The sequence below is a fragment of the Bubalus kerabau genome, chromosome 2 (assembly GCF_029407905.1).
Source record: "Bubalus kerabau isolate K-KA32 ecotype Philippines breed swamp buffalo chromosome 2, PCC_UOA_SB_1v2, whole genome shotgun sequence".
NCBI classification, from domain to species: Eukaryota; Metazoa; Chordata; class Mammalia; order Artiodactyla; family Bovidae; genus Bubalus; species Bubalus kerabau.
Genome location: NC_073625.1, coordinates 119,270,378 through 119,414,143, shown reverse-complemented (window position 1 = coordinate 119,414,143; position 143,766 = coordinate 119,270,378). Strand labels below are relative to the sequence as shown.

The 143,766-nt window shown below is 45.8% G+C and overlaps 3 protein-coding genes and 1 long non-coding RNA gene across 5 annotated transcripts; 2 read left to right on the top strand and 2 right to left on the bottom strand.

Annotated features, from left to right (window-relative positions):
- Positions 1–34,586: 34,586 nt before the first annotated feature.
- TMEM44 (transmembrane protein 44) lies at positions 34,587–78,962 on the bottom strand. 2 transcript variants are annotated; one of them, XM_055568653.1, is made up of 11 exons: positions 78,311–78,962; positions 75,756–75,882; positions 73,962–74,055; positions 72,699–72,865; positions 72,407–72,493; positions 67,126–67,296; positions 65,589–65,729; positions 63,894–63,998; positions 50,988–51,146; positions 38,363–38,395; positions 34,587–35,828 (listed from the first exon to the last, which is right to left on the bottom strand). In XM_055568653.1, exons 1-11 carry the CDS (start codon positions 78,463–78,465, stop codon positions 35,718–35,720), a joined length of 1,350 nt encoding a protein of 449 aa, XP_055424628.1. In that variant the 5' UTR covers positions 78,466–78,962; the 3' UTR covers positions 34,587–35,717. The 2 variants fall into 2 exon arrangements, with proteins under 2 accessions (XP_055424628.1, XP_055424627.1); XM_055568652.1 differs by lacking the exons at positions 65,589–65,729; positions 67,126–67,296.
- An 8,203-nt stretch (positions 78,963–87,165) lies between these two features.
- On the bottom strand, positions 87,166–110,243 carry LSG1 (large 60S subunit nuclear export GTPase 1). The gene is made up of 14 exons (XM_055568651.1): positions 109,977–110,243; positions 108,446–108,572; positions 107,158–107,278; positions 106,891–106,977; positions 106,303–106,389; positions 102,035–102,095; positions 100,695–100,871; positions 94,982–95,377; positions 94,434–94,535; positions 94,135–94,287; positions 93,581–93,695; positions 91,291–91,370; positions 89,158–89,331; positions 87,166–87,623 (listed from the first exon to the last, which is right to left on the bottom strand). Exons 1-14 carry the CDS (start codon positions 110,073–110,075, stop codon positions 87,444–87,446), a joined length of 1,959 nt encoding a protein of 652 aa, XP_055424626.1. The 5' UTR covers positions 110,076–110,243; the 3' UTR covers positions 87,166–87,443.
- A 179-nt stretch (positions 110,244–110,422) lies between these two features.
- On the top strand, positions 110,423–120,835 carry LOC129643705 (uncharacterized). Its single transcript, XR_008710444.1, has 3 exons — positions 110,423–111,366; positions 119,159–119,279; positions 119,733–120,835. It is a non-coding gene; the product is annotated as an uncharacterized LOC129643705 (long non-coding RNA).
- Positions 120,836–122,561: 1,726 nt separating this feature from the next.
- Positions 122,562–126,896, top strand: FAM43A (family with sequence similarity 43 member A). Its single transcript, XM_055568650.1, has one exon. The coding sequence runs from the start codon at positions 124,702–124,704 to the stop codon at positions 125,971–125,973; it is 1,272 nt and encodes a 423-aa protein (XP_055424625.1). The 5' UTR covers positions 122,562–124,701; the 3' UTR covers positions 125,974–126,896.
- Positions 126,897–143,766: the final 16,870 nt, after the last annotated feature.

Below are 143,766 nucleotides of genomic sequence, written 5' to 3'. Positions count from 1 at the left end.
GTTCAGTTCAGTTCAGTCACTCAGTCGTGTCCGACTCTTTGCGACCCCATGAATCGCAGCACACCAGGCCTCCCTGTCCATCACCAATTCCTGGAGTTCACTCAGACTCACGTCCATCGAGTCAGTGATGCCATCCAGCCATCTCATCCTCTGTCGTCCCCTTCTCCTCCTGCCCCCAATCCCTCCCAGCATCAGACTCTTTTCCAATGAGTCAACTCTTCGCATCAGGTGGCCAAAGTACTGGAGTTTCAGCTTTAGCATCATTCCTTCCAAAGAATACCCAGGGCTGATCTCCTTCAGAATGGACTGGTTGGATCTCCTTGCAGTCCAAGGGACTCTCAAGAGTCTTCTCCAACACCACAGTTCAAAAGCATCAATTCTTCAGTGCTCAGCTTTCTTCACAGTCCAACTCTCACATCCATACATGACTACTGGAAAAACTATATCCTTGACTAGACAGACCTTTGTTGGCAAAGTAATGTCTCTGCTTTTGAATATGCTATCTAGGTTGGTCATAACTGTCCTTCCAAGGAGTAAGCGTCTTTTAATTTCATGGCTGCAATCACCATCTGCAGTGATTTTGGAGCCCCAGAAAATAAAGTCTGACACTGTTTCCACTGTTTCCCCATCTATTTCCCATGAAGTGATGGGACCGGATGTCATGATCTTCGTTTTCTGAATGTTGAGCTTTAAGCCAACTTTTTCACTCTCCACTTTCACTTTCATCAAAAGGCTTTTGAGTTCCTCTTCACTTTCTGCCATAAGGGTGGTGTCATCTGCATATCTGAGGTTATTGATATTTCTCCCGGCAATCTTGATTCCAGCTTGTGTTTCTTCCAGTCCAGCATTTATCATGATGTACTCTGCATATAAGTTAAATAAACAGGGTGACAATATACAGCCTTGACGAACTCCTTTTCCTATTTGGAACCAGTCTGTTGTTCCATGTCCAGTTCTAACTGTTGCTTCCTGACCTGCATACAGATTTCTCAAGAGGCAGGTCAGGTGGTCTGGTATTCCCATCTCTTGAAGAATTTTCCACAGTGTATTGTGATCCACACAGTCAAAGGCTTTGGCATAGTCAATAAAGCAGAAGTAGATGTTTTTCTGGAACTCTCTTGCTTTTTCCATGATCCAGCGGATGTTGGCCATTTGATCTCTGGTTCCTCTGCCTTTTCTAAAACCAGCTTGAACATCAGGAAGTTCACGGTTCACATATTGCTGAAGCCTGGCTTGGAGAATTTTGAGCATTACTTTACTAGCATGTGAGATGAGTACAATTGTGTGGTAGTTTGAGCATTCTTTGGCATTGCCTTTCTTTGGGATTGGAATGAATGACCTTTTCCAGTCCTGTGGCCACTGCTGAGTTTTCCAAATTTGCTGGCATATTGAGTGCAGCACTTTCACAGCATCATCTTTCAGGATGTGGAATAGCTCCACTGGAATTCCATCACCTCCACTAGCTTTGTTCGTAGTGATGCTTTCTTAGGCCCACTTGACTTCACATTCCAGAATGTCTGGCTCTCGATGAGTGATCACACCATCATAATTATCTGGCTCGTGAAGATCTTTTTTGTACAGTTCTTCTGTATATTCTTGCCACCTCTTCTTAATATCTTCTGCTTCTGTTAGGTCCATACCATTTCTGTCCTTTATCAAGCCCATCTTTGCATGAAATGTTCCCTTGGTATCTCTAATTTTCTTGACGAGATCTCTAGTCTTTCCCATTCTGTTATTTTCCTCTATTTCTTTGCATTGATCCCTGAGGAAGGCTTTCTTATCTCTTCTTGCTATTCTTTGGAACTCTGCATTCAGATGCTTATATCTTTCCTTTTCTCCTTTGCTTTTCACTTCTCTTCTTTTCACAGCTATTTGTAAGGCCTCTCCAGACAGCCATTTTGCTTTTTTCCATTTCTTTCTCCATGCCATGCCCGAGCAACACGTGGGATCTTAATTCCTCCACCCCAAGGGATTGAACCCATGTCTTCTGCAGTAGAAGTGCAGAGTCTTAGCCACTGGACCACGAGGGAATGCCCCACAATATGAGTCAGATCAGGTCAAACCCACTCCAGGCTTTGTTTCCACTGATCTGGCCCCTCTCCCCCTGACGCTGTCCTACCCCTGGCTCACTCTGCTCCAGCCACTCTGGCCTCTACCTCCAATAAGGTAAGCACTTTTCATCTTGGCAGTATCTACTCTTCTTCCAGTACTCTGGCCCCCTGATGTGAAGAGCTGACTCACTGGAAAAGACCCTGATGTTGGCAAAGATTGAAGGCAGGAGGAGAAGGGGACGACAGAGGATGAGATGTTGGATGGCATCACTGACTCCGTGCACGTGAGTTTGAGCAAGCTCCAGGAGTTGGTGATGGACAGGGAAGCCTGGCGTGCTGCGTCCATGGGGTTGCAGAGTCAGACACAACTTAGCAACTTACAACAACAACTCTTCCACCAGATATCTGGGTGGTTTGTGTCTTTCACTTTCTTAATGTCTCAACTGAAATGTCACCTCATCAGAGAGGCTCTACCCACCCACATTAAAAACCAGCATCCCCTCCCTTCATTGTTCTGTAAGCTCCCTTATCTTTGTTTTTCTTCATTGCACTTATCACCACTCAGCATTTTATTTATTCACTTGTTCGACTATTGTTGGGCATCCCCCCATCATAATATAAACTCAGTAGGGGCAAAGTCTTGGCTAATGAATCCCCACTGCTTGGCACCTACTAGGTGTTCAATTGATTTGTGTTAAAGCTGGGGGCTTGGAAGACTCTTAGGGTTCATTCTGTCCAAATGTATCACTTTATACATAAGGATACCAAGGCCAGAGGGGACAATGGATTAGAGGAGGCCCCTTGGAAAATTAACAACTCTGCTAGAACAAGTGCCCAAGTGCCTTGACCCCCAGCCACTTCTCACCTCGGCTGCATTGAAGAGCGCAGCCTATGATCTCACCCAGCACGCGTGTGTCGGCGTGTATCATCCAATGTACACTTTGCTCTGCGTGATACACTCTGATGCTTATGATGATTCTCACTCTATTTCAGTTTTTTTGAAAGCTGCTGATCAGATTGTTAAATTAATTTCATGACCTATTAAAGGATTGCGACCTACCATTTAAAAAACTGTACACTATACTAGAGGGTAAAAAATACATATACATCTTTCTATCTGTTTTTCATTCTTTAATAGAGCTGTAAGTATGGCCACACTTATTTCAAGAGTTTTAAAAGTACCAGAAGAAAATCATGTATTGATAGTCATTCCATAGTGAGTGTGACTACATAAAGCAACAAAAGAAATACCTGAGATCTGGTTTCTAGGCTCTCGTGTCTCAGTATATTAATTTTGAAATATGCCCTTGTTCCTGATTCCATTCCTGTCTCCAAGTTTTCAGCTTTAGGTTTCATGCTATGCCATATCATATTCATTTTCTTGGTTTTCTGTACCAGGTCATGCTTATAAATTGCTTCTTTGTACTTGCAGTCAGAACAGTGCATTCCAAAAGGAGGCAGGGGGAATGGTGAGGGTTTTCACATAGCTAACTTTGTTTTGACAATCATGGTATCTGATGGAGGGGGCACCAAGTACAGCCCCACACCAGTCTCATTGTACACACCGACCCCTTGGAACTTCTGGGGGTGGGGAGATTCATACAAGCATGGGGGCGAGAGACTGAAAAGCTGGTCAAGCTCAGGACAAGAAATAAATGGTTATGCAAAGCACAGAGGTCAAGGTCATATTAAAAATCAAGTATGTAAAATATTGGCTCTGGCACAATAACTCTCTGGTCTAAATTTATCCCAGTCTTCCGACCCTCACAGGACTGACGGAGCAGTTAGTGCTACCACTCAAGAAAAAGGCAGAACAATGTCTGAATCTGTATCTACAAGCAATCGCAGAGGAAAGATGCCAAAACCTCAACCTGGCTCCTTCAGAGGCTGCAAAAGTTGCTCCAGGTAATCAGATATTATAGCAGGGGAGTAGAGTTTATAAACAAGATAAGTTCTCCATCTTCATTATGGTGGCTGTTGTCACCCCCGTGGCCAGGGATATTGTGGAGAGTGGACCACCCGGTTTAGCCCTTTCCACATCTCACCGAGGATGGGAGGAAGACCAAGTGAGACCTGAGACTCACATCCTGGTTATTTTCCAAGTGCGTCTGCCACACATTTCTGGCCCTGCTCTGGGCCCTCTGGGCTCTGTAACCACATCACCAAGCTTCTATTCCTTTGGCTTCTTATTGAGTTGGGCAGGAGACTCCACGCTGACAAATTTATTCCTTACTCCTTAATACCACCTTCCTTCCTGCTTTACTGCTCTTTGGGCAGTGATCTCGTTCATTTGTGGCTCTGGTTCCTAAGTGGAGGCCCCTCTCCCAGGACTCTTGTTCTCATGGAGTCCTGCCACAGCGTCTCCCCGCCTTACCCTTCAGGCTCAGTCCTAGTCCCAGGGTGCCCACCACTCTCTGTTGGTCCCATAACTCTGGCCACACCTTTTGTAAACAGTCTGTTCGTTAAGCTCTTTTCCTCCCCACTCCCACCGCACTAAACACCCAAGTACGCACTGTTGCCTGCTGGGACCCTGACTCATGTACTTGGACTCACACCTATGGATGCTCTAGGCTTCGCTCACACCCAGGATCTCACAGAGGTCCCCGCAGGCAGAACGCTTTGCTGCCTTGAAATCTGACCTCTGGCCCTCGCACATGCCCTTGGGTCTCTCCCTCTGCCCTCTCAGGTCCTGCTTTTGGGGGATAGTTGTCAGCAGCTACTCAGCTGAAGTTGTCACTGAGTTTGTTAGGCAGTGTGGGGCAGGATCAGATAGGGCCACAGGTCACAGCAATAACTCCAGGGTTTTCAGGCCTCATTCCTTTCCAAGGGCGCAGGAACAGTAGAAGTGGACTGGTTAAAGCTAGTCCTCAGGCAAAGTAGACTGAAGCCTGGAAAGAACATGAAAGACCATCTTGGCCAATCCACTCCCTTTGCAGCTAGGGAAACTAAGGCCCTAACTGCTGGAAAGGTAAGAGCGTAAGGTACCAGAGAGGCAGGGTGAGAATCCAAAACTTCTGAATGGTCATCGGATCCCAGTGTTGGAAGGAGCATTAAAGGTACAGTCACAGTGAAAGACAGAGTACAGGGCCTTACCATTTACAGGGAGGGGTTTGGTGACCTCCAGGCCTCATCTGAACCAGGAATAGTCCAGACAGGGCAGCAGGGTGTGACTTGGAGTGAGGAGGCCCCCTTCTGCTGGGGTCACAACATCTGCCCACTCCTGACACTGGCCCGTGGCCAACCTCCTGAGAGCCACACAAGTGTGGGTGGCATGGCCTCCCCTACTTTGTGGGTCAGGCCGCCTCCAGTAGAGGGTTGGCTGTGCTCCCCAGCCAGGCTCACTTCCTGGGCCCACGGCTGGACTAGGTTTCCTGGTCCCTGGAGGTGATGTGGGGCCCCATGACTAATCCTCACCAACAGAAGCAAGTGAATGCTATGGGTCAACTCCCATTCATGGCAGTGAAGAAAAAGCTTTACTTTCTGCCTATCTGGCTGGACATGAAGGATTCTAAGATGGTGCAGTTACCAGATGGGCTGAGCCAGGATGCCTGTGTCCCTGGAATACACCCACAGCAGACTATAGGAATGAGACATAAACAAGCCTTTGTTGGGACTTCCCTGGTGGTCCCATGGCTGAGACTCCATGCTCCCAATGCAGTCAGGCCAAGTTTAATACCGGTCAGAGAACCAGACCCCACGTGCTACATACAACTAAGAGTTTGCATGCCTCAACCAAAACCCAGGACAGTCAAATAAATAAATAATAAAAAATAAATATTTAATAAATAAATAAATAAGCCTTTGTCCTCACATAGGAAGGGTGGAGGAAGATGATTAGCAGCTAGAGGTAACTACCCTGTTTAATAATGAAATTGAGGAAATTTACAGGTGACCCATTAATCTCCCATTCCTTCAGGCTTTATCTTTCAAAGACATCTGGGAGCCCCTCTTTCTGCCCAGGTGTCTCTGCAGTGTATCCCATCTTCCCCTCCCTGCCTTTCTTTTCCCTCTCTCCTGCCACTTATCTCCTGATCGGCTTAAACAGACCCACCTAGAGAGTGGGTCTTCTTCTGTTGAAAGTGCCCTTCACAGTCTGCCAGAACCACTTCTTGAAGGGCCCACTGATCCTCTCCATCCTGCTCCTGCAATTGCCTGGATCCCCACAGTCATTACTGGGCCATTTTTCTGACGGCAAAGCTGCTGATGAATAGCAAATGCATGCAGAAGTCTCCATTATCTCCTTTATTGTTTCAAAGGGACAATAAATTAAGAGCAGTATTTACAAGTTTTTGATAATAACTACAATAATAGCAATGACAGAGATGATAACCCGCCTTTTTTTTCCCATTGTAGAAGCTTCCAGCCATTCACCCTAGCCATCTCTTAAAATAGAGTCCTTCCTATCTTGACTCTTCCCTTTTGGGACATGACCTGGGTTTCTATGTTTAATCTCCAAGATTCTGGGGTGGTACCCACATAGAGATTTTTTTTTTTAATTGCTTGAGGCCAGAGGGGATTTTTCTGCTGAGAAGACAATGAAATCTGTGCTTTCTCCCACAAAAGAGGAAGAAATGTTTCAGGGGACACCACACCTAAACATCCTGGGCATTTCCAGCAAATCTCAGCAGAGGATGAGATAGTTTGGGAGAAATACTGAAACTAAGGCTGATAGCACTCATGGTCAGTTTTGTCTTGTTTTTAAAAAATCAGTGTAGGTGGTCAATTGAGTTACATTAGTCTGTTATCAATTTCTCTTGACTGGATCTTGAGTTCTTAAAAGGTAAAAATCTTTAGTGAGATGATCGTGTCTGATTATGGAATGGCCTTAGTGATGAGTGAGTGAGTGAGTTAGTGACTAAATGAACGAATTTATAATCTCATGATCTGAGAGCCATGGACAGTGGGCTTGCCAGAGTCAGGAGACCTGGGCTCTAGCCTTGACCCAGTTATGAACCTAACCACGTGATTGTAAGCAAGTTACTTCTGCACACTGATACTTGGTTTCATTGCTTGTAAAATGAGGGCCTTGGACTAGACCAGTGCTTCTTACACCTCCATGTCAACACAGGTCGTCAGGGGATCTTGTTAAATGCAAACTCTGATTCAGGAGGTCTGGGGTGGTGTTCTAAGATTCTTCAAGTTTAATAAGCTTCTTCTGCTGCTACTTCAGTCGTGTCCGACTCTGTGTGACCCCATAGATGGCAGCCCACCAGGCTCCTCTGTCCCTGGGATTCTCCAGGCAAGAATACTGGAGTGGGTTGCCATTTCCTTCTCCAATGCATGCATGCATGCTAAGTCACTTCAGTCGTGTCTGACTCTGTGAGACCCAGGCTCCTCTGTCCACAGGATTCTCCAGGCAAGAATACTGGAGTGGGTCATTCTTCTGGTCTATAGCCATACTTTGTGTAGCAAGAGTCTTGATCTTCAAGGTCCCTTTGCTAATATTCAATGGCTCAATTCTTAACAAATTAGAATAATCAGTTTATTCACCACTCAGCAGCCAGACTCCTTATAAAAGGTGAGTTTGACCCTTTGGTGGTTTCTCATATCATTCAGAATAATATCCACTTTTCACAACGTGGAACTACAAAGCCCTACATGATCTGATTCCACTTCATCACTTCTATGGCACCGTCCTCTACCTCTTCTTCCCCTTGCTTATATATATTCCAGCCGGATCTCTTTGCTGTTCCATCCATGCTCTTGCCCCAAAGCCTTTGAATGTGCGTTCCCTCCACTTGGAATACTGTCCCCCCACGTGCCCCCTCCCTGCTCTGCCTCCTGCTGTAGTTTGGTCTTTGTTCAAATGTAACCTTATCAGAAAGAACTTCTCTGATCACCCTCTAAAAATATTCCCCATTTTCATCTATTACTCTTTAACCTCTTACTCTGCTTAATTTTCATTCATAGCAAATCTTGACTTCTAACATCTTGCATAAAGATTTTTGCAGTTAACAATTGTCTTATTTATTAAATGGTTTTTTAAATTATTGTCTATTGGTTCAGTTATCTGTCTATCGTCTTTCTCCTCCTCTAGCACATGAGCTTCACAAGAGCAAACATTTGGTCTATTTTACCCACTGCTATCTTCCCAGGACCTGACCGATGTCCAACCATCATTTGTTGAATGTGCGAATAAAGGAAGAGATGAATAGAAAAGCGAGAAGTGGTTACACTGTTAAAAAATAAAAAGGAGTCCCTATGGCATCATTCAACCCTTCTGTACCCTATCAACAAGAAAAGCTGCGAGTCTCCGAGACCCTAAAGACTGCTGGATGGAAGAAAGGAGTCTGCAGAGAGAATGGCTTGCGGCTCACCTTAGCCCCAGAGCAATTTCGGTTCTTACAACTCGCTGGACTCTCCTTTGCAGCCACTGTCACGTGGTCAGTGTATATTACCCTCGCCCTGGTGGAGAAGTGGATACATCAGGCCACCATTCAGATCACACCACACTAACTCTCCTTCCTCTGTTCTAGGGACACCACTAGCTTTTGACTGTGATTTGATTGCCCACACTGACTGCCACGAGAAAGAACAGGCTGGTCAGGCTGACCCGAATGCCCGCTTCACCTGGCATGTACATGTCTCATTATAAATTAATCACTTGGCATTCTGCTTTATACCCTTCAGTCTCCTCTGAATGACTCAGCTTTCTGAGACTGATTAACTCTGGGACCCAACGGGATCAAGTTTCTGAACCTTCAAAACCAGACCCTGAACAGTGGCTGCTTCTATAACATGTTGCTGCTCTGTGAAGGTTCATAGCAGGTGGCCAACTGGCCCTTCCCAGGCACCATGCAACATCACTGAAGGATTTGTTTAGCATTTTCCCACAAACCCAGCAACTCCACTTAGAGAAGTGACTCTTGTGACCCCATGGACAGTAACTCACCAAGCTCCTCTGTCCATAGGATTATCCAGACAAGAATACTGGAGTGGGTAGCAATTCCCTTCTCCAGGGAGGTCTTCCCAACCCAGGGACTGAATTCCAGTCTCCTGAATTGCAGGCAGATTCTTTACTGTTTGAGCCACCAGGGAAGCCCATATTAAACAGATATCTGGATAAATATGTAGAGATGTAGAAAAGTGCATTGTCATCTTCTCTCTTCCTCAGCTGAAGTGGTAGTGAGGTACTTTTGTATCCTACGCTGTTCCCAGAATGTGGATGGTCCTAGACTCCTCTATTCCCCACTTTCTATAGCACCCCTAGGAATTAATTGATGGTTGTGTCACTTATTATAATTGTGAGGGGAAGTGTTGGTGATAGCAGAGTTGGTTAAGTAATCTATACCCAAAGCTGGGAAGTGAATGAACTTTTGGCCTCATCTAGTGACCAAGTTATGACCAACCTAGATAGCATATTGAAAAGCAGAGACATTACTTTGCCAACAAAGGTCCGACTAGTCAAGGCTATGGTTTTTCCAGTGGTCATGTATGGATGTGAGAGTTGGACTGTGAAGAAGGCTGAGCACCGAAAAATTGATGCTTTTGAACTGTGGTGTTGGAGAAGACTCTTGAGAGTCCCTTGGACTGCAAGGAGATCCAACCAGTCCATTCTGAAGGAGATCAGCCCTGGGATTTCTTTGGAAGGAATGATGCTAAAGCTGAAACTCCAGTACTTTGTCCACCTGATGCGAAGAGTTGACTCATTGGAAAAGACTCTGATGCTGGGAGGGATTGGGGGCAGGAGGAGAAGGGGACGACAGAGGATGAGATGGCTGGATGGCATCACTGACTCAATGGACGTGAGTCTGAGTGAACTCCAGGAGTTGGTGATGGACAGGGAGGCCTGGCGTGCTGCGATTCATGGGGTCGCAGAGTCAGACACGACTGAGCGACTGAACTGAACTGAACTGAGTGACCAAGGAATTAGGCAGCTGTGTCTCAAGCTCCAGGAGTGCAGTCCTTGTCACAGAGTAGCAACTGACCTGAGTGATTTGAGTTCTGGACCAGAGGTTTGTTGAGTCCTCAATTCTGGCTGCTGCTGTGGACAGGGCAGAAGCAGTTTTGCAAGCTGATTGGGAAGTCAGCCAAGGTCAGATGGTTTCCAGTCACTGGCTACTCTTGGAGTCCTTTCCCTGGAGTATGGCAGCTTCTCCAGCAAACCAGAGGCTTCTTTAAACTCCCTTTCCCAGTGGAGAATATAGAACCCTCCTTCTACCCACTCACATTCCAGGGAGCCTTAGCCCTGCAATCACCCTCATCACCACTTTGTAGCAGCAAGTTTCTTTTAGTTTTCAGAGATGATATACACCCTTCCAAGGGTGACCGAGATGACCTCTTTCCCTGAAGCAGGAAATAATCCCCCATATTAGTAAGAAAACTGAGAACAACTAATCCATCAGTCAGCATCTGACTCACCACATTAAGGTGTATCATACAGCCGTTAAAATGAAGATGCAGATCTATACAGAGAGAAGAATGTGACAAAACTGTCACTTAAAATCAGTCCCAATTTTACAAAAATATAGATGTGCAAGTGGAAACATACGTTCGTGGAGAAATAATTAAATGATATCAAAATGCTAACCATGGTTATCTTTGAGTGGTGAGATTTCTGGTAAGCTTTTTTTCTTCTTACTTTGTTTTATACTTCTCTGTATTATTTGAAATTTTACAAAAAGTATGTTTATTTTATTAGGGGGAAAAAACTATTATCAGTTTGGAAGAAAAAACTTTCATTCAGTTTTGTGTATTCCAGCAAAATGCTAGAGTAGTTGCTGGTACAAGGTACCATGAGACATAAAGCTGAGAGCAGCGTGAACCCTGCCCATTATTTGCAGGACCAGTGTGCCCAGGATTAGATGACCTCTTCGTAGGTCTTCCTATTTCAAGAATCTATGATTTGAAGACGCCAAACAGTATCTCCAGATCAAAACTATTTATAAGAATCATTTCCTTCATAATGAGCTGGAACTTCCGCTAACTGCTAGTGTGTTTGGATGACATCATCTCTGAGATTTATGTGAAATGACTCCCTTTCCTTGATGTTATCAAGGAGTTTCAGCAGTTGGGTTCCTTATATTTCTTTGTGTTTAAATGACATCTGAAGAAGCTGTCATTTGTCAAGGTTTAATTGTTTCCAATTTTTTTTTTCCTGGCAAGTTTCCAGATATTGCTGGGCAGATTTGATAATGAGACCAGCAAAAATGTTGAGAGATGAAACACACTGAAAGTTCTAGTCCAGATCATCCACTTTTTAGCTATGTGACCCTGAACTTGTCACTGGTGTCTGGGCCTTACTTTTTTTCCATTTAGATAAAAGGTGAAGAGTTGGATAAGATGATTTTAAAGATCCTGTCTGATTCTCTGTGATGAGTTTTAACACTGGGATTATTAAAAAAAAAAAAAAACAACTCCTTGTCCTAGTCTCAGATATTCTTAAAGTTATCTCAGTATCTGCATCATTCAATAACGATAGAATTATACTGTTAAATATAATCCAGCAGAGTTCTCTTCCACACCACCCATATTAGGTGGTCATCTGTATCTACTAATACCTATAGAAGAAAGAAACTCACTTCCTTCCAAGGCAGACCATTTCCCTTTAGTCAGAAAGAGCACTTGAAAGGTATTTTTTGGCAGAACTGAAATGTGTCGCCCTGTGCCTTCCACCCAGGGTTCTGTAAAGGGCAATGTGAAGGCACTATGCTTTTGCCCCCGTCACTGCCCCTTTGGCAGCCTCAGTGCAGGCGTTTCTAATTTCTGATGCTGATCTTGGAGGTGGGGGTGGGGGGTGGTTCTCTCGCTTCCTGTTTTAGACTCCAGAATCTCAACAAAGGTGAGCAGTCATGCAGTCCTTTACTCAAAGTTCCACTGATGGATGTAAACCATATTAAGTCGGGAGTTTGGAAAGTCTGGCATTGAATCTCTTTTCTCAAATGTTGTCCTTTTGCCCCAGACAGAAGTCTGGAGCTTCACTGCCTTGCCCTCAACCACGTGGATGACCCTTCCTCTCCTAACATCAGCCTTCTCTCCCTTCTCATATTTCCCCTTTCCTTTTTAAAGCCCCGAGAGTCCCTGCATCTCCCAACCCCATTTTATTGAATTACTAACATTCAGTCAAACATCTGTGTTCAAGTCCCCTCTTATGTCTAAATTGCATACCTCTTGCCTGGAGAATCCCAGGGACGGGGGAACCTGGTGGGCTGCCGTCTATGGGGTCGCACAGAGTCAGACACGACTGAAGCGACTTAGCAGCAGCAGCAGCATGTCTCTGTCTTCTCTTCACTTTCTGCCTCTGGGTATGGAGAAGAGGTGGCTCCAGCAATGGAAATGGAGGACATCCAGAACAAAGAGGGATCCCATTTCAGAGTGCAGTTCGCTTTCCTCCAAATATGTTAGGAAAACATACAAACGAAAAAATCAGAGGCGTCTTGCACCTCAAGGATTACAAATTTGCAACTAGTAGATAAATATGACCTGGAGATCTAATGCACAACATAGTAATTATAGTCAACAATGCTGTATTATAAACTTCAAAGTTGCTAAGAGACCAGATCTTCATTGTTCTCACTACAAAAAAAAAAGTAATTATGTGACTTGATGGAGGTGTTAACTGATACCAAGGTGGTAGTCATACTGCAACATATCAATGCATCAAATCAACACCTGTACAACTCAACTCAAACTTACACAATGTTATGTGTCAATTGTATCTCAATTTTAAAAAAAACAACCCAGAAACAAAAGGATCAGTTAAGCTTCAATGGGTCTACATTAGATTCCTTTGGTCAACATGATTTTAATCTTTCACTTTCTAGATGATCAGTTCAGCTTCAATGGGTCTACATTACATTCCTTTGGTCAACATGATTTTAATCTTTCACTTTCTAGAGAAACAAAGGTCCCTCTGCCTTCTTAGGTTTACATTTTCATTTTAATATCCTTTTCCATTAAGAGAAAATGAGCCCACGCTATCCTAATTCTTAGGTTTCTCCTGTGAATGGGAAGGTGGGGAATGGGAGGGGCTTTGGAGAGAGGGCTTTCTAATGTCTCTACCAGGATTCGAGTAGAGAAGAACAAGTAGGTGACATATATTAATATATTAAGAGATTCATTGCGAGGAATTGGCCTATGCAGTTGTGGGGGCTGGCTGGGCAAAGCTGAAATCCATATTGCAGACAATCTGGGAAGGTAGGCTGAACCCTCGGGCAGATTCTCCAAGGAAGAAGTTCTTATGACCTTTCAACTGATCAAACCACTTGATTACCTAGGTTAAACTCCCTTAAGGATTACTCCTTCAGTTGCGTCTCACTCTTTGTGACCCCATGGACTGTAGCTCACCAGGCTCCTCTGTCCATGGAATTGTCCAGGCAAGAATACTGGAGTGTGTATCCATTTCCTTCTCCAGGGGATCTTCCCAACACAGGAATTGAACCTGGGTCTCCTGCATTGCAGGCAGACTCTACCGTCTGAGCCATCAGGGAAACCCTTATCTCCCTTACTTAAAGTCAACTGATTAAGGACTTTAAACATATCTGTAAAATACCTTCACAGCAACATCAGTCAATGCTTGACTGAATAATTGGGGACTATAATTAGACAAGTTGATACATAATGAAGACCATCTTGTCTCTCAAATACCTATCTTGGAATCTTGGAAGTTCCAAGAAAAAGTGAAATACACTCAAATCATTGCTGTGTTTCCTTCCTTTGGAACTAAGACCCCTTAGACCAGTACAGCCTCAGGTCACAAGGGAAGACAACAGATATTTTGCTAGTGGATCATTAGGAGTCAGTAACTGGAGCCACTCCCGTTTCCACCCCCTGACTCCTGAACCCAGAAATCCTGGCTCTGGGAGAAACAGTACCATATATTGGATATTGATTTAGAGAGTACACAGCCTGCTGGAGGACACTGCGCCAACCTCATGAGATACTGCCACCTGGCTGGTGCTATGGATAAGTCTTCAGAAGGCCATTCCACATTCTATCAACATGCAGAATGATGGGGAGCGTGGTAAGGCTAATGAATTCCATGAGCAGAGGCTCACTGCTGTACTTCATGAGCTATAAAGTAAACGTCCTGATCAGAAGCACAGTGGTGTGGGGTAATGAGATGGTGAGTAAATTATTCTGTACATCCCCATATGGTCGTTTGGGCAGAAGCATTGTGTGTTGGAAAGGCAAATCCATGTCTAGATTAAGTGGCTATTGAATAAGAACAAAGTGCTGGCCTTTCCATGATGGAAACAGTCCAGTGTAATCAATTTGTCACCAAGTAGCTCTCTGATCTCTCCAGAATCATAACAGGATCTCAGTATTGGTCTCTGCTGCTGACAATCTGGGCACTTAGCAATGGTCATAGCCAGGTCAGTTTCGGTGAGGAGAAGCTGAGCCCATGCATAATCTCCATCCCTGCCACCATTCCCACTTTGTTTATGAGCCTGATAGGCAATGACAGGACTGATTGAAGAAAGAAGTTGACTGACAGCCACAGAATGTATTACCCCATCCACCTGATTCTTTACTGTCTGAGCCCTGGGGCTTCCATCCAACTCTCACCTCTGAGGAGGTTACCCTTTGATGAGCATTCACATGGATTACAAATATCTTCACAGTTTTTGCCCATTCAGAGATGGCTATACACTGACCTCTTGCTGGGACCTCCTTGTCCCTACCTTTCCAATAATGTTCCTTTCAGGTTCTTGCCCATTCAGCCCAACCACTGCTCACAGCCTGTGGATCTTCATAGACCCTTGCCTATGGATAAGCATAGCAATTCTACATTGAGTGAACAGTAGTATATCTTAGACCACCAAAACAGAGTCACTCAGAACATTCACTCAATTCCCAGACTTGAGCCAGTTTACAGGCCAAGGAACTCTTGGATGAAGTGGAGGCCAGGTCCCTTGAGAAGGGCCCTGGTACACTGCCAAAGTTTTACACTGTTAATCTTTCTCTCACTCTTCCCCAAAAGAGACCATGATTTGCTAGCCAAATGTTGTAGTTCTCTGTGACTCAGACTGCTGCGATGACTGCCTTGGCTCAGTTGTCCATTATGGTAACCACACCCATCTTCTGTGATGAAGTGCTATCACTTGGTATCTGCCACTCTGGGGATCCTATCATCCCCACTGCATTAGGGACACCAGTGTGGTGGCTGCAGCTCCTACTGCAGTGTTTGACCTACAGAGAAAAGTGCCCACAGAGCTCTTCAAGGATCTGAGGCTCCCCTCAACCTAAAACACGGAGTTCAGAATCTTTGCTGAGAAGGATTTTACAAATCACCCCCATACCTTCCTGTCAGAAAACAACAATGATGACTTATTATTCCATTATTTTTGTGGGCCCGAAATTCAGACAGAACACAGCAGAGACAACTTATCTCTGTTGTCTGGGTTCTTTGCTGAAGACTCAAATGCTGAGAAGCTGGAATCATCTGAAGGCTTAACGGGAACTAAAGAATCTGCTTCCAGGCATTGTTCATTCAAGTGCCTGGCAAGTTCTTGCTGGAGATTTGTTCATCCCAACTTGGTCTTTCCATGTGTTGCTTGAAGGTCCTTAATGACGTGGCAGTTGGCTTCTTCAAGTGAGCAGGTCAAGGGCCCAAATTGGAAGCTGAAATGTTTATTAATAGTCTTGTTTGGGAAGCCCCAGGGCTCAGATGGTAAATAATCCACCTGCAATGCTGGAGACCTGCATTCAATCCTGGGTCAGGAAGATCCCCTGGAGAAGGGAATGGCTACCCACTCCAGTATTCTTGCCTGGAGAATCCCATGGACAGAGGATCCAGGTGGGCTACAGTCCATGGGGTCACAAAGAATTGGGTACAACTGAACAACTAACACTTCACTTTGGGAAGCCTCATACCATCAGGTCTGCAATATCTTATTGATCTCATAGATCAGCCCTCTTCATTATATGAGGGGACTACACAGTTGTGAATACTAAGAGATGAAGATATTAGGGGTCATCTGGGAGGGTGGCTACCACACCTGGCTTGGTGAGGTCAGGTAAAGCCAGATAGGAGCAGTGCTGACAGAAAGCTAAAGGGCAGGTAACTGAGAGAGATGTGTCACTGTGTTGGCTACTGCAGCCCAAGGCTTTGTGGATGGTGTTCTTGGTCTGTCCGATTTCCCATCAGCCCAAATAACCTTCCAATGTAGAGTTTAAAGTTTCCCAAAAGGGAAGCATCAGCTGGGAACATCAAAGCCAAGGCACACAAAGCCTCTTTGCTGGACTGCACAGACTCTTTGTTGGCTACATGTCTGTGTTGCCCAGTTTCCTGAGGCACATTGTCTTTGGCTGCTAATGGATTTAGAGCCAAGTGGGAAGAGTAGGGAAACAACAGCAGGGCTTCGAAAATGATTCTCCACTGAGCAAAGCTAAAAAGAAATCTCATGGCATACTGGAGATTTGGATGACAACGGTCTTCTCATTCTTGGTCAACAGAATGCCATATCTGTATGTGTGGTGACGAGCGGGCAGCACCCTGCAGGAGCCAGCAGAGTTTCCACTTTGGCACAGTGTGGTTTCACACTGGAGCACCTCAGCAGTTGTTCTACTGACCACAGGAAAATTGAAAGTTTAATGTTTTTCCTTCTCATCACCTCACCACCCCCTGATGGGTGCTTTCCTGTCATTTTGTCTTTCCGGATAGAATGATGCAGAGGGGACCTCTGGGGACAGCTGAGAGAGCTCGTGCCTGAACACAAGGGCGGGGAAAACCAGTGGACAAGATGTGAAAGGGCTTGATAAACATGTGAGAGATATCGAGGTGCCAAAACACAGCCGTAGAGCTGAGCTGCCAGCTTCGCTGAAGCTGAAGCCCCAGCAAAGACTGGGGCATGCTTTCTCTTCTTTCTGGGACTTGAGAGGGTGGGAGCCCCTCAGGCAGGAGTGCTTCTGTTCTCCATGGAGCTGCCCAGCTAAGACCTGCTGCTTCTCAACAGACAGGTCATGATGAAAAGGAAGAGATTTTCCTCCAGGACAAGAGCTTCTGTTTCCAGGATGCAGCCCCTGCTGTTACTGTGCTGTGTGACCAGGGCAAGTCTTAACTTTTCCCTGTGTAGTTCTGTCATCTGTGGGTAGTAAAAAACTGCTTCTCTGGGGCTTGAACCACTTTGTTTATCAAGTGCAGGAGGAATGAGGAAATACTCACTGAACTCCAAAACACCCTTAGGTGAAAGCCTTACGGGGGCAGGGAGAACTTTGCTTTCTCTCCAATAATCCCCCTGGCTTCTTCCAGCAGTGTGTGGCAGTAATACAGGGCCACTGACTTGGAGGCTGGATGCCTGAACACCTGTGTGTTCACACACCTGTACACTCTGCCTTGCTGTGGACCTGCAACACATGCCCCCCAGGGGCTCTCTGTATAGTACTGCCTGCTCTGGTCTTTCATAGCCTTGAGTCTAAAGTTGGAACGCCACCTGGTGCAATCCACTGTGGAAAGTCGACCAGATGGATACACGAACTCAGGTTCTTGCCCAGCTCTTCCCAGCAGCTCAGAAATTAACACATTCTATTTCTTTACTGTCACTATGCGGTAGGTCACCTGAGGGAACTTGTAAAAAAAAAAAAAAAAATACCACTTCCCTGTGTCACCAAACCAATTGAATAAGAATCTGAGGATGAGGCCCTGTTTAGCGTTTTTTGGTTTTTTAAAAAACTCCGCAGGTGATTCCAATGTGTTTTGAAGGCTGAAGCATTTAACCCTTCATGATTTAGAGCTCTTGGAGGAGAGGAGCTCAGGCCCAGTGCTGACCCACTCTGTTAGTCGGCAGCAGAGTCAGGACTGGACCTCAGAGCTTGGAACCCCTAATCCTTGAAGAGTACCTAGTAGTGATTTACAAAAATTGCTGCCTTCCCCATGTATAGAAAGTCTTGGGTTTCCTCAATAAAAATCATCCCCAATTCTAAAAATATCCATGCAGGCGCATCCCTATCCACGTGGGAGGGCAGCTGGGCCCTGCACTGAGAGTGACCAACAGTCACCCTCCCCTGGATGGACTCACTGATCACAGGTGCTGCTGCCAAGCTGGACAGAGGACCCCTCACTCCCAACTAGACATGGCTTTGCTAAAATGTTGAGGGACAACTGATGGGAAGTAACCACAGAAAGTCACATCCACCAAGCAACTCTGTTCCCACTTTCACTCACATATCTTCTGAAAGTTTTACCAAACCAAAAACTTGGGTCCACTTGCCCACCATGCAGCAAAGCCAATTTATTGACCCGGGGTTGTGGTGAAGGAACGTACAGCATTTATTTACAGGGCCGCAAGCAAGCAGCATGGGTGGCTCAGGCTCAAAAGACCCCAAATCTTTATTTTATTTTACCTTGATTTTATGGAAGTGTTTTTTACTCCTTGCTTTTTTTCCCCCACACCATGCAGCATCTAGAATATCCCAACCAGGGACTGAACCCATGCTCCCTGCAGAGGAAGTAAGGGGTCTTATCCACTGGACCACCAGGGAAGTCTGGGGAGGGTTTTTAAAGACAGCATTTGGGCTGAGGGATACAGGGACCATGACTTGTTCTGATTGGTTAGTGGTGACAGTGTGGCTTGGGGAATCTTACTCATCAATCTTCTGGTTCCAACTAGTCTGGGGTCTATATACAAAGCTTGTAGTCTACCATCCTTCATCTGACAGGGTGGGGGCCGTTAGAGCCTGTAGAACAGCTCAAAGATACACGTCAGATTGTTCTGTATATCCCTTGAGGAAGAGTTCAGACTCTGTTTCACGGAGGAACAATCATCTTTACTTTTCTTAGTTGACTCTTTTTCCTTTGTTTCCGCATTCCGCTACCCTAATTACTAACTGCTTGTGTCTGCTCGTCTGAATTTAGGGAAAGCCTAGGAGACTGAAGCCTTTTGCCACAGACAAGAAACAGGGGAAGTAGAGGGGCTTTTGTACCTAGAGGGGCCCTGAAGGGTTCTGCTTGGTTTCAAGAGGGACGCCTGTTGGTTGTCTCCCTGCCTGGGCCCATGTGGCTGAGGCCATTCTCTTTCCCAGCAGACCAGAAGTTTCCATCAGTGGTCTGTAAAGTTCCAATAGTGGTCTGTAAAGTTCAGAGCAAGGGAGAAATTCTAGGGTGCAGTCTAAGGGCTGTCTTCTCTCCTGGTACTTGACACCTGGAAGGGCTACCCTCCCTCTAGCCTGAAGTCTCCCACAGGCCCATGGCCTTGAGACTTCACCTGGTCCCCTCCTCTCTTTCAGGAGATGCACTGAGTAAGCATTGCTCTCCTGCTCCATCTTTCCCTAGCTATGAGACCTGGAATCCCGTCACAATAAAAGGAATTTTGGGGTCTCTAGTCATCCATCTGGATATGGGTATTGAGAGGTTCAAGTACTTGCCACAAGACCTTGGGTCGATCCTTTGATTCTTCTGAGCTTTCGGCCCCTCAACTTCAGAACAGGAATCTAGAAACAAACCCTGCTTACCCTTCAGAGTTGTGACACAGATCAATCTCATTAGTGTTATGTGAAAGACCTTTGTAAACTGTAAAGACGTTTGAATGAGGACCTTTATAATTAGGGAATTGAGGCTTGGATGGGCATACAAATACTCAAAAGGATTGATTTTTCAGTGAATTAGCCCAAATCATTTTGGAGTTGGGAAAGAGCTTCAAGGGGTCCTTACCTAAGGGGTCCATTGCGGAGCGTCTCTGCATTTATGGGCTCCCTGAGGGCATACAGCGGGTATCCTCCCCCTTACAGAGGGAGGTCTCAGCATAGACCCTGTCCTCTCCTGAGTGGCAGAAGCTGTTCCAGAGCCAGCACCTCCGGAAGGAAGGCCACAGCACCTGTGTTGTTGCAATCAGCTTCATGACAAGAATTTATTTACGGGCAGATGCCAGTAAATGTTGGTTAAGTGAATTGATTCCAGAAGAAGGTAATGCCCCATGCTAATCCTACACTTTTTTAAGATCTGCAACTTTTCAGGGCAGAAGTGATGGATACTACTGAAGATCAAATTAATTCGGGGGGGGGGGAGAAATAACCAAATAAATCTCTCTAGTTATAAGATAATGCAGACTGTCTATTGTAGCTAAGGAATAAGTATTACAGGTATGTATTATACATAGACAACAAAAAGAAATAAGAGCACAGTTCAATTTCATAAAACTTTACTAATGACTGTTATCAATGTGGGCCCCAAACCAGGCTGGGCATTGCAGTATGCAGGAAGAAGTCACTCATAGTATTATAACCGGGTGAAGGACTGAATGGTGATGAGGGGGAAGTGTCAGGAAGGATTTAAGAGAGAGGTGGCATTTGATGTGGGCAGAAAAGGGGGACTGGGGGGATAACCCAAGCAGGGAACCATGTGATGAATGAAACTCTGGGCACAATGATTAAGTCACAACAGTCACTGCATTTGCTATGTAGGCACTGTGCGAAGTGTTTTATATACACTATCTTATTTGTTACTCATGGTAACTCTATGAGGTGGGTATTTTTTAAATATTCATTTATTTGGCTTCAGGGGACATCCCAAGTGGCTCAGTGGTAAAGAATTTGCCTGCCAATGCAGGAGACATGGGTTTGATTCCTGCATGGGAAAGATCCCCTGGAAGAGGACATAGCCACCCACTCCAGTATGCTTACCTGGCAAATCCCATAGACAGAGGAGCCTGGAAGACTACAGTCCATGGGGTTGCAAAGAGTCAGACACTACTGAAGTGACTAAGCACACACACACACACACACACACACACACTCACCGGGTGTTAGTTGCGGCACTCGAGATCTTTGAGCTTTTGTTGCAGCATGTGGAATCTTAGCATGTGAACTATTAGTTTCGGAATGTGGAATCTAGTTTCCTGAGCAGGGATCAAACCCAGGCTCCCTACATTGGAGCATGGGGTCTTAGACACGGGGCCACGAGCAAGTTCCTGAGGTAGGTATTTTTATTCCCATTTTACACATGAAGAAACTGGAGACCAGATGGTCACAAAATGGCAGGAATAATGACACCCCCATCTCCCAAGTCTTTGCTCTTATGGATTCCAGCATGGATGGAATTAGCTGGCGTACTGCAATTCATGGGGTCGCAAAGAGTCGGACATGACTGTGTGACTGAACTGAACTGAACTGAGGATGACACAATGGGAGAAAGGATAGAATGAAGACAAATCATCAACATCTTGTTTATGGATGTTGTCTAAAAGTAGTAAACATCTTCTGAAGCGTTTTATTTAACAGAGATGGAGGGCACAGAGGCTTTCAGGAAGGGGAGGAACACGACTAAAAATGTGCCTCGAAAGAAAGGACATATGTATTTGTAGAACTGAATCACTTTGCTGTACACCTGAAACAAACACAACATTGTTAAGCAACTACACTTCAATAAAAGTTAAAAAAAAAAAAACGTGCATCAAGGTCATTCCTGTGGCCAGCAGGAGGGTACACAGGAGATCAGTTAGGAGGCCACAACCAAGACCCAGTCTTGGAAGAAGAATGATGGCTTGCCCCCAAGCTCTGCTCCAGGACCAGTAGCCTCTGCATCACCTGCTGCTGCTGCTGCTAAGTCGCTTCAGTCGTGTCCGACTCTGTGTGACCCCATAGACGGCAGCCCACCAGGCTCCCCCGTCCCTGGGATTCTCCAGGCAAGAACACTGGAGTGGGTTGCCATTTCCTTCTCCAATGCATCAAAGTGAATAGTGAAAGTGAAGTCACTCAGTCGTGTCCGACTCGTAGCGACCCCATGGACTGCAGCCTTCCAGGCTCCTCCGTCCATGGGATTTTCCAGGCAAGAGTACTGGAGTGGGGTGCCATTGCCTTCTCTGCTGCATCACCTAGAGCTTGTCAACAATGCAGACTCTTGAGTCCCACCCAGACCTAAGGAATTTGAATTTACATGTTAACTTGATACCCAGGTCATTCTAATGCCCACGGAAATTTGACCACCACTGCCACAAAGAACTGGAGTTCTGCCTGAGGGTGGAGTGGGAGAGTGGGGAATGCTCTGCCAAGAAAGATACACCATTTGGGGACAGCAGATCCCTCTGAGAATCAGAGGAAAGTCAAGGGTCCTTGTCCCAGGAAAAAGGGCCCATGGTGACCAACATTCACCTGCAACTCTAGGGCTTTCACAGAGCCCTGAAGAGCCTGAAGACCACTGGCTGGGTCTGTAAGGTATCCCCAAGTCTTAATTCATGAATAATTTAGTAGAGGAAGAGCAGCAAGGAGTTTATAATTTTAAAAGATATCCAAGTCTGAAGCCATGGGCTGCCATTCTAGAGACCTCTTCAGAGCCTGGACGAGGCTTCAGTCACGGTGACCAGGGCCAGATCTGTTTCCATCCCACCCACCCCCCCTGCATTGTTCTCCAAATTCCCTGGTGACCTAAGCAGACACCCTGGAGCAAGCAACAAGGAGCAGCTTCCTCGAGCTGAACCAGGCCTGCTTGCCTGTCTGCCTGCTTTTCTTTAGTCCCAGAAAAGCCAAAATTAGCCTCACTTTTGTTTCTTTTCTCAGGAGCCTCTACATTGTATCTCAGGAAAGGATTATTGTGCTCTGGGGACCCTATCTTATCGTGGGGGAGGTGATGAGTGAAAGGAAAATGGTCTTTGACAAATTGGTTGAATTCGGGCAATCACATGACTTTCCAGTAATTGCCCACCACTGCTTCAGTGAGGCTATTGTTTCAGCTCCCAAATATTTAGCCAAGTAGGAGGCTGGGGAGGGCTGGGGAGCCATCAGAGAGGTTTGAGAGCTTGATAATGTGGGGAAAGGACTTTTTTGGGGAGATCCTCTGGTATTTTGATGGAAATAGTGATACCCAGGAGGCTCTGGCCCCCTGACTTCTTTATCACTAACTGAGTTCTTTGGGGTTTAGGTGACACCTTGGGATCACTTACAGAATTTGGAGAGAGAGGGAAAGATTCCTTTGGAGGGGTGGAATCCAGAGGCCATGAGCATGTGAGCCTCATTTGATTGGGCAATCACTTACCTCACGGCTGGACAGGCTGCCTCCCTGACGCCTCTGGAGCAATTTTACTTCTCACTATGAGCACTGCTCAGAAAAACAAAACCAGGCACAGTGAGCCAGGGGGCAAAAGTGACTCGAACTGTCAGAGCTAAAGTTTTCGCAGGAAAGATTCAAGGCACAACCAGGCATTTGCCCTTAGACAACTTTTCAAAAATTCCTGCATCTCCGGGGAGAGAGAGAGCTCCTGTTGACCTCAGCCAGGCTTGCTCAGCTTGACATCATGGGACCTTTGGGAGATGAGGCCAGTGGCGGCAGCAGCATGTGAGAATGCCGTGTTATCGACGGGAACACTTTTCCCCTGGGCTCATGCGGTCATCTGTCTGATATGCTAGTGGGTGGAGGTGGGCAGAGGGGAAGGGTGTGTCCAGTCACCGGCGACAGAAAAGAGCCATGAGGTCATCGGAGTTCGAGGCTTTCCTCACTGACCGGTGGCAGCAATTGTCTTCCCAGCTTGTGTTCCCAGGGGTTCACCTCCGCTCCCACGGAGGGTTCTGATACTGGGATTCCTGCTTTGGACATATATTTTCTTTCATCTGAAAAATATGCCCCGATAGCCAGATAGGGGCTATATTATTTGGTAAGAGATTTGAGTTTTAATGCTGAGAAGTGCACAGATGACAACTCCTTTCTGTCTCAGCCCTCCTGAGAAGCCCCCTTGCCTCACATAAGCCCCTGCTTAGGTACCACTGTGTGGGCAGCCTTTTACCCTCTTTGCCCACACCCTCCCCACAGATCCGTTCCTTGGCATCTCATGAGGATTTGAGACTCCTCCCCCGTCTCCCACCCCCAGATCTCCTGAATTTTAAAACTTGAGGATCTGTGTGATGGGCAGGCCCTGGTGATTCTGCTGCATTGAGTTTGGGAATCATTCAGCCAGCTGATTTCGGGGACAGATTTAACTCTGGCATTCTTGGATTGAAATGTTCTGTGGGATGGCAGGCTCCAGGGAGTAAGCCCCCAGCCTCCCACTGGCACAGGTGAGTTCTAATAATCATTAGGTCTCTGTCTTCTTACTTTAGTGATTCTTAACCCTGACGGCATATCAGAATTATGTGTGGAGTTTTAAAACAATTACATATGATTTCTAAGCAGAAGGTAGATGGGGGGGGCGGGGGGGGCGGGGGAGATTCTCCTCTCTTCTCTAAAAAGCAAAAAAAGGGCTTTAGAAACCCTGGCAGTGGTTTCACCAGAAGGTTATGTGTTCGCACCTGCTAATCTCTTCGGGAATCTCCCTAATGAGGACCAGTCATTTGGGGCCATGGAGGACAGACAGCCTTCTGAGTAAGGAGGGGCATGGGAACCCCATGACTTGCCCAAATGACTTCTTTTAAAAGAGTAGCCCTCTTAGGGAAAGGGATGTGCTCAGATGCTTTAGGTTCCAAGATGGTCAAAGAAGCCTCGAACCCTCGGGTAGATCGTTGCAGGGAAGGAGGTAGGGCGATTCTGGCTCTGCCAGCTGGTGGGGTGGAACCAGGTCTGACTCAGCATTGTGGAGCCAGCTGGTGTCCTGGGAGGGGGCTGTGGAGGCGAACTGCTGTGTTGGGAGAGCACAGTTAGCGGGGTGGCGGGAGGCATTGGTTCCTTCTCCAAGGGCTAGGGTTGGGCCTGAAAAACTGCAGGGAGCATCGCGGGCACCAGCTGAAGAGGCGGCAGGACCAGTGTCCAATAGTGACACCATGAGGCCGCTAGCAGTCACAGCACAAGTCGTGATATGTGCAATATTCCTTTGGTTAGACCAGCACCGATCTAAGTGCCAAGCCCTTATTCATTCCTTTAATAACAGCTCTGTGAGGGAGTTATTATCACCCTTTTGTAAAGAAAAGGAAATTGAGGCACGGAGGTTATATGAGAGTAGCCAGCAGGCTGTGAACCGGGCAGTCTGGCTCCAGAGCCCACATCCTTAACTGCCAGACAGGCCTCGCTGCCTCCATAACCTCATCCACTGTTTTCTGAGTGCTTACTACACGCTATTATGTTCTCTGTGCTCACCACTATCTTATGAGGTAGGAGCTGGTTTTATTCCCATTTCACAGAAGATTTATTAGTGGACTGCTCATCATTATTCTCTCCCATTCTGGAAATGAAGGCCAGACTAATCCCACCTAATCTCACCATGGTTCCTCTGTTTTTTGGAACTTCTGAGCCTTTAGGATTCTTAGAAAACTGCAGTTAAGTGAGACTCTTGATTAGGGGATCCTAGGCCTGGAAAATCCATGGATAGCAGAGCCTGGTAGGCTGCTGTCCATGGGGTCGCCAAGAGTCGGACACAATTGAGCGACTTCACTTTCACTTTTTACTTCCATGCATTGGAGAAGGAAATGGCAACCCACTCCAGTGTTCTTGCCCGGAGAATCCCAGGGACGGGGGAGACTGGTGGGCTGCCGTCTATGGGGTCACACAGAGTCGGACACGACTGAAGCGACTTAGCAGCAGCAGCAGTAGCCCCAGATTTACTGAATGAGAGTAGATGAAGGGTGGGGCCAGGAAATGTGAACTGAAAACAAAACCGAAAACAAACCACAGGTGATGCTGGTGTGCAGTCAGGGCTGAGAATTACTGCCTTTATTTCACAGTAGTATTTTACACCCTCAATGACCCAGCAGCAGTGTTTCCAGGAACTGTTTCTAGTTTCCAAGTCCTCCTGCTTAGAAGGAAGCTGCGGGTGGGAGCTGCCTAGAGGGAAGGAGCTGGCTAAAGACTGGGAGCAGAGAAGCCAAGCCCAGGGGGCCCAAGGCTCATGCCCTCTGCTGTCCTTCTGTACTTGGAAACCAGTCTGTTAAAAGACAGTCTCAAATGTCTTATTCTTGGTGAACACTTCTCCTGTCCAGCTGGCCCTCCCGGCCTTGCTGCCACAAAGGCTTGCACCCTGGGAGCCCCAGAACAACCCTCCTTCTGTGTTCCCCCCGCACCAGGCAAGACATGCTGGCAGGACTGGGTAATTTTCACATGCTCCCTGGCCCAGTAGGGTGTCTGAGACATAGTCCTCTCTCAGAAGCGCTAGCTGACTGAGCAGAAGAGAAAGGAGGAAGGGAAGAGTGACGACAGAGGGAGGGGGAAGTCAGAAAGGGCCAGGTGCTGAGCAAGGACGGAGGCTGGCCAGTGAAATTGTATTTAGTGCTGACCCCTTGAGCATTTGTGACCTCTGTTTGGACCCATGGAATATGCCAGTCCAGGCTGTCTCCTGGCCACCCAGGAACTGTGGGCAGAGGACCGAGAGAGCTGGGAAAAATTTTATGACTGCACCAAGAAGCATGACTTAACTTGTGTGGATGCTTCTACTCTAGGAGGTAACTAGGGTAGATGTTAATAATCTAATTTTACATCTGAGGAAATGAAGGATCAGGAAACTAAAAAACAGTGATTTCCCTGAAGGTCCACTGGTTAGGATTTTGCACTTTCAATGCAGGGAACCAGAGTTCAATTCCTGATTGGGGAATTGAAATCCCCAATTCCTGATTGGGGAACTGAGATCCTGCATGCCACATGGTGCAACGACAAAAAAAGGAAAGAAAGTTAATATGTTCAAGGTCACATGACCAATAAGCAGAGGATGGGATAATCCAAATTCCTTGCTAGTCAAAAGTAGCTTAGATTCTTAAAGTTGGAAGAGCCCTGGAATATCATCTGATCCATCTCTAGTCAGTAATGCCCCTTCCCCAAAACACTTCAGAGAAGGGGTGATGGAGCTGTGTGGGATAACTTTAGTACCAGGGAACTCCTGGCCTCCACTGCAGCTGGGACAGAACCGAAGGCAAGTTCTTCCTTGCACCAGCTCAATCCTCTCCTCCTGAAGATCAGCCAAAGGCATGGCTCCCTTTCCACTCTGTCCACTCTGCTCTACTGCCCCTGAGACGCCAAGGCTGACATCCAGGACTGAGTGGAGGCCCTCCTGTGTGGCACTCTGACAGAGGGTCACCCATGCTCGCTCAGCTGGGACAGCGACTCAGCCGGAACAGTGTGGATGAGTCACGGCTTGCCTATGGGGATCTATTTCCCAGTTACGGTATATCAAAGGGGCAACATCCTCAGCCACTCTGCCTGTTCAGGAGAAGTTAGAGCATCTCGAAGCATCTCCATCCTGCCTCCTCAGAAGTTTGAAAGGTTTTACTCATACAATCTCATAATAAAAATGTACTCTAGGGTGGGAGGGAAACTCAGGAGCGAGGGGATATATGAATATGGCTGATTCACATTGTTGTACAGCGGAAACCAGCACAATATTGTAAAGCAATCATCTTCTAATTAAAGATAAAAATTTTTATAACGTACTCAGGGTCTAAAAGACATCCAGGTGAGTTTGGCCTGAAGAGGAGGAAAAGCTACAAAACAAACTGCTTCATGCTTAGGGAGTCATGATAATGACTGACAGTTTGATGGCCTTTGGGAGTTGAAAAACCCTTTTATGGTTTGTTTTCGGGTTTTGCAACCTATCAGTAAGACAGACGGGAGAAAAGGAAATATTTTTGTGTGTGTGTGCAAACAAGAACAAGAGAATCAGTCCCCGAGCTAGCGAGTGGTGGAATCAGGACTTGCCCCCATGCCTTCTGGGTCTGAGGTCACTGACTTCGCCCCGCGCCTTGTGCGGCAGGCCAGAGCAAGCCCTTGAGGGACCACCCAGGTGCTGAAAGCACCAGGCTCACACGTGCTGCCGCTCAGGCTACGTGCCAGCCACTCCCACTGGGACTGGTGGCAGCACTCCTGAGCCTGGCGCTTTATTGCATACTATCTTATCTCAATAGGAAAAGGCAATTCAGGGGAAGAATTTCCTTGTCACTGTGCTCCCGGCTTTCCATTGTTCAGCTTTCTCAGCCCTGGTTCATCCCCTGGGTCTGACAATTACTCATATCCATGGAGGTGCCTTATCAGGGCTGTCTAAGATACAGGGCCTATTTTTCTCTCAGTACCAGATAAACTGGAATCTGTTCACCCTTTATGGCCTGATATCATCCCAGAATCAGCCAGCTCAGAAGCCAGCTGCACAGGGAAGGTGCTTGAACAGCAGTCCCTAGTAATCCAGCAGTTTCCTTCACAAAGCCCTAGAATTTCAGGGTCCTGTACAGGCAAGGGTGATGGAGAACCACCTCTTGGTGAAGCTGACTGTACTTTCGCCCTCAAATTTTACTCTGAAAAACTTTCAACCTACAGAAAAGTTGCAAGAATGATATGATGCATATGCTTATACTATTCACCTGGATTCATCAGTTGACCCCATTTCATCACGTTTGTTTTAGTTTTCATATATAGCTGAACAATACATACTTTTTCTTGTCTGACCATTTCAAAGTGGCCAAATCATGATGCTTCTCTCCTAAATAGCTGGCATGTCTATCTGAAGAATAGGGGGTTCTCCTACACAACCATACTATTATCACTCTCAAGAAAATGAAATAATAATGTTAGCTAATATGCAGTACACGCTCCAATGTCCTTGATCTTGGTAATGTGAACTTCATATCCTGGTTAAGGTGATATCCTCACATCACCCCCACAGTAATATGCAGATTTCATCATTGTATAGGAATCTATTTCCATTTGTAATTAATAAAGTAATTAGCAGGATGTGATGAAATAAAATCTATCTTTTAAGACAGGACAAGAAAACTTAAACATAAAATCCTCTCTCTGCATCCAGTTGCAACTCCTCCCTCTCCTTAATGTCCAGTGAGTATCTGCAATACACATAGACCAGAACTTCTCAGTGATGGGAGTGCCTCTTAACTGTAAAGTTCACTTTTACCCTTGTTTCCAACACTAGTCATGTAAATTCCTTGAAGATTAGCACTTTTCCCCAATTCTGTAGTGGGTCGTGCTGACTTTAAGCCCACTTTGCACACGTTTACCTGGACTACATAACCTTGGTGAACTTTATGCAAAACATTAGTATGTCATTTTGATGTATTTACTGTCCTTTGTCTTAAGAATGACTTCTAACAGAATGAATAGCTCTCAGAGCTTTCTGAGAATCTGTTTCCTGGGTTATAATCTTCAGTTTGGTTCAAATAAAATTCCCTTTTTTTCTTCTTAGGTTGATTGTTAACTGAATTTTCATACACAAGAGGTACTTTGTGACCCTGTGAATGTCTTCTCATGAGTTTTTAGCAATTATTGAGGTACTTGCCTGTCAAATATTATTATGATGGATCACTTTGTTTTAATCCCCCCCAAAAATGCTCATTATGAAAAAGGTATAAAATACTGAAAAGTATAATGAAAATATAATTTCTACATCCACACAGAGAGCAAGATGAAAATACATGCACAATACATAGTTACTTATAAGCTTCCCCTCTTCTAATGTTTACATGAATGTTATTCGGGGCAGCATATAGGTATTCATAACTTTCTTCAGTTTATTTAGTATACTTATATGATAAACAATACTAATTTTAAAAGTTTATAATATCTGTAACAACCTATGGGGAAAGAATCTGAAAAGGAATCTGAAAGTAAATCTGATTTACTTTGTTGTACAACTGAAACTAACACAACATCGTAAATCAACTATACTCCAAAAAAATTTTTTTAAACGTTAATGAAGCACCAAAAAGTATTTAAAAGCATAACATTTACAAATATATCCATGACAGTTAGTTCTGTATATTAACATATATATATATATATATATATATATATATATATAGATATGCCTCTTTTCTTATTCATACTAAAGAAAGTGAAAGTGTTAGTCACTCAGTCGTGTCTGACTCTTTGCAACCCCATATACTGTGGCCCACCAGGCTGCTCTGTCCATGGAATTCTCCAGGCAAGAATACTGGAGTGGGTTGCCATTCTCTTCTCCAGGAGATCTTCCTGACTCAGGGATCGAACCCACGTCTCCTGCATTGCAGGTAGATTCTTTACCATCTGAGCCACCAGGGGGCTCATACTATAGAACTCTCAAAACAAAAACAAAAACAAAAACAAAACAAAAACAAACTGTCCTTTTTGTCTTCCCACCTTGCTTTTAAACAACAACTAGGCTTTCATATTTTCTCAGGGGCTCTCTCCTGTCTGTTTTCCCTGGTTTGAGAATCACTGCTATCTGGTCTCCCTTTATTGTTCTTTAGTCTTGAGGGATGAGATCAGCAACGAGTTGGAACTACAGCAGCTGCTTGAGCCAAGGGGTTTCTCTTGGAACCAAAGGTTTATGCTGCAAACTTGAAAGGGAAGAGAATTTAGGGGGAGATATTTTTAATCTGGAGAATGTATTCAACTGCTTCTACAGTAAAGAAACCACTACTATAAGAATCCACATAGTCCCCTTACTATAGAAAGTCTCATAAAAAGACTCTTTTGATATTGTCAGCAAACAATGTTTTAAAAATAATTGCTAATATTGGCAAACTCTCTTGGATTCTCCTTTTGTTGCTTGACATTGTCTTCTGCAGATTTTTCTTTCCATGTTAGAACTGGGAATTCAAGTTGTGAGAACAAGCAAGCCACTCAGGCACTGAACTAGATGATTTCAAGTAATTCAGATCTATTCCTCTGTGATCTTCTAGGTCTAATACCCAAATAGCATTTGTTCATGAAAGTATAATGTTGAATCTTTCCAAACAAGTGGGGTTTTGAGGCTTTATCACTTTTGCACCTGTTCTAAATACATTTATGAAAACATCTCACACAAATAGAAAGACTTTAAAAGTAATTTCCTTAGGGCAATGTTCTCAAAGGATCACTTGAGGAGCTTGTTAAAGATTCCCAGACCCTGGGACTTCCCTGGTGGTCCAGTGGTTAAGACTCTGCACATCCATGCAGGGGGCTCCATGTCGGGTAGAACTAAGATCCTGCATACCTCAGTGCTGCAAACAAACAAACAACAACAAATGAACAAAAAACAAACCCCCAAAGATTCCCAGGCCCTGTCCAGATCTAGGAAATCACTAGGGTGGAGCCTAAGAGCCTATTATTTGAACAGATATCACACACACCAGAGCTTTAGGACATACATATTCCATAGTGCACTTGCTGGTCAGAAGGAAAGGCCTATGGCATAGCTCTTCTCACACATGGTCAGGCTGTCCTTTGGAAAGGCAGTGGCAGCTGCAGTGTAGAAGAGCCCTTTTCCGGTTGTGGGTTTAGAAAATCTCTGAGACTTGCACTGGTGATGCTCCAAGTACTAGGACACCTGCAGGAGAGAGAAAAGGATGAAGGTCAAGGTCAAGTCCAGAGCAGAGGCTGGACTAGCTAGGCTGCTCTGAGAGCAGATGCGACCTGTTGTGGGCAGGACTTAGAAGCTGGAAGCTAAATCAGGAAAAAGCAAGAGGAAAGGGCCCTGGCACGAAGGATTCCACAGCAACAAGCAGGATGTAAAGACAGTTTCGACAAACTGTTCTCAACACACCGTGGTGTCTCATTAGCTTGTACTTAATGGAAGTTGAGAGAATCTAGCCAAGAAAAACAAAACAAAAGCAGTATAATCTTGGAAACTTACGGCGGGAAAGCACGTTTGAAATCAAACCTAAAGGAGAAAACTGCTAGAACAAAGCAGTCTTAAAAAAAAAAAAAAGTGGGTGGGTCGACCATTATGGGTAGAAGGGAGGAGCAGAGCGCTGATGTTTTCCTTTACAAGCTTTTTGTTACAGTCTGATTCTCTTTTTAAAAACCGTGTACCTGCGATATTAAAAAAAAAAAAGTATTTTAAATATATTTAAAAACAGAGTCTGCTCTGCAGTACACCCTAAGGGATGCTGAAGGATCTCAAATACTTTGAGAAGGGTAATCTCGAGATTATCCCCTTACAAAACAAGCGGCGTGAAATGCACCCCAAGAGCCGTCCTCTGCAGTGCCCCCGAGGCCCGGGCGCGGTGGCGGTGAGGTAGGAACGCGCACACAGCGGGGACTGACGGGCCGGCACATGCAGAATTCACGACTCGCGTGAGGCGGTGGCTGCACAGTGCGCACGCGCCGAGCCACACAGGCCCTCTCTTCCCGGAAGTCGGCGGGCGGTGGTTTGAATGGATCGCAGGCTGCCGGGGTTTGGCAGAATCCCAGAGGGAAAGGTAGCAAGTAGGAGCTGGGATTCACTTCTCATGGTGCCACTAGGGGCCTCCCTCCCCGTTACAACTTGTGGAGGCCACTTACTGCCCCACTAAGGCAGTGTGGAGGGTGAGAAGGGGGCGAGCGCCCCTAACCCAGGTTAGGGACTTAGCCCTGCGGCAATCACATAAGAAAAGTTTTTCTTTTTCTAAATGATTGATACAGAGTTCGTTTTCTGTCACTGTGGAAAATATTATTCATATCTCATATTTAAGACTTTTCAGTATTGGAAGGAAACTGCAGACATTTTTAATGTCATATGCTGTGATCTCTTCTTACAGCAAAACTTGGACTCTTCATAAAAGGGGGATTTTATCTTAAATGGATAGTAAAATCCAAACAGAGAGAAGTGCATATTATATAATGAAACCTATTTTTAAAGTGTATCTAAAATTTCTCTTGATAATGCCTCTTTCTTGAGAGTTTATGAACATGTCAGTCTTCTGTAGGAAAGAATTCACTGGCATGTTCATAAAAGGGAAAAAGGGACAGAGATTTGCCCTTTCATTTTACAGATGAGGAAATTGTAACGAGAAAGGGAAATGACTTGACAAGTCTCTCACTGAAGCAGACCTAGGAACTGGAGCCCAGCCATGCTTCTTGCTCTTCTGGCTCTGGGGGAGCCATACCCCATTGTAACAATCACATGTGAGTGTGCATCGGGTGATTGTTCATACATCTCTTCACCATACTGAAGTACTGGGGGAAATAAGGGGATTGGTTCTTCAGGGTCTAGACAGATTTTAAGAAAATTTTACTGATACAGTTCTCCCTAAATCACAGATTTCTTTCTTTGGGAGATTAAAATGGGTAAATTTTTTTTTTTTTTTTGAGTAGCTTAAGCAGGCGGCCGGATAACCACTTAATCACTTATTGGAGTTGTTGTCAGGCTCTTCACTCCTCTGAAGTTTCTTCCATCTGACAGTGTGATTCTTTGGTTACCAGCTGGCTTTCCGGACATATGTGGCCAGGAATTATAGGGAGGAAGGAAACTAATCCTTCTTCAATGTCTACTTTGAGTCATCTAGTGTTAGTAGCGGAGAAGGCAATGGCACCCCACTCCAGTACTCTTGCCTGGAGAATCCTATGGATGGAGGAGCCTAGTAGGCTGCAGTCCACGGGGTCGCTGAGAGTCGGACACGACTGAGCAACTTCACTTTCACTTTTCGCTTTCATGCACTGGAGAAGGAAATGGCAACCCACTCCAGTGTTCTTGCCTAGAGAATCCCAGGGACGGGGGAGCCTGGTGGGCTGCCGTCTATGGGGTCGCAGAGTCGGACACGACTGAAGCGACTTAGTAGTAGTAGAAGTAGTGTTAGTTGTGTTATGCATTCCATATATATTACTTACTCTTCACAACATGCTTTCTAGATAGCGATTATTCTCAGCCTACCCCAAGAGTTCACCACGTTTAAGTAACAAGCTCCAAGCCATGCAGACAATAGGCAGCACAACTATTACCCCATCTCTTATGATCAGATGAATGGGCAGGAGAGGAGGATTACACAATTGGTTCCCAGCCTCTCCCTAGTGTAGGCAACCTCTTTGCACTGCTATGTGAGTCTTCAGGGCAATTAACTCCCATTATCATCCTGGTCTGACTGACAGTTAGGGATGGAGTTGCAACAGAGGCCCAGGGCAAGAATCCTCTTACTAGGAGGAAGGCATTTGGGCTGGCACTTCTTCACAAAGGCTCCAGAGTTACAGAGCTTTGACTAACAGGTTCTTATTAAACAATGAGGCCAAACTTTGCTTCCAAAATTCTCAGTTTAAATGTTCACTCTGGATGAAGAGACTTGGGAGTCTGTTTTGAGACAAGCTCGGACAATGATAATAAGAAATGGTTTGTGAAGGAAGAGGCTGGGACAATGGGATCTAAAGAGATGGTCAACATCTACAGCTCAAGCAATTTGTGCTGGTCAAAGCCAGCAAGATCACTTGATGTTCTTGACTGAATGGACATTCCCATCAGGATCCAACCAACTTCTGGGAGCATAAGCCAGTCTTCCCTTGGAGGGAGGGGACATACTAAAGGCAAACTCCAAGGATGTCATCCTATTCCCATGCCTTTTACCTTTCCAAAGATAAACACTTTTTCTTCCCTGCTGTCACCAATCAGATTAAACACACTGCCCAAGTTGGTACTGTATCCATGACTGTACATTTCTGCTTCCTGAAAAGTTGTGGCTGTAGGGATGTAAAACTGACCAATCAGCTGTGGTTGATCTGAGGCATGCCAGTCAGCTTCCTACTCTATCTTCCAGTAGCTACCAGTCAGCTAAGAATTAAGTACCAACTCCCAGTTCCTCTCCAGCCTCTTCACCCTTTCTCTACTTCCATTCTGGCTACATCAGAGTCTTCTTTCCTTGGCTAGACTCCCCCCTTCCCTGCTTCCAATTCTCTGTGTGGTTTCATCTTCTGGAATGTTCTCCTAACCCCCTACCCCTGCCCCCAACTCAAAAGTTTCATCTTCCATCAAAGTACAGCTTCAGTGATTAAGATCACAAAGCAAAACCAACTTAGCAAACTCCGTTACAAGACAACCAGGGTCCAAAGCAACTGGATAAATAGGGTGGCTTTAGGTTCACTTCTAGTTCACAGGTCACACAGGGAATTGATTAGAATCTATGCAGAGACCTGTGAAACCAAACTGCTTCCCAGAGGCACCCCCTCTTTCATGCTGGTGGGACTTGCACTACCCCTTAGGAGCCACTGGGCAGCTGCAGCTGAATCACACAGGCTGCCAGGGGCCAGCCAAGAGCAGAGCTGTGTTTCTTGGCATTTCTCCCAGATCCCCTCGTGGCCGACTTTGGAGGCTGTGCTGGGATTCAGATGTATCCCTGAGCTCCATGGTGAAATACTGTAGTTCTCTCAATCAGGATTTATTCATTCCGGTGTTCCTCCCACCTTAGCTCCAAAATAAACCTGCAAGGGGATTTCGGTGCTTGAATTTAACACCTCTGGCCATGCCTCTTACCCTTTGCGTGCTTTCAGCTACCTTCTAAAGCAGACAGTCCCCTTCACCTGCAGACCCTGCTCCAGCACACACTTTGCCAGATTGGAGCAAGTCCTCGTACCTAGAGCAATTTGCTTTGCTTGCCTTTGCAATACCAGTGATCTTGTAAACACGTGGTTGATCAAACAGTCCTCTCTCAACTTTCAGCAGAAAACTCTAGTGGGTTACTGGAAGGCAGTAGCCAGGTCCCATCAGAACTTGTCATTGTGTCCTAGAGACCCAGAATGTGGGCCCACCGCTCACTAGGCTTAGCCAGGTCTTGCAGAATGGGGCTTTGCTGAGATCCAAACATATTAGCTGCTTGTTAGATGAACTCATTCACAGTAGATATTCAGAGTATGGTTGACTCCAAAGGGAAAAGGAAAAGAGGGCCCAAAGTCCTTCAGATTATATGTCAAAGCACGAGTGGTTTGTGACAAACTGCACATCTTTAGAACACACTTTGGGCATGTTCAAGTCTCTCCACTGGGCCCAAAGTCTTAGCTCCATTCTGAGTGGTAGTGGAGACCAGCCAAGTTCCATGACAGCTCCTGGTTCCTCACTTTCATGGGCAGCCTCGGTAGAAGCTTAATTCCTACTACGGCTGTCCCTGAAGGTTGATCCCTGCTCAGTTCCTGACAAATGCTTGACCCTGGGCTCTGAGCTGCTGAGTTGGCTCCAGAAAGTGTTACTCATCAGAGGGCAAGTCCACTGGCTTCACAGACCACCTGTGTGCCTGTGATCTGACTGTCTCCATGCTGTCTTTGTTCCCTCCAAGATTAACATCTTCAGGATCCCACTGTGGAAAAAAGACACAAGAGGTACCTTGGTGGACTAGACCCGTCCTGTCTCTTACAGTTCCCCCAACAACAGCTCCAGTCCTGGTTCTCAAGGCCCAGGCACAGACAAGAACAAACAGATAAGGACAGGGTAACCAGGCCTGTGATTCTAGGACCTAATAGGGCAAGTGTAACTCTAAATCAAGGAATTAACGGACAGCTACCCTGAATAGATCAGTCCTACTTCCCCTCCTGTTCTCTGTTCCCCCTGCCTTCACCAAGTCCTTCTCTAGTGAGCCTGAGGCATGTTCCCTTTATCCTGAGAATTTCCATCTCTATGCCAGACTCATTCCTAGAAAAGACCAGGAAAACTCAACCTATTCCTTATGGCCCGGGTAAGACTCTCCTCCTCCAAGAAGCCTACCCTGACACCCACTGAGCTCTTACCCTCTTCTCTGTACTGCTTGTATCACTGGTTTGCGGCTGATCATGGGAGGTCCTGCCCTTTGCCTGAGTGTCTACCTTGTCCTCAGGTAGATGACAGAGCACCTTAAGAGTAGGGCACTAGTCTACCCTTGCCCCCCGCTCCCCATATGGTGCTTCTTCTGAACTTGAGGTCAGCTAACTCATCAAAAACAAACACTTAAAACCTAATCCAGAGTGGTGGTCACTGCCAGTGACTATTTCATCACTGACTCAGACAAGTATGGGAAACTGAAATTTGCAGGAGTAGGAATAAAAGGTTAAAAAAAAAACAGGTGAGCACACAAGTACTGATGAAGCGGCATACAGTCTTCCTATTGTTCTAATAGTTTGGATAAGAGAGAGAGCGCTCTGTGTGCGGGCCAAAAGCAAGGGAATCCTTACTGATTCCAGCGACAGAGGTATGTGGGGTTCTTCTGTGGGTCTTCATTTCTCCATGTGTGAACTGGGAGTCTGAATCAGGAACTAGATAATATGAGCTGCCATTTCTGAGTTTCTATGACTGGTGATTCTGAGTCACAAGGCTGCATTTGAAGGTATCAAAAGACCCAGGAAGCAATAAGCAAAGGCCATGTAGGATGTGTCAGCCCAGGCCAGTCTATTTGGGCAAGAAAATAGAGCCAGGCATAGATGTGCACTCAAGAAAAATGCTCCTCCAGCTCCTCAAACACGAATCAAACAATCCAGTCCTTAGAAGGTCAGGACAAGGTCCTCAAGGCTCCCTGAGTCACTTGACAGACAATGCCTGCAGCCTGCCAGTTATAAAACACAAATTGTAGCTCTGAACAGAGAGTCCAATTTAATTCGTGATTTACTGATAATAACTGAACTGATTCTACTACTTGGTCATGAGAAACTGCATCACGTTAAAATGACCACCTCATCTCCCAGTCACCCTGCTGGTGAGGGCCCGAGCTGATCTGCTTGGTGCAGCTCAGTCCCTCGTCCGTGTCTGGGGCTGTGTCAGGCCCTTGCGGTGCTGGTTTCTCATCTATCTGTGTTTGCAGACTTGGAGAGATACCTCTAACCAAATCCCTTCCAGATGTTATCAGAGATGCCAAGTAAAAGAGCTCCCTGGCCCCTCAGCCTCCAAGACCCAGTTGCCTAGCAGTGGAAGCAGGGGCCTGGTCCATTCTCTGAGAATGGACAGTGTGTTTATGGGTGAATTCTATTTTCAAGCGGAGACCCACGTGCTAGATCTGGTTTTGGACCAGCCTCACCAGGAGGGCCCAGGGTGCTTATCAAAAAGGCTCCCTTGACCCCATCTGTAGTTTGGGATCTAAGGCTTAGCATTTGAACAAACTCCTAGGGTGATTCTTGGCCACCCTGATGTATCAGAACCACTGCTCCGGCTCCTAAAATGTCTTCTTAAGAGTTATCCTTGCTACTCCTGACCAGTTCAGCTGCCAGGAAACAGAAACTCTGATGAGGTGCACTCTTTAAACTGGGTTAAAACCTTCAAAAACATTTAAAATCTCTTCCTTCTGAATTCCCAGAATAATGTGTTTTTAAATGTCATTTTAAGTAATAAAAACATCACTGGAATCCAGGCATTCAGAGAATTTGAGCAAAAGATAATCTACTCTCTGATCATAAAAACAAAAAAAATCCTGGGAGGTGACAGGCACAGGTGGCTGTCATGAATCATGTGCTCATTTGTCACTTGGAGGCGAGGATGGCAGGGAGACAGGAGCCAGCTGCCCAAGGTCTCCAAGTGACAACAGGGGGGAATGTTGATCCACGCTCTCACAGTCACTCCCAGCACCGTTGCCATTAGGGAGCTGCTGGGCCTCCTCCTGTTCAGAGACTTGTTCCAAGCACATTTCTTCCTCGGGTCATGTATCTTCTCTGAGTCCCCATTAGATGGTTCGGACAAAGCAGAAAGAACTCTGAATTGAAAAAGCCTGGAAAGAACCTCAACTTTCAGACTCTTCTCTTATTTTCAGATTTTTTTCCCCTAGAGGAATTTGGCATGGGCCCAGCCATCTCAGAGGGGCTCACAAAAACAGGAACTGAAATCAAGCCACAGGAAGTCCCTTCTGGAATAAAGAGAGAGCACAATTGTCCATACCTGCTCCGAGATTAGGGCTTCCCAATACTTCTGCTGCAGAATAAAAAGAGATAAAGAAAAAAAGTGTTGAATAGAGTTTGCCACCATCACTGAGCAGAGCAGAGATCAGCACCAGCCTGTCAGCTCCTTGAGCCAGAAGCCTGGCCCTCCACTGGGCTGGAGGCAAAGGAACAGCTGACTTCAGCAAGCAAGAAGGCAGCAGCTACTAGCGGCTCCAATTTAGTTAAATGGTCACTAGGATGATTGTGATAATTATGAAGGGCTTGAAAAAGATTATTATCTATACAGATTTTTAAATTACTATTATTAGGACTTATCATTATTAGACGTAACAATGAAGATTCCATTTATTAACCACATGGCTGAGATGAGTCAACTTGAAACCATGAAACTAAGAGAGATGCAAATAAAATCTTCACTTCGAAACTACGAGGTATTTGCTACCACCCAAGATTCATTTTTAATCAGCCTTTACTGTACAGTTGGTTCCACCCCAAGCCTCAAATATATCTGATTCAGGTTCTTAAAGGGTAACGTTGCCATCTGCTCTCATTCCTCTGGCACCTCCTGCAGTGCCCGGGACATGTGTGTTTGTGTGTGTGTGTAGCTGTGTTATCTGAATTAAGATTATAAAAGCTTGACTGAACCCCTCTATTTGTCTGCTGATAACTGCTAGCTCAGAGACGGGGCTCTGCTGTGTGTGTGGGGGGCGAGGGGGGGGCGGTGGAGGGGGTGGAGTTCCACTCTGGGCCAGAGGTGGAGGAAGGGGCGGAGCAGGCAGAGAGGTGTCCCAGGCTGTGCTGGCAGAGCTCTGCCTGAAACTCACGCCCAGGGCACCTGGTAGGCCCGGGGCAAAGGGCAGAGACCCCACTTTGACTCTGAGGAGGGCAGAGAAGGGGCACCAAAGCTGGGTTCTTGGTCAGTGCCCCCACACAAGCTCCCTACCCCTCACTGGGCAGGATGTGGTGGCCCCAGCAGGAGAGAGGGCAGAATATGGGGGTGGGTGAGGCAAAAAGAAGCCTGACAGTCTTCTCCCCAGGTCCTCCCTCTTCCCTCGCCTTCCCATCCTCCCCCTTGAAGTCCTTCCCCCTTTTTGCAGGAGGACAGAATGTACTTCAAAAACTTGAGTCACCACTGACTTCAGCTGTACCACGCCTTTTTCTTTTGAACAACTCTTTAATTATAAGATTTTCAATCATACACAAAAGTAAAACAATAACACCCATGGACACACCCTCCTTCATTTGTTCTAGCTCCCCCAAGCTTTCATTTGCTGAAGTATTTTAAAGTAAATAATGTCATCTGTAAATACTTCAGTATGTATCTTATAGATAAGGACTTAAAAAAAAATCCTAAGCACAATGCCATTATTATGCCTAACAAAATTGTTATAATTCCACAGCATGCATTTCTTAATGACATCCTGCTGGAGGAAACATAAACTGAAAAAAAAAAAAAAGATTAATTGGAGAAGATACAAAATTACTAAAAATGATGGTTCCCCATACACTGCAAAAGACGGAAATGTTGATGACAACATAGGGATTGAAAAAGTTATATAACTTCTGCAAACGTAATGGAAATAAAAGGAGAGGTGAAAGAAAGAATGGTAACCTTCATCTTTCTTTAGAAAATACAGATGTTCATGTAAAGTATAATTGGTGATGTGTGATTACCACAGTGAGTTTTGTTGTTTGTTTTAAAAAAATTACTAAATTCAGTGGGATATACTGGATTATATTCTGGAACAGAATAAGAATTTTAATGGAAAAACTGGTGTAATTCAAATAAAGTCTGTACTTTAGTTAACAGTAATGTGCTACCATAATAATGTTAATTTCTCAGTTCTGACACATGCAGCATGGTGCTGCAATGTGTTAATCTTAGGAGGAACTGAGTGAAGGTAAACAAGAACTCTCTGGACTACCTTTGTAACTTTTCTGTAAATCTAAAATTATCCCCAAAGAAACAGTGTATTTAAAGACAAGCAAACAAATAAGCAAACAAATAAAGAAGCTGAGTCCTCCAACTAGGTTTGAAATGAAACCTTGAAACCTCCTTTCCAAAATCTTCAGCAACCTAAAATTTCAGAAGAGTGCCCTCTAGTGGAAGTAGTAGATGAGAATGTCCCTAAGGGTATGATTAATCCAAATCTTTGTAAAGGAGGTCTCTCTCCACCCCTTACGAAAAAAAGCGAAAGTAACTAACATTTTTGTAGTCTTTTCCCTGTTTCAGGAGCAAAATTTGTTCATTTTTATATAGAAACTTTTTAAAAAAACAAACTGAAGACTGCACGTAATTCTATCCCTGAGAGCCTTTATGATTTAATGAAGGAACAGCCCTCTGAAACACACACACACACAAATCAAATTATGCAAATTGCTTTTCTCTCTTAACACAGAATAAGCATTTCTGTATACCCTTAAATTGTCTTTCAGTTCAGTTCAGTTCAGTCACTCAGTTGTGTCCAACTCTTTGCGACCCCATGAATCACAGCACGCCAGGCCTCCCTGTCCATCACCAACTCCCAGAGTTCACTCAGACTCATGTCCATCGAGTCAGTGATGCCATCCAGCCATCTCATCCTCTGTCGTCCCCTTCTCCTCCTGCCCCCAATCCCTCCCAGCATCAGAGTCTTTTCCAATGAGTCAACTCTTCGCATGAGGTGGCCAAAGTACTGGAGTTTCAGCTTTAGCATCATTCCTTCCAAAGAAATCCCAGGGCTGATCTCCTTCAGAATGGACTGGTTGGATCTCCTTGCAGTCCAAGGGACTCTCAAGAGTCTTCTCCAACACCACAGTTCAAAAGCATCAATTCTTCGGTGCTCAGCCTTCTTCACAGTCCAACTCTCACATCCATATATGACCACAGGAAAAACCATAGCCTTGACTAGACGAACCTTTGTTGGCAAAGGAATGTCTCTGCTTTTGAATATGCAGTCTTTAGGACCACAATTCCATCACTTTCATGAACCACAGCACACAGTATTTCAATTCACCTCATTGCTAAAAGTACACATTTTTGTGTTCTGAAACCTGCCCCCAGGTCATGTGCTAACTTCTTTGTTACTGAAGACTCTGAGGTGTATTTCTGCCACCAAGGAGAGTCACTTTCCAGACTGGCAGCTGAATGGGCCCCCAGAGACCATCTGTACAACTTCCTCCTTACATTTAGGGAGAAGAGACTTCCCCAAGACTGGGGTGGTGAAATGCTGCTGGACTCAGGACCCGTTATAAAGGTTTTTTTTGTTTTTCTGATCATAAAGTTTTGAGAATGGCCAGATACACACCAGCTACAGTTCGGTCTTAGATTTCATTAAGTAGATTTCCTTTTTTATTTTCCTTGCACCTCTCAGGCATTTAAACCTTCCACCTTACACTTCAGTATCTCATCCTTCCTATTTCTTTAGTTAATTAAGCAATTCTGTAACACTTAACTTGGGATCAAACATGGTTTCACCTCTCATACATTCTTTCCACCTATCTACCAGCTCTCTACCTCTCTACCTTACGATTATACAGTGGAAGTGACAAATAGATTCAAGGGATTAGCTCTGATAGACAGAGTGCCTGAAGAACTATGGACAGAGGTTCATGACACTGTACAGTGATCAAGACCATCTCCAAGAAAAAGAAATGCAAAAAGGCAAAAATCGTTGTCCGAGGAGGCCTTACAAATAGCTGAGAAAAGAAGAGAAACTAAAGGTAAAGGAGAAAAGGAAAGATATACTCATTTGAATGCAGAGTTCCAGAGAATAGCAAGGAGAGATAAGAAAGCCTTCCTCAGTGATCAATGCAAACAAATAGAGGAAAACAATAGAATGGGAAAAACTAGAGATCTCTTCAAGAAAATTAGAGACACCAAGGGCATATTTCATGTAATGATGGGCACAAAAAAGGACAGATATGGTATGGACCTAACAGAAGCAGAAGATATTAAGAAGAGGTCCAAGAATACACAGAAGAACTGTACAAAAAAATATTCATGACCCAGATAACCACAATGGTGTGACCGCTCACCTAGAGCCAGACATCCTGGAATGCAACGTCAAGTGGGTCTTAGGAAGCATCACTACGAACAAAGCTAGTGAAGGTGATGGAATTCCAGTTGAGCTATTTCAAATCCTAAAAGATGATGCTGTGAAAGTGCCGCACTCAATATGCCAGCAAATTTGGAAAACTCAGCAGTGGCCACAGGACTGGAAAAGGTCAGTTTTCATTCCAATTCCAAAGAAAGGCAACACCAAAGAATGTTCAAACTACCGCACAATTGCACTCATCTCACACACTAGTAAAGTAATGCTCAAATTTCTCCAAGCCAGGCTTCAACAGTACATGAACCATGAACTTCCAGATGTTCAAGCTGGATTTAGAAAAGGCAGAGAAACCAGAGATCAAATCGACAACATCTGTTGGATCATCAAAAAAGCAAGAGAGTTCCAGAAAAACATCTACTTCTGTTTTACTGACTATGCCAAAGCCTTTGACTGCGTGGATCACAACAAACTGTGGAAAATTCTTCAAGAGATGGGAAGACCAGACCACCTGACCTACCTCCCGATAAGTCTGTATGCAGATCAGGAAGCAACATTTAGAACTAGACATGGAACAACAGATGGGTTCCAAATTGGGAAAGGAGTACATCAAGACTGTGTATTGTCACCCTGCTTATTTAACTTATATGCAGAGTACATCATGCAAAATGCCAGGCTGGATGAAGCACAAGCTGGAATCAAGATTGCTGGGAGAAATATCAATAACCTCAGATATGCAGATGACACCACCCTTATGGCAAAAAGTGAAGAAGAATTAAAGAGCCTCTTGATGAAAGTGAAAGATGAGAGTGAAAAAGTTGGCTTAAAACTCAACATTCAGAAAACTAAGATCATGGCATCCAGTCCCATCACTTCATGGCAAATAGATGGGGAAACAATGGAAATGGTGACAGACTTTTTTTGGGCTCCAAAATCACTGCAAATGGTGATTCCAGCCATGAAATTAAAAGATGCTTGCTCCTTGGAAGAAAAGCTATGACCAACCTAGACAGCATATTAAAAAGCAGTGACATTACTTTGCCAACAAAGATCCGTCTAGTCAAAGCTATGGTTTTTCCAGTAGTCATGTATGGATGTGAGAGTTGGACTATAAAGAAAGCTGAGTGTCGAAGAACTGATGCTTTTGAACTGTGGTGTTGGAGAAGACTCTTGAGAGTCCCTTGGATTGCAAGAAGATCCAACCAGTCCATCCTAAAGGAAATCAGTCCTGAATATCCATTGGAAGGACTGATGTTGAAGCTGAAACTCCAATACTTTGGCCATCTGATGCAAAGAACTGACTCATTTGAAAAGACCCTGATACTGGGAAAGATTGAAGGCAGGAGGAGAAGGGGACGACAGAGGATGAAATGGTTGGATGGCATCACCGACTCAATGGACATGAGTTTGAGTAAGCTCCGGGAGTAGGTGATGGACAGGGAAGCCTGGAGCTGCAGTCTGTGGGGTTGCAAAGAGTCGGACACAACTGCGTGACTGAACTGACCAGTTCAAACTTCCTACTCAGCTCTTCCTTCCTGGTCTGTACTGAGTAAAATGGGATGTGAGATAGCAAAATGGGTCACAAGCCATGGAGTGCTATGTGCAAGGCCCCTGGTGACCTGGATCAGTGAGAGAGGAGTTCTGACCCACGGAGGGCTGGTTTCCTTAATAAGGATGACAGTTTCACTGCAGGGACATGCCAAGGTTGGCATGAAGGGTCGAGATAGAGAAGCCATGTGTATCACAACGGTGGGCAGCAGGGGTTGGGAAAAAGGCTGTTTCTACTCCAGTCACAGGGATTTACAAATACTGTATTTAAGCCAAACTCTAGGACCACCAGGCAACCTTGGCCCTGGCAACCTTGGTTCCTATTCCTGATTCTTTAAAAATCTTTTTCACCTTTTAAAATATGAGATATAGCTGACATATAACATTGTATATTTGTGGGGGTTTTGGAAGAAATTTTGCTATTCATGTGCTGCTTAGAACCAAAGAACTGACTCAGTGTGACTAACCTCCGCCTACCTCCCCCAGCCATACACCTTCACACCTAGAGTCACTTGCTAAGTGGGACCTGAACGATGACCTGGTCCACAGCTGAGCATCTGCGGGAACGGTGCTTTGTCAGAGCCTCACCAGCTCCCTGAGCTCATTATCTTCACTTACAGAGCAAGTTCTGAAAGATGAACGGTGCTGCCTGGCTCAGGGACTCAGGGCCAGCGTGGGTGTCCAGCCACCCTGCTGTCCACCGCACCGCATCTAGAACCATTCACAGGCTTGCAGAGCCCCAGCAGCACCCCCATTTGATCCTCACAATCTCTGTAATGTAGGCAGGGCAGGTCTCCTGATTCCTGTTTACAAAGGGAGAAACTCAAACCCAAGGAGTCCAGTGCAGAAGCATGGCCACCAGGCAGGTGAGAGCCTAACAAGCCCCATCCCTGCTCAGCACCCTCTCTTCTCCTCAGCTCTGCTGCCCTCAGGGCCCAGTGGAGAGTCTTTCCTCACCCCCGGGGGAACCGGCTGACTCTCCACACACTTCCAGACATACCATCTCTCTTGGCCACAGGGCACCTAGGAGCACACAGATCTGGGCAGGGCAGATACCACACCCTGAACTTGATTTCTAGCCTTTGGGGCCTATTTCTTCTGGTCTCTTTCTTCATACTTATATGTATTTTCTTTTAAAACTAGGACTTTTAGAGTCAGTGTAGGTGGGTGTGTTAGTCTCTCGGTTGTATTTGACTCTTTGAGACCCCATGGACTGTAGCCTGCCAGGCTCCTCTGTCCATGGGATTCTCCAGGCAAGAATACTGCAGGGGGTTGTCATGCCCTCCTCCAGAGGATCTTCCCAACCCAGGGGTCGAACCCGGGTCTCCCACATTGCAGCCAGATTCTTTACTGTCTGAGCCATCAGGGATGATGTGTGGTTCTTTTTATTAACTAATTGTTTTTTCCTTAAAAGAATGATGTGGCTTTAAGAAGGACAAACATCAGAGGCCTCTGTCCTGACCTGCGGGTGCTGGAAGCAGGGTCTGGAACAAGCAGTGCTTATTGTCAAGGTTGTCAAGAGCCTCAGGCACAGAATTAGCAAGACAAGCCTCTTCAGACAGCAATCTGATATCTGGTGTTTGGCTCTGTACACACACAAACACACACACACACTCTGTGCCGGCTCCAGCCAGTCATTCTCAACATGCAGACTTTCTTTCATTGACAGAAACAGCCCCCCTGCAGAATTCCTACAAAGCTTCTTACACCAGGTCGACAGCATTGCTCAGAAGCACAGAAGAGAAAAAAATGACGAAGTGCTCCTTCCTCACCAAGAGGGACTCAGTCCTTTCTTGCATCCCAGAGGCTAGCAGAGGAAAACCTTTAAAGGCACAGGAGTAGTCTCAACACGAGGGCGACCCTGCACTCATGAAGCAGGGGCTGGCCACTGTCCTGGCAAGTGAGGATGCTGGCTGGAAAGTCCTGCTCCCTGTGGGCCCGGCCCCCCACCTACAGACTGCGGCTGCTGACCCCTCCTCCACAGGTGCTCAGGATGCCCTCGGACAGCTGTGTTAGGAGTGGGGCTACCTCGTGTTTAATGGCCGAGGGAGTGAGTGGGCACGGTCCCTGTGGAATGTGCCCTCTCTTGTGGAGACATGCAGAAATCCACGCAGCCCACACAAATGACCTCTCCACAGAGTCACGGGTCACACTCAGGCTCTGGCGCCGTTCATCCGGTGCCCTGACCAGCCCAGCTGGTGCACACTTCGAGGATCAGTGAAAATAACCCAATTCTCCCTTCAGGCAAGTTTCCACATCTTATCTGTCTGATCCCTCCCTTCTCTTGTGTGTTCTGCATCACTGAAATTCCTGGTAAATCCCAATGTTTTATCCTGTCTGTTAGACAGGGCCTTGCCTGAGAACAAAGGCAGGGCACAGGTGAGCGGAGAGAGTCCTATGGAGAGTTTTTCATCTGTATGATGAGAACGATAGATAATAGACTCGGCCCTGCCTACCGCCCTGGGGAGTTCCTGCTGAGGCAGTGGGGTGTAGTGGGTAACGACAGGGTTTCTGAGCCAGACTTCTGAGCCAGGTTCAGATCCCCAGGTCTGCCAATTATAACTATGATAATGGTGATGATGTTTTCTTGGGCATGTTACTTAAATTCACTTAATCCCAGTTTTCTCTTCTGGGAAACAAATATTTAAAGGTCTTTGCCTCGGGCCGTTAGAAGGATTATACCAAACAGTGTTTGTGAGTATAGAACACACCAGGTGTGGCTCATGACACAACCTCAGCCACCGTGAGCAACGGTCTTAAAATGCTTAGTGAGCTGAGTGATGTGATACAGTGTATGTGGTATTGAGGGGCCGTTCTTCTCGCCACCTCCCCCAGTATGGCAGGAAGTGGGTCTTCAAATCGCTCAGTATGTGCCCCAAAGCCACAAAGCCACCCTCTGAGAGTTAAGTCACAAAACTGTAAAGGCCAAAGACCACACAGGAGGTAAACACATCACCTTAGCGACACAGAGTGTCTCCAGGGCCTCACAGTGGGAGTGCGCAAATGCTCCCTTCTGTACCCCAGGGTCAGGCGGAAGCCCAGCTGGTTGGCAATAGACACAGACAATAAGAGGAGGTCAAGGGCGAGGATGCCCACTGTGGCCAGAGAGTAGAGACAGATGCCCCGGGTGCTGCAGCCCAGCATTACAAAACATCTGAACTGTGCAATGCTGGGAGCAAGAGAGGCTGCAAACCAGAGGAAGTGGCAACATGGGGCCCAGCATCTGACCACAGGCCTCAGCCCCTTTGGTGTGTGGTCTGGAGGAGCAAGGTCACAGTCAGGCTGTGGCCAACCTACCAAGGGCCTCCCACCCGGTGAGGTGGGTCAGGATGGCTCACCTGTCCTCAGAAGGTTTGCTTTCAAATCCTGCCCCCCTCAGAACATGCTTGCTGAACGAGCGAGTGACGGAACAGGTGGGTGAATGTGGCATCACACTCATCAAGTAAAATACCCTCTTGCTGCCCTTCAACCATCAAGGATCCAGAATCTTTAAGAAATACTGCTCTGAAAAGCCAGGGAGACCACCCCGTCCCAACACCCTGAGCTGCTGCTGGTTGACTGACAGGCTTACAGCTTAATTTTCATCATCACACCTTCCAAATGTGGAAAACTCAGAAGTGGCCGCAGGACTGGAAAAGGTCTGTTTTCATTCCAATCCCAGAGAAAGGTAATGCCAAAGAATGCTCAAACTACCACACAATTGCACTCATCTCACACGCTAGCAAAGTAATGCTAAAAATTCTCCAAGCCAGGCTTCAACAGTACATGAACCATGAACTTCCAGATGTTCAAGCTGGATTTAGAAAAGGGAGAGGAACCGGAGATCAAATTGACATCTGTTGGATCATCAAAAAAGCAAGAGAGTTCCAGAAAAACATCTACTTCTGTTTTACTGACTATGCCAAAGCCTTTGACTGCATGGATCACAACAAACTGTGGAAAATTCTTAAAGAGATGGGAATACCGGACCACCTGATCTGCCTCCTGAGAAATCTGTATGCAGGTCAGGAAGCAACAGTTAGAACTGGACATGGAACAACAGACTGGTTCCAAATCAGGAAAGGAGTACGTCAAGGCTGTATATTGTCACCCTGCTTATTTAACTTATATGCAGAGTACATCATGAGAAACGCTGGGCTGGAAGAAGCACAAGCTGGAATCAAGATTGTTGGGAGAAAAATCAATAACCTCAGGTATGCAGATGACACCACCGTTATGGCAGAAAGTGAAGAACTAAAGAGCCTCTTGATGAAAGTGAAAGAGGAAAGTGAAAAAATTGGCTTAAAACTCAAAATTCAGAAAAATAAGATCATGGCATCTGGTCCCATCACTTCATGGCAAATAGATGGGGAAACAATGGAAACAGTGACAGACTTTATTTTGGGGGGCTCCAAAATCACTGCAAATGGTGATTCCAGCCATGAAATTAAAAGACACTTGCTCCTTGGAAGAAAAGATATGACCTACTTAGATAGCATATTAAAAAGCAGAAACATTACTTTGTCAACAAAGGTCCGTCTAGTCAAACCTATGATTTTTCCAGTAGTCATGTACAGATGTGAGAGTTGGACTATAAAGAAAGCTGAGTGGCGAAGAACTGATGCTTTTGAACTGTGGTGTTGGAGAAGACTCTTGAGAGTCCCTTGGACTGCAAGGAGATCCAACCAGTCCATCCTAAAGGAAATCAGTCCTGAATATTCATTGGAAGGACTGATGGTGAAGCTGAAACTCCAATACTTTGGCCACCTGATGTGAAGAACTGACTCATTTGAAGAGACCCTGATGCCAGGAAAGATTGAAGGAGGGAGGAGAAGGGGATGACAGAGGATAAGATGGTTGGATGGCATCACCGACTCGATGGACGTGAGTTTGAGTAAACTCCAGGAGTTGGTGATGGACAGGGAAGCCTGGAGTGCTGCAGTCCATGGGGTCGCAAAGAATTGGACACGACTGAGTGCCTGAACTGAACTGAACACCTTCCAAAATTTCTACAATAAACACATCTTACTTTTAAGAAGAGAATATACAGATTAGCAGAAGACCCGAAGGGTCACACATCTAACAAGCTACACTGTCCCCTGCTCGCATATTCAACAGTCTGAACTGGGAGATTTATAATCCCGTTTGAGCTGCAGTGTCTATGTCTAGTGAGCTTCTCAGTTATTCAGGACTCAGGGCTTTGCCACGTATCGTGTACATGTGTTTCAGGTAATGAAGCAGGAGGACTGTGCTGGGGGAAGGCAGGGGTTCGGGGTGGGGGATGGGGGCAGCTGAGCTTCTAAAAATATATTTCTTATTTAACAAGTGCAAACGTACTTATTTCCACTTGCCTCACTTATGAGAGTGATCCCATCCCCTTGGAATTTACGTAGTTAAGCAAATAAATGTCTAAAAAGAGAGAGAATAGAGGAGAGGAAGGAAAAGGGCTGGAAAACACAGAAATGGCCCAGACAGTCATAGAGACAAATTTCCAAACTTTCCAAGGTCACGGTCCAATCCTGACCTCAGTTAGGGTTTCCACAGAGTGAGAGTCAGTATAGCTTCCTACTCTCTCCCTCCTTCCTCCCCCTCCCCATCTCACCAACTCGGCTGTCCCTTCCCCTCACTGAATACACTCTGCGCTCAGGCTCCCTCTCTCCCTGGATCCTTGGACTCAGCCTGGGTCCCAGCCACCAAGCCATGAACCTTGGGTGTCTTGCCCACTCTGAGATCAAACCCAAGAAAAAAACAGCATCGAATGCAGGACTTGGGGATACACGGACCCTGAATGGTCTCTGGTCTGAAATAGAATCTCTCCCTCAAAACCCAAGCTCTCAGGGACCAGCTGTGTTTGGTCCAGGACGGAGAGATAAAGATGAGGGCAGCCCAGGCCTCCAGACCTAAAAGCCTGTGCACAGCCTGGTGGGGGAGGCAGGTCCCTGCAGCCCTCCAGGCCACACAGCACACAACAGAAGGAGTGTAAGAGATGTATGGGCTCTGGGCACCCCAGGGAGGGAGGCTCTAATCCCTGGGGTGTGTGTGGGGTGGGGGAGTAGGTGGTATCTGGGTATGATTCTGACATGTGGAAACTGGGCCAGAGAAGACCCAGGAAGAAAGGCCCAGAACCCTGGGGATGAGGGAGCAGTCCATGGCCAAGGGGGACATGTAGGTCAGGGCGAGGAAGGGCACAAGGCCCGGGCAGGTGTGCATGGCCTGGAGCCCACGCCACAGGGTCTGGACTCTACCCCTGAAAATCACAGGCTCCAAGTCTTTCAGATTTCCAGGTTCACTATGAGTTCAACAAGTATGGGGGACTGACTCGGGACCTCTGGCTCATTACTTTGCCAAATAAGGCCACTACGACCAAAACCAAAACCTCAGCACCAACTAACCACTTCCTATTATCATCAAGTTATAAAAAGGTGTTTAAACATCAAAAGAGTGGGAGAACCCAACCAACCCAGACCGAAGGTGTCCCCCACTGACACCACCTGTACATGATGCTCTCCTTGTTCTCACTGGCTGCAAAGGGAAACTTCCTTCTGTGGGGAGCTTGTGGGGCTGAGAGGGACAGGACCACAGGCCTGAGAGTTATACCCATTTCTGTATCACAGAATGTGATGTGTCTTGTTTGCAGATCCAAAAATTCACAATGAGGCAAAGCTTATGAAAGTGCCAGACAGGATGCCCTCCAAGGGCCTCCGTGTATCACCACGACAGCACCACAGGGAGCAGCTGGTGCTCCTTGCGGGGGAAGAAAGGCTTCCCTGGTCACATGGGTTTGGGAACCATGGAGCCTCTTTAAAAAGTTTGTCATTCAGCATTTATTTCTCTAAGACATGACTGTTTCCAGTGACTCAGTGTGCAGAGCTTCCCTGACTCATCTGACCACAGAAAGTCCTCCCCAGCGCGGACTGTGTACGAAAGTCCTTGGAAGATGTTTAGTCACTATTCAGCAGGCATGAGGTCGGAGTGGAGGAACAGAGAGAATGCAGGTACCATGGAGGCACAGGCAAGCCCGGGTGAAAGAGGACGCACACACCCACCAGCAGACCCCACACGTACCTCGAGGTCGGAGTTGATGGAAGAGACCTGGGAGGAGCTGCTGGAGGACACACGGGCCTGGATGACCTGGACCGGAGGGTAGGAGGGGGGCTCCTGCAGGGATGTGGCTCCTGTGTCTGTCTGTCCGTCGCCAGGCAGCCTGCTGGCACTGCAGCTCACCTGCAAGGTGTGTGGGAAGGGCAGGCAGAGACTTAATTTGCATCTTTATTTTTTGCACTGTCAGGGCGTTCTTGTCCTTCAGGGTTCCAAAGGTAGGAAAGGATGTAGCATGCGGCGGCCTCCACCATCCTCCCGAAGCCACCGAGCTCCCCCTAGAGGCAGCCAGCACTCATTTGCGTGTCCTTCCAAACTTTCTGTGCACACATGAGCAAATGCATGGACATATTCCCCGCATTTCCACTAACAGTAGTACACTCTATAGTCTCCTATGCATCTTCCTTTCTTTTCCACTTAACAACATGCCTTAGAAATAGTACTACAGCAGATCTGTTTTTGTAGCATTGTATAGGTGTTCACAATCTGTTTAACCAGTCCCCTGCTGATGGATGTTTTAGGGTATTCCCAATCTCTTGCTTTTACAATCATTATTGAGTGTGGTAAATTATATTTTACATTCAAAATTTCTGGATATACAGGATAAATTCTTAGAAGTGGAATTGCTGAGTCAGAAGGTATGCACACTTGTCATTTGGGTAGCTCTTGGCAAAAGTAGGGCTTCCCTTGTGGCTCAATGGTAAAGAATCCGCCTGCAATATGTGAGACCTGGGTTTGATCCATGGGTTGGGAAGATCCCCTGGAGAAGGGAATGGCTACCCACTCCAGTATTCTGGCATGGGGAATTCAATGGACTGTATAGTTGATGCGGTTGCGAAGAGTTGGAAATGACTGAGTGGCTTTCATTCTTACTTCCACTTGCCAAAAGTGCACTCCATAGAGGCTTAACCAACACACCTGCCAGCAGCCTATGAGAGTGCCTTGGGAAGGGTTAAGGGAGGAAGAAACTTGTGAGATTATCTATCATCTATTTATATCTATCTATCTAGACTTCCCAGGTGGCCCCGCAAATGCAGGAGACATGAGACGCAGGCTCGATCCCTGGTTGGCGAAGATCCCCTGGAGGAGGAAACAGCAACCTACTCCAGTATTCTGTCCTGAAGAATCCCATGGACAGAGAAACCTGGCAGGCTATACTCCATAGATTCTCAAAGAGTTGGACACGACTGAGGCGACTTAGCAAGCACCCATATCTATCTATCATCTATCTCTCTGTCCATCTCAGAAGAGAGCTTCCTCCTACAGGGCACGCAGGTTTCCACAGGGATCCTCGAGGCTATGGGCTGGGGTTTCAGTTCAGTTCAGTCGCTCAGTTGTGTCCGACTCTTTGCGACCCCATGGACTGTATACAGTGACAGGCTTCCCTGTACATCACCAACTCCCGGAGTTTACTCAAACTCATGATCATCGAGTCGGTGATGCCATCCAACCATTTCATCCTCTGTCGTCCCCTTCTCCTCCCGCCTTCAATCTTTCCTGGCATCAGGGTCTCTTCAAATGAGTCAATTCTTCACATCAGGTGGTCAAAGTATTGGAGTTTCAGCTTCAGCATCAGTCCTTCCAATGAATATTCAGGACTGATTTCCTTTAGGATGGACCGGTTGGATCTCCTTGCAGTCCAAGGGACTCTCAAGAGTCTTCTCCAACACTACAGTTTAAAAGCATCAATTCTTCGGTGCTCAGCTTTTTTTGCAGTCCAACTCTCACATCTGTACATGACTACTGGAAAAACCATAGGTTTGACTAGACGGACCTTTGTTGACAAAGTAATGCCTCTGCTTTTTAATATGCTGTCTAGGTTGGTCATAACTTTTCTTCCAAGGAGTGCCTTTTAATTTCATGGCTGCAGTCATCATTTACAGCCCCCACCCCCCAAAATAAAGTATCTCACTGTTTCCCTTACTTCCCCATCTATTTGCCATGAAGTGATGGGATCAGATGCCATGGTCCCATAGTTTTCTGAATGTTGAGTTTTAAGCCAACTTTTTCACTCTCCTTCTTCATCAAGAGGCTCTTTAGTTCTTCTTTGCTTTCTGCCATAAGAGTGGTGTCATTTGCATATCTGAGGTTATTGATATTTCTCCCAGAAATCTTGATTCCAGCTTGAGCTTCATCCAGCCCAGCGTTTCTCATGATGCACTCTGCATATATGCTAAATACACAGTCTTGACGTACTCCTTTTCTGATTTGGAACCAGTCTGTTGTTCCATGTCCAGTTCTAAATGTTGCTTCCTGACCTGCATACAGATTTCTCAGGAGGCAGGTCAGGTGGTCTAGTCTCCCATCTCTTGAAGAATTTTCCACAGTTTGTTGTGACCCACACAGTCCAAGGCTTTGGCATAGTCAATAAAACAGAAGTAGATTTTTTCTGGAACTCTCTTGCTTTTTCAATGATATAACAGATGTTAGCAATTTGATCTCTGGTTCCTCTCCCTTTTCTAAATCCAGCATGAACATCTGGAAGTTCATGGTTCATGTACTGTTGAAGCCTGGCTTGGAGAATTTTGAGCATTACTTGGCTAGCATGTGAGATGAGTGCAATTGTGTGGTAGTTTGAGCATTCTTTGGCATTGCCTTTCTCTGGGATTGGAATGAAAACAGATCTTTTCCAGTCCTGTGGCCACTGCTGAGTTTTCCAAATTTGCTGGCATATTGAGTGCAGCACTTTCACAGCATCATCTTTTAGGATTTGAAATAGCTCAACTGGAATTCCATCACCTCCACCAGCTTTGTTTGTAGTGATGCTTCCTAAGACCCACTTGACTTCACATTCCAGATGTCTGGCTCTAGGTGAGTGGTCGCACCATTGTGATTATCTGGGTCATGAAGATCTTTTTTGTACAGTTCTTCCGTGTATTCTTGCCACCTCTTCTTAATATCTTCTGCTTCTGTTAGGTCCCTACCATTTCTGTACTTTATTGAGCCCATCTTTGCATGAAATGTTCCCTTGGCATCTCTAATTTTCTTGAAGAGATCTCTAGTCTTTCCCATTCTATTGTTTTCCTCTATTTCTTTGCATTGATCACTGAGCAAGGCTTTCTTATCTCTCCTTACTATTCTTTGGAACTCTGCATTCAAATTGGTATGCCTTTCCTTTTCTCCTTTGCTTTTTGCTTCTCTTCTTTTCACAGCTATTTGTAAGGCTTCCTCAGACAACCATTTGCCTTTTTGCATTTCTTTTTCTTGGGGATGGTCTTGATCACTATCTCCTGTACAACGTCATGAACCTCCGTCCATAGTTCTTCAGGAACTGTATAATCCCTTGAATCTATTTGTCATTTCCACTGTATAATTGTAAGGGATTTGATTTAGGTCATACCTGAATGGTCTAGGGGTTTTCCCTACTTTCTTCAGTTTAAGTCTGAATTTGGCAATAAGGAGTTGATGATGTGAGCACAGTCAGCTTCCGGTCTTGTTTTTGCTGATTGTACAGAGCGTCTCCCGGAGAAGGCAATGGCACCCCACTCTAGTACTCTTGCCTGGAAAATCCCATGGATGGAGGATCCTGGTGGGCTGCAGTCCATGGGGTTGTTAAGAGTCGGGCACAACTGAGCAACTTCACTTTCACTTTTCACTTTCATGCATTGGAGAAGGAAATGGCAACCCACTCCAGTGTTCTTGCCTGGAGAATCCCAGGGACGGCGGAGCCTGGTGGGCTGCCATCTATGGGGTCCCACAGAGTCGGACATGACTGAAGCAAATTAGCAGCGGTAGCAGCAGCAGCAGCATAGAGCGTCTCCATCTTTGGCTGCAACAAATATAATCAATCTGATTTCTGTATTGACCACCTGGTGACGACCGTGTGTAGAGTCTTCTCTTGTGTTGTTGGAAAAGGGTGTTTGCTATGACCTGTGCGTTCTCTCGGAGAAGGCAATGGCACCGCACTCCAGTACTCTTGCCTGGAAAATCCATGGATGGAAAAGCCTGGTAGGCTGCAGTCCATGGGGTTGCTAAGAGTTGGACACGACTGAGCAACTTCACTTTCACTTTTTACTTTCATGCATTGGAGAAGGAAATGGCAACCCACTCCAGTGTTCTTGACTGGAGAATTCCAGGGACGGGGAAGCCTGGTGGGCTGCTGTCTGTGGGTTCGCACAGAGTCGGACACAACTGAAGCAACTTAGCAGCAGCAGCAGCAGCAATGCGTTCTCTTGGCAAAACTCTGTTAGCCTTTGCCCTGCTTCATTCTATAGTCCAAGGCCAAATTTGTCTGTTACTCCAGGTATCTCTTGACTTCCTACTTTTGCATTACAGTCCCCTATGATGAAAAGGACATCATTTTGGGGTGTTAGTTCTAGAAGGTCTTGTAGGTCTTCATAGAACCGTTCAACTTCAGCTTCTTCGCATTACTGGTTGGGGCATAGACTTGGATTACTGTGATACTGAGTGGTTTGCTTTGGAAATGAAGAGAGATTATTCTGTCATTTTTGAGATTGCAGCCAAGTACTGCATTTCAGACTCTTTTGCTGACCATGATGGCTACTCCATTTCTTCTAAGCAATTCCTGCCCACAGTAGTAGATATAATGGTCATCTGAGTTAAATTCACTCATTCCAGTCCACTTTAGTTCACTGATTCCTAAAATGTTGATGCCATCTCCTGTTTGACCACTTTCAATTTGCCTTGATTCATGGACCTAACATTCCAGGTTCCTATACAGTATTGCTCTTTACAACATCGGACTTTACTTCCATCAACAGTCACATCCACAACTGGATGTTGGTTTTGCTTTGGCGCCATCTCTTCATTCTTTCTGGAGTTATTTCTCCACTGATCTCCAGTAGCATATTGGGCACCTACCGACCTAGGGAGTTCCTCTTTCAGTATCCTATCCTTTCACCTTTTCATACTGTTCATATGGTTCTCAAGGCAAGAATACTGAAGTGGTTTGCAATTCCCTTCTCCAGTGGACCACATTTTGTCAGAACTCTCCACCATGACCTGTATGTCTTGGGTGGCCCCACACGGCATGGCTCATAGTTTCATTGAGTTAGACAAGGCTGTGGTCCATGTGATCAGATCGGTTAGTTTTCTTTGACTGTGGTTTTCAGTCTGTCTGCCCTCTGATGGAGAAGCATAAGAGGCTTATGGAAGCTTCCTGAGAGACTGACTGAGGGAGAAACTGGGTCTTGTTCTGATGGGCGTGGGCATGCTCAGTAAATCTTTAATCCAATTTTTTGAGGATGGGTGGAGCTGTGTTCCCTCCCTGTTATTTACCTGGGGCCAAACTAGAACTAACTCATTTGAAAAGACCCTGATGCTGGGAAAGATTGAAGGTGGGAGGAGAAGGGGACGATAAAGGATGAGATGGCTGGATGGCATCACTGACTCGATGGACATGAGTTTGAGTAAACTCTGGGAGTTGGTGATGGACAGGGAGGCCTGGTGTTCTGCAGTCCACGGGGTCGCAAATAGTCGGACACGACTGAGCAACCTTCACTTTCACTTTCAAACTACGGTGGCGGTAATGAAGACAATGGCGGCCTCCTTCAAAATGTGCCATGTATGCACTGCTATAGTCACTGCCCCCAGCCCTGCAGCAGGCCACCGCCAACCCACGCCTTGGCCAGCGAATCCTGGACACTCACGGGCAAGTCTGGCTCAGTCTCTTGTGGGGTCACTGCTCCTTTCTCCTGGGTCCTGGTGCACACAAGGTTCTGTTTGTGCCCTCCAATAGTCTGTTTCCCCAGTCCTGTGTAAGTTCTGGCGGCTCTATGGTGGGTTAGTGGTAACCTCCTCCAGGAGGGCTTACGCTGCACCCAAAGCCCCTGCCCCTGCAGCAGGCCACTGCTGACCTGTACCTCTGCAGGGGACACTCAAACCCAGTTCTGTCTCAGTCTCTGTGGGGTCTCTGGGTCTTGGTGCGCACAAGGTTTGTTTGAGCCCTCTGAGTGTCTCTGGCGGCTATGGGGTTTGATCTAAACACAATTCCGTCTCTCCTACCATCTTGCTATTTCAAATCCTAAAAGGCGATGCTGTGAAAGTGCTGCACTCAATATGCCAGCAAATTTGGAAAACTCAGCAGTGGCCACAGGACTGGAAAAGGTCAGTTTTCATTCCAATCCCAAAGAAAGGCAATGCCAAAGAATGCTCAAACTACTGCACAACTGCACTCATCTCACACACTAGTAAAGCAATGCTCAAAATTCTCCAAGCCAGGCTTCAACAGTACATGAACCATGAACTTCCAGATGCTTAAGCTGAATTTAAAAATGGCAGAGGAAGCAGAGATCAAATTGCCAACATCTGTTGGATCATCAAAAAAGCAAGAGAGTTCCAGAAAAAATCTACTTCTGTTTTATTGACTATGCCAAAGCCTTTGACTATGTGGATCGCAACAAACTGTGGAAACTTCTGAAAGAGATGGGAATACCAGACCACCTGACCTGCTCTTGAGAAATCTGTATGCATGTCAGGAAGCAACATTTAGAACTGGACATGGAACAACAGACTGGTTCCAAATAGGAAAAGGAGTACGTCAAGGCTGTATATTGTCACCCTGCTTATTTAACTTATATGCAGAGTACATCATGAGAAACGCTGGACTGGAAGAAACACAAGCTGGAATCAAGATTGCCAGAAATATCAATAACCTCAGATATGCAGATGACACCACCCTTATGGCAGAAAGTGAAGAAGAACTAAAGAGCCTCTTGATGAAAGTGAAAGAGGAGAGTGAAAAAGTTGGCTTAAAACTCAATATTCAGAAAACGAAGATCATGGCATCTGGTCCCATCACTTCATGGCAAATAGATGGGGAAACAGTGAGAGACTTTATTTTTGGGGGCTCCAAAATCACTGCAGATGGTGACTGCAGCCATGAAATTAAAAGACACTTGCTCCTTGGAAGGAAAGTTATGACCAATCTAGACAGCATATTAAAAGGCAGAGACATTACTTTACCAACAAAGGTCCGCCTAGTCAAGGCTATGGTTTTTCCAGTAGTCATGTATGGATGTGAGAGTCGGACTATAAAGAAAGCTGAGGGGCAAAGGACTGATGCTTTTGAACTGTGGTGTTGGAGAAGACTCTTGAGAGTCTCTTGGACTGCAAGGAAATCCAACCAGTCCATCCTAAAGGAAATCAGTCCTGAATATCCATTGGAAGGACTGATGTTGAAGCTGAAACTCCAATACTTTGGCCATCTAATGCAAAGAACTGACTCACTGGAAAAGACCCTGATGCTGGGAAAGATTGAAGGCAGAAGGAGAAGGGGACAGACGAAAGAGGATGAGATGGTTGGATGGCATCACCGACTCAATAGACATGAGTTTGAGTAAACTCCGGGATTTGGTGATGGACAGGGATGCCTGGCGTGCTGCAGTCCATGGAGATGGAAAGAGTTAGACATGACTGAGCAACTGAACTGAACTGAACTGATCTCTCTTCCATCTGAGAAGACAGCTTCCCCTCACAGGACACACAGATTTCCTCAAGATCCTCGAGGCTGTGGGCTGCGGTTTCAGAGCCAGGCAGTCATCACACTGACACAGCACAGGGGGAGCAACCTGCCTTCCAGACCATGTGTCCATCAGCTAACTGTGTTACCTTGGCAAGAAACCTTGTCCTCCTGAGCGTCACTTTCCTGACCTATAGACAGGGCTGGTGGCCCCTGCCTGCCCTCCTCTTAAGTGGTGTCACGAGGGTAGGATTTAGTAAACGCCCTGGACACATGAGAAGAACAGCTGCTCATACTGGTCCCCAAATCACGCAGGGCTGCAACCCTAGACAGGTCAAGGGCACAGAGCCCTGTGAGAGTCGGCTGGAAGGGAGGAAAATCCACAAAGGAAACACAGGCAGAGACATGGGGTGGTGGGGGTGGGGGGGGGGGAGCAGAGGCCTCCCAGCCACAACAATGAAAGAATCTATAAATTCCCCAGGCCTGATCACACCTGAGTCAACAGATAAAACAGAGTTTCAAATGCTGCGAGTTGTGGACTCCTAGGACCCCATGCCCTCAGCCCCTCAGGCCCAGCCTGGCCCCAGCTGCGCCTCTTGGGAAATCTCTCATTAGACCAGTGTTCAGGAGGGGATGTTGGGAAGAGTGGGGACCTCACTGGCTCGTTTGCCTGTTTCACAGGGTAGTCCAAACTGGATGTGTATTAAAGCACATGGCATCACGGTACCAAACCACAACATGCCCATCAGGACACTCTCATTTAAAAAAAAAAAAAATCTGCTAACATAGCAGGCATGAAATGGCAGCATAAAAAGCATGTCCTTTCTATAAAAGCTCAGGGCCCGGAATCAGACATGCTTAGCCTGAAACCTATTTTTGAGATTTTTCTAACTATAGGATCTTGGGCAAGTGAGTTAACCCTCTCTGTGCCTCATTCTAAAATAATAATAAAAGTATTAAATATAATAATTTAGCATAATAATAATTCAACAATTTATATAACAATAGAAATAACACTTGTATCTACTTCAAGTTGTTATAAGAATTTGTGTTGATGATAATTTTAAAAAACATTTATCAAGCATTTACTGGGTGTCAGCCATTATGCCAAGTAAGAAGCTGCATAACTGTAAGGAAAGGCACAGATCTGGGTAGAGACAGGTATGAATCCTGGTTCTAACACCAACAGATCGTGTGACCTTGAGCAAGCTGCCTAACCTCAACTGGCCCCTTTTCCTTCTCTGTAAAATGAGCATGGTAACCTCAAGGGTTGGGTGTTTGGATTAAATGATGTAATCTATGTAAAGCACTTAGACCAGTACTCTAAGCACTATAACCAGCACTCTAAGCACTATGACCAGTACCGTTATCACCAGAAGGGTTGGTTGTTATCAATTACTCAGAGCCTTACAGGTAGTTAGCCCTAATAGACCACCACAGGAATGATGACTCTTCTGCCCAGGCTAGAGGCAGGGCTCCAGGCTCCCAGCTGGGAGCTGTCATGAAGACAATGCTCGCCCTCTGGTGGACACAGAAGGAAGAGAAAAAGAGAACACAGTCTTCTCCCAGAGTCTGTTTCCCAGCAGGCATCCTCTCAAGACTCAGGTACAGGAGTCTTGCGTTTAAGTGAACACAATTTTTCCATTATTGTTTTTTATTTTGCATCATTCTTTTTTATTTTGCATTATTATTTTTCAGAAATTCCATGATTTCAAAATTTCTAATGTAAAGTGTTGGCCAGATGCTGCCAGGGCTCCCTGTGCTTTCCCCCAGGGCTTCCAATCACCCACCTACCCACCCACCCTCCCGATGGAAGAAGAGTTTAATGGCCAAAACAGGCTCTTAATTGTGAAAACGTGCTCCAAATCTCCCTGAACTTCACTTACATCACATACAGGCTATTTGCATCCACTTCCCAAGGAACAACAATAAGTAAAACCTCTCTATCAGGACCAAACTCTGAGTGTCAGCATGTCCCAAAGTCAGCTCAGTGGGGCCCCTACTACTGAACTCTTCGTTCCAACACACCTGTGCTGAGAGCCTGTGACTCGATGCACCAGGGTTGAGGCAGATGAGACAGAAGCAGACAAAGTTTATATCCGAGCAGGAGACAGAAAACAAACAAAAGTAAAAGATCATGAAATGTGCTTTGCAGAGCATTTTAAAAGGTAATAAAGTAATACAGATGGCGACTGCAGCCATGAAATTAAAAGACGGCTACTCCTTGGAAGGAAAGTTATGACCAACCTAGACAGCATATTAAAAAGCAGAGACATTACTTTACCAACAAAGGTCCGTCTAGTCAAGGCTATGGTTTTTCCAGTGGTCATGTATGGATGTGAGAGTTGGACTGTGAAGAAAGCTGAGCGCTGAAGAATTGATGCTTTTGAACTGTGGTGTTGGAGAAGACTCTTGAGAGTCCCTTAGACTGCAAGGAGATCCAACCAGTCCATCCTAAAGGAAATCAGTCCTGGGTATTCAAGGACTGATATGGAAGCTGAAACTCCAATACTTTGGCCACCTGATGCGAAGAGCTGACTCATTTGAAAAGACCCTGATGCTGGGAAAGATTGAGGGCAGGAGGAGAAGGGGATGACAGAGGATGAGATGGTTGGATGGCATCACCGACTCAACGGACATGGGTTTGGGTGGACTCTGGGAGTTGGTGATGGACAGGGAGGTCTGGCGTGCTGCAGTTCATGGGGTCGCAAAGAGTTGGACATGACTGAGTGACTGAACTGAACTGAAAGTAAAACAGCAGAAGAGATATTTGACTGGGTGGTGGGGGAAGAAGGCCTTCGGAGAAAGTGACGTTTTTACTGAACATAAAGACGAGAAAGAAGCAGACATGTAAAAAAATCAGGAGGAAGAGCACGTAGGCAGAGGAATGAAGAGATATTCTGTGTAGCCAGAGAGGAGTGAAGCAGGGTAAAAGTGGAGGCAGTCAGGGATGGGGCAAGCACGGGTCTCAGAGGGTCTAACAGGTCTGTGTTAGGAGATTAGATTCTATTCTGTGTGAAATGGGAAGCCAGAAGTGAAGTGAAGTCGCTCAGTCATGTCCGACTCTTTGCAACCCCATGGACTATATAAAGTCCATGGAATTCTCTAGGCCAGAATACTGGAATGGGTAGCCTTTCCCTTCTCCAGGGGATCTTCCCAACCCAGGGATTGAACCCAGGTCTCCTGCATTGCAGGCAGATTCTTTACCAGCCAAGCCACAAGGGAAGCCAGAGGAGTGCTTAAACCAAAGAGTAGCAAGATATAATTTACGTTTTAAACAGACCCTTCGGGTTACTGGTTGTAAGTGGAGGGGATAGGACAAAAATAGCAGAGGGGCAAACCAGTGACAAGTCTCCTGGATCTACTTGTTTCCCACTTTTTAAATTGAAGTACAGTTGATTTACAATGTTATGTTAGCTTTAGGTATACAGCAAAGTGATTCAGTTATACATATTCACCTGTATATGCCTATATTCTTTTTTTCAATTCTTTCTCATTATACCTGCCAGACTCCTCTGTCCATGGGATTTCCCAGGCAAGAATACTGGAGTGGGTTGCCATTTCCTTCTCCATAGGATCTTCCTGGCCCAGGGATCGAACCCAGGTCTCCCACATTGCAGGTGGATTCTTTACCATCTGAGCCACCAGGGAAGCCCTATAGTTTATTACAAGATATTGAATATAGTTCCCTGTACTATGTAGCAAAATCTTGTCATTTATCTATTTTATACATAGTTGTGTGCATCTGTTAATCCCATGCTCCCAATTTATCCCTTCCCCTACCCTTCCACTTTGGTAACCATAAGTTTGTTTTCTATATCTGTGAGTCTATTTCTGTTTTGTAAATAAGTTCATTTGTAGTATTTTTTAGATTCCACATAAAAGTGGCATCATATAATACTTGTCTTCCTTACTTCACTTATATGATAATCTCCAGGTTGGATCTACTTTATTTTTATTTATTCATTTTTTGGCTGTGTCCGTACCATGTGGGATCTCAGTTCCCCAAACTGGGATCAATACCTATGTTCCCTGCATTGGAAGCGCAGAGTCTTAACCACTGGACCACCAGGGAAGTTCCTGGATCTACTTTAAATGAAGTATTTACAAGACTCGCCCATGGGTGAGATGGGCATAAGCATGTACTGAGGAGAAGAGGGGGATCTGGGTTTGCCCCACCGCACTGACATGAGGAAGATAGGGAGAGGAGCAGGAGCCGGTCTGGGCATGGAAATCCAGAATTCTATATTAGACACGGGGTGTGTGAGATGCCCTGTGGTGATAATGAAGAGGTAGCAGAGCAGCCAAGACTAGAAAGGATGGAGACACAGGCAGGGGAGATCGCAAGGGCTGGCAGGTGGGGCTATGGGATCAGAGAAGGGAGCCCTCCTGAGGCGGAGTTGGGGTACTGCAACCTTGAAATCAGGCTCACCGGGAGGAGCCGCCAGGAATGCGGAATCAGAAAAACTAGGACAAGGAGGGCCCCAGAAACTGGAAGAAGCGGGTGGCTGAACGAGTTGAATCTCAACTAGGACAGAAATTATCCCAGGATTTAGCGGTAGGGAGGTCACTGTAGCCTCGACAGGAACATCCTAGTGGGGTGTGGGATGTGAAGTGGATGTCTTACCACCTTTTTCAGTCTTTTCTCCAACTCTCCTCCTCCTGTTGCTGCTGCTGCTGCTAAGTCGCTTCAGTCGTGTCCGACTCTGTGCGACCCCATAGACGGCAGCCCACAGGCTCCCCCGTCCCTGGGATTCTCCAGGCAAGAACACTGGAGTGGGTTGCCATTTCCTTCTCCAATGCATGAAAGTGGAAAGTGAAAGTGAAGTTGCTCAGTCTGTCCGACTCTTAGCGACCTCATGGACTGCAGCCTACCAGGCTCCTCCGTCCATGGGAGGAGGACAAGAGTACTGGAGTGTGGTGCCATTGCCTTCTCCTCTCCTCCTCCTGAGGACCCCACGAACAGGCCAGAACACCGGGAGTCACCCCATACCCTCACTGCTCCCACTGCTCTACCCACTGACTCCACTGAAGCTCTGCATCTCCATCAGCTCTGAGGCCACACCACCTCTTTCCTGGACTTGCAGCCATCCCTCACTGACCCCCTTATCTCTAGGCTCCTCTCTCTAATCTGCCCCCAGCACGGCCTGAGTGATGGCCCTAAAATGCATGACTGACCCTGAGTCTCTAGTCCTGAAGTCTCCTGGATTCCCGTCATCCTCAGGATGATGGTCAGCTTCCATACTGTGACCTTGCCTCTTCGCCACCTTTTCATCTTCCCAGCTCCACTTCATCTGACCACCTCCTCCCTACCAAGGCCTTCAAAAGCTCTTTTTTACATGCTTTCCTGACTCATCCTGCCCCTCCTGCAGCTAAAGTGTCACCTCTCCAAGAAGCCTCCCATGACTACCCCCCACCCTCTGGGCACCGAGCGGCGGCTCACAGCCACTTGCCTGCTGCACCGGTTCAATGGTCAGCTCCATGTAGCGACTGATGGCTGCCATCCTCTGGAGCGGCTTGCAGTGTGGGAGTGTGGTGAGCGGCACCCAATCCGAGTTCTTTCAAAAGGAGACCGGAAGACAAAAAGGAAGAAGGAGACACTTCCTAAAAACAGGATTCCATTTTCTTCAAAAGAATCCCTACAGTATTTTTCTGTTCTTTTATGGCACATCTCACTTCCTATAAGATGTATCTATCTGTCTCTTTGATGTCACAGAAGGTGGGTGGGTCTGAAACTTTGCTGCACAGTGGAACTACCTGGGCTTCTTAAAAACAGCTCATGTTTAGCTTTTAACCCCAGACATTCCGATTTAACCAGTGTGGAACTGACCTGGAGAGTTTAAAAGCTCCCGGGATAATTATAAAGTTTGGCAAAGCTGGGAGACCACGTAGGTGGGTGCTAAACAAACGCTTTTAGAAGAAGTGGTTCCAGGAGGACTTATTAAAACAATTGAGCTGTGTTTTGGTAGAGCTTGGCGGACCCTGGAATTTGCATTTCTAACAAGTTCTTGGGCGATGCTAGTCCAGGGACCACACTTTGAGAACCAGAGCTGTAAAGACTGCTGAAGAGACAGTGAAGGCTGTACTTACTCTCTTCAGAACACTAAACACATGGGGCTCTCCCGAAATGTTCTAGCTCCCTTTTGGAATATAATTTCACAACAGATTCTAGAATGGAATGAAAATAACATCCCATTAGAGCCTTCCTGGGAACTTGGATCTTTGGTCCAAGAACCTGTATCGCCCCTTCTAGCTCGGCCGTATCTACACACTATCTCCTGTTTCATTAGCTCAGTCAGATTATGCCGTTAAAGCTAGAACATTTGGAGGAGTGGACCTGGCTCACTCACAGAGACTCTCATTTCCACTCTGAAAGAAATGAGAATAGTGAAGAGTCTTCATAGGAGACTAGATTTTTTTTTTTTTTCTGAAAAAATTATCTTAGAAAAGAGGGAGCTGCTTTCCGTTCAAGTCTTTACAAGCTCTCTTATTATCATGAGGCACTTGTTCAATTATTTGCACCCAAGGACTTCTGACAAAGACAAACTCCCTCAGTTAGCATAGTTCTCCTTACTTACAGGGGTCACCTGATTAAATCAGTAAAGACAAAGACAGACACATTTACAGATATGACATAATTTCAAAGGGTGGATCTTATTGTAAACAACACTTTAAAAATCAGCTTTTTAGCAATATCAACTTTTTAAAAAATTGTGTTATTGGTGGTGATGCTGTGGATGTCAAATTCATGCAAAAATAGGAACATAAGTTTTTATCAAATGAGGGCAAAAAGCACATTACTTCTAAACTCAAGTATTAATCTATATAGTAAGTGAATTTCAATATATGTGTAAATTACCAAATAGCATAAATGGACATTTGACTGTTTTATCTACATTGCTAAAAAATGTTTAAGTTCATGCAGCAATCAAAGAAAAAACTTTAAAAATATTTTGTACTTGGAAAAACAGAGGATCCTATTTTCTCAGGGCACTCAGTGTTGTGCATAACAGTAGTTCTTTAAAGTGACTGACTGGCTCACACTGGAGGGACCCCCAGATTCCCAGGCTGGGCCCTGGCGAGGCTCTCCACCTCTGCCCATGCTGGGCACAGACACTGGTTGGCCCCATCCAGCTGGGAGACCTTGCCTCGGTCATTGCCTCCTGGTTTTCTTCCTCCTTCTCTGCACAGGTCAGAAGGGCTTGGGTGTCGGGGTTCTCTCCCGCTTCAGAGGCAAATCCCAAGACCTGCCTCATCTTGCTCTTCATCACGCAGGAAAGGAAAATGATCTGAGAAGTGGAAGTTAAGGTTCAAGGAAGCGGAGAACTTCAGTTGCTTGATGCTGCCTTCACCTTGGCACCCCGAAGGCTCCACCCTGGAGTGATGCCCTCACTCCCCAGAATCATCCTGCCAGGGTAGGCCCCAGAGCAGACACAAGATCATCTAAGGACAGAGCCAGGTCCAATTCTCTCTGTCCCCCCAGGGCCCACCATGCAGCCAGGTGCTCCAACAAGCACCTGGTGAATACTTTTTAAACCAAAGGATTGTGAAAACCATCTTCCTCGGCTTAGGAGGGACGGTACACGTAGTGGGTTGAACAGTGTCCTCTCCAGATTCATATCCACCCGGAACCTCAGAATGTGACTTTATTTGGAAACAGGGTCTTTGCTGATATCAAGAGTTAGTTAAGATGAGGTTGGCAGTAGACTAGGGCGGATAAGGTAAGTCCCACAAGAGGAACTTCAGAGGAAGAGAAGACAGGCAGAGATACACAAAAGGAAAAGGGCCACATGACGATAGAGGCAGAAATGGGAATTATGCTGCCAGGAACCAAGGCACCCCAGGAGCCCACCTGAAGATGGAAAACGCAGGGCGAGACTCTCTCTTGGAACCTTTGGAGGGAGTGTGGTCCTGTCTGGACTTGGGGCTTCTGGTCTCCAAAGCTGAGAGAATAAATTCCTTTGGCTTAAGCCATTGAGTTTGTGGCAATGTGTTATGGCAACCTTGGCAGACTCAAACAGTAGGTGAGAAAATTTTTTTCGGAACTGTTTATGCTAGATCCACAGGGTTTTTTTACACACTCCCTCGCCAGCAGAGGCTTACCCACTGTCAGCATCTCCACCCGCCACTGTCTGAGCTTAGCGTGCCCTTGAGGCCCTCACAGCAAGGTCACCAGGGTGTCAGCACATCGGGCAACAACCCCTTGGGGACAAGAAAGGGGGACAGCTTTTCTCCCTGCTTCCCCACCCCAGGCTCCAGCACCAAATAGGACAGGAAACGCAGGATCAGCTGTGCAGACCAAGTCAGCTCACAAAGCCCTTCCCAGCCCACAAGAAAGACAAGGCAAAGGTGAGAAAACAGATTCACAGAGAGTGGGGCCGACACAGCAGGGAGCAGCATGGAGACAGGAGCTGGCTCTTCTCTGAGCCCAGGGCCAAGAAGTTCACATTCCCTCTCTGCAGTTTCACAGAGCTCCAGTCAAGAGATCCTTCTTATTTAAAAAAAAAAAAAAAAAGGAAAAAAACACAGAATTGCACGCTGCAATTGTGTCTGCCTGCCCTAGGCTTCAAACCACCACCCAGGCCACTGAGAAAGAATTCTTTCTACCAAGCGGGTAGGAGGGCGTGGTGGGGCAGAGGGGAGATGAGACACAGGCAGTCCAGCTCCGGGACCCGGGGTGGATACAGACAGGTCCAGTGCTGCACGGCCGAGCGAGGTCAGCAACCAGGGCGTGGCCCGCAGCAGGTACTCAGGCCGCCGGTCGTGGGCCACGACGGCCGAGGCGTAGAGGAGGCCAGCCAGGGCTGACAGGAGCCGGGTCCACAGGTGGATGGAGGGAAATGTCTTACCCTGGCACTGGGCAGAGAGAGGAAGGGGCTGGGCTGGGAGGAGCACTGCTGCCTCGCCCAGCTCCCTTCGGTTGATTCTAAGACCCAGGCCCCTTGATGTGAGAGGTTGGAAGGCAAGCCCTCTGACCAAGGCCAGCCCCCAAAGGAGTTGTTTCCACTGGGCTTCAAGCTGCTTCCAGGAATTCCCTGGCAGTCTGGTGGACTGCACTCTTTCACGGCAGGGGACACAGGTTCGATCCCTGGTCAGGGACCTAGGATCCCACAAGCCATGAGTCAAGGCCAAAAAAATAGCTGCCCCCTTTGTCTGGTGAACTCCTATTCATCCCTCAGAACCTGGCTTAAAATCAACTCTGGAAAACCATCCCTTACCGCCTCCACCCTAAAGGGAGCAAGTAATTCCTTCTTCTGGGTCCCTTACACCTGACATATCCCTCTACTGGAGTGCCTTTCACCCTGGTCACGACTCAGCTCCTTACACAGCTGTCTGCTCAGCAGACAGAGAGCTATTCAGAGCAGGGCTGAGGGCCTCACCACCTCGGTGCCCTGGAACTCAGCACTGGGCAGGGGCTCGTGTATTTCAGTGGGCAGAGCATGAGGGAGATAGAATTATGGAGAGCCAAGCCCTGACCTTCTCTTCCTGGGCCACCAACTCTGAACCAGGCCAGATGGGAAAGTCAGGGAAATTAGAGATAACATTCTGGTAATTTTGAAGCCAAGGGGATATTTTTGGAGGATGAGTAATGAATATTGGTTTTTTAAAAAGGAAACATATGCAATATCTATATGTAAGTACCATTTACAGGTATAAAGTCACTTTCTATACACATTAAGTATATAAACACATATGTATTTCCAATTTATACAATTACATAGGTATTTAAATTAACACAGAATACATATACATATATGTGTGTGTTTACATATATACACATGTGTTTATATATATACACACGTATTTACATATATACACATGTGTGCTTACATATATACATGTGTGTCTACGTATATATACATATGTGTTTACATATATATATATACACACACACACACACATAAACTTAGTTTGCTCATTAGATGACTGTATTTGGAGACATGCAGTCCTTGCCTAAGGAATGGACAAAATTCAAGAGGAAAAGCATGTTTTGGTTGATCTTCCCCATTTTAATTTTAATCCTCAAAAGGACTGATCCCAGTGGTTGGATCTCTGCGCTTTCACTGCCAAGGGCCTGGGTTCAATCCCTGATCAGGGAATTAGGGTCTCACAAGCCATGCAGAGCAGCCAAGGAAAAGGAAACAAAAAAACATTCCTCAGGAGTGCTAGGTCCCCCTCTGCATCCCTTCTAACTTTGTTCCCAGGCCTCCCTGTCTCTGGCTCACTACCTGCTGGTGGTTCAGTGTGAAAAATCCACCTGCCAGTACAGGAGCTGCAGGAGATGTGGGTTCGATCCCCGGGTTGGGAAGATACCCTGGAGATGGAAATGGCAACTCATTCCAGTATTCTTGCCTGGGAAATCGCATGGACAGAGGAGCCTGGCGGGCTACAGTCTATGGGGCTGCAGAGTCAGACAGGACTTAAGGACTAAACCACCACCACAACACCCCTGAACAGACAGCACCTAGCCGGGGAGGGTGACCCCCGAACGGCTAGCCCCAGAGGCTGCAGGTGGAGTGACAGCCCTTCCCTTGGCCCTTCCTACCTCACACAACGCAGGCAGCACCACTATAGCAAGAAACCTTTGGGGTCCTCCAGCCCATCCACCCCATTTTACAGGGAACATTGATGGCCAGAGGGGCAGTGACTTGCAGAGAGGGGCTCAGCTGGGGGAGCCCTCTGGTCTCACTCTGGTGCCAACCCATGCCTACCATCTGACTCAGCACTCAAGCTCTTGTCAGTGTCGGTACTAGGGCTCTGGAGGGCTAGAGGGCTCTGTTTGCCTGTGGCGCTGGGCACACAGCAGGTGCCTCAAGCATCGCTGCTTGAAGACTGGAACTGGCTTGGTGACTCAAGATGTGGCAGGAGCTTATCCAGCACACTCGGGCCTGCCTAACAGTTCAGGACTGATGGTTGAGGGGACAACCCACCTGGTGGTTGCCGGGCAAATCTGTGCTGGGAGTTGGAAGTGGGCCATGCCTCAGCTGCTCCTGCAGCAGCAATGATTCCCCATGTTGTCAGCACAGTGCTCTGCTGATCAGAGCATGTTTCACACTCCTTGTCCCATTCAAGGACTTGCCCCTGGAAAAATGGGATCTTCTCCCATCAAAGCTACCCAGCTGGACTGCTCAGTGCTCCCACCAGGGGTAAGTTAGAAGCAGCCTCTGGGGGATCCAGGGTCTGAGGCCATGCTGGCTCAACTTCCATTGCACCCCAGTCCTGCTGGCTTTCTTCCTAATGAGGGAACCCTGCTGCTGCTGCTGCTAAGTCGCTTCAGTCGTGTCCGACTCTGTGCGACCCCATAGATGGCAGCCCACCAGGCTCCCCTGTCCCTGGGATTCTCCAGGCAAGAACACTGGAGTAGGTTGCCATTTCCTTCTCCAATGCAGGAAAGTGAAAAGTGAAAGTGAAGTCACTCAGTCGTGTCTGGCTCTTAGCGACCCCATGGACTGCAGCCTACCAGGCTCCTCCACCCATGGGATTTTCCAGGCAAGAGTACTGGAGTGGGGTGCCATTGCCTTCTCCGAATGAGGGAACCCTAGCTCTGGGCTTTTGTTCACTGGACCAGACACACTCAGGGCTGGCAGTCCCCCCTAGATTACCCAGCTCAGTCCCAATGCAATCTCCCTCTATCTTCCTGCCAAGGGGTCATCTGGCTTGAATACCTCTAGTGATGAGGAGCTCACTACCTACTAAAGCAGGAATAACAATACCAATTGCTCTCAACATGCCAGCCACTGGGCAAAGTGTCTAACCCATGGAGCCTTTTTTCCTACTGAATGGGAAGTGGCCCTCCCAGTAACCTCCTGGTTATTGGTTTCGGTCTTGGTTCTGATCACTAAGACTGCAGAGAACAAGGCTACTCTTTCTGCCTCAAGACAGCCCTCCATTTCCTGTATCCACGAACTCCCTATTTTCTAGGCCAGATACAGCCGCTCAGTAAGAAATGTCTCCTGGCACTAACCTGGGCAGACCCCAAATGTCTGGCACACAGCGAGAAGTAAAACTGAAAGGGCCACTGCTCTCTTGGTGCCCACCCTCTGCTGGGGAACCAGGCAGCCACTCAGCAAATAGCTAAAGGAGCTAATTTCAGGCTGTGATAAATGTGATCAAAAAAATGAAGTAGAGGGAGGGACCCAGAGGTGGGGCTGGCCTTAAGTATTTTAGGGGGGCTGGTGTTATGGGTTGGATTGAGTTTCCCCAAAAAGACATTGGAGTCCAACTCCCAGAGCTAGTAAATGTAGCCTTATTTAGAAGTAGGGTCTTTGTAGATGATCAGGTTAAGCTGAGGTTGTTAGGATGAGCCTTAATCCAAGATGACTATGTCCTTATGAAAAGGGGAAAGTCAGATACAGGAACGTATGGAGGAAAGGCCACGTGAAGACTACATGCATTGGTGTGTGTGCACGCACGCGTGCGCGTGCACACACACACACATACATACGGAGAATACCACACAAATCCTGGAGTTGTGCTGCCACCAGGGAACTAGCAGAAGCTCAGAGAAGGGCCTGAAACAGATCCCTCTCTAGGGCCTTCAGAGGGAGCGTGGCCCTGACACTTTGGGGTCGGGCCTCTGGCCGCTGAGACTTAAAGACAATACATTTCTGTTGTTCCAAGTCTGTGACAATTTGTTACTGCAGGCAAAGGAAACTTTTACAATACAGGTGGTCAGGGCACTGCAGCAATTCCTTCAAAGGTTGTCACGTGATACAGCTTCCCAGCCCCCACACCACCCTGAAGACCCATCCCAGGGGGGCTGAACTGAGCACAGTGCTCCCCACACTCACCGCCATTGATCTGGAGATTGCACCTTTGCTGAGGAGGCCCGGTGCCCTGGGAGGTTTCAGGCTGCAGCTTTCAGAGTGCTTAACTAAGACCCCGTCATCCCCAAATCCTGTTCTCCTGGAACTGCTATTAAGTCACAGCGCTGGGACTTCCCTGGTGGTCCAGTGGCTAAGGCTCTGCACTCCCAGTGCAGTGGGCCCCAGTTCAATCCCTGGTCAGGGAACTAGATCCCAAATGCTGCAACTAAGAGTTTGCATGCCACAACTAAAGATCCCAAAGGTCAAAGGTCCCGAGTGCTGCGGTTAAGACCCGGCCCCACTGAATACATAAATTAATATAAAGAAAACACAGTGCTCTTGGGCAAGCGACTGTCTTAAGACTAAATGATGGGCTGGCACAATCTGGGGTCACGTAATATGTGGCTCTTTCGCAGGTGCCCTCTTGCCTTGGTGGCCTTTCCTGCACGCTCCTCTACCCCTAGGGCCTCCCCTCGCCTCTGCTTCCTCAGGCCCCACCCTGCCTTCCTGCCAGCCTGGGCACTCCAGCACCCAGTGGTGTCAACAGTTTCCACCCTCATTCATTTGCACAACGCAGAGGTTTCTCTCCCTCTTTTCCAAAACCCCAAACATTTGATTCTCTTTCTTAGAGCATTCGAACACCTTGTTTTCCATTTCTGTGTCTTCTTGAGACTGAGCTTGCCAAGGGCAAGCAGGACATCTCAAGTCATGTCTGTTTTCCCCAGGGGATTGGCCAACATAGGGCTTCCTTTATCCCAGACACTGGGAAAATATATGCCAACAAGACACTCTCGAATATAAAGAGCCCAGGAGCTGAACAATCCTATCTTCCAAAACCTCAAACCTTTTCATTCCTTAATAGGATGCTTGTTCATCCAAACCCAGGGGCTCCTTCCTGAGAACCTGCTTCTCATTTGCTACAAGAAATGGAGTGAACACAGGGTCCTCCCGCTGTGAGCCTCAGGATCCCTGGAGGCTGGGGCCAGCTGTCCTCTGCCCCGCACACACATATACACAAACATACCCCACCCCATACATACACACACGGCCGGGCACACGGGGACACCACGTCTCCACCCCAGTGACCTGGAGCTGGGAGGATGGTCCCAGATGCCCTAAGACCTGCAGGGGTGATCCCACAGTCCCAGCCCCAGGCTCACGATTCTGGAGAGTGGGGGGATCCGGGAAACCCAGGAGCCCAAGGCTGCGATGCCACCTAGCAGGAAGCCGAGGATTTCTGTATTGTCCTGTGGAAACAGTGATACACTCAGCACCCTGGGAAGACACCCAGGCACCCTTAGCCCACCCTTTTCTGCTTTTAGGTGGTTCTTCCCAGCAAGGCCTAGACCTGGCCCCACCCCCAGGACACTGGTTGGGACTGTGTGGAGGGGAGGCACCCGCATTCCCCGACATCATACCACTCTCCCCCAGCCCGAGCAGGCCTGGTCTCACCTGCACCAGGATGCCCAGCAGCCTCCTCTGCGGCCCTCGGTCACGGCCTGAAGCCCATGGGATGGCGGCCCACAGAGCCCAGCCCGGGCCCAGGCTCAGTGGCAGGACCAGGGCAAACATGCTGGCCTGGAGCCGCCGCCTCCTCTTCCTCTCCCGGGAGCCCCGTCCTGCAACAGACACCAAGATCCTGCTCGGCTGCCAGGATCTGGAACTCGGCAGACAGCTGCGTGGGAAGAACTGGTGTTGACCCCGGCCTCGAGGCCAGGACGGGCTCCCACGTTGTTCCACAGGCCAGACCTTGCCCACTCTTGAAGGGCCTGTGGTCGTGCCCTCTCATTCCTCCCATCCCCCACGCCTGGTGCTCTTCCCCTTCTCAGCCTTTCACGTCATTTTGTTTCAAGGCAGGTCTGCGTTATACTTTATCACATACATCTGCGTGCACACAGTGCTATTCATCCTAGACTGGAGCCCCCTAAGGGCAGGCACTGTGCCCAGGCAGCTCTAGAGTCTGCACAGAGCCCGGCACTGAGCAGAACCCGCACAAGCTTGGTGAATGCACCATGAGTGGGTGGAGTGGGGCCAAGGCATCAAAACTGTGAGCAGAAGCATCGACTTTGAAAGACTCCTTGAAATAGAAGACAGATCCTCCGCTGAACAATTCCAAAAAGAGCATTCCTCCTCTGGGCAGCATTGAGCGCAAGGACATCTTACATTATGCCCTGGTACAAGCATTTCCTTTTAAGATAAGGGTCCAAGCATGTTGCTGCCCCTTGTCAGAAACGTCTGATCCCACATATTCCCAGCCTACTCATCCCATCTCAGCCACCTCCAGCCCCTGCTTGGCCTGAGGCCGTGCAGGCCCGTTCCTGACTCCATTTCCAGAAGTGGTGGGGCTTCACCTGAGCCCCTGGACTTGCACACTGAGTATCACCATCTGTCCCCTAAGCCCTGCCCCCTCCTTCTTCCTGACCTCTTCCCAGGCTGCTCTTTCATCTGAAGGGCCCTTTCGTGCGGTCCCAGTTCCAACATCACCTTCTCCCGACACCTGCAGACCCTCCCCTCCTCTGCTGCCCACCGTGCGCACACGCCTCACTAGCAGTGCTGACTACCTTTTAGGGCCCTGACTCCCTGCTCTGGCTGAGGCCGGGGAGCTCACCCATTCATCTGTGCCTGGCAGGGGCCCAGCTCGGGCACGACAGGGAGAGGTGCTGATGAATGAAATGAGTGGGTGATGAAGTCAGGAACAGGTGGCAGCACACTCACCCGAATTAGACTTGAATCTGGAGCCACAGACTGGGAAGAGAACGGACACAAAGTTCACCAGGTCGACAGCTGCTAGGTAGGCACCAGTGAAGACCTGCGAGCAAAGGAAAGGTCTTGGTGTTCAAACCTCTTTCAACAACTGTAGTACCTCTCGTTCTGGATCTCCTCCACCACATATGTTCCACTGAAATAGGGTTTCCAGGGATACCTCCCACCCCATAAAGGTTGGTTATCACCTCCATTTGAGGAAATGGGGTTTTGCTCAAGTGACCAAAGCCATTATGAAAACGTTCATCATAGAGATGGGACAGGATCCCAGCCCGCCACACTTTCCATTGTACGGCGTAGTCTTGTGCAACTTTGGCCCAGCCACTGACCTTCCCGGGGCCTCTGTTTCCTCATCTGTAAAGCAGGGATAATAACAGCAGTTTTCTCAGTGTGAAGTAGATGATATGAGCTGACACGTGGAAAGTTGCTGAGGCCAGTGATTGGAGGAAAGTAAGATGCACCTGCCGAAACTTGCACTCGCTACTGACACTACAGTTGACACCTGAACAGCTCAGGGGTGGGGCGCCCACTTCCTTGCAGTGGAAATTCTGAGTGTCACTTTGCAGTAGGTCCTCTGTATCCTGTGTTCTGCATCCATAGATTCAACCACCCGTGGACCGTGGGGTGCCACAGTGTGTATTATTTGAAAAAATCCACGTATAAGTGAATGCACACAGTTCAAACCCGTATTGTTCAAGGGTCCACTGTATTTAGTGCTTAACCGCATGTGTTCTAGGGTTTGAGTCCTAACACTGCTACTTACAAGAGAGTGACCTTAGCAGGGTTATTTAACCTCTCTACACCTCTCCACACCACTTTTACAGCTCATGTGTAAAACACGGATGATGCGAGCACCCATAATTTAAGGATTAAGTGATTTAATATATGAAAAACCCTTACTATTTAATAAATATCAGCTATTATTATTGGACTTGAGCTGAACTTCATTATCTTTTATCAGCTAGTGAGAATTGCCTCCAAAACGAAAGGTGATTTGTTTCTGATAGAATGCTGCTCACAGCAGGGTCTGGAACTCTCCAAATCTGTGTCCGACCACCAGGCTGCCCTCCTTCACATCTCCCTGGGTGGCAAAAGGCCAGGACCAGCCCCCTGAAGTGGGGCCCACAGGTCCTTCTTCCTTGGGATATGTGTTTTGAGATAGGCCCCTTTCTACACAGATTTGTTTAAGGTCCCAGACTTTGGAAAAACTTGAAATGTTTCTCATTTGCTCCAAAGCCCACATCACCACCTGGGAAAGGATTCAGATACCCCTGCATGAGTGGGGACAGTGCCCAGGCTCTAAAAAACAGTTAACAGCAACCATCCTTTTTTTTTTTTTTTTTTAAATTGGACATCTACTATGTGCCAGCTCCTGTTTTAAGTGCTGGGGAGATGGCACTGAATTAAAGTTGTTGCCCTTATGAAGCTGACATGTTAGTAAGGGTTAACATGCAATAAAGAATAGACATAATGAATAAAGTAAAGCAGATGGTATATTAAGGGGGAAATGAGCAGGATAAGGGGTCTGGAGCAGCTGTGGGAGACGCTGGGCACAATTTTTAACAGATGGTCAGGAGGTCTTATTGAGAGGAGATTTTTGAGCAAAGACTTGAAGGAGGTAAGCAGTGAGTCACGTGGTTATTGGAGGAGCAGAAAGGCCAGCAGGGGCACAGACCCTAGGTCAAAGCTGCTTTGCGTGGGGAAGGAGCAAAGCAGAGGCCACAGTCACCTGTGGGCCCAACCCACCTGAATGGTGAGCTGTTTGGCCAGAATCGCCCCAATGGTGTCACACAGACTGATCAGGAGGCAGCACGCAGCCCACAGCGCTGACTGGTCCCGTCCAGATTTCCTCCCACATCTCAGATACAGAAGCCTGAGGAGACAGACGGGAGTGTGGACAGAATACAGAGATGTAAGGTTGGGCTCCCAGAGCAGGTGTCTGAAAAAGGCAGTTGTGACTTGGTGTCCTTATGAATCACTTTCTTCCCCAGATATTCACCAGGTGTTTTTGACCTTAGTTGACAGATGCAAAAAGTAAAGGATGGAAAGGACTCTGAGCCTCTGACCAACAAGCCCACAGCAAGAGCCAGGCCTCACAAAAGGAGGAGTTTCTTTCCCCCTATCAATCTGGCTGCCTCAAATTCACGACCCACCTCTCAGTGCTGACAAACGAGCTGTCAGCTTTTCTTTTTTTGAAAGGAAACAGGAGAGTTATAAAAGTAATCCAATCATTGCAGTTTTACTGCAGAGCAGAGTTAATTGCCTAAATTAAAAAGGCAACTTGTTTCTTTGCAATTAACATGAAATCCTTCTAATCCATCTGTGCAGTGAGATGGCTCAGTTTCTGCCAGCTGCATCTGAGTTGATTTCATTTTGGGTGCACGTTCTTCGCACACCAGGGAAGACGCCTCAAAGATGCTGTGGCACTTTGGGTTGCCACTGCTGGCTTCTCTCTCCCTTACTGCTCACCTTCTACCCCCTCGTTCCCCCAGGAATAAGTGCAGGAAGGCAGGACAAGCTGGAAGGGGCAGACGTCTCTTGGTCAGCATCATCAGTCGGATCTTGGAAATACTTTGTCTGAGATGTTTCCCTGCCTACATTTCTACAGGGAAACTGAGGCACAATTGCAGCTCTGGTTTCATTTCCTTTAACCACAGGGTAGGACTTACTCCACATCATTAGGACCATTTGGCCAGTTCTGAGCATCAGCCCTTGGGACAAATTGATGTGGACAGAAGACGACTAGGCTCCCAAACATTCCTGACTGGCCAGACAAAGCCCAGAGCTCCCAGTGGGAAGGTCAACTGTTAATTTTGAGTCCTGAAACTGAAGAACCGAGAGTGAAGACTCTACACTAGAAACTCTCCGAGTTGGACCCAAATTAGAAATAATTCATTTCAACCCTCCCATTTGAGAGAGGAGAAAACTGAGGGCTATAGTGAAAGGTGAGTTAATGGCAGGCCTTCCACTTTGCCTATGGAGGCCCTGCGTGTGCCCTGCTGCTCTTCAGCCACGTCTCCAGCTCTCAGGGGTCAGGGACCCCGGGTCGGCCCTGATCCAGCCCCTACACAGCTGAGGCAGGGTGGAAAGGCAGAGGCTCTGCTCTCGGCCCAGCCAGTGGGCATTCTCACAGAAGCTCCGTAACCTCTCCAAGTTTAGTTCACGGAGGGTAAGCTGTCTGATAACACCCATCTCAGAGGGTGGCGCTGATGAACATGTGAGACAATGCAGGTAAACTGCCTCCTTAGTTCCCATCCTCTGGTCTGGGTAGTCACCTCACAAGCCTGCCCCTTCCAGTAGGTCTTGGGGTTTCAGTTCTCCCCATTCACTCAGGCAAGTTAGTTAACTTGTCAGAACCTCAGGCTTCCTCATTTAAAAGAGTCAGTGACAGTCCCTGCCTCACGGGGTGGTGGCAGCGATTGGTGAGTTAACGATGGCAGGACTAGGCCCTCAGCAAATGTTCCAAGTGTTTTCTTATTCATGGCCTGCAGACTCTCTCCAACAACGTCAGACCTGAAGTAAACAGGATTGAGTGCTGAAGGTGAGCAGGTGCCGGCCTCCCTGGTGGTGGTCCTTCTCTCCCTCCCCCTCCACCTAGGGAATACATGGTGGGGGACATCATCCTTCAGACCTTGGGACAGGGTGGCAGAAGACCTAGAGGCCACCTTTAGCCAGACATCACCCTTAGAATCCAGGTTACGGTGATAACTCGGCCAGATCACTTCGGGTGTTGGCAAAGTCTGTAGCCAGAGTTATAGTATTACCTCTCCCCTTCTCAGCTAGGAGGGCCTTGGGTAAACTGAGGCCAGAAACATGGAGAGACAGGCCCATGTTCTCTGCCAAGGGTGGATGGCAGTGCGGGAGCAATAATAATGCTGTTTAATGAGCACTTAGGAAGAGCTCTACCAGCACTAACTCATTAGATCCTCCCAGCCGGTCCTAAGTGCTAACATTCCCATTTATGTAAGGAAAAGTGAGCCCCAGGGACTTTACACCTCGCCCAGCTCACAGGGCCAGTCAGTGGGGAAAGGCTAACAAGAGAACCCAGGACTGGCGGCTTCCAGTCCACGGTCCCGCCCACCATACCACCCAGCCTTCTGTGGGCTCCCAGCCCAGCCTCCTCGTTCGTGGAATCCGGAAAGAAGGATCTGATTTCAGTCTACAGCAAAATGTTCCTTTCAACCCTGGAATTGTCTTGCCTCTCGGATCCTCCCTTTCTGCCCTCCTCCTTCTAGGTGCCCAAGAGCGAGTCAGCAGGGCCAGCGCCCCGTTCCCCCCGCGGCCGCCCCGGCCCCCATTACAGCGCGTGGACGGCGATCCAGCAGGAAGAGGAGCAGATCCACAGGCCGAAGGAGATGCAGACACGGTGGCGGGCGAAGCAGCGGTCCAGGTAGTCCCAGTCCCAGAGCGCGGGCGCCGGTGCGCGGCTGGAAGCCTCCCCCATGGCAAGCTCCATTCCGCCCAGTCTGGTGCCCGCGCCTTCGCGTGGCCAGGGACCCGCGTGCAGCCTCCCTTGCTGCCCGCGGCCCCGGCGCTGCCGCCCCGCACTCCCCCTTCTGTGTTCGGTTCTGCCGCACCCGGCCAGCCCGAGCACACAGTCGGCAGGCCGGAGACGGGCGCGCCCAGCTCCGCGATCCCGGGGGCGGGCGGCGGCGGTCAGGACTCCAGGGAAAAGTTTCCGGAACCGTGCGGCTCCCCACCCCTCCCGCTATTGTCGGGGGTCTGTGGGTGAGAGGCCGCCCCCCAGCGGCGGGAGCCCGGAGCAGCCTCGGCACAAAGGCTGCGCTCCCTGCCCCGCAGACAGCGGCGGCGCGGCTCCGCGGACCCCTTCGCTGTCACCCATCCCCCAAACCGGAGGCCAGGGCGGAATACAGTGACCTGCCAGCCCAGTGGGAGGCACCTTCATTACCCCACATTTCCTGAGCCAAACAATACACACTTCGCTCCCGGCGAGCCGCTTGGGCTCTGGTGATCCCGAGAGGTGTGAGATCGTTAAAATGGCACAATACAAAGGGTGCGGTGGGAGGCCAGGAAAGAGGAATCGCACGCGCTCCCCGTCATCCTCTCACCCTCTTTTCTGAGGCTGTGGCTGCACCCTGCGTCCCCACCATTTGCCCAAGCGGGGCTCTAGAAGTGAAGTCCTCCTAGGCGGCGACCCCCGCAGCCAGGGAGCCCCGTGATTTTTGCAATCTGCCCCCCTTCCATTCAGACACACGGCCACTCAAGTACATGGGACTATTTTTCTTGAAAATAAACTATTATAATTTAACATTTTCCTTGTTGATTTTTAATAACTTAAAGAAGGACTTGTCTGTATCATTTCTTTTTTTATTTTTAAAGATAGTTCTATGGAGATCCCATTCATATACCACAGAAAATTCACCCTTTTAAAGTGTACAAGTCAGTGGTTTTTAACATATCCACCGAGTTGCTGCAGCCACCATCATTATCGAATTTTAGAACATTTTCATTACCTGGCAAAAAACCTAGTACCCACTAGCGTTTAGTTACTCTTCGTCCCCCTCAAGCACTCCCAGCCCTTGGCAGCCTCTGTCTCGATGGATTTGTCTATGCTGGACATTCCTTATAAATGGAATCATCCAATAGATAACCTTTTTGTGACTGACTTCTTTCACTCAGCATGATGTTTTTAAGGTTCATCCGCATTGTGGCATGTATCAGAGTGTCATTTCTTTGTTATTTATTTATTTGACTGCACGGGTGGTTGCGGTACTCAGGAACTTCCATCTTCATTGAGGCATGCAGGGATTTAGTTCTCTGACAGGGATTGAAGTGGGGTCCCCTACCTTGGGAGTTCGGAGTCTTAGGGCCTGGACCACCAGAGAAGTCCCCATTTTTTTTCACGACTAAAAAATAATCCACTGTACGGGTGTACCACATTTTATTTATCTTTTCATCACTTGATGGACAATTGAGTTGTTTCCACTTTGGGGACATTATGAACGATGCTATTATGAACACTTGTGTACAAGTTTTTGTGTGGATACAGATTTTCAGTCTCTTGGGCATATACCTGGGTGTGAAATTGCTGGGTCCCCGGGTGGCTCTGTGTTTCAAGTTTTGAGGAACTACCAGACTGTTTACCAAAGTGGCTGTGCCATTTCACGGGTTCATTCATCTTTAAAAGTTACGATCACTCACGGGAGAAACAAACACCGTCAGTCTTTGTGCTAAGAGCTGGGGACCACTGCTGAGAGAAACAGACATGGCTCCCACCTACCTTTACAGTTCAGCAGAAGAGAGAGATATTTGCTCAATAGGCAATTGAGCAAATAGAGATTAAATATATTATTAAACAAAAGGGGCCAAAATTCAAGTAAGTAAAATGATTAAGACGAAGTGGTATAAAATTAATGCCAACTAAGACAGTTGGTTCAGTGGTAAAAAATTCACCTGTGAATGAAGGAGATGCAGGTTTGATCCCTGGGTCAGGAAGATGCCTGGAGGAGGAAATGAAAATCCACTCCAGGACTCTTGCCTGGAGAATCCCATGGACAGAGGAGCCTGGCAGGCTACTGTCCGTGAGGTTGCAAAGTTGAATACAACTGAGCATGCATACATGCGAGACAAGATTAGAGGGGTAAATTAAAAGGAAAAATATATGTAACCCAAGTTTCTCATAGTCTATAAACAATACATACCCTTAGTCAAATCTCTGCCTTCTGGTTCTTTTTTTTTTCCCTTCTTTTTGTTTTTGTCTTCTGGGTTTTTGTGGGTTCTTCTGGTGTTCTCCTCTGTGTTTGCAAATGGTCATCTCTGCCTTGATCTAATCACCCATGGGTGCTGACTGGTGGCCACCTAGATCCTGGGTTCCTCTGGTGCCTACAGCTCCCAGAGGCAGGTCTATCCCCAAATTATCTATCCCACTAGTTGTCTTGCTAAAGTGAGCACTGTTCAGTTTGGTGTCGCCCTTTCACCAGGCCCAAGATCACCTTATACTATCAGTTTTGTTTCGATCTGAAATTACCACTGTTTAACTTGATTCAGTCTTTATTATGGTTTCCTTCTCCCTCAGCCTCAGCATAAATCCTGGGGAAATGGACCTAATTTAAAAGTTGTTTCAGTAATTCTCTGGCGGTCCAGCGGTTAGCACTTAAGGGTTTAAGTCCTACAGTTGCCCTGCCTGAGCAGTTGAGGCTGTGTGGCCCACAGATTGTCAGTATCAGAATCGCTCTGGTTGCCCTTCAAAAAGCAGACCTACTAAATCTAACTCCCTGGGCATGTGTCCTTGGAATCCACATGGATTAGTGTCCTAGATCTGCTGAAACAAATCATCACAAATTTCGTGGTTTAAAGCAACAAAAATGCATTCCCTCACAGTCCTGGAGGCCCAAAGTCTGCAATCAGTGTCACAGGACTAAAATCAAGGTGTTTCCTGGGCTGCCTGCTTTATCCCCTAGTGGTATCTGGTATCTGGTGCCTGCCCTACTCCCTGGCACTTTAAGGGAGAAGCTCTTTCTTGTCCCCTCTCTTTCAGCATCTGGTGGCCGCGAACATTCCCTGCCTTGCGGCTGCATCACTCTGATCAGTCTCTACCTCCTGTCTCCATGTCTGTATTGCCTTTTCCTCTTCTATGTTTAATCTCCCTCTGCCTCTCTCTTATAAAGACATTGTGTTTGCGGCCTCCTCAAATAATCCACAATAATCTCCGTCTCAAGAGCCTTAACTAAATTACACCTGCAAAGACCCTTTCTTCATACAAGGTAACATTTACAGGCTCCAAGGATCAGGACTTGGTATCTTTGGGGGCCATTATCCAGCCAACTGCACTGTTTTATGCAAGTTTCCTGGGAGATGCTTATGAGAAACAGGGTTATGAGATGGCCCTTGCTTGGGGTGGAGAAACTGTGGGGAGCTGTTTCCAGTCACTGGATATCTGGGGACATGGGACATTGCAGTAGGAAAGTGTGGGTTTTCGATAATCTTGGACTGGAATTCACGTTCTGCCTCCTTGCAGCTATGACTGGGTAAAGCGCTGATCCTTTTTGCACAGGAGTATTCTTACCTGTAAGCTGATAACAAGAGTACCTACCATAGAGTTACTATGATTATTAGAAATCCTGCAGATAAAGCATCTGGCACATGCCAACTGTGGCAATTATTATTGTTACTGTCTTTCCCAGGAAGAGCCTCAGATATACTTAAAAACAAATGTGGTTCAGGGACTTCCCTGGTGGTCCAGTGGCTGGAGCTCTGTGCTCTGGTCTGGGAACTAGGTCCCACGTGCCGTAACTAAAGATCCCTTGCGCCACAACTAAGACCCAATGCAGCTAAATACATACATACATACACATATATATATATTATATACAAATGTGGTTCAATGAAAATGTGAAAAGGAACGTCAACTAATGGAGACATAGCTCAGTTCTTAGTTCTCTTTTCTACCAAGTGCCAGGGGCATCTGTCTTCTGCCCCTGGGTCTCTGGAGTGAATTATCCACAGCTGAGAACTCCCACAGTTCAGTCTCACATAGCAACTGCCTTTGTGACATGTCTTGCATATCTTAATTGAGCACATCTACAACAAAACTGGATGATTTTCCTTTCCAAAGCTGCTCCACCGGGGTGGTCTTCCCTCACAGGTGATCGGGGATCTTGGTCCTGAGGGGTCCAGTGTCCACTCTACTCCTCTGTTAGGGACTTTCAAGCATGCTAAGTGTTGTCTTTCTATCAGGCTGTGAGCGCCTTGCCATGGTTTTGTTCGTATCTGTCTCTGCAACTCAGTGCTTGGCATATAGTAAGGAAAATACATAGAATGAAAATATTGATTTTTAAACAGGCCAGAGAGTGATATGTACGTAAGAACATACTGGAAATGCTCTAACAATACTTAGTATTGTGTGAGTATGCTAGGGAAGGCTTTCAAGAAAGGCATGAGCTGAGCTTTGGAGATCAGGTGCTCCTGATGGCAGGAAGGGCTGGCCTGTGGGCATAGGCAGCAGCAGATGCTGCAGCAGGTAGAGCCATGTGAGAGGGGCAGTTGGTCCAGTCCCAAGGGAGCCAGGACTCCGTCCTGTAGGGGACACTTAGGATGATGAATTTTAACCAACTCCCTCCCTCCCAAATTCCAGTACCTTCCATAGGGCTCTCCACCTGATCCACCCTCAGGAAGTGAGTCAGTTCCTTTACCAGGGTCCTCCCAGGCCCAGGAGTGAATGTCTTCTGGCCATGGTCCAGAGTTTAACAAAAAGGAAAAGTTAACAAGGGAACCATAACACACGTCCTCCCCACACAGCTCGTAAGCACATCCTGTTGGCAGAGGCACTGCGGCCACTGGCATTGTCCTGAAGAAGGAAGGGCTGCAGCAGGCTGACTAGCCCTGCCGGAGCGGGCAGCCAATCGGACCATAAATCCCAGCTGCCTGTGAAGGGGGGTGGGGTTGGTGAGAGGGTGGGAGGTGGCTGTGGGCAGGTGAGCAGCTCAACAGCTTTCTTCTTCTGAGGACACACTGTCTCCTGTCAATGTTCTTGTAAAATGCATTATTTAGAGAAAGGGCTTGTGGCTACTCCTCAAACAGTAACATAAAAAAAAGTTCATCAATTTAATTTACCTGCTATGCAGAGAGAAATTCTAAGATAATGCATTAAAAAAAAAATGTATGTTTATCTATCTACTTGGCTACCCCAGGTCTTAGTTGCAGCACACAAGACCTTTGATCTTTGTTGCAGCATGCAGGGTCTTTAGTTGAGGCATGTGGGATCTAGTTCCCTGATCCAGCATTGGGAGTGTGGAGTCTTAGCCACTGCATCCCTCAGGAAGTCCCTAAAGAATGCATTTTGAAATACTGGCCCCATTGTGGAAAAACTGGAGACGAGATTGAAGTGATAGGATTGTTAAGGTCCTGAGTTCTATTTAGAACTTTGCCATCAACACACTGTACGATCTTGTTTTTAATAAAACATTAAAAAATTTTATTTAGGGTCTACCGAGTGGATCACAATAAACTGGAAAATTTGGAAAGAAATGGGAATACCAGACCACCTGACCTGCCTCTTGAGAAACCTATATGCAGGTCAGGAAGCAACAGATAGAACTGGACATGGAACAACAGACTGGTTCCAAATAGGAAAAGGAGTACGTCAAGGCTGTATATTGTCACCCTGCTTATTTAACTTATATGCAGACTACATCATGAGAAACGCTGGGCTGGAAGAAGCACAAGCTGGAATCAAGATTGCCGGGAGAAATATCAATAACCTCAGATATGCAGATGACATCACCCTTATGGCAGAAAGTGAAGAGGAACTAAAAAGCCTCTTGATGAAAGTGAAAGAGGAGAGTGAAAAAGTTGGCTTAAAGCTCAACATTCAGAAAACGAAGATCATGGCATCCGGTCCCATCACTTCATGGGAAATAGATGGGGAAACAGTGGAAACAGTGTCAGACTTTATTTTTTTGGGCTCCAAAAATCACTGCAGATGGTGACTGCAGCCATGAAATTAAAAGACACTTACTCCTTGGAAGGAAAGTTATGATCAACCTGGATAGCGTATTCAAAAGCAGAGACATTACTTTGCCAACAAACGTCTGTCTAGTCAAGGCTATGGTTTTTCCAGTGGTCATGTATGGATGTGAGAGTTGGACTGTGAACAAAGCTGAGCACCAAAGAATTGATGCTTTTGAACTGTGGTGTTGGAGAAGACTCTGGAGAGTCCCTTGGACTGCAAGGAGATCCAACCAGTCCATTCTGAAGATCAGCCCTGGGATTTCTTTGGAAGGAATGATGCTAAAGCTGAAACTCCAGTACTTTGGCCACTTCATGTGAAAAGTTGACTCATCGGAAAAGACTCTGATGCTGGGAGGGATTGGGGACAGGAGGAGAAGGGGACGACAGAAGATGAGATGGCTGGATGGCATCACCGACTCAATGGACGTGAGTCTGAGTGAACTCTGGGAGTTGGTGATGGACAGGGAGGCCTGGCGTGCTGTGATTCATGGGGTTGCAAAGAGTTGGACATGACTGAGCGACTGAACTGAACTGAGTGAGCACTTTTTGCTAACATAATGCCTTAAAAAAAAAAAAATCAATCATTTTGTTGTTGCTTTGGCCATGCCATGCATTATGTGAGATGTTGCCCCACAAAGGATAGAACTCATGGCCCCTGTAGTGGAATTGGAGTCTTAACCACAGGACCAGGTAAGTCTTCATTTTTAAATTGCTCAAAATGGTGGTTGTTACCTTTTTATAACTGGAGACTTTTGAAAGCACTATCTTTCCTTTCTGTATGGCCTCTCACCCTCAATTAGTATACAGTACAATGAACACAACAGACAACAAATGGCTGTAAATGGTGGAAATTCAAAAAATTTCCTCACTTCTCCACAAAGACTGAAGAGGGGAAAGGGCTAATAAATTAACAAGGTAGCACTTGGATTTCTGGACTGCTATTAATTTTTCCCTGTGTATCCATGAAGAAAACATTGTTATTGGTTTCTTGACAAAAACTTTACTTCCTTCTAATTTCCTGAAAGTAAACAGATGACAGATGTATAGCAGGTTCTGCTTTAAAAGGATGGTATGTTCCCTGTAAGAAAAGACTTCAAAACAATAAAATGATACTGACTGCCCTTCGAAAATCTCAAAATACTAACCTCTACAAGGGTGGGCATACTATTTACAAATTTCAAGTTTGCTTAATAAGACATATTCCAGGCAGAAGCGAAAGTGAAGACAGAAATTCCCTTTCAGGATGTCCTAGTTTGGGTTCCTCAGACTCTAAGCAAAGGTTCAGTTAGTTTATTTGGGAGGCAACTCCATGAAGCAGAAGTGAGGAAGCAGCGAAAGTGAGAAGGATAGGGAGAAGAGCAAGGAAAGGTGAGTTAACAAGACAGTTTAACCTCGGGCAAACAGGGCTCAGTTCCACTAAGGATCTTGTGAGAAACCAGAATGTGCGTGCTGCGTGACAGGAAGCTGGGGTACTTACCAGCCGGCCCCCACTCCTTACTGGTTGGGGGTTACTCTGCGGGGGTTCAACCTCCTGCCCTTCCAAGCTGCCCTTTGTGTAGGCTGAGCAAGCTCCTGGGGTGCAGGAAAAGTCCTCAGGTGGGAAAGCAGGGAACACAGGGCTTGTGGCAAGCTGTCAGCCTGTACAGGAACCGGGCTGCAGGCAGGCAGATGCCATTTGACACTGAGGGCTGTGGAGTGTGTGTGTGTGTGTGGGGCGGGGCATCTGCAGACACATCCATCTCTTACATGCTGTACTTGCTAGAAAGCTGAGTCCGATACTATTGACAGTTGTTATCCACTCATGAACGTCTGACTTGTCAAAGGTACATCTCTAGAAATGCCCTCCTATTTATGCTTGATTTTCCACAAAGGTGCCCAAACAACTACATGGGAGAAGACTAACCTTTTCAATAAATGGTACTGGGTCTACTGGATATGCACATGTAAAAGAATTAAGCTGATCCATTTCCTGACTCACACTATGTACAAAAGTGAACTCTGGTCCAGAGACCTGAATTTAAGAGTTAAAACCCTAAAACTCTTCAGGAAAAAAATGAGTATATCCTAGTAATCTTGCATTTGGCAATACTTTGCTTCTAACACCAAATCACAAGCAACCAAAGAAAAAAGATAAATTTAGACTTCATCAAAATAGAAAAGTTGGTCAATGAGTATTTGTTAAATTGGTGAATAAAAAATTTTAAATTCCCCAGATAGAACACATTTTCAAATATACCAGATATATTACGGTCAGTTAAAGGCAAGTCTTCTTAACTGTGAATTCATGAACTTTGGGGTCTATGAATCTCTGGATACATTTTGCATATTTGTGTAGGTGGTAATGCACATTTTTCTGGAAAAAGTGTCCATAACTTCCATTAAATTTCCAAAACCATCTATGACACAAAAAAACACATGCTCCCCTCTCTGGGGTGGACACTCAAATCTTCAGTAGGTCATGCTCTCCACAGGCTTTAAAACTCACCCGTGTCAAACCCCGTTCTAAGATCTGATATGCCTTCTGCCATATCAGGGGCGTAAGCTGGGTATGTGTGTGAGGTTAAGTATCACAAATTTAATCATGTACTAAAAAATCCAGCCATGTTTCAGCAAATTAAAATCATTTAAAGAATGTGAAATGTCCAAATAGCAATAAATCTATATGAGCCAATAAAAAACCCACAAGTAGCAACTGAACTTTAATATCTTTCCCCAAAATTCCCAATTTATAAATTACTCTGCATCTGTGTATATATTTACACAAATATACATCATAAATTCCCTCATCATAAATTCAGCCTTTCACAGGAGCAGGGTTCTGGGAATCTGAGACAACTGCTAGTCTGAGCTGGTGCTCTAAGGAGCCCCTTGGTCTTAACAGCGGCTGCTGTGTGTGCATCACAAGGGTCCAGCCTGTAGCACCAGGATGCACAGCAAAGGTGCCAGTTTCGTTGCAGTCCAAGTTCACGTATCCAGGTGCTTATAGAGTCTGCGGCTTTTCTCTTTTTTATTTCTGTTGCCATGTTTTTTCCAGGGCTTCCTGGCCCCCCTCTCAGAGCTCACAGCAGCAGCTGTCGCCAAGCCACTCCCAGGCTTGTAGCCCATCACAGCCTGGACTCCTCTGGTCAGAGCTCTCACATTTTCCTAGGGAATAAGGCAAGATATTAATGGCGGTGTCAGCAGTCTCCTTCAGAGGATACGCACAGAATTGTTTGTGGAGAACTCCAGGATAGTGGACTTCCATTTCTCACTGCTCTTCTTTCTCTCCCCATTCCCGAAATAAGTTTCTCAGAGTTTTGTCTTCAATTCATTCTGCCTTCAACTTTTGTTTAGTCCCATGGCTTCAAACACCATCTATACCAATATTTGTAATACCAGCTATTTTCTGGAAATCTCTCTTGATATAAAAATTCTACTTGTGCAAGTCAGTTAGTTAGAAGCTGACTCTACATTCTTTATTTCGGCCAGTGGCATAAGAAGCTGCTCAGCCCCCAAGATGACACACTCCGTCTTATCTGTCACAACAGTTAGGCGCTGAGTTCCGTGGACTCCAGTCTCTAGAACTTTGTACATCCTCCCCTCTTATCCATCCCCACTGCTTTAACCCAATGAACCCAGGTGTTCATTGGCTTTTACTGGACCACTGCAAGACTCGTTGAGTCCAGAGTCCACACTTCTATCAGAGTTCTCTAATCTGTATCTCTCTAAGTCCTGTCCTCACAGATCTCTGAAGGCCCCTTGCAGACTGGGGAATCAAATCCATATTCCTTCCAATGGCACACAGGGTCACCTGCAACATGGGTTCGGTGCTGATAAAACCCACACTCCCATATCTTTTTGCCTCTGTTCATTTACTCCTTCTACCTGGAAATTTCATCACTTCTTCCCACTGACACATTTTTATTTGTTTCTCAAAGCCTAGCTTAAATATCATTACCCTTCTGTAGTCTGGAAAGGATGTGGAGGTATTAGAACCCTCATAAATTGCTGGTGGGAATGTATTATGGTGTAGCCACTTTGGAAGATAGTCTGGCAGCTACTCAGAAGGTTAAACATAGAGCAATTTCAATGACCCAGCAATCTTACTCCAAAGTATACACCCAAGAGAAATGAAATACATGTAAACAGAAAAACCTTCACGTGAATGTACACAGCAGCTGTATTTATAATCCACAAAAAGTGGAAACAACCCAAATATCCATCAACTGACAAATGAATAAACAAAATGTGGTATATTCCATTTAATGGAATATTATTTGACAATAAAAAGCAAAAGAAGTACGGATATGTGAATGAACCCTGAAGCTGTTAGGCTTCGATAAAGAAGCCAGCCACAAAGGATCATACAGTACATGATCCCATTTATATGAAATGTCCAGAATAATCTATTTATAGAGAAAGTGGATGACTGGTTGGAAGTGGCTAGTGGAAGTGGGGAATGGGGAGTGAATGTTAATGGGTACAAGGTCTCCTTCTGGAGTGATAAAATGTTCTAAAATTAGATGGTGGTGACGGTTAACACAACTCTGTGAATATACCATAAACTATTAAATCATATATTTTAATAGGGTGAATTCAATGATATGCAAATGACATTTCAATAAAGCTGTTACTAAATAAAGCTGTTCAATAAAGTGTATTGGATCAGAAGTTAAAAGAAAAACTTAAAAAAACTCACCTGATGGAAAAAAGCTTTGTCCACCACATTTTCAATCTGATGTACCTTTTTATTCCTAACCACCTGCAGTTTTATTTCCCCACCATTCACTTTTTTCTCCAGGAGTCGCTGGTGTTGGTACTGAAAGGTCACAGGATCTCTGCCAGGAGGAGGATGACAGTACAGGAGTTTACCCTGCAGAGATAACACATGTGGTAACAGCACATCCTCAGAGCACCTGTGTGAAGTTCACAGAGGTGGCCTCTCCCCAGGGCACACTGATGGAACTTTCGTTCTTTTGACAGCCGAGATGAGTTCTGGTCACTGCAAACACCCAGACGACGATCCTTAGTGTTCTAGAGGCCTCACTCCTTCCATAGTCCTAACTTAGAATGTAACCTTTCTTCTCTGTGCCCCTCTTTATCTTGTTTAATGTATTCCTCAGTACAAGTACGTGATTATATTGGGTTGGCCAAAAAGTTGTTTGGGGTTTTTCTGTACCATCTTATGTAAAAACCTGAACAAACTTTTTAGCCAATCCAAAACTTAATGTGGTAGTTGGGGGTTTAGTCACTCCGTTGTGAACAACTCTTTGCATCCCCATGGACTGTAGCCGACCAGAATCCTCTGTCCAAGGGATTTCCTAGGCAAGAATACTGGAGTGGGTTGCCATTTCCTTCTCCAGGGCAATCTGCTGACCCAGGGATTGAACTGCATCTCTTGCTTTGCAGGCAGTCTCCTGCACTGTAGGTGGATTCTTCCCTGACTGAGTCATCAGGGAAGCCCTATACTTAATGTATTTTCCGAAACAAAAGCCAGGATGCAGTTGGACAGTGTGGCTGCACTAATGGGGACTCTGGCCCTAATGCCGTTGTTCGCTGGGCGCCAAGTTTCCTCTTCCTACCATGTGTTCTCTGAAGACTGTGCTGTGTTTTAACTCATTTCCCCCATCCTCTACCTAAACAGCATATTAAAAAGCAGATATCACTTTGCCGACAAAGGTCCGTCTAGTCAAAGCTATGGTTTTTCCAGTAGTCATGTATGGGTGTGAGAGTTGGATCATAAAGAAGGCTGAGCTTTGAAGAACTGATACTTTCGAACTGTGATGCTAGAGAAGATTCTTGAAGAGTTCCTTGGACAGCAGGGAGATCAAATCAGTCAATACTTAAGGAAACCAACCCTGAATATTCATTGGAAGGACTGTGCTGGAGTTGAAGCGTCAATACTTTGGTCACCTGATGTAAAGAACTGACTCATTGGAAAAGACCCTGATGCTGGGAAAGGGGGTGAAAGAGGATGAGATGGCTGGATAGCATCAGAGACTCAATGGACATGAGTTTGAGCAAACTCCAGGAGATGGTGAAGGACACGGAAACCTGGCGTGCTGCAGTCCATGGCGTTGCAAAGAGTCGGACACAACTGAGTGACTGAACACAACAACCACCCCATCCTTCACAGATTGACAAATGGCAAAGAATAATTAATAAATAATTCATCCATACAAGTATTCTATTAACTATTTTCTTCCTAAATTAAGAAAAAAAAGAACACGGCTGTCCTCTTTCACTTCTGTGCCCCAAAGCCCACTGTGACACACTGAGCAGAGGAGGGAATGAAGCGGCCCTCACAGCCGGCTATTACGAGCCTCCTGGAATACTTCTTGTGGAAAGAAGCAGCTTACCACTATTGCTAATAAAAACTACTGGGGCTAACTTTACACTAGGCACTGAGCTAAGTGGTGTTTGTGTATATGGGGGTGTCTGTCTCCAACTCATATACGCCATTCTCATTTATCTCCCATAATAATCTCATGAGATAGGTACTATGAACTCCTATTTTGCTGATAAGAAAAACCCAAAACTTACTATGTCCTCACTGTAACAGGAAAATAATAGCTCACAGACTTACATACTTTATCACCTTTACTGATAACAGATATTCAGAGATGTTCATGTATTTCGTATCATGTCAGTCCTTTCTATGTTTTATATGATGCTGGCTCCCCTGGATCAAGAGTATAATTCCAGTTATAAAACAGTATCAAAGAGAAAATATCTCCTTTATAACCCAGCTGGTTGCCATTACCCTAAACACAGGCAATGGAAAAAGACCTACGTACTTATCCGAGAGGAACAAGAGGCCAGGTTCACTTACGTTGACATAGTCCTTCAGGATGTAGCGCGCAGATCGAGGCTGGTCCGGCTGTCCACGTGCTGTCATGAATCCTCGCATACCTATGAGGGGAAATGAATTTTGTAAAACCTAAGTTAGAAGACACTGTAACAAAGAAACTTGAGGTTAATGGAAATCTAGCCTTTTCTATTACTACACTGCATTCTTATGCTACCTTAAAAAAAAATCAATTAACAATGTAGAAAATATTTTGGTTAGCATTACAAATATATCTGATAATCCAGGACCGACTATACTGGTACATCTGATCTTTTGACAAACACCTAGCAACATGTTGTGACAGACACGTTCAGCCTCTCTCTACTCTACTTATTTCTTTGATCTCTTTGATTTTAAACACTGATCCAAGGAGACTACTTGTAGAATGCTACGTTGTCATTATAAGCAAAACCAAAAGTAACAGATCAAGTTTTCTTATTTAATGACATACCTACACTTTTTTCAGTTTCCCAAACATACAACAAAGATCCCTTTAATACTAATCCAATTAGAAGGGAGCAACAGAGCAGAGCTGATAATAACACAGGCTTTAGCGGACAGGTTCAAAACCCAGCTCCTCCTACTAGCCCTATGTCGTTGGGTCCTTTAGTTTAGAAGAAAGCAGTTACAACTATACACAAAGATACCTTTGAAGGAGGATGAAAATCTAAAAATTAAAAAAAAAATTATAGGAAAACAGCTTTTCCCAAGTAAAACACGAAACTAAACTAAACTAAAACAACGAAACTAAAAACGGAACAAAACTGACTTCTATGGGGCTAAAGAAAATATACATCAGGAAAAACATTTGAAACATAGGTGGCAAAGAATTGCTACAAATCATTAAGACACAAATGATGCATAGAAAAAAGTGATTCTTAGAAGATAAAATGGTTAACAAATACATGGACAGATGATGGATTGTACTAGTATTTTAAGAATGTTTAGGCATGTGTTTTTACAAACTGGCTTTGTCCTCACTTTTTGATTTACCAGAGAGAATTAGATGAAAAATTTGAAAAGACTCATATTACTTTCAGTTTTATCTGGATATCAAACCAGATGGAAAGTCTGATACAAAGTCTACTTTTCCCCATCTTTCAGGCCAGCAGAAGGGCGAGATGGATTAGGAAAGAAACCTAGGTTCTCACTGAGGCTATGCCACTGACCAGACACCACCTTAGGCAAGTCATTTCATGCTCAGAGTTCAGATTACTTGTTGTAAGGAAAGGGAGAGGCGAGATGGGGAAATCCTTCAGACCCCTTCTTGTCCTATGCTTTTGTGACTATACTAGTCTTACCACAAGTGCTTAGTATCCATCCTCTTTAAAATATCTCAACTAAGGCAACAATTCAAGGTCTCATTTAACTGTGGTTTATATCAAATCACCTTTCTCTGCCAGGAAACACTCAAATAACCTGAACTCTTTCCTGGCTGAGGGCAATTTCTTGAAAGGCAAGATACATATACATGGAAACTTTTTAACACTGGTATTTCTTTAGGTAGATACAGGTCTCTCCAGATTAAAGTTTGTGTTTAAGATGAGTAAATCACAGTCAATTGAAGAAATGACAAAGATAATTCTCATGTGTGTGTATGCTAAGTTGCTTCAGTCATGTCTGACTCTGTGCAACTCTATGGACTACAACCTGCTGGGCTCCTCTGTCCATGGGATTCTCCAGGCAAGAATACTGGAGTGGGTTGCCATGCCCGCCTCCAGGGGATCTTCCCAACTGAGGGACTGAATCCTCATCTCTCATGTCTTTTGCACTGGCAGGCAGGTTCTTTACCACTACCACCACCTGGAAAGTTTCTACATGGAACTCCCATGAAGAAAAGCCAACAGAGCCTCAGATCAGAACCCCTACGTCTACACTTGGGTCCAAGGCCTCCTACAGGGAAGGGCCTGAAACCACAAAAGCCTGGGAAGACACGTCTCCCAGGCACCGATTTCTACGATTAAAACCTGGGGAAGAGGCAAGGAATATAGCACACCTCCTTCTCTAACTCTAAAAAGCACCTAACATGAAATAAAATACCATTCAGGCAGCAGCCGGCTCCCCTTCCTTTACTGCCAGACCCCAAAACCACTACCAAGTCAGCTACCTGGAGGCTACTCCGCAGGAAAGACCAACAGGACCACAAAAATATCACCCTGAAAGATGACAAAATGCTAAGGGAAAATTCTGAATTTGTATCTTTGCAGGGTACTTCTATCAGTAATTATATTGTTATTTTTTTGTTCACATTTTAAAATAAATCACCACTTACATCCATAAGCCGTCAGCAGCTCTTCTGATGTTGGAGGTCGCTGGGGATCTTCATCCTCTCTAGGCTTTATGATGTCAATGCCATATGTAGCTTCTAAAACATGTCTTGGAATATTCTGGCAAACATAAGCTTGTCAAGGAATCTACTTCTCTGAACTGACCCTCCTCCTCCTCCCCATGGCATCTTCTAACAACAGTGTATTTCAGCACCATGGTGACAAAAAACTTTCCACCTCTCCTAAGAAGTATGATTATTTTTAATTTTAAAAGACTTTCAGTCCCTCTTTTAAAAAAAGCCTTATGCACCAAATGTATGCACCTCCAAATGTATCCTTTAAAAATATTATCTCTGAAACAGACTTTAAGATGACAAATTTTTACCTAAATACACTACAGATTTGTGAGATAATCCTAATTCAGAGATAAATCACACAATCTTTGTTTCTAATCCTTACAATTATGTAAGGAGCGATTATTTTTCCCTCCCCTGTTTAATTACCCAGATTTTTCTGAAGCTCCAATATACACAGAACAACCACAATTTTGGCATAGCACCAAGGATATTAGTGATACAGGTGGGACATGGTCTCTCATCTGGTCAATTGGGAGGATTCCACTGCAAATCATCTCGGCTTTGGTAGAGACAAAGGAGGGCATCACCAGGCCTGGGCAGTCACACAGGCAGAGGCCAGGTTCTACATAGAGAGTCTGAAGGACAAGTAAGGGGGTTAGGCTGGGCACACGGCACAGGAAGGGGAAGAAGAGCAGCACATGAGCGGCAAAGAACTCCAGAAAATACTCAGAGGGAGGAACTGTCTGAGGAGTAAATGCAGAGGCTGATGCTGTGGAAATACCTGAAAATGCTTGGTGTGGCCAGGCGTAGCAGACACAGATACCTTCTTGTTGCCTAGGATGGTGTTGATTGTTGAACTCTTACCAACGTTTGGATAGCCCACCTAGAAGGGAGTCAGACGGAATGTCTACAGTAAAAGTTGGCAATCTTCACAGGATGCCAAAAACCCACCCTATCTAAAAAGCCTGCATCACAGGATGCCAGAAGCCTACCCTACCTAAAGGAAAGAACACTGGATCAGAGGGCAGAAGACAACCTTAAAAGTTTGCATTCTGGTATATCTTGTAAGTCACGAATCATGTAGGGATTAACTGGGAGACTGCAGAAGGTAACTAATACGAAGAGGGGTGTAACCAGTTTAAGCCTTGAGAAAGTTCATTCTTTGAGCTGGGCTTTGACTGTCACACATGGCCTGCTCCCACGACGCCCATGGGCAACAAGAAGTCTTCAGTGTTCCCTGTGACACCAGGGCCTGACTGGTCTCTGGGGTTCCAGTGCAGTGGGAATACAGACCCTCATGAATCAATTTTATGACATATCTCATCTTACCAGTCCAACAGTAAGTTGTCCATCCTTCACCTTCTTTCCAGAGTGCAGCTGCTTAAAGACCTCGAGCAATTCCTGCTTTGATACCAAGTGACTAAAATTGTGTATTTGCCTCCTTTGTGGGGTGTTCCTTCCTTGAGCCTCAGAATCCACAGTATGGCCCTCCTTGCAGTTCTGGCCACAGGCTTCCTCATCAGGGCTGCTGCTGTCTTCCAAACACGTCTGCCAGTCCTCCTCCTCCTCCTGACAGTCCTCATACTCGCTCTCATCTTCTTCACTACTGGCAGCTTCACCAAGTGAAAGATGTTCAGTCTCTTTGTGTAGAATTTCAGCTTCGTCGCAACTGGAGTTTTCAAACTGGGCTGTGATAGCTTCTCCAGTGTCTCTGTTTACTTCTTCCTGATGAAATAACAGAAACCACATAAGTTCAGAAGTGTGTAACAACTGCACTTTTCACTCTGGTGAAAACACTCAGAGTTGGTTATCTAAGATGAACAGAGGACAAAAAACATTATGAAGAAGAGGAAAGGTGACAGACGAGATAACATGAGAATATAACTGAACTATCAACAGTGGTGCCCTCTAGAGGTGGACCTTCACATCACACATTTTTGTTACTTGAACTTTGAACAAATAACATCTATTATTTTTCTAACAGATAACTCTTGTCTAAGGCCATACTACCCTGAATACCTTGATCTTGTCTAATAGATAACTCTTTTATCTATTAAAAAGAGAGTAAGAATTTAGAAAAGCCTGTGTCAAGCTGATTTCCTTGGCAGTACTTTTGCAATGGACTGTAGAATAAAATAAAAGCATTCTCATTAACAGTAAAACAGTTAACATTCTCTTCTCTGCACAAAGCAAGATGGGTATGCTGCTGCTGCTGCTGCTAAGTCACTTCAGTCATGTCCGACTCTGTGCGACCCCATAGACGGCAGTCCACCAGGCTCCCCCGTCCCTGGGATTCTCCAGGCAAGAACACTGGAGTGGGTTGCCATTTCCTTCTCCAATGCATGAAAGTGAAAACTGAAAGTGAAGTCGATCAGTCATGTCTGACTCTTCGCAACCCCATGGACTGCAGCCTACCAGGCTCCTCCATCCATGGGATTTTCCAGGCAAGAGTACTGGAGTGGGGTGCCATTTTATAATTAATATATATTTGCATTTTCAAAGACAGTGATTTTCATAGTTAAGGAAACTCTTCTTTTATAACTGCCTTTAATAAATCATAGCACCACAGAGCACAGGTCCCTGTGTGTGAAATATGAGAGCAACAAAAGAATGCTGTGCATGGAAATTATTCACCAAACAATGATTTTTTTTTTTTTGAAACAGACTGGTAAAAATCATTTACAATTCATGGGTATATTAATCCTTCTGGATGAATTACAAGTTGGAATCAAGATTGCCAGGAGAAATAACAAACTCAAATATGCATATGATACCACTTTAATCACAGAAAGTGAAGAGGAACTGAAGAGCTTCTTGATGAGGGTAAAAGAGAAGAGTGAAAAAACTGGCTTAAAACTCAACATTCAAAAACTAAGATCATGTCATCTGGTCCCATCACTTCATGGCAAATAGATGGGGAAAAATGTAAACAGCGACAGACTTTATTTTCTTGGGTTCCAAAATAACTGCGACAGTGACTGCAGCCATAAAATTCAAAGATACTTGCTCCTTGAAAGAAAAGCTATGACTAACCTAGACAGTATATTAAAAAGAAGAGACATTACTTTGCCGACAAAGGTCTGTACAGTCAAAGCTATGGTTTTTTTTCCAGTAGTCATGTATGGATGTGAGAGTTAAACCATAAAGAAGGCTGAGCATCAAAGAATTGATGCTTTTGAACTGTGGTGTTGGAGAAGACTCTTGAGAGTCCCCTGGACAGCAAGGAGATCAAATCAGTCAGTACTCAAGGAAATCAGTCCTAAATATTCATTGGAAGGACTGATGCTGAAGCTAAAACTCCAATACCCTGGCCACCTGATATGAAGAACTGACATACTGGAAAAGGCCTTGATGCTGGGGAAGACAGAAGGCAGGAGAAGGGGACGACAGAGGATGAGATGGTTGGATGGCATTATCGACTTAATGGACATGAATTTGAGCAAACTCCAGGAGATAGTAAAGGACACGGAAGCCTGGCACGCTGCAGTCCATGAGACCACAAAGAATTGGACATGACTTAGCAACTTAACAACAATCATTCTGAATTCTTATGGATAATAAAGCAGAAATACAACAATTTACAGTATTACCAATTCTTATCAATAAGGATGAACTGATTTAGATTTAGAAATGATGCAAACCTATCATTTCCAAATAATCTACAGGAGAGGGCATGATGAACTCAGTTAAATAGGTATCCTACATTTTAGGGAAGAAACAAAGTCAGGGAGAAGAGGTATGATTTCACTGTCATTTCAGGCGACTCAAAAAGAAACTTGGAATTGGAAGCAATTTCTATAATGAATGTCAAGAAGTCACTGTGTACTATTCGGAATCATTTAAAAGTATGAAAGAGATAGAACACAAGAATGCGAACTGAACATGGGTATGTACTAGGAAAACTAAGGCTTGAAGCAGTTTAGGTTCAGGAAAAATGATAAAGACAACAAAAGGACTTTGCAGTAGTTACATCAAAAATTGAAAGAAGGGACCAATTGAAAAAGTATATACAGGTCCCTTGCTAAGACTAGCCAGTGAGGCACTCTCCACCCCCTTCTAATGTCTATGTCAGAAGCTTTATCTGTCCCTTTTTCACTTTAATAAAACTCTGCTACACACACACCAAAAAAAAAAAAAAAAGAAAGAAAGAAGGGAAAAGTCCATCTTTTAGGGAACACAGTGCAATTTAACAAATGGTCAAGAGAAAACAAAAGTACTCAATTAAAAAAAAGTCTCATTAAAAAAAAAATAAGAATGGTTAAACCACCATGGCTGCTGCTGCTGCTAAGTCGCTTCAGTCGTGTCCAGCTCTGTGAGACCCCAGAGACGGCAGCCCACCAGGCTGCTCTGTCCCTGGGATTCTCCAGGCAAGAACACTGGAGTGGGTTGCCATTTCCTTCTCCAAAAAACCATGGAGAAAGAACCAAACTTCAGATAGGTGAAAAAATAGTGAATATCTATTTTTAATAAGTTCATGCTTGATATTCAAATGACAGATGTGATTAGATATGATATCACAACAGTAGCTGGTAACAAACTGGAAAATCGTGAACAGAGATTTTCGAAGGCTTAGGAAGAATAAATAGGGTTCAACTTCTAAAAAGGAAGAAAGAATATCTTCCATAAACCAAACACTGGTAATCCAGTCTGACAGGGAATCAATTCCACAAGTTAGCTGACAATCAGCAACAGGAGGCAGCAGATTCCCTGAGAACAGATCCTGCAAACAAATTCCATTTCCCTTGGGAATCTACTCCTTGATTGTCAGTTCAGGGAATAGCACAGATGTAAAAACTGATCCTTTCCCCATTTTTAACAGGGCCACTGGGTTGGTGTATCAGGGCTGAGTGATATATTGATAAATAATTATTCAGCACTGCAACTAGACACCAACTTCTAGGAAGGATTTGAAACAAGAGAAGCCATGGTGAAGAGGACAGCCTATGAAGCCAGATTGCCCAAGGATTACAAGCACTTACACTCTTTCTGGAGAAGATGAAATAAAATACAGAAAGTACTCAGAATAGCAGTGCCTGCTAAGAACAGGTTTTCTGTGGGTTAGCTTTTATTAACAACAGTAATAGCACAATAACTACTTTTATAGCCTTTCAAATACATCTTAAATGCTTGGTACACCTGTGCTTATTAAGTCCACGAAAGGTCACAGAACTCTGTCCTTGGCCCCAGACTACTCAACAGCGTTATCAATGAACATTAAGAATACACAGAAGGGCCAACACAAAATCTGCAGATGATTCAACGCTGGAAGAAGAGAAAAGCAAATGACACATCCAAAATGAATTCTACCTTGTCCGCAAACCACTAATATTTAGGAGTTACATGTCCTAAGCTGAGCTAAAAATAAAGTGAAAAACTTTCCCCACATGTAAAGATTGATGAGCTCTGCTTGGTAAAATCTTATCTTTTAAATAATGAGTTGGCCAAAAAGTTCATATAGATTTTTCCCTTAAGGTAGTACGGGAAAACCAGAACAAACTTTTTGGCCAACCCAATATTTGAGGGATATGGTTGTTCATAGGTTTAATGAGCCAAAAGCATAAGCTCCTTTGAAAGGAGGTGAATTAACAAAAACTCTGAATTCCTGAGAGTATCCTGATTACAAGAAATAAGAACACATGCCCTGAGCAAACCACATCTGAAAGACCATACTCGATCAGTGGCCACCCATTTTAGGTGCTCTCCTGACTCAGGAGGAGAGGCCCTCAGCGTGAGGAGTGTGCTGGAGGACAGGTCTATAGGGAGCAGCAAAGCAGAAAAATGTATCTTCTGCAGAAGAGAGAACACAGGGAGAAAGTAAGAGGCCTTAGATCAAAGTCAGGAGAGCTGAGCCTCATTGGACTGAATGAAGAACTTTCACCCTGGAGAGAAAAATAATGAGACATCTGGTATGTATGGCTGCAGACAGTATGTGACTGTCTGCCAGGGAGGTGGAGGGAAGAAGTCCTTCACAGAGGTAGAGCTCACTAACTTGTGAGCTCACCAACAAGAAGGGGTTGTATTCAGAGCACCCAGCTCAGGCCACTAACTAGTCAGCTGCTGCTGCTGCTAAGTCGCTTCAGTCATGTCCGACTCTGTGTGACCCCATAGACGGCAGTCCACCAGGCTCCCCCGTCCCTGGGATTCTCCAGGCAAGAACACTGGAGTGGGTTGCCATTTCCTTCTCCAATGCACGAAAAGTGAAAGTGAAGTCGCTCAGTCGTGTCAGACTCCTAGTGACCCCATGGACTGCAGCCTACCAGGCTCCTCCATCCATGGGATTTTCCAGGCAAGAGTACTGGAGTGGGGTGCCATTGAACTAGTCAGCAATGGCTGATAAATAGAGGTGAGACAAAAGGAGGTGGACAAGACAAGATATGACTTTAAGTCTCTTTCAGCTCCAAGATGTTATTGCTAAGTTCTTTCCATAGCTGGTTATCATTAATTTTTATTAGAAAATAACTTAAACTGTTTCTATCAAAACTGGGTTAAAACACATGGTGTATCTTAATTTAGTATTACCTCATTTCTTTGTTTTCAAAATAAAGTCAAAAGAGATTCTAGTTGAGTCCAGAGAAGTTATTACATTCAGCTGTATCTGAATTGTGGTTTTGACTGCTCTTAAAAGTAACTGTGAAGTCATTAGGAAACATCCTATACAACTTTCTGCCTAACATTTAAAAAAATTGTGTGTCTTCAGAGAAAGCAACTTTGCGACTCACTTTTCTGTAAGTCATCATACTACCCTACTGCTGCTGCTGCTGCTGAGTCACTTCAGTTGTGTCCAACTCTGTGCGACCCCATAGACGGCAGCCCACCAGGCCTCTCCGTCCCTGGGATTCTCCAGGCAAAAACACTGGAGTAGGGTGCCATTTCCTTCTCCAATGCAGGAAAATGAAAGTGAAAGTGAAGTTGCTCAGTCATGTCTGACTATCCTACTAAAATAAAGCCCCACAAATCAACAATATGAAAAAACAAACAAAACGCACTTAACAGAAACCGAAACCTTCCTCCCTGAAGCCCAACCTGAAGAAGTCCCAGTTACCTTAGAGTTACCCATCAGCTTAATGGCTTCAGCCAAAGCTGACCAGAAGATGACCTTCACGTTTTCTTTTTCGAAGAATTCAGCCCAGGCACTCCGCTGCTTGGCAGTCAACAAGTCTGCCTTATTTATCAGAATAACATTCTCCTTGCTGTCATCAATGGTTTTCACATAACATTCCTAGGCAAGACAAGGATATTCAGATATTTCTCCAAATGGGGAAAAATTTGGCTAATTATACTGAAGACCCCCTTCCCCCAGTAGCTATTACTAAAAGGTCTTACGGTCCCCAGTTTTAAAAGTCCTAATACAAAAGATTTTTAATCATGGTACATTCTATGGATCCTTTCAGCAGGCTTTGAAAAGAAGTTAGGTCACATATACTTACAATCACATAAAAAACTAAAGGGTACATGCTGATGTATGGAAAAACCAAAACAATATTGTGCAGTAATTAGCCTCTAATTAAAATATATAAATTTAACTTAAAAACAAAACAAAACAAAAGGGTAAAAAAGAAATGCTTTCCTGCCCTGTTCTTATTTCTTTATACAGTTTCTTTTAAGCAAAAATAAAGAACTGCTGATTTGTCAGTCAGCAAGAACTATTTTCAAGCCAAATGATGACAGCCAATAATAATCTTACCTTTTATTACAAAAAATATTTTTGAAGTCTAAAAGGAAAATAAGACCCAGTGATTAAATTAACTCCCAAGCATAGCTTTCCATTAGGAAATACCCTAAAAATATTGAAAGCTGAATTAGTAAGAGTTTCCCTATTTTGAATTTTGCTATTCACCAGTAGATTTTAAAATAATGGTTCTACTATGGTCCTCAAACAGAAGTAGGAATACTTCATGTGTGTTCAGTCTTATTAATTCAAAGCCTGTATCGCCTCATTTCTAGTGCTCCTCACACCTTAATGATGACCCCTGCAGTATTTTACAAACTTAGATCATTTGTAGAATACCACAGAAGGTAGTAACTATGGTGTGAGAAGAGAAAGCTTAGTAGGATGAAGGGACTAGGCATATGCCAAACTCAGCAAAATGCTACTTCATTTACTGTCTCTTCAAAAATGAGAAACATTGGCAGATGCCTCTGAACAAAGTGGCTTCTAAACTAAAACTTAGAAAGTTCAAGTGTTTGTGCATTCCTGCAGATGGAAACAACTCTGAAGAAAACATCTGTCTAAAGGGCACCACTATGCAAGCTCCTGGCCTTGGAAGAAGTGGGGGCCGGACAGGGTGCAAAGGCTGGCCCAGAGCCACCGCTGTCGGTCACACGGTTCTCCCACTGCTGCTCCAAGGACTTTAAGTTTGAATCTTGTCACGTTTTACTTACCAAATCCTCACACCTAAACAGGAGCGGATTTCGAGCATCTACTATCTGGACCACGATATCACTGAAAAACAAATGGGAGACGCCAATCACTGTGAAGTGAAAGGAAACAGTATTGAGAGCAGACATTCTCCATGTCAGGCACTGATATAGTTAACTTTCAATGGGCACAATTATCCCCAGTTTATATGTGAAGAAGCTGAAGCTTGGAACAGCTAAATGGTCTATTCAAAGTCACAAGGTACTAAGTGATGGAGCTTGAAGGGGAACTCAAGCACTCTGGACCAGAGATCATGCTGTAATCATAACATTTTCCTGCTCTCAATATGCTAAAATTTTTAACTATACCTTCTAGTCATCTCTCCTGGAAAGATTAAAGAGTTATTTCAAAGACTTCAACCCACGGTAAGGTCTACTGTATGCTCAGCACCCAGTCTACACTTGTGTTAAGAAGGCCTCAAAAAGCCCTGATACATCACCCGATCACAGCTGCCACTATAACCCTCACTGAAACCCTTCTGACATGTAGCAGATCATCATCCACCAGTTTCAAGAATGTGCTTAAATGCAAAGATTCAAAACAGCAAAGTATCAACTGAAGTTGCCACGGTGAAGCAGGAAATGATGAATCCAACCCCTTTCATCACACAGAAGATGATGGAGCAATGTGAAAACTTTCTGCGCAGACCGCAAGTCCCTCGAACTCCTCACAAAGGTAGCGGGGACCAGCAGGCCAGCACTGTACAAATAAATACTGCACTTCTCTGGTAGGATCCTCCCTGCCCTCAGCCTCTGCGGCTAGGACACTGTGACCACCGCTGGGAGGGAACAAGCTGCACATGTGCCAGCACCTTCTAATAGTCTTCCCAATCCATGTCCGGTTCACTCTTCCTCAAGTAACTGCTATGCAACTATGCTGAACACCAAGGAAATGTGTTAAATCAAGGCTACCATTCAGGGTAGAGCTTTTGACAAATCTGGGTTTGCATTTTCCTTCAGAATAAATTCCCAGCATAATCTTGTGAGTAAAGGAACTCACAGACTTGCTAATTTCTGACAAGATGCTTAAAAAGTTCTCTAGTTAAGTGGGTCCTAGTATTTCCTTCTTTAAGGTAATAACTACTGCTTTCCAACTGTAAGGATTTAACAGTAAATGCAAAAACGACTGCAAAAAACGGACAAAGTCTAATGAACCAAAGTCCATAAACATTACGTCTACCTGCCAAACAGGCAGAAAGAATAACCAGCTTAGACACGCCAGTAAGAGGACAAGTTTAAGATGGCATGCTTTGTGTACTGAATTAAGATGCAGGGCAAAGTGCCAGTTACATGCTGGGAAGGCTTGATGCAACGCAACGGAAATGCCCTGTCTGACCAGAAGCAGCATTCTGCCCTCCGTACCTCAGTGGTTTCCTGCATTTCAATGAAATGTCATACACCAAATCCTTTCTGATAACTATTCTTGAACTTAAAGAGGCAGATGACACAGCTAGCCTGTTATCAAACAGGAGACATCTGCCGCTTTACAGAACATATCAGTAAATATTTCCTGTTAAGAGACACAGCAGGAGTCACTTTAATGATATTTTTATGTAATTCAGATCCACTTTCATGTGATAGAGCAACAGAACAAGTGATGCTGTAATCCAATTGAAGCTACAAGTTTCAACAGGTCCAGGCTTACTCTGGGGAAACAAACAGCTTATTTAGGGGCATAAAAAATAAGGGCCTTTCCGTTAAACATGGAAGAATTCATATGGTTACCTTTGTTCCCTCTCAAAACCTACAAAAATGAAAGTAAAGGCTGGAACTCATTAGGACAAAAAGAAAGAGCAACTTAGAAAGTTAGTCAATGAGAGGCAGGCCTGTTCACACTCCAGAGCTCCGAGAAAGCTCAGGATCAGAAGCATCAGATGCAGCTTTTGAGACAAGGGCAAGGTGTGGGGCTAAAATCACTCTGAACAGGGAGTGATTAGGTCCATTCCCTTGTTCCATTCAGCCAGGTGGCCACACTTCACCTCACAGCCCCTCAGCTCCCTATCCCAATGGCAGAAGCCAGGCTTTATTGTGGAGAAGATGAACCTGAGAGGCTCCAGAACTAAGACCTCAAGCATAGGAGAAGGTGGGAAAGAGATGCCATACTGAAGAGAGGAGGATTAACGTAAGTCAACATATACCCCAAATGGTGCAAAGGCCCAGCCCCCGTGTAGTATATTATCACCTTTACCCCATTCCTGGCAGACGAAAGTGCTTCTCTTTGAGAAACTGACTGATTCTAGGGAAAACACCCATAGATACGAACATCTTAGGGTATCCCAACCAAATAAAATTGATCTCTGCTTAGTCACCACACAGAGAAGTTCAGCTGGTGGCAAAATCACCCAAACAGAAGTTCGTCAATCAGCTTTGTAACACTTTGTTTTCTTAAATATGAACAGATGGCAAACATCACTGGATACCTGTGGAGAGCCTCTTACACAAGTCAGAAACCAGAATAAACAGGGAAAAAAAGAAATATGGAAAAAGACAGACAATATATGAAATAGGAGAAAATCTAGAATTAAAAAATAAACTAAGAGTGTGCAGATGGGGGCATTCCCTCAAGGTAGAAGTTTCAATATTTCACATTGTTATCAATTCTCTTTGGAAAATAAGAAAGCGCATTTTCAGCAATATACATCCTAACTGCATGAAGGAGAGATCAGTCCACGTCAGTCCCCAAAAGAACCATAATGGGTCTTCCTAAGCCCCATTCAAACCTAGGTCAATCTAAGGTCTGCATGGAGCCTGGCAATTAGCAGCAACCTTCCCCTTCCTTCCGGAGAAGGCAATGGCACCCCACTCCAGTACTCTTGCCTGGAAAATCCCATGGATGGAGGAGCCTGGAAGGCTGCAGTCCATGGGGTCGCTGAAGGTTGGACACAACTGAGCGACTTCACTTTCTCACTTTTTTTTTCACTTTCATGCATTGGAGAAGGAAACGGCAACCCACTCCAGTGTTCTTGCCTGGAGAATCCCAGGAACGGGGAAGCCTGGTGGGCTGCCGTCTATGGGGTCGCACAGAGTTGGACATGACTGAAGTGACTTAGCATAGCATCCCCTTCCTTTAGGCTTGGAGATTTGCCTTAATATTCTCACCTCCTCACATCCCAGCCCAAAGACCCTCTCTACCCAAGGGAGCAAGATGGGCTGGAGGCATGTAAATGACTTTTAAGAAAAAGAGATAATTCATGTTATCATAAAATTCATCCTTTTAAAGGTATACAATTTAGTGGTTTTTAATACAGCCACAAAGTTGTATAACTATCACCACTAATTCCAGAGCATTTTAATCACCCTAAAAAGAAATGTGACTTTTACCAATTTAATCCAAGCCCTTTTTCTTGGTAATAATGCTAAATGTGCTAATATTCTTTCCCAAGAATCCCAGTGAAAGCATCCTGTTTCCTAACGTTCTCACTGGGTGTATTTTATAGATTAAACACACACACCCCTGCTCCCCGAAGGCTTATTGTTAAAAGCATCATTTCAAATATAAGGTTAATTTAAGGGGTCCTTATAAATAACTCATACACTCTTTTGACAAAAATAAAAACCCTTTAGCAATAACAAAGAATGAGACTGAAGAAAGCTGATTCATCAATTTCTAACCATCAGGACATGGCAATGATCGAAAATCTCCCATTCTCAACTTGCCAAAGTCATTCTCTTATTTTCAAATCCCAGTTGAAACACATCACTTCTAAATTCCCCCAATACTACTAACTGTTCCTTCGGCTCTGACTTGGCCCGTGATCCTTCATCTGTAACACAGCAGGACTCACACTCCATCTTGTATTTTACTAGTATTTCGTCTACTTAGTGCAAGGATTGCATTTCATCTATCTGTGTGTCCCTGGTGTTTGACCCCTCCCCAAAACACATTTGCTCTCTGCAAGCAGACACCAATCCTTTTTCACACCTGTATTTTCCATGTTACTAGTATGAATTTGTATACATTTGCTGAAATAACTATAGGTGGTTCACAACTCATCTTACAGAAAACAATCATTAAGTTTATCGATGTGTTTTATTAATAACAACCCCCCCCCATATTTTAAAAGAAATGTAGGACCACAGTTTCAGTTTTTATAATAATTCTCAGTAGCCCTTTGTATAGCTTGATCCTGTTCCCTTAACCCCTCCCTGGGCTCACAAACATATATAACATGCAAATCTAATACAACACCATCACCACATCCTTCTTACACCAGAAGAAAATGGTAATCTACCTTCTCTCAATCACTCTCCAGAGTTGGCGCCAAAAGTCCAAATTTCTTTCAAATGGTGTCAATATCAGGTTTTGTTCCTCTTCCAACCTGGTTTTAGAATGAGAAGTTTATCTTTCTGCTAGATTTTGATAGTTAGGTTTCAAGTGATATAAATACTCAAATTCATTGCATTAAAAAATAAGCATGCAAATATTAATTGTCAAATGATTTTTATATCCTTTCTGTTGAGTTAATATGTAAATCAAATTTAAATTTTCTACTTAAGCTTTTAAGTCCTAGAGGTTTATCCATCACACTGGAAGAAGGCTCCAGGGAGCTGCGATCAACTCCAGAGTGACAAATGGTGGGAGAAGGATATGAAAAGGAGAAAAGGCCAGGAATGCAGCAATGAACTTACAACCTTTGTGCAAGGAAACACATGCACAAAGCAATGTGACTTGCACACACACACTAATTTGCACTTATAAGATGAAATCTACCATTTCTCTTTAAAAGAATAAAGCCTTAAAAATGCAAACAGCAATGCAAGGACATCAACATGCCTAACTTAAAAGTTCAAGAAAATTCTTCATGGAGGTGAACACTCACCAGACAAGCTGACGTCTCCATTCTAGAAAGTTATCTTTCTCTGCCTGTTTGAGTTCTTCTGGGCTAGTTTTTTGGTCCCACTTTGGTCTGAAACAATCATTAAAAAAAAAAAAAAAAAATCCACATGAGTTACCAAAACAGAATAGGATAACTGGATTTAATAACGGCAGTTGAGAAAAGAAAGCAGAAAAAAGTGAACACCAAATAAAAAATTTTACATTTAGTGGTTTTGTTATGCCTTTTAATATACATTTTTACTCAACTCACCTCCTTGGTATACACAGGAACTGTTTGTTTTCTTCATGGAGTTTCTTAATTCTCTGGTTCTCCTCAAAAGATAGTAGTCCAGTTCTAGCCTCAGGAGGCACAAATTTAATATTAAGCTTCTCTATCCATAGGGGGGAAAAAAAAAGTACTGCTATTTAAGAGGCGGTGAATTCATTACTTAGAATACTAAAAATATGAGCACCTAAAACAGAATTTAAGCTTTCTTGATTTACATAGATTCCCCTAACCTAAAAAAAAAGAAAAGATCTTTACTAAATGTTTCAAAAGGTCAACCACTTTTTCCAGTACTGATTTTTATAAAACTCCATATGCTAAATGCATTTCTTGGAACCAGAAACAACAGAAATGGGAAGCGATTGCAAATATTCATTACAACCAATCTCCTCATTGTACCCATGGAGAATAATTATAAGCCAAAGGGACTGAGGGGAAAAGCAAAGTTCAGCAAGGAGACACACTCCAGTCAAACTGGTGAGCTACTACAAAGCTAGAATTTACATAAAACATTTATAAACATTCACAATTAAGCTGTACAAGAATTTAAAGGAATAAAAAAACACCCAGTATATGTATAAACCAGAGGCCTCTGCTCTAGGCTCTATCCCCCGAAGCTGCTCCAAGCCTCTCTACTGCACCTCTCCACACAGCCACCTAGTCTCCGGGGCAGGTGACTCCAGTGAGATAAGCACTTGGGAGCCAGCTACACTTCTTACCCAAATGCCAAGAGGAGGTCCAATTCAAGGATAACAGGTCATCTTCAGCAATGGTTCTCTTGATCTTTAGGCAAAGACGGCAATCCACTACCCTCATGCGAACATCAATACTGGACGGTCCAGTCACCATTCTCATCATGTCCTCCTCAACCACCAGTCAGAACACACACCCCTCTAACCCCATGCTTGATCATTTTTTGACATTAATTTCTCCTTCCAATGGAGACCTCCTACCCAATGTTCCCACTTAATATGGGAACTTACTCACCATAATGTTAACTGGTCTCTTCCCTGATGAGAGACTGAGTTTCTCGAATTTGACATGACAGATAACCACAGATGCTTTTTAGAGCTGAATTTTAAAACCGTGGCACATTTTGTACCTCCCTGTTGAATTCAACTGACCCTTCCGCACTGCTCCTGGGATATCTGCCTTTGGGTTAAAAACAGCTCCCTAAGAGTTTAGGAAGATTGGCAAAACACCCCCAAGTAGACTTACTTGTATCTAGTCAGCAAAGACAGAAATGCGTTGGAGGCACTCAGCAACAACTTACCAGCTACAAACTCTGTTCCTGCAAGTTCCGCAGTGGCAAGGAAGTCATCCAGGGAACTCTGTTCAGTCACGGACTGAAGATTAAGTCGACCCCAATCATAGCCATCGTTGAGCTCACTTGTGTGTAGCTATGAGTAAAACATACGAGGGTAAGACAGCTGCCTTCTTCTGCTCTTCACATCCAAATAAACGCTATGTTCTCAAAAAACCATTCTATGGCCTTGAGGGTGGTGTTAGCTCTTTTAGTCAACACTAGTAACAGTTAACATTTAAATGAGCACTTTCTTACCTCATAAGAGTTATTTTCCTTTTACTTTATTTAATTTTCAAAATCTTTTGAAATAAACTTCGTATCTCTATCAGGATTAAACTGGAGAGAATAAATTGCCTATAGTCATAAGCTAATAAGTGGCAGAGGTATTTGAATCTAAATTCATAAACCATATACTCTGGTTCTGGCAGCCACTGTTGGTCAACTTTTTTAGACAGACACCCACAGTAAGCAATACACTTCAGATAGTGACTTAAATGCTGTGAGATGTTGTGTACCATTCAGTATAGTAAAGTGAAAACAGAAGAATCCTGAAAGTTACCTTTATTACATTCCACACAACGTGGTATTTTCTTGAGTTTTATTCTGTGGGGTGAAAAGCTTGGCTAGTTGCCACTTACTGTTCTGATTCCAGACACACCTCAGTTTGATAAGATAAACACCATCCTAAGCTACATGCTCTGTACAGGTACAAATAAATGAAAAAAACTGAAGGTTAAAAGGCTAGGTGGTTTGCCCAAAGGCCACAGAATCAGCATAAATCAGGGAAAGGATCAGAATCCAGTTCTTTACTGAGAACTTTGTGAAATCTCAAACACTTCGAGGAATGAATGTCAAAATGACAATTACAAATCAATCAAACCACTTCATTCGCTCTTCAAGGATCCTAAAGCTATGACCGTTTCCAGGCCCAGGAAGCTACTAGGCCCGCCAAACTTTGGAGAAATGCTGTCCAGTTCTGAGTAATACCACTAGGGAATAAAAAAAAGTGAAGCACGAATCTGAGTTATTTTGTACTTCTGCTACCAACCAGCGGCTCTTGGAGGATCAATTCTTTAGAAAAATGAATACAACAAGAAGTAGTTTTTGCGTCATTCCTGTGAGGAAACTTCCAAATGCTTCCACGGCCTACAGGATAAATATCAAACTTTTGCCCTTGTTTCTGCCCTGGTTTTCAACATCCCACTCCGACCTCATCACATTAGCCTCCACCTATGGGCCCTGTGTCTTGCTAGGAGGGCCTGTTCACCCGTCTGGTCGATTCTAACGGTCTTGAGCATTTGCGCATTTCAGTATCCGAGAGGGGCTGGGGGTGGGCCTAGAACGGATCCCCGCCGTTACCGGGGAGCAACTGTATTCATCCCTAGAAACCCTACTTTGGCATCATTTCCTTTGGAATATTTCCCTGAGAACCCTGACCGTAAATTTCGCAGCGTTCAGACTCACAACTAGGCAGAAAGGCTGAGAAAGACGTTTTTACCCATGAGTCAGTGTGGCGGTGGCTACGGCTCCGTTGAACTTGCTGGCGGATAAGAGCCCGGCCAAGGGTTCCACCCTCTGGCGCTCTTCTCCGACCCATGCTTATCCAGAAGACGAACGAAAAGCAGCAAGCAAGAGTCACACCAGTTTGCTGGGTATTCAGGAGCGCGATCTCCGGAAGTGACGTGTAGGCGAGCCGAAGTGGTTAAGGCCCGAAATCGCAGGGACAGAATAACTTGCCTCAAATCTCCACTTATATATCTCACACTTGCCACTACGATAGAAAGTAAATGCAAAAAGTGGCCTCAGAGCTTAATTTTCAATATATATTCCTAACAATATCTCAAAGTTGGATAGGGCGACTAGATTACGCGAATGGTACCTTCTAAATTTGTGCGTCGACTTTTAGTGTTCGGGGTACAACTAGGAGATTCGGAAAAAAGTGGCCGGGCATATTTGCGGTAGCAGCCACGCCTCCGGTTAATTTCGTCAGGAGGAGGCGGTGACGTGCGTGTAGGGTGTTCCTGCAGCGCTAGGTGGCGTTGCTTTCTGGCGCTAATTTTCGGCCTAGTGTTGTAAGGTGTGGCTTTACTGCTGTCACGCCTGGCAACTAAACAGCTTTGTGTTTACTTGGTCTTCCCAAGCTGTGAATTGGTGAGAAGAGTTCCTGTGTGGATGGCAGTTTGGAATGGAAAGAGCTTGACAAGGTTGCAAGGAAAGCCAAAGGAATCTGACTTAAACGTTTTGTTTTGTTTTTTCAAATAGCTTTTTAAAAAGCGTTTAAAACTTCCAGCTAGAATTGTATTTAAATTTTCCTATAAATTAAAATAAAGTGAAAGCAGTGATCCCGGTCCACTCTTTGTGGCCTGACTTTTGCTTCTCACTTTATCTTTAGAGAAGTCGGATTAAAGTTATGAGGGTGTTGGGGGTTTTAACTCCATTCTCATTAATCAGAACACCTCATTGTTGTGATGCTCTGAGAGCAAGCAGCATGCCCAAATCATAGCTGAAATATATTCGGTCAGGCATCAAACCCAAGTCTCTTCAATATTTTATCAGTTCCTGGGGCGGATAAGAGGGGAGAATGAGGGTTGTTATTGTGTATTTTAGAACCCAGTTCTTCCCCAACTTTGATGTGCATGTGAACCCTCTAGGAATCTTGCTAACGTGCTGATTCTGACTGATAAGGTCTAGGGTCTGGCTGCACTGGGTTCTTCCAGGAGATGATGATGATGTTGGTCTGGCCCACAGGCCACTCTGAAGAGCAAGAGAAGTCCATTTCCTGCTGGTGCAGATGAAGACCCTGAAGAGCACTGGCTAGAAGTCAGTCACAGCAAGTCTGGGTCAGGAAGAGCTGGAACCATATCCCCCACCCATGTCTGCATTCCCTGGTAAGCCCTGCTGTGGGCTGTATCTCACTGCTGACTCTTAACTGAATTGGAGTGCACTTTGGGAAACGTGCAAAGGATTGCTGACAAACCATGTAGTAGTCAGCAAGGCTTTGGGAAGGTGGTGCTCACAGATCAGTGAAGGAAAGCATTAGAACGTGGTTTCTCCCATCTCTCAACTTAGAGATACCATATCTTTCAAAAAACCTGAGAAATTTCCATGGCAGTCTACTGATTAAGACTCCACCCTTCCACTGCAGGGGGCATGGGTTGGATCCCTGGTCAGGAATTAAGATGGTACATGCATTGAGGCATGACCACAATAACAACATACAATAAAATTGGGTTACTCAAACAAACAAACAAACACCCCCCCCCCCCAAACCTAAACTCCAGAACTAAGATGGAAGAGACAGTTTCTGGCATTCTCTTAGAGCTGAGTGGATAAAGAAAGAAAGAAAGAAAATGAATGTGCTCAGTCATGTCTGACTCTTTGCGACCCCATGGACTGTAGCCTACCAGGCCCCTCCGTCCATGGGATTTTCCAGGCAAGAGTACTGCGGTGGGCTGCCACATCCTTCTCTAGGGGACTTTCCTGACCCAGGGATTGAACCCAGATTTACTGTGTTTCAGGCAGGTGCTTTACCCTCTGAGCCACCAGGGCTCAGTGGAAAAAACTAACTCATAAAGCAAGATTCAGTGAACTTTATATTCTAGTGACAATAATAATCAAAGGATGTAAACAAACCTGCCACCTAGAGCTCAGTTAGAAACTTGGGACTTCACTTTCATTTCCTCTTCCAGATTTTGTCACCTTCAGTGATTTAAGGAAAACAAACACTTTTGGTTTCTATTGTCATTCTTCTCCTAGGCTTCAAAAAATCTGGATCAAATAAAGTGATAATTTAATCAAGATAGATAGGGCATCAAGAAGACACTGACATCGTAAAATGTCAACAACTACTCTTAGCTGACAAATAAATAAGGCATAAAAAAAATCTACTCCCCCCTGAGATATTCCTCAAATCTACCACTGACAAAGAACTAAATCTCAGCTTTCTTATCTGGTTAATGAGGATAATAATAATTCCTGTCCTGCAGAGGTAGTAAATGAGATAATGCTGCAAGATCATTGCCTAGTATTTTGTGTTCATTTTCACAACTGAAAAATTTTTTTCCCCAACAACTGGATAATGCCGGTGAGATTCCAGATGTATAATTGGTTCATACTGAAGGATTATGAGGCTAGTTCAGTGAGAGGGCAAGGAGGAAGGGGAATTGAGGATGCTGATGAGACACAATTGTGGGATCTAGATTCAGAGGAACAAAATGAGATGGGGGCACAGGGAATGGTGATGGTGATGATTAAGGGTGGAGAAGGTGTTGGTTGCTGCTCCTGAGTGAGGAAGTTGCAAAGATGAATCAGCCCAGCCCCTACCCTCTAACTACAAAAGCCATTCCACCCACACACTTCAGGGAACAACACAACCCAGCCAAACTCTCTTCATCACTTTGTCACGACAGTGGAAATGTTTGTGTCTGGAAGACTAGTCAGATCTTCCTAATACCCCATATAGCTGAGACCTGTTGAGGCCAAGATTCTCTAAATAGCTGACTCCTGGGGAATGTTGCATTGATTTGGAGCTTGGGAGCCTCCTATTCAGTTTCCAAATAGCAATATGGGGTGTTCCTCATTCTTGATTTACTGTGATTCAACAAATGCAATTCCAAGTCCCCCAAACCTACATGCAGGAATAAACCTTGGAGTAGCTTTCTGCTCTCCAGCTTTACACTCTTGTGCCTCTGAGCTCCACCTCCCTCTCTCTGGGGATGGAGAGGGTTGAGTGGGTGGGTTTCTGTTTTGGTTTTGTTTTCACCCCTCGGCCAACAATGTGTCAGTGGCAGAAAAATTATCCCAAGGCAAGCTTGCAACCCTGCCCTCCCTCTTTCCCATTCTCTACACCAACTTCTTCCACAAGGACATTAAAGCAATTTGCATAAGCCTGAGAGTTGTGAAAATAGAAGTCTGGCAGTCCCCATAGAGTCACTGAATCAGTAGGAAACTCCCTTCGATTATCTCTGATTCTCAATTTATCCCTGGTGAAAATGGGTGGATTCCTACACATAAGCAAGTTTCAATAGTTCAGCAGTGACTATACATGATAAATTTGAGTCACTTCAAACATTGCTTTCCTGCTTGTGCAAGTCACTGTGTGTTCAATGAAACATGTAAAAGACCTCTTGTTTTTTTTGGGTAGGCAACAAGATCCTATGTGTTCTGTATTTGAACCCATGAATTTTTCCCAACTCTTGGAGTTATATGTGGAATTTCTGGGGTTTTTTATTCACAGATGACTCTGAAAATTATTTTTTCCCTCACAACAGCAAATAAGAAAGGGCACTGTCTGTTTTCTGAACGTTTGGCAGTAGAAATTGAGATCCAGTAAAGTTCAGTGAAGTAATACAAAATAAAGAAGGCTCCTAGTAGAGTGAATATTCAGCAACTCTAAAATCTTCAGATGAAAAGTGCCAGGTTTCTTTCATTTGTTCATTAATTCATTCATTACTAGTCTCTGGGGTTCAGCAATGGACAAACTCCCTGCTCCCATGAGCTTATATTTTAGTGGTCATCAGTCCAACAGAGGGACTCATCCAAGGTTAAATAGCTCAAGTCAGTGGTGGGGTGATGAACTATACCACCAGTAACACCCTAATCCACAAGGAGGGCCTTCTGACCATTGGGATTTCACTGTTTGTCTCTAACTGTGGTCCCTCCCCTAAATCATTTTAATAGATACATCGATAATGTTAGCAGGTACACTTGGATGGCAAGGAAATGAGAAAAAGTTGGAGGAAGTGTGAATAGAGTCAGGAGAAAGTATATAGGGCCATTTCTGTTTATCTGAAGGACTGTCATAGGGACAGGAGAGGATTGTTTTGACAAAGAAAGTGGAACTAGAACAAATAGGGAGAAACTACACAGTTGCCATTTCAACCTGTGTGAGCCTTCTTACAATTGAAGTGGTTCAAAGATGGAATGACAGCTTTGAAAGGGAGTGAGCTCTCTGTCGCTGGAGGTGTTTAAGCAAAGGCTAAATAATCAAGCATCAGGATGTTCTCAAGTAGGCTCATGCTTCAAAGTGGGTGTTGGAATAGATAGTCACTAAGGTGCTCAATTAGGTAAGGTTCTTAGCTAATAGACTCCTTGCCCCTCCTGCTTATGCCACTCTTTGTTTCACTCCAATATCTGAAATAATAGTAGCACAATGATGATCTCAGAGAAGGTGCCTAGGCTGGCAATATCAGCATGGTACCTTCACTACATAACCCAGGAAGAAGAGTACATCCTGCCCTCTTTGTCATGTAAGGGTCAAGGGCATCATGAGCCAACGATCTAGCAAATGTGCTCATTATTATTTACAAGTACTACAAGCAGCCCTGGGATTTCTTTGGAAGGAATGATGCTAAAGCTGAAACTCCAGTACTTTGGCCACCTCATGCGAAGAGTTGACTCATTGGAAAAGACTCTGATGCTGGGAGGGATTGAGGGCAGGAGGAGAAGGGGACTACAGAGGATGAGTTGGCTGGATGGCATCACTGACTCGATGGACGTGGGTCTGGGTGAACTCTGGGAGTTGGTGATGGACAGGGAGGCCTGGCGTGCTGCAATTCATGGGGTCGCGAAGAGTTGGACACGACTGAGCGACTGATCTGATCTGATCTGACAAGCACTTATTCATTGGAAGGGCTGATGATGAAGCTGAAACTCCAATATTTTGGCCACCTGATGCAAAGAGCTGACTCATTAGAAAAGACCCTGATGCTGGGAAAGATTGAAGGTAGGAGGAGAAGGGGACGACAGAGGGGAAATGGTTGAATGGCATCACCAACTCGATGGACGTGAGTTTGAGCAAGCTCTGGGAGTTGGTGATAGGGAGGCCTGGCATGCTGCTGTCCATGGGATTGCAAAGAGTCAGACGTGACTGAGAGACTGAACTGAACTGACTAGCACAAATGAAAATGTGTATTGAAGGCTCCAGTTTTAAAGATAACTATGCAGGCAGAGCAGTTTCTCTGTCCTCTGCCTTTTGAGGGAACAAACTTGGCATTCATTCCTTGACTCTGGTGGTGCTGATGAGAAAGGCTCACTTGCAAGGCTCAGAGTTTCACTTCTCTTGACTGCCTTCTTATGCCTTTGCATTTCTGCCAGGCCCTTCTCCAGGTGGTAAACATTCCAAGCAAGCAGTGCTTGAAAGGCGGGGCTTCAATGCAAGCAAAGTCAAAAAACCGTGAGAACATTTTTGGGGCCTTAGGACACAGGATGACCTCCAAAGTTTATAGACATCTAATCTGTCTATTTTCTTCTCCTATCCTTGCAATTTCCTACTATGGCCTTTGCTTTGAGTTGAATGCTGTCTTTCAAAAATAGAGATTCCAGTCTTAACCTGATATTATTTGAAAATAGGATCTTTGCAGATGTACTAAAGTGAAGACAGGGTTACATGTGATTAGAGTGGGCCCTACTGCAATGACAGATGTCCCTATAAGAAGACACAAATTTGGGCACACACAGAAAAGATACAAAATCGAGGGAGAACATCATCAGAGGAGGAAGGCAGAGACGGGGTGATGTGTCTACAAGCCAAGGAATGCCAGGGATTGCAGAAGCTAGGAAGAGGCAAGGAAGGATGCTATCTTCTACTAGCCTCAGGAGCTAAGAGAGAAAAAAAACTCTATTATTTTCAGCCATTCTGTTCATGGTAATTTGTTATGGCAGACTTAGAAAGCCAACATAGCTTCTTATGATCTTAGAACCAGAGGGGAATTTGCTCAGCTCACAAGCAGGAAGGAGAGGGGCCAGGAAGAGGCAGCATCTTGCTCTGGGACCCTCAATGAGTCAGAGCTGGGACATGGGCATCTGAGCTCTGACTCTGATCACAGCACATCCCTACTCAAAGGCCTCCAGTGACTCACCCAGCTTGCAAGATGCCTCTACCTGCTATTCAGGGTCCTCCAGACTCAGTCCCTGACCTGACTCAATGCAAAGAGCATATCTTGGGAAAAAATATTTGCAAATGATGTGACCTACAAGGGCTTCATTTCCAAAACAGCTCATACAAACAGCTCATACAACTCAATGACAACAATAACAAAATCCAATTGAAAAAATGGGCCGAAGATCTAAGTAGACATTTCTCCAAAGAAGACATACAGATGGCCACCAGGCACATGAGAAGATGCTCAACATTGTCAATTATTAGAGAAATGCAGATCAAAACTACAATGAGATACCACCTCACATTGATTAGAATGGCCATCATCAAAGAAGCCTAAAAATAATAAATGGTGTGGAGAAAAAAGAACACTCCTGCATTTTTGGTGGGAATGTAAATTGGTGCAGCCACTATGTAAAATAGTATGGAGTTTCCTCCAAAAAACTAAAAATAGAATTGGCATATCATCTGCAATTCCACTATGTTCAAACAAAACTATAATTCAAAAAGATACATGCAATTCTATGTTCCTTGCAGCACTATTCATAGTAGCCAAGACATGGAAACAATTAACAGATGAATGGATAAAGAAGATGTGGTACACATATTCAATGGAATACTGCTGCTGCTGCTACTGCTAAGTCACTTCAGTCATGTCGGACTCTGTGAGACCCCCATAGACGGCAGCCCGCCAGGCTCCCCCGCCCCTGGGATTCTCCAGGCAAGAACACTGGAGTGGGTTACCATTTCCTTCTCCACTACTCAGCCATAAAAAGAATGATATAAAGTCATTTCTAGCAACATGGATGGACCTATAGATTATCATACTAAAGTCAGAAAAAGACAAATACCATATGATATCCCTTATAGGTGGAATCTAAAATATGACACCACTCTAACTCTTTTACATCCTGCTTTCATTTAAAAAAATTGATGTAACATAAAATTATCCTTGTTAAAGGGAATAATTGAGTGGTATTTAGTATATTCAAAATGTTATGCAACCACCACCTCTGTCAAGTTTCATAACATTTTCATCACCCCAAAGGAAACCCTGAATACCTTAAGCACTTGCTCCCTCTTCCTCCATCCCTCCAGCCCCTGGCAATGCCCAACCTGTGTTCTGTCATTAGGGTTTCACTTTAGCATAATGTTTTTGTAGATCTCCACTCTCACGGACCATGGTGATTAGAATGAGCCCATCTGGATAATTCAAGCTATTTTCCCTGGTTATTTTCAGTTGGTTAGCAACCTTAATTCCATTTACAATCTTCCTTTCCCTTTGCCATGTACTGTAACTTATTCATAGATTCTGGGAGTTAGGACATAGGCATCTTTGGCAGGGGTGAGATTGTTGGTGGTGGTTGTGGTTGTTGTTCAGTCGCTCAGTCGTGTCTGACTTTTTGCGACCCCGTGGACTGCAGCACACTAGGCTTCCCTGGTGTCCTTTGCCATCTCCTAGAACTTGTTCAAACTCATGTCCATGGAGTTAGTGATGCCATCCAGCCATCTCATCCTCTGTCATCCCCTTCTCCTCCTGCCTTCAATCTTTCCCAGCATCAGGGTTTTTCTAATGAGTTGACTCTTTGAATCAGGTGGCCAAAGTATTGGATCAGTCCTTCCAATGAATATTCAAAACTGATTTCCTTTAGGACTGACTGGTTTGATCTCTTTGCAGTCCAAGGGACTCTCAAGAGTCTTCTCCAACACCACAGTTGAAAAGCATCAATGCTTTGTGCTCAGCCTTCTTTATGTTGGTAGTGGTGGTGATTATTCTGCCTATTTAGGATGGTCAGAATGTGTCGAGGCACTGTCTGAACAACTGGAGGATTCTACTTACGTTCTGACTCCAGGAGCAGAGCACAGAGACGGTGGTAGTAATCCAGGGAAGGAGTGGATACAGTGCACAGAAATTGTGAACCTGATGCTCATCCAGAAGGTCTTGGATGAGGAGAAGGGCAAGGATAAGAGGTTAGGAAGGGGTTGATAGTGGGAAAAATTAAGTGGGGTAGGGCAGAGCTCCCTGCACTTGAGTATCTGTTTAATCATGAGAAGTTGAAGCACACATATTCCCAACCTCTAACTCCAGATATTCTGGTTTATGGGTGGGATCCAGGAATTTTCCCACAGAATTCTGATACAGCCAGGGGGTGAGTCTGCTCTGTGAAGAATGCTGATGTGATAGGAGTCAGGAATGAAGAGAGCTGGAAGAGTAAGAGGCTGTTATCTCACAGTAAGATTTTGAAGTTGGAGAGTCCTTGAACCCACTGGAGTCATTCCCACCTTGGGGACTTCACACTGGCTGTGAACTCTGCCTAGCATAAAGCTGTCCAAATGCATAGTTTTAAATGTTCCAGCAGCCACATTAAAGAAGTAAAGGGAAATGGGAAAAATTAATTTTAACAGCATATTCTACTAACTCAATGTAGCCAAAACATTATCATTTAATATATAATTACTATAAAATCATTGAATATTTTACAATACTATCTAGGTCTTTAAAATATTGAGTGTATTTCATGTTTGCATCGCATTTCAATTTGGACCCAGCACTTTTCAGGTGCTCATTAACAGCATTTGGCCCATGACTACCATTTTGGCCATCACAGGTTGGGATGCTCTCCCTCCATTTCTTTGTCTGGCTGGCTTCATTCCATCCAGGTATCTGCCCAGAGAGGCCTTCCGTGGCTATGTAGTCCAAACCAGCTACTTCCTCCTCCTGACATTGCTTTCTTTTCTTCAGAGACTCTTCACTAACTGATATTTTCTCAGGTGTTTGCTTGTTATCTGCCTCGCCACAGGATATAAATCCCATGAGGGCAAAGACCTGTCTGTCTGCTTTGGTGCAGTATCCCCAGCAATGACATCACATCTACAGTGGACTCTCGACAAATATGTGTTGAATGACTTTGAAGATCCCAGGTATGTCATTTGTCATGGCTGAAGCCAGTGTTCATTCAGTGGGATGTAGGGGGAGGGGGACCAACCAGGAAGAGCATTATGCGAGAAATAAGGTGGGAGAAAGCCAGCCCCAAAGCTTCGTGCAAGCTAAAAGGCTTACTCTTTGATGTTATGTTAGAGGCTGGGTTTCTTTCCAGCTGTGACTTGGCTATGTGTTGGTTCAACTCTGGCTTATCTGGTTCTGTGAGAAAACGTTTCACCAAGTGTCACTCTTGCCTGGCACCAGTAGATGGGGCAGTGTCATAAAAAACAGTCTATGGTCCATGCAGTTTCTAGCCATGCAGTTTCGGTCAGCCCTTGCCAGCTGACTTTGCTGAGGTCTATTCTGGAAATGTTCTACATCTCAGGTCTACACGGTGTGTGTCTTACACATTGGAGTGCTCATATTTGCCTAAATCTTCTCTGTCCTCCCAGGTTGAAAATAAGCTTACTAAGACGATAGCCCAGGAGCAGCTCTGTGAACCTGTGCATCTGGGACATTGGGTCTGCTGGAAAGCCTGGCCCGCCAGTGGAGTCCTCCCTGCTGCTGTGCACCACTGGTTTCTCTGCCCTTGCATGAAGCGCAAGGAGGTGCCTCTCGTGGAGGCTGAGACAAGCCCTAGCTCCCATCACCAGCGCCTCCACTTCCTCCCTAAACCCTTCTGATCCTTGGTTGTTGTTCATTGTTGTTCAGTCACTAAGTTGTGTCCGACTCTGCGACTCCACGGACTATAACATGCCAGGCTCCTCTGTCCTTCACTGTCTCCCAGAGTTTACTCAAATTCACGTCCATTCAATCGGTCGGTGATGCTATCTAATCATCTCATCCTCTTGCCACCCCCTTCTCCTTTTGCCTTCCATCTTTCCCAGCATCAGGGTCTTTTCCAATGAGTTGGCTTTTCGCATCAGGTGGCCAAAGTATTGGAGCCTATCAGCTTCAGCATCAATCCTTCATTAGAATATTCAGGGTTGATTTCCTTTAGGATTGACTGGTTTGATCCCTTTGCAATCCAAGGGACTCTCAAGAGTCTTCTCCAGCACCATAATTTGAAAGCATCAATTCTTCAGCACTCAGCTTTCTTTATGGTCCAATTCTCACATCAGTACATGACTACTGGAAAAACCATAGCTTTAACTATATGGACCTTTGTCAGCAAAGTGACATCTCTGTTTTTTAATGTGCTGTCTAGGTTTGCCATAGATTTCCTTCCAATGAGCAAGTGTCTTTTAATTTTCATGGCTGCAGTCACCATCCACAGTGATTTTGGAGCCCAAGAAAATAAAATCTGTCACTGCTTCCACTTTTTCCCCTTCTATTTGCCATGAAGTGATGGGACTGGATGCCATGATCTTAGTTTTCAAATGTTGAGTTTTAAGGCAGCTTTTTCACTCTCCTCTTTCACACTCTTCAAGAGGCTCTTTAGTTTCTCTGTGCTTTCTGCCATCAATGTTGTATCATCTGCATATCTGAAGATATTTCTCCTGGCAATCTTGATTCCAGCTTGTGCTTCATCCAAGCTGGCATTTCACATGATGTACTCTGCATATACATTAAATAAGCAGGGTGACAATACACAGCCTTGTCGTAATCCTTGAACCTCTGAGTAATTTGGAAATGTTAACTGCTTGAACATGATGTCTGCTTTTGTAGAGTCTAGACTTTCAGATATGGACTAGCTAAAGGTCACTTGCTGCTGCTGCTGCTGCTAAGTCACTTCAGTCGTGTCCAACTCTGTGCGACTCCGCTGTCCCTGGGATTCTCCAGGCAAGAACACTGGAGTGGGTTGCCATCTCCTTCTCCAATGCATGAAAGTGAAACGTGAAAGTGAAGTCGCTCAGTTGTGTCTGACTCTAGCGACCCCATGGACTGCAGCCCACCAGGCTCCTGCGTCCATGGGATTCTCCAGGCAAAAGTGCTGGAGTGGGGTGCCATTGCCTTCTCCGAAAGGTCACTTAGCACAAGTTAATTTGGTGTGGTTTTTATAGGATTTTTTTTTGTTTGGACCACTTAGTCTCTCTACTTCATTGCCACTATAAGATATTCCTGAAATGCAAGCAGAAGAGGAATTAACCTTGGTTTAAGTGGCTTATTACAGTCCTAACCAGCTCCTTCCAACACCTTGCCTCCATTAACCTATCAGTGCAGTTGAGGGGTAAGTCATTATAGCTCTGGTCTAATCACATTCTGGGCCCAGCCAGCCATGAAAAGGCCATTCCTTCTCTCAGAGACTAGGAGAGCCCAGAAAGCATGATCAGCAGAATTCCTTGTTTGATCAGGAAATTTTCGTCTTTCACTTAAAAAAACTATTTAATTTATTTTATTTTGGCTGCCCTGGGTCTTTGCTGCTGGATGCAGGCTTTCTCTAGTTGCGGAGAGCAGGGGCTATTCTGTGGTTGCAGTGTGATCTTCTCATTGCTGGGGCTTCTCTTGTTGCAGAGCACAGGCTGAAGGGCATGTGGGCCTCATTAGTTGTGGCACATGGGCTTAGTTGTCCCATGGCGTGTAGAATCTTCCTAGACAAGGGATCGAACCCATGTCCCCTGCACTGGCAGGTGGATTCTTAACCACTGAACCACCAGGAAAGTTCTCCTGTTTCATTGTTATTAAATGCCATCCTAAACTGCACACGTGCATGCATTATTATGTTCTATGTTTGCTATATCTGGAAAGCCCTTTAACTCTTTCCGGCTTGGTGACGTCTTGTTCATTTTAAACATAACCACCTCTGTGGAACCTTCTTTGATTTTCCTAGTCACAAAGAATCTTTTCTTCTCCAGCTTCTCAGAGTACTCTGGGATCTTCACAGGCCATTTGATCCACTCTGTCTTCTTGTTTACATGCATGTTTCATTCATTCATTCAACAATTAAGTGGTGCCAGGCACTGTGCAGACAGGGTGCTCTCATAGAATTTACATTCCAGCAGAAGCCCAGAGTTGAGTGAACTTTATATCCTTCACTGGACTGGGAGTTTCTTGGAGACAGGAATTAGGTCTGTCGACTCCCAGTTCAGGGCCTGGTTCCAAAAGGTACTCAGGAAAGTTAGTTAAACTGAAATTCAGTACCAATGACTCTAGAAAATTGAGTCGTGGCTCAGCAGGTAAAGAATCTGCCTGCAATGCGGGAGACCTGGGTTCGATCCCTGGGTTGGGAAGATCTCTGGAGAAGGAAAAGGCTACCAACTCTAGTATTCTGGCCTGGAGAATTCCATGGACATACAGTCCATGGGGTCGCAAAGAGTTGGACACGACTGAGTGAATTTCACTTACTTTCAAAGAAAGGTTAAAAGTTAGCAAAAATAGAGGGCCAGAGAATCTCCAGGAGGGGTTACGGTTGTGCTGAGATCAGGACCTGGCATGGAAGCCACAGACACCCAGATCCCCAGAAGCCTGGGCCTGGAGAGTGGGAGGGTCTACTGTCCTCCTGTGGGATGAGCTTGGGTGTTCCATGCAGGGTTATCAGGACATTTATTACATATTCCAGCTACAAGTGGTTTTGCTTTGAGTGAGCAGACCATAGAGGAAAGCTGGTTGTTTCAAGGGCCCAGAAATGAGTTACTAACCAAGGGTCAAGCCGGACAGATGATTCAAGTGGCAGTGTCAAGCTGGCACAAGAGAAGAGAGTGATTAATGCTAAGCATTCTCATGGAGGGTGGGTGGGCATTATTTGAAACAAATAAAAGTCATTTGAATTTTTACTAGGAATTTTCATCCATAATGTGATAGTAATGTAATAAAACTAAATGACTGGCCTGCCAAAGTAAACTGAATTCTTAACCACACACAAGGATTATTTAGAAACTGTATATATCTCAGAAAAGTGCTCTCCCGCTTAGGCCCTGACAGAAGGCAGGGCCACTGCTAGGGGTTAGGAGCTTATTTATCAAATACACACTGTAGTCTTCACTCCAACCATCTTATTACCACTCATCTCTCTTTTCATTATCTGCTCTTTATCTGTGTAGAAGGGGTTCCAAGAGAGTGAAAGATGTTTTCTTTGCCCTTCTTTATTTTCTTTGACAGAATAAAATTCTGGGGAAAAAAATAGCACCCAGTCATTCTCAGAAAGCTGTCACACACAGAAAGAATTACTATTTCCCCAACCTTTTTGCACATTATAGTCTAAATCCCACCTTACACCGCCTCCCCCAGAAGTTTCGATGGAGACATACATTTATTCAGTGAGTTGCAATTCAGCCTGGGGGTGGAGTGTCAGAATTCAAGTTGCTTTTCCTGCGGGGTAACCCCAGGTCTTGGAGATTTCTGTAGATATAGGGGATATTGGTAAATTTGGGATGAAATTGCCAGACTGGATCGGTCTCCCTTTCCCCCCAACCAATGGCTGCAACCAGATCCCTTTAAGAGATCGGCAAACCGCCAGGCGTCCAAGCCTGAAACAGATCCTTGTCTCTGCTCCTCCCCTGTCCCCGTGCGGCGAATGGTTCGTGCCGGCCTATATTTACCCGAGATCTTCCTCTCGGAAGGCAAGGATGTGAGGCTGGCGAGGCAGCTACCGCTCGTAGCACCGGAGAGGGCGCGCTGCAAAGACTGGCAGCCGAGCCAGGGGATCCCGGGAGCCGAGTCAGACACCCTCCGGAGAAAAGAAATGAGGTAGCGACCGTCCCGGGAGCCGACCATGCGCACGCCTGGCCCTCGGAGCCCCGCGCTGCCCCCGCCGAGCCAGCCCTAACAGTGAGCCACGGAGCCCGAGTCCCCGGCGTCCTGCCTGTGGGAAGATGCAGTGAGCCACGGGGGGATTGCTGCTCGGGGCCCGCCGCGGCCATCCGACCCACCATCGGAGCGCACTTGGGGCAAGCAACTGCTTCTGGGACCCGTTCAACCGAGGGGCTCTCTGCCTCCAGCACCCCTTGGAGGTGGGGAGTACCGACCCCTGGGTACACTTGCGGTTGAGTTTCCGCGGTTTCTGGCCCTAGCGACTGTGTGTGTGAATGTGAGAGGGGGGGCTCTTTTCACCTTCGCCGAGGAGTTCCTGCGTATTCTCGCACCATCCCGGCTGCTTTTGCTGGGGGCTTCCTCATTTATTTGCATCTCTTTTTTTCTAAAGACGTTTTCCGCCCCACTCTTGTGCTGTCTTTCTCTCATTTTGCCTGCCTAAGACTCTTTGCCCTGATCCTGCTCAGGCTGGGATAAATCTGTGTGCTCCTTCCCTCTTCCCCCTTGCAGTTAAATCTTAAAAAAAAAAAATTCGACCCCTACCTCTTGTGCTGGGTTCTCGAGCCTTATACACCCCTATTCCCCCGCCCCCACTCCGGACTGGGCCACTCCCAGCAGAGTTTTATTTTTCGGTCTTGCCCGGGCCGAGCCCGGCCGGGGCGGGTGGCTCAGCCGGGCTCTCAACCGGCGCTACGCCGCCGCCGCCCAGCTGCGCGGGGGCGCCCTCCGGAGATGCTGCCGTGGAAGAAGCACAAGTTCGAGCTGCTGGCCGAGGCGCCGCCACGGCAGGCGTCCAAGCCCAAGGGCTACGCGGTGAGCCTGCACTACTCGGCACTCAGCTCTCTAGCGAGGGCGTGCCCCGAAGGCGCGCTCAGCCGGGTGGGCAGCATGTTTCGCTCCAAGCGCAAAAAACTGCACATCACCAGCGAGGATCCCACTTATACTGTGCTCTACCTGGGCAATGCCACCACCATCCAGGCGCGCGGCGACGGCTGCACCGACCTAGCGGTGGGCAAGATCTGGAGCAAGAGTGAGGCGGGCCGTCAGGGCACCAAGATGAAGCTGACTGTGAGTGCGCAGGGTATCCGCATGGTGCACGCCGAGGAGCGCGCGCTGCGACGCCCTGGCCACCTGTACCTGCTGCACCGCGTTACCTACTGTGTGGCAGACGCGCGACTGCCCAAGGTCTTCGCCTGGGTGTACCGGCACGAGCTCAAGCACAAGGCGGTCATGCTGCGCTGTCACGCGGTACTCGTGTCGAAGCCCGAGAAGGCGCAGGCCATGGCCCTGCTGCTTTACCAGACGTCGGCCAACGCTCTGGCGGAATTTAAACGGCTCAAGCGGCGGGACGACGCGCGTCACCAGCAGCAGGAGCTGGTTGGCGCTCACACCATCCCGCTAGTGCCGCTGCGCAAGCTGCTCCTGCACGGACCCTGCTGCTACAAACCGCCGGTGGAGCGCAGCCGAAGTGCGCCCAAGCTCGGCTCCATCACCGAGGACCTGCTCGGCGAACAGCAGGAGCAGGAGCTGCAGGAGGAAGAGGAAGAGGAGCACGCGGAGGGTTGCCCCGAGGAGGAGGAGGACCGAGCCGGAGAAGGAGAGCCGGCAGAGCCAGAGGCCGAAGCGAAGCGGGCGCTGGTGGTGGCCATGCACTTCGAATGCGGGGACTTGCTGGACACGCTGGAGAGTGGCCACGAGGAGGCGCTGGGGGGCGGCGGGGTCTCGCCGGGCCCTGAGGCTGGGTCGTCGCCTCTGCTGCTGGGCAGCACCTCCGACATGAGGGCCGAGCTTTCGCAGCTTATTAACGACCTGGGCGAGCTCAGTTTTGGCAACGACGTGCGCAGCCTGCAGGCGGACTTGCGGGTGACGCGCCTGCTGTCGGGCGAGAGCACGGGTAGCGAGAGCTCCATCGAAGGAGGGGGCCCGGATGCCAACACTGCCACCGCCGGGGACCCATCCGGCCCCGCGGACTGCGCCAGCCCAGACGAGCCCCACTCGGGCTGAGCTCCCAGCAATGTCGTGTGCGCGCCCTTGGCGCCCGATCGTGATCCCCACGCGCCCCTCCACCACTTCCTTACCTCCCGACCTGCCCCAGGAAAGGGGAAATGGGACAGTTGAGGCCCAGACCCTCCCCCTCTACACCCATACTTATGGCTGTGTTTGAACCGGGGCTCAGATTGCAAGTGGAGATACGGGGGAGGGGAAACCATACAAGGAAGGGGAAAGAGGTCGCCATCTGGGGTCTGGGGAAGGGAAAGGCCGCTGGTGTTAGCAAAGCCCGGCGGGCTTCAAGTGCCTGCCGGCCAGTTTCCTGTTTGTGGGGCAGCTGGGGCCTGAGGAGGAGGGGTTAACTTCCTCCCCCACCGGCCATCTGGGAGGGCCTAGCGTTGTCATTGACATGGCAGTTTTTGGTTTTTTTTTTTTTTGTAATTGCTTTCACAGTGTTTGAGGCTTTAATGCCACCTCCTTGGACCCAGTCTTTTTGGTGCGGGAGCTTGGGTGGTTTACCTCAGACTCAGACCCTTGAAATTCTGCCAAATTCCTCAGATAACTAGTGGGGAAGGGAGAGGGGGAGAAAGAAAGTCATATTTGTTTACAGTTATTGACATCTAATACCTAAAAAAGTTTTCCTTAAGAAACACACACACCTTGCTCCTGCTCAAAAGATCTCATTCCGTGATACTGTGTAAAATATTTTTGCACTGTTGTGAAGTATTTTTGACATCTTTTTGGTTTTCTTGTACATAACTGTGTTCTCAGAGTCCAATGTTTATATCTTTTGCTGTGCAAAAGGGACATGTAAAATGTTGTTCAGTTGTATATACAGAAATGTGTATAAAACATTTTGTTATTTTTTAAGAGTAGCACTGCTCTGGTTCTGTTTGCACGCCAGTGGGGAAGAGAATAAAGAGAAAAATTGAACAGAACAGGTGAGCATCCACAGCTGCTTCAGAAAATGCTTGGCCATGGGGGTGGGCGGGAAAGGGTGTGACCATGACTGGGATAGGGTTGGGAGGCTAGTCTTTGTCCTTCGAAGGACTTGGAGGTGATTGAGAAGGGGGAACCCGATTTATGCGTAGTCTGGGGCCTTTCCTGTCCTCTGAAACTCTGGGTACTGCAGCTGGGCCCGGATTCTTCACTTATTCAGCTCTATAAGCATCAGCTGTTTCTGATCTCTTTGAGGGAATTCTTGGAGATGCCGGGTGAGTTCTGTTCCTCACTGCCAGACCTGTGAGGTGATTCAGGGAGGGGTAACTTTCAAGGTCTTCTAGGGTTTTACCAGCTCCTGTGGTTCACCTTTTCCTTCCCAAACAGCTCAAGGAGCTGTAAAGATGAGAATTAGAGAACGAATGGAAGTCCCTATGAGGTTCTCTAAGGAGTGGGAGCATCTCTGTTTTTCCTGAGAGGAAAAGCAAGGAGAAAGGAAAGTTAAGTTCTAGTCATGGCTTGAATGAGCCACAGTGCAGGTGGGGTGGGGTGGGGAGCAGGTGGAAAAGCCCATTTTCTTTCCTTCTACAACCCAGCCTGACCCAGTGGGAGAGTGGTTTGGAGGTCAGGGCGGAGAAGGACTGCTAGAGCTTGGTCTGTGTGTGTGTCTTAGCGTTTTCATGCTTGCTCTGTGTTTGTTTCTGTTGTAAACTCCAAACAGATGTCTCTAGTTTGGCTGCACCCGATCAGCTGGAAGCTGTAATAAGATGCTGCCAAAACTGTGCCTTCTGCAAATTATTTTTTTCCCTTTGCCCCTGTGGGCCCTTTTTTCCTATGTTGCAGAAATTGATTGCTCTCTTGGCCTTCCCTGCTGTCCTGAGGCCCTTGGTTTTGTTTTCATTGTAAATGTGTTCTGAGCAGATAGACCCAGTGATCTTAAGGAGTCTAGAATTCACTGAAACCATAAAGGAAGGAGGGGTGGTGGGGTGGGGTGGGGAGAAGAGATTTTCTTCCTAATTAACAAGTTAATTGGTGATCCTTATTAGAAAAGCAAGTGTGGGTGGGAATTTGAAAAATATTCAGAGTCACTTCTTGAGGGCCTTAGAACAAGGTCCATCTTTAGCTTTCTCTTTTATTATATTTTGATTTGGTTGAGAGTCCCTATCCCTTTTCCTGAATACCTCAGATACACATTACTGAATGATGTTTTCAAACCCCCAGGTAGAGAGAGGTCAGGAAAGTCAGCTATGTGGTCCATCACTAGTTTGCATGCTTAGATCTCACATTTCAAATTATTGCCATACACTGCCAGGTTCCTCTGCTATTTGAAACTGATAAGAGCCTTAATCAGGGTGAAGATCATTTGACAAATACTTGGAGGTGGGGCAGAGTCTACATGTCATCCTTCTTAATCTTAGTCTAGAGAGAATGCCATGGTGGCTTTTGTCTGTGATTAATGGGGTTACAATGATGGGTCAGAAAATTCAGATGAATGACATTCACACCAATACCATCAATAAATATAAGGCAACTATGTCTTTAAAGTCTGATTTTTCCTATTCTCTGATTTATAAATAGGGAAGGGGTGTTTAGAGGGTGAGGAAGCAGGAAGAAGAAAATAAGCAGACTGCAGAAGAATCAGCTTCCTCTACTCACCCCACTGTGCCCTCCCTTTCCCTCTTTCCTCCCCTCTACTTTTTGGCTTTTATCCCCACTGCACCCCAGGGCTCTGGCTGTTGTAATTCTAGATGCAATAGGAAGGTGATACATGATTCACCTCTTCTTACATCTCAGTCTTCCAGGGATGATATCACGAGCGTAAGGAGAGATGTTTTGAATGAAAAAAACAAAAACCCGAAAACCAATTTACTCATAACACTCGGAGGGAAAAGTGGTGTGACACAAGTACAGTGAGGCAGAGGAGATACACGTTACACGTTATGGAACGCACCTGAGGTCTGGTTTATTCGTCAAACAGCTTGCAAGGTGAGGTTTATTCGTCAAACAGTCTTGCAAGGTGAGGCTCCTCTTTCTCCTTTACAAGCCGATGGTACTTTAAATGCAGTGAGACACTTGCCACATTCTTCGCCAGCGTGAGTAATCCTCCGTGTCCCACAAGGAGACATTGACTGCATGAAATACGGAGTGACTTCTGGTGGCAAGAGAGACGGTTGCAGGGGTGGCTGTATACATCCACAGAGGAGGTGTTCCTCCACCTCCCTCAGCCCAAGCATCCCGTATTTGCACAGTTTGTTGTGTGTGTTGAGGCAGAAGGAGGGAGGAGCAGGATGGTGTAGAAGAAACAATAGTATGTACCCTTTCAACTATTACAGTGTCAGACAAAACACCCACTCTGCACACACACATGCTCCCCCCTAAAGAAAACCTTCCCTCACACTGCCCCACAGTCAGCAGAAGAGTAGATTTTAAACAAATTAGAAAGGCTCTGTTATACTAAGCAAGCATGATGCCCTCTCAGGGACAGAGCTGCTTTTAAGAGTTCAGCTTGTGAAAGGAGAAAGATCTGGCTGGTAGAATCCACCCCTGGCACCACACTGGAGATTAGAAAACCTCATGGGAGTTGCCAAGGACCGTGAGGAACATAATTCTATTACAAGCTCATTGCCCTCATTTCTACCAGGATTTAGTAATGGAATAAGCAGAACTTTTCTCTGTGTAGTATGCATCAGTAACCTGAATATTTGCTGGTCAATGATGCATAACAGAGCTAGAAATGCGCACGGACAGCTGGGGCTCGGAGCCCCGTCTGACATGTGGGAAACTATTCAGGGCTTCAGGCATGCACGCAGGCCCCTGGGGCCATGGCACTCTGTATTCTCTGCATCAAGTTTTTCTATACTTGGCCACATCTGTCTCAAGGTAGTTTTTGATTTCCTCTTTGATTTCTTCCATTGGTTGTTTAGTACCATATTGTTTAGCCTCCACGTGTTTGTGTTTTTTGCAGTTTTTTTCCCCTTGTAGTTGATATCTAGTCTCATAATGTCGTGGTTGAAAAAGACACTTGATGTGATTTAAGTTTTCTTATATCTACCAAGGCTGGCTTTGTGACCCAGCACATAATCTATTTGTGAGAATGTTCCATGTGCTCAGCACATCTGGATCTGGCTTTATGGTTAGCTGGGGCCTTTCCTGCTTCTGTTGGCTCATCCATGTTCACAAAATGCCTGGGACCACCCCAGTATCCCATCCATGCCCCCAGCTCTGGAGTGACCTAATTTGAACAGTCTTAAGTAACCATCATTTCAGTGGTTTGAATAGTTAGGTGGCCCTGGAGCTTGGCACTAATTCCATCACTTTTCTAGGACTGTTCGGTGACACCAGCAAAGGCCCCTGTTTCTAACCCCCAAGGAGAGGAGCCCTAGTGACTACCTCCTTTCTGGTTTCTCCTCTTCATCTCTCTCCAATCCCAGTTCCTCCTGTAACACATCATTCAGGCGTCACCTATTACCCAGCTTTTACCTGACCCTAGCTTCATTTCTCTTCCTTTCCACAAACCTAGTTCAGAATTGAGTCACATAAATGAAAGGAAAGCCCAAACTTTAAAAGAAAAATAAGCCAAGCAGACAGTCATTCATCAGCACCAATTCTGCAATCCCAGGGCATGCTCTGGCCCTGCCCCCACTTAGAAATGAAGAAATGAGGCACAAAGGGGTGATGTCCTGCCCAGAGTCATACAAGGAAACACCATGACCGAGGGGTCCAAACTCCTAAACTCCTCTTTTCACATTCCTCCAGTTTTAATGGCTCATAACTAGGTTTTTAGCTTTGGGATCCAGAAACTGGCTGTTTCCCTCTTTCTAATGTATCCCTACATTTTACACATGGTAGATGCTGGATAATAAACTCGTGTGCCCTTCATCAACATGCCACTCCCACCTCCAAGTGTGCGTGAGTGTCTACTGGCCACATGATGCTGGAGGGAGAGGGGCCAGGTGTCTCTTCCTGGCAAGGACCCTGCTGCAGGGGTAGAGTGGCAGCCCCCAGAGGAACCTGGTCTCCACTTGCTTCACCTCTGAGATCTGGTCTGGCAAGGTCTTGCCCTAGAAAAGCAGGTGTAATTTGAGGGTGGGGGAGCTCTTTCCATGGTATCATATTTATTGATCATCTGTATCATTCCTGGTTGGCTGAGTTCTCCAAGGACAGGCATGTAACTTTAGGCCTGTCTGATCCACCAAATTTAGCATAAAGCCCAACACTTAGTAGGTGCTCAGGAAATGCTAAGGAAGGAATAAAGGGGTGATTCCACTTCAGGATAGGAGAATAGGGCTGATAAAGTTCAAGGTCATCACTCAGATGGAGGAGTCAAGATTTTAAGGATATATGTTTGGAAAGGAGGGAAGGATTGGGATTCAGTTGACTTCTCCACTCTATATAAGGTAGATTCAGTTCTCAACTTTTTCCTTGAAACTTCCCTAATCTTCTAAGGGAGGGATGGTTGTGGTTAGAGAATGGTGGTTTACTTGTAATTGTCTTTGAATGGAATCGTGGACCAAATCTTTCCCTGTAACTTGAGCCAGGTAAAGGTTCACATAATGTGGTATGGCGGACGTCTGCAGGAAGAGTCTTGAATCCAGGCCTTGAAGTGATCTGGACTCTGGTTGCATTGAGCCAGTCAAGTCATTTTCTCTGTCTAGTCTCAGAATACTTGTAGATAAAATAGATGGGTGTCATTGCTGTTCAGTCACTACGTCATGTCTAGCTCTTTGTAACCCCATGGACTGCAGCATGCCAGGCTCCTCTCTTTCATTCTTTGCTGGAGTTAACTCAAAATCATGTCCATTGAGTCTGTGATGCTTTCTAACCTCTCATCCTCTGCTGCCCCTTCTTTTTCCTTCAGTCTTTCCCAGTATCAGGGTCTTTTCCGATGAGCTAGCTCTTTGCATCAGGTGGCCAAAGTATTAGAACTTCAGCTTCAGCATCAGTCTTTCCAGTGAATATTCAGGGTTGATTTCCTTAAGGATTGACTGATTGATCTCCTTGCAGTTTGATAATTGCAAAACTAATGTTCTGAGTTAAAAAGGAACAAAGGTTAAAGTTAAGTGTGTTTCTGCTTTCCTCTATCTCCTAGTAGGTAAGAATAGAAGAAACATCTGCCTGTGGGCTAGAAACTGTCTGGAGCTCTGGAACACCTTTAGGTCTCACTGTGGCCTCGGCCATCACCACTGTTTAATTTGGAAGTGATGTTCCTCTTGGCCAAGGCAGAGCAGGAGTTGCCTGACAGACATCCCTTTCATTACCTCCAAACTTGGAGGCCATGCTGTGTCCTAAAATGCAGACTGATATTCTACCTAAGGGCCAGATTGTGCGTGCGTGGTTGCTAAGTCCTATCTGACTCCTTGGGACCCTGATGGACTGTAATCTGCCAGGCTTCTGTGTCCATGGAATTTTCCAGGCAAGAATACTGGAGAGATTTCCCATTTCCTTCTCCAAGGGATCTTCCCAACCCAGGGATCGAACCCATGTCTCTTGCGTCTCCTGCATTGGCAAGCAAATTCTTTACCACTGCTCCACCTAGCCAGGTTAGGGGACATAGAATAATGTGTCCGAGATCACTCAACAAGCTCGGCCAGAAGTCAGATCTCCTGATTCAAAGTCCTACACCCTCGTCCCCTGTATCTTTTTGTATTGGGATAAGTTAGTTTGCAAGCAACCCAGCTACTCTTCGAAGAAAGAGCCTCGACCTCTGATCAAAGACCATGAGGGAAACTCGAAGCACTGGAAGAAGTCTGGAATTAAAAGGGAGTTGGCATCCTGGGGCATCTTCCTCACCATCTTGCTCTTCCCTGCTCCAGGACCCATCCCAATCACAGATACCTGTCCTAGGAGAATTTATTCTTTGTTGCCTGTTGGGGATTCTCCATCCCTTCTGTCCCAGGATTAGCCACCAATGAATGGTTCAGGAGGTCACCAGCTCACTCCCAAATCATCTACTCTTTCTGAGAGTCTGAGGGCCAGACTGAGCTAGTCAGTTCCTTCCTTTTACAGATGTGAACATTGAGCTCAGAGAGGGGAAAGGACTTGTTCAAGTGATGTGGGTAGCTTATCGCAGAGCCATGAGTAGAACTCAGGCTTCTAATTTCTCTCAATCTCTTTCCAAGATGCCACACTACTGCCTCTTAGAAGTCCTCAACAGGAACACAGGGGGCCTCTCTGCCTCAGGGACGTGGGCTGAATATGTGTGTGTGAAGTGCAGGGCCCGCCTCCCTTCCAGAAGTGCCCACATTCATGCTTCACCTTTTCAAGCTATTGTTCCTAAAGCCAACAGTGAGTCCCAAATTCTTTCCTAAGTCGCTTTTTCAGGAAACTGACATTTTAATAGGGGTCTCTTGGATTTTAAAGCTTTTGAGATATAAAAGGCTGAATAATAGAATTTCAGGCACTGTGTTGGAGGAGGCCACAGTGAGCAGGAAGAAATATTTTAGTGCGTCACAGATGTACTCTCCTAACATCACAGATGTTCTGCAGTCTAAGCCATGTTCCTAAAGGTTGCACTTTTGCAGCTGAACTCATACACAGAGAAAGCGAGCTTTCCAAGATCACCTGAGTTCAGGAGGGAGGGTGAGTAGGGCCCCTGGGTCCTACTCTCAGTTCTGTGTGCTCAATCAGGGCTGGCGAATGATTTTCAGGTACCATTTAAAGATCTACAAGACCAAGAACTGCAGTTCCTTGTCCACAGCTGCTGTCTGTCTTCTCCCAAGGTTTCCTTGGCAGGTAAACCTGTCTTAGTCCTTGCAGGCCAATACATTTCATCCTCAGCGTCCTTGATTCCCAGGGAAAATGCTCACACTACCTGATTTCCAATAGAGGAGCTCATCTCTTTAAAGGAGCACTGTGCGATTAGGTGCTCCTGTTTATGCTGCTTGCTCGAATGAGATATGGAGCCACACCAAGGTGTGTGGGGTTCTTCTCACATCAGTAACAGTTGCTGCTGATGAAGGAAGTTCACAGAGCCCATGGCTGGTCAGACCCTTTTGGAGGTGTTCACGCTGATGAACTCCAAAGAGACTTTAGTTTTATGTAGTACGTATCTCTGCTACTTCCTTCCTTTGACCCAGGTCTTAGAAGATGTCCAGTGTTAACTGACAAGTGTGAGATTGGGGGACTAAGATGGAGTGGCCACAGTATTCCTGTGGGTGAGACGGTGGGTATAGCTGAAAGAGAAGTGGACTTGAGACTTGGTTCTAGCTTTGATTTTCCCATACATCAGCTCTTTGACCTTGGGCAATTTCCTTTTGGGGGCCAGTTCTTTTTTGTGCAATGGAGATAGTGACAGCTAACCAAACCATCTCTCAGGTTGCTTTGAGGCTCCAAATCTAAATGTTGAACAAGTTGGTGCTCTTGATAAAGAGCAGTGGAGAAAAGGAGTGGTGGCTGCTGGAATATTCAGATTGAAATAACACAGTTGGGATGAGTGAGCCTTCATGGGGCTCCCCCAAAGAATAAATGTGTACCTGGGCAGGGACATTTTCCATGAAACATGTTCCAGAACCCAAGGAGGGAAAACAGGCAAATGAGGAAGTAATCTGTTAGGAAGAGGAAACAGTAGGTGGGGGTTTGATGGCATGGTTTCTGTGGAAATATTATGGGCTAATTTTCCATCTGAAGCTCAAGATATTCACCTAAGCTACATGGATCCATCTCCAGCCCAAACTCTTTGAGCAGCTATGGCAAAAGAGATGGCAACTGCCTGTGTTCTCTGGCTGGATTTTTGTTTGTTCTCTGTAAAGAGAGTCATTTTGTTGCATGTGGTGATCAGCCGAGATCAGTATTTCTAGTGTGATTACTGTTCTATACTCAGATCAACAGACATACACACTACCTCCCCCAAAATATTTACAGTCATTGACCTCTCTAATAGATGGCCCTGAAATGGACAGAATTCTCCTTTCTAGAAATGTGGAAGCTCTAGGTTGTTTCTTGGGAGACATGCTATATAAATAGAGTATACACAGGAGTGCTTAGGATCTCTTGTCCTAATGCAGCTGGTGTGTGTGTGTGTGTGTGTGTGTGTGTGTGTGCATGTTCCTGTGGGTATGCCTGGGACTATGCTCTAGGGCACAGCTGAGCTGTACTGTAAACTCAAACTGTTGTGCTTGGCGTAGTGGGAAAAGATCAGTGAAAACTCATAGCACAATGCGAGAGCTATGCTGATCCTCCCAGAGTTTAGCCAAGAAAAACTTCAAATCGCATCCCCCTTTCCTTTCTGTTGTACTGAGTCTTCTTTTTTGTTTCTTTTTAATCTTAAAGTGTCCTTAAACGAAGAGAAATCACCAGTTTCCTTGAGGAAGCCTCTGTATCTTGGGCGGCCATGATCCACAGAGGCCTCTACTGGGATGGCTTAGTTGCGGCTGGCAGGATCTTCATTGTGGCATGAGAACTGGTTCGCTTCAGACAGTTCCCATTTACACCAGTGTCTTCATGTAATTATAGTAGAGCCATCTTTCACTCTCAAAAGTGACCTAGTTTGGATGATAAATTATATGTTTCCCTACCTATTACCTAGATAATTTTGACCTTAACCTGTGCATGTCTTCATCCATTCATTCCCAATCTCTCCTTCACTGAAAAAAAATTTATAATGCACCTACTGTGTGCCAAGCACTATTCTGGTTGTGAGCGTGAGGTGGGTGAGTCTGAGGAGGGAATTGGGGTGGACCTAGGGAAACAAGAAGGCATCCCTGCTCTCATGGAGCTTGTAATCCAGTGGAAGAAACTAAAACATGTAATACCTGTGTGCTTAGTCGCTCAGTCATGTCCGACTCTTTGTGATCCCATGGACTGCAGCATGCCAGGCTCCTTTGTCCATGGGGATTCTCCAGGAAAGTATATTGGAGTGGGTTGCCATGCTGGAGTGGGTTGCCATGCCCTCCTCCAGGGGATCTTCCCAACCCAGAGATCGAACCCAGGTCTCCCGCATTGCAGGCAGATTCTTTACCAGCTGAGCCACCAGGGAAGCCCATTTAATATCTATACAACCTAAAAAGAAGTATGAACAGTCTATGTCCATATTGAGGGAACCCAGAGGAGGGGGCAGCCAACCCATCCCAACCCACTCAACGGAGGGAAGGATGGTCACAGAGGGCTTCACAAAAGAGATGATCATCCTTTTCAGCTACCATGGTGGTCTTCTGAAATGTTCTGACTAAGTTATAGAACTTTGACTTATCTAGATTCTGGGGAAAGTATAATCCTCCATAACTTTTTTTTAAGGGAGAGATTGGAGGATTTTTTTTTGAAGTTCTCACCAACCTTAGCCTCTCTGGGGAATTTATGCATTAAAAAAAATATTTATTTGGCTGAGCTGGGTCTTAGTTGTGGCAGGCAAGATCTTCATAGCAGCATGTGAATTCTTAGTTGTAGCATGTGGGATCTTATTCCCTGAGCAGGGACCCAACCTGGGATCCCTGCATTGGGAGCACAGAACTTTAACCACTGGACCACCAGGGAAATCCCTGGAGGATGTTTTTGAAAATTTCCTACTTGCAGCCTCTCTCAAGCCTCGTACTTCTAAATGCCATTTCAGAAGAATATTTAGGTTTTCTTTCTCATTGTTCCATTTACTGACCCATGAACTTGGCAACTGGAAGGAATAGAATATGTTGGGTATAATTAAATAAGGCAAGGAATGCTAACTGCTTTAACAAATCCCGTACTCTTACTGGGTTATCATAATGAGAGTTTGTTTCTCACCTATGCAATATTCAGTGTGAGTATTCATGATTGCAGTCATTCAGAGACCCAGGCTCTGTCTACATTGTGGCTCCACCATCTTTTAGACCAGGAGACATGGGCCAGGTTGGACCTGCTGGCTGTTTTTGGATATGAAGTTTAATTGGAACACAGTTATACTCATCCATTCACATATTGTCTATGGCTGCTTTGGACTACAATAGCAGAGTTGAGTAGTTGCAACAGACTGTATAGCCCACGAGTCTAAAATAAATTTGTCATTTGGTCCTTTACATAAAAATTTGCTGACCCCTACCCTGGAACTTCAGAATTTTCCCTGGATCATTTGTTTCCAGCTAGAGAATGACTTCCAGTGGACAGAGAAAAAGTGTGCATGATCATTGGAGGTTTTAATGGGTAGGTCTAGAAGTGACACACACACACAACTTCTCACCGTGTTGCACTGGCCAAAATTCAGTGCACTGTTACACATAACTGCAAGGGCAGCTGGGAAATGTAATCCAGCAGTGTGCTCAGAACGAAAGGGAAATGGACTTGGGGAAGAGACACAGTCTCTTTTGAGGAATTTTGAGGGGAACTATCCCCTCTCTGGGGGCTCAGTGAATTCCTGCAGCCTTTGGAACAGGCCTCTGTTTCTCCAGAGACAGCCCAGCCCCTGGATGACAGCTCTGATTCTTGAAAAGTTCCTCTAAGATCATCACACTGCCCCACGAGCTTGCAGAGAGTCCTCTAATTCTACCTTGGTCCCAGCAGGGACTAAGCTGCCTGCAGAGAGATGCCTGGATTCTTCTCCCCTACAAAGTCCTCAGCTCCTCCCACCAGGGACTCAGACACCTGGGGAAAGGTGCGGTGCTGCCTTCCCAGTGACAGTGAGACCTGGACAGATGCATGAGTGGCCACTGCATGCTCTGGGAAGGCCCTACGTGAATTCCACTGCACCCCAAGAGGGAGGTCCCACTGTCCCATGTCAGAAATGCCTCTACTATAAGTTACATTGACATACTGGCTTGAGGGAGGGCAGGAGAGGGGGACTTTATATGATACTGAACTGGCTGGATTTTTGTTAGCATGCTACGCTTATAATTTGTTGTGTGCATGCTCAGTCATGTCCAACTCTCTGCAACCCTATGGACCACAGCCCACTAGGTTCCTCTGTCCATGGAATTCTCCAGGCAAGAATACTGGAGTGGGTTGCCATTTCCTCCTCCAGGGGATCTTCCTGACCCAGGAATCAAACCTGTGCCTCTTGCATCTCCTGCATTGGCAGATGGATTCTTTACCACTGTGCCATCTGAGAAGCCCACATTTATAAGAAACTAATCTAATTTAAAAAATAAAGAATTGTATAGTGCATTTTGGAAATATTTTAATGCAAGATTGAACATCTAGCCCAACTTATTTATTTCCTTTTTGGTCACATGGCATGTGGAATCTTAGTTCCCCTACCAGGGATTGAATCCATGCCCCTGCAGTGGAAGTACAGAGTCTTAACCACTGGCCCACCAGAGAAGTCCCTCAGAGTAGTATTTTTTAAAAGGCTTAGGGTACCTGACAGAATTATCTGGGAAATTTACTGGTACGGGTGTTAATGGCATGTGGCATGACTTTATTATTTATTATTCTTTGGTAAGTGTAGGGATAAACTAGCAAATAGTTGAAATAAATATATCATTAGCAAGAAAAAATGATAAGAAAGGAAGGAAGGGAGGGGAAAAAAAGAAAACAAAGGCAATAAGCTGTTGGTTACCTTGGTCTTTTGTAGGTAACCGAACTCAGAGGATCCCAACTCAGAGGCCTGGGTTTGCACCTCATTCTTCGAAGTTCTCTGTGTGACATTGCACAAAGAGGTGCTATTGTCCAAGGTCTGATAAATTTATAAATAAGGGAAATTATGCTTCCTTATGGCATTGTGCAGTTCAAAGGAAATCACGAATATAGGCTACTTCTTATGGAAAAGCATGACACAAATGGTGAGGGATCTTCCTTGCTGACTTTCTGGACAGCTGGGTCCCAGGCAGGTTGGGAAGCATGCCTGAGACAGAGTCTGGCCACTCAGTGGCCGAGCCTGCTCCATCATTCTCTAGTTGCTTCTTAGAAGTTCTGTTTTCCCCCAAACTTCTTGAAGGTGGAGATCTATTTCCTCAGGACCTGCATTGCTAAAGGCTAGATTTTACATTGGAGTCTGTCCAAGGGGCTGTCCCCCTGGAATACCATCTGGTCAGTGACCCCTCAGCACTCCACCCCTCCATCCTTCTGGGGTGGTCGCCCTTCTGGGAGATGGTACCTTATGCCTTACAAACTATGCTCTTCTGATGCTCATAACCCCTCAAAAGAGGCAGGCAGAGCAGCATCAATAACTCAATTTTCAAGCAAGAGACCTAGGGAGGGACTAAAGAGTGGAATGGAGCAGAAAGGAAGGCCACCACAAGTTATTAGCACCTACTGTATGCAAGGCAAAGGACTGGGCACATCAAGTGCTTGCCTCTCATCGTAGTGGACTGAGTAACAGGTAGATCTGAGACTATGGTCCAGGTCTCCAGATTCTAAGGACTCTACATGCACAGAATGACATGGGGCAGGGGGATTATGAGCAAAGGATACTGGAGGCTGGCTGGGTAGACAGGCGGGAGAGTAATAGGGAGGGGCCAGTGGGGGTAAAGAGGGGAAGTTGGCAACTGGCAAGCATGAAGCTATGGGTGGGGTCCGGGCATAGTTTCCATTATGTGGCTGTCATCAAAGTGCCCAATAAATAAAGGTTTGCAATTACAGGGAGACAGGGGTTTGGGACTCTCCCAGCAGCAGGGCCCAGATGTTAATTAAGCCTAAGATAGGTTATTATCTCTCTCCATTGGATTGAACAGAGGGAAATTAATGCAGATGGCAGGTTGGGGACTTGCCCATGTGGCTGTTATATGTTATTATTTCTGGTTTTTTAAGAGGCACTCAACCTGGGGTTCTGGGGTGCAGCCGAAGGGAAGAAGCCACATTTACGTGCTAGTCACTGAGGACGTTTCCCGCTCCTCTCTCACAGTTCAGGAAGGGCCTGCCCAGGCGCACGGCATTTGCCCTGTGGCTTTCTGGTCACCTGACTTGTGTTCCCACAATGGGGCTGCCATAGAGCCAGAGAGCAGAGCATGGGGTACAGAGTGCTGGAAACTTCAGGCTGTTCCATCCTGAAGTCCTCAGTGCAGATAGGCAGAGAGGTTATTAAAATAGCCAACAACTGGCTCACCATGTTCACCCACCCTTCTGAACAGATGCTGGCTGTAGCATTGGCCTGGTGTGAGTCTTAGAGGGTTCTGTTTGGCCAGGTGCTGACTCTTTGATAGCTGGGTCTTGGACAGGTTTCTGTGTGTGGAGGGGGAGCGGGTTCTGAGAAAGGGCCCAGGGTCAGGGTGACCCGAGAAGTACTACTACAAAGAGGCTTGGGTCAATGGTTTTCTATTAATGGAGAAATAATTCAGTGTTTTACTGCTCATACGTCTGTAGCCAGCAGAATATCAATTATGAGAAATGTACTTTTTTTTATCAGGTAGAGCAGTGTTGAAGAATCTGCCTGCCAGTGCAGGAGATGTGGGTTCAATCGCTGGTTAAGGAAGATCCCCTGGAGAAGGGAAAGGCTATCCACCCTGTATTCTTGCCTAGAGAATCCCATGGACAGAGGAGCCCGGTGGGCTACAGTCCATGGGGTTGCAAAGAGTCAGACACGAGTTAGTGACTGAGCACGTATGCACTTTTTTTATCTATAAATTAACAAGTATCAAAGATTTTATAATAAGAATATTTCACTACAAATAATAATATTTAATCCTTTCACAGTAACACCATTGGACTTTGCTTTCTTTCTTTAAAAAAAAAAATCGTTGTATTTGTTTGTTTATTAGCTGTGCTGGGTCTCAGTTGAGGCATATGGGATCTTTGATCGTTGCTGGGGCGTGTGGGGTTTCCCAGCTGTGGCACGTGGGATCTAGCTGGCCTATCCTTGAGTGAACCTGGACCCTCCACACCAGGAGCACGGAGTCCCAGCCACTAGACCACCAGCAAAGTCCCTGGACTTTGCTTTCATGCCTATTTTCTAATGGGCTGCCTTCCAGATACCAAGAGGATGTTTATGTTTGGCTGGTCAGTGGACTGGGAACCTTGCTAACACTTGCTTTTTGGGTATTGGGGAGAGCAAGTTTTTCTTTATTCCTCAGTGTCTTCCATCAACAGAGTTTTAACATTGTTGCAAGACAGACAGCATCTGTGGATAGGCCACTTGTGTCTATCCATCTTTGTAGACCAGGTAACTGTCTATTGATGAAACAGTGAGTTGCTTAGAGTCAACTTTTTTTTCTGAGCATCATTTGGAACCACTGAACAGAAACTGCACTCCTAGTATCACATGTGAGGTGGGGGTTACAGAGGAAGGGCCGGGGGAGAGGGAGACACAAGCAGGGGGGCAGCAGGAAAGCTGGGTCAGTTGCTATTCACACCCACAGGTGTTTATCAACAAGCACTTCTTGGCTAACCTATCGAGCAAAGGAAGAGGATCATTCTTTGGTCGGTGGCTCAGAAAAGTGGTCAGCCATCATTTTCAGGCAAAAACTGTGGAGCAGCATGGACTCCTTTTGCTGTCCCTGGCTTCAATCCCTCCAGGAGTCCCAATTCTAAAGGACACCATAAAGATTTCTTAATTAGACTTTCACTGTGCTTGGAGACATAGGGATGTAGGCTGCTAGGCAGACTATGCCCGTGATCTGGAAGATCAAAGTAAGACGTGGCTTACTTCTGAAACTTGACCTTGGTTTTCAAGGGCTGAATAATAATAATGGGATAATAATAAAAGATGGGAAATGTTTTGAAATACTATAGTGACCTAGTTATGTTCCATCTGGGAAAGGCGAACAGCCATGAGTTACTTTAATTCTCTTCAGCACATCTGTTAAAAGACTGATTGAACATTCAGGGCAAGCCTTAGAATAAGCAAGCTTGCCCAGATTGTAATGGCCAGTCCTTTGTGTAGATCTTGCAGAATAAAAAAGCCATAATGAAAATGATGAATACAGGCCTGGCCTCTAACTGTCCATAGCTCACCTAGGGGATGTCTGACTTATGAGTTTGCCCAACTACGTGATGAGTCTCCATTTAGGAGATCTTGAATGTACTCTCCCTGTTCTACTAAATTCACATTCACAGGATGACTACTATCGTGTTAATATTTTATTTAAGTCATCCAGGAATGTTTATAAAAGACATTTGGCACACATCAAATTTCACAAATAATAACTAATATTTTATAGTTATAGCATACAGAAATATTTTTATATCCATTATCTCATTTGATCTTCACTAGGCCTCTGAGATGGGTAGGCGTTATGACCTTTTTATAGATGATGTCTTCCCAGGTGGCTCAGTGGTAAAGAATCCGCCTGCCAATGCAGGAGACGTGGGTTCGGCCCCTGGGTCGGAAAGATGCCCTGGAGTAGGCAACCCACTCCAGTATTCTTGCCTGGAAAATTCCATGGACAGAGGAGCATGGCAGCTACAGTCCATGGGGTCACAAAGAGTTGGACACAACGGAGCGTGTACACACACACACACACACACACACACACACACACACAGGAGGAGATGAAAGCACACAGAGAGGGAACTGGCTTAGAATCATAGTGTCAGAGATATTAGTGATCAGCTGGTCACTGATTTTCTTTTTTCAGATGGAAAAGCCAGCTGGAGGGAAGAGACTTGATGAATCTCTTAGTAATTGAAGCAGAGCTAACTTGTCAAAGTTGTTTTCTTGCAATTATTTTAAGAAAACTACCTGAAATCCAAGACACTGCCCACTGATTTGGGGCGTAAGCTTGCATGTGACTGGGGAAAGGGGAGTGGCTGCTCTCCAGCCTTGGGGCCAGGGCCTGGACCAGGGCCATTAACGTGTGGTGTGGCCCACTGGTTGTTTTGAGCAACTGTTCAATTTAAAACAACATAACAGACACAGAACCTAAGAGATGGGGTTTTAACTATGTGGAGTGGTCTATTTGGTCCTAGAAGAGAGATACAGAAAACAGATGGAGGCAGAGTCTTGGGAGCTTCAGCCACTATAGAAAGTTCTGGAAGGGCTCTTGGTCCTCACTCCCCTCCCTCTACATCCCCCACCTCCCTCAGCAACCTGTACCCCTTTATGCCAGGAGCCTTGCTAAGCTCTGGGGTCAGAGAAATCCTTAGCTCAGCACATTCCCACTGCATCACCCCACTGACTTCCTAGCACCACCCTCCCTCCTCCAGACCCAGACAGACTCTCCCATCACACAGGACACAGCGCCGGGCGCTGAAGAGCAGGAGGCTCATTCTAGGATCCTGCCCTCAAGGAGCTTGCGGTTTGGTGAGGGGAGGAAAGGAGGAGGCACACAGAACCAGCCATGACTCCCCAAAGTTCCCCCACTGAGCTCTCCCTAAAACACTATGTGGATACAAGGGGGGCAGCTGGAGGAAGAGGACAATGCTGATGAGCCCAGGAGGAGGAGGGGGCCTGTGACTGGGAGCAGGGCGTTCTAGGGTGTAGGAATATCAAGGGGAGACATGAAGAGTATGGTTGTTCATCAGGGAAGTGCCTTGGGATTCAGTGTGTGTGTGTGTGTGTGTGTGTGTGTGTGTGTGTGTGAGAAGATGGATCACTGGTCATAGAGAGCCTGTACACCCAACAATTCTGACCTTTCCATGGAAGACTATGAGTCTGAAGGATGGGAAGCATGGTGCTGAGAGAAGACACATAGGAGGTGGGAGGGAGGAGGGGCAGGCGTGAGGAGGGAGGGGACAGGGAAATTGTTGTTTAGTCGCTAAGTCGTGTCCAGCTCTTTGTGACCCCCACGGACTGTAGCACACCAGGCTTCCCTGTCCTTCATTATCTCCTGGAGTTTGCTCAGATTCGTATCCACCGAGTCGGTGATGCCATCCAACCATCTCATCCTCTGTCATCCCCTTCTCCTCCTCCCCTCAATCTTTCCCAGCATCAGGTTTTTGTTTTTGTTTTTTTTCCAGTGAGTTGGCTCTTCACATCAGGAACAGGGAAGAAGCTCTCAAAATAGTCCAGGCAGGAGATGACAAAGACCTGGGCTGAGGGGGAGATGCTGAGCATGGGGGAGGGGAACAGGTTGCAGGAACATTTCAAAATAATCA

What these genes read in the sequence shown, in the direction of transcription:
- TMEM44 (XM_055568653.1), bottom strand. Translation starts at nt 78,465, where the DNA reads ATGGAGCTTGCCATGGGGGAGGCTTCCAGCCGCGCACCGGCGCCCGCG. An exon ending in TGGATCGCCGTCCACGCGCT is followed by an intron (nt 75,883 to 78,310) that starts GTAATGGGGGCC and finishes CTGTCTCCTCAG; the next exon opens with GCTTCTGTATCTGAGATGTG. An exon ending in AAGCCCTAATCTCGGAGCAG is followed by an intron (nt 35,829 to 38,362) that starts GTATGGACAATT and finishes TTTTTTCCACAG; the next exon opens with TGGGATCCTGAAGATGTTAA.
- LSG1 (XM_055568651.1), bottom strand. Translation starts at nt 110,075, where the DNA reads ATGGGTCGGAGAAGAGCGCCAGAGGGTGGAACCCTTGGCCGGGCTCTT. An exon ending in GCCACACCAAGCATTTTCAG is followed by an intron (nt 94,288 to 94,433) that starts GTATTTCCACAG and finishes CTTGTCCTTCAG; the next exon opens with ACTCTCTATGTAGAACCTGG. An exon ending in ACAAAGCTTTTTTCCATCAG is followed by an intron (nt 87,624 to 89,157) that starts GTGAGTTTTTTT and finishes CTTATTCCCTAG; the next exon opens with GAAAATGTGAGAGCTCTGAC.
- FAM43A (XM_055568650.1), top strand. Translation starts at nt 124,702, where the DNA reads ATGCTGCCGTGGAAGAAGCACAAGTTCGAGCTGCTGGCCGAGGCGCCG.